Below are 144179 nucleotides of genomic sequence, written 5' to 3'. Positions count from 1 at the left end.
TTTCATACTTTAGGTGTTAGTTACCAATTAGTTTAGTTTAGCTTTGTAGTTAGTTTCTAGAGAGAGAAGCTCTCTCTTCTCTCTAGGATTAGGATTAGATTAGTTCTTAGATCTAGAATTTCTTCTTATTCTCTCTTCTAATTTTCGTTCCTCTCCTCTATTGCACTTGTAGGATTCTTCTTCTAATGTAATTCCTTTGTTTGTAGTTTGTGAATTCTCTTTTGTAGATCTACATTTCTCCTTCAATGCAATTGGTAAGTTCTTTGTTGTTTCATGATTGATTTAGTTTTCTATTGTGGACCTCTTGCCTTTGTAGTTAGATCTCTCTTTAATTCTTGCAAATTTATGTGTTCACTTGTATTGCACTCTATGTTTTTGATGAAATGTCTCTTATAGCTATTAGTTAGATTTTGTTCCTCTTGGCCTAGGTAGAGTAATTAGTGACACTTGAGTTATCTCATTCCTTTGTTGATTGATAATTGGAGAGATTGCTAATTGGTTTGGAGTGCACTAAAGCTAGTCTTTCCTTGGGAGTTGGCTAGGACTTGTAGCTCAAGTCAATTCATCCACTTGACTTTCCTTTCTTTAGTAAGGGTTAACTAAGTGGTAGCAATGAACAATTCTCATCACAATTGAGAAGGATAACTAGGATAGGACTTCTAGTTCTCATATCTTGCCAAGAGCTTTGTTAGTTGTTAGTTTATTTTCTTTGCCATTTATATTTCTTGTCCAAAAGCTTAAAAACCCCAAATATAACTCATAACCAATAACAAGACACTTTATTGTAATTCCTAGGGAGAACGACCCGAGGTCCAATACTTCGGTTTATAAATTTTAGGGGTTTGTACTAGTGACAAACAACTTTTTGTATGAAAGGATTATTGCTTGGTTTAGAAACTATACTTTACAACGAGATTTTATTAGTGAATTTCTAAACCGTCAAAAATCCATTCATCAATGACCCCAAGGCAGTTGCAATTCTAGCCGAGGCGATGCAGCGAGGTCCTGAACATGTTGCTTATATGGACCAGGTGCCTGATGTCCACAGACGTCGTGTTGAGTGGAGACGTCGTGTTGGGACACATTCGAGTCAGCGTGAGTGGAGGTGCCTCGACGATACCATTGATGTGTTGGAGGGAGGGGTCATGTACGGCGAGGGGAGAGAGGTCGTGGCCGTCGAGGAGCTAGAGGTGGTGATTGAGGTAGAACCTGACGTGGAGGAAGAGGCGGAGAGAATGACGGTAGCGGTGAGGACGACGGTGGTGACAGGAGTGTTTACAGGGGCCACAATGATAGAGGTGGTGGTGGTTAGGGTGGGAGTAGCATATTTGGTGGTCGTGGTCATGCTGGGGGAGGTAAGGGCTAGGTAGCTGAAGGTGAGACAGGTGGGCAAAGAGATGTTTATGGTTGCGGTGATGTGTATGGAGGAGCTGAGGCAGGTGGCGATTTGGTCGGACGAGGATTTGATGGCTATTTCGTTGGGGTTTCTACCAGTGATGTGGCGATGCACATGAGTCAGACGTACATTATCCCAAGTCAGATGCTATCGGACTTGCTTGGCAGTGAGAGCCTTGACGCAGAGTTCGGTGAGTCACGGTTCCTTGATGAAATCAACATAATCATGCAGGAGGATGAGTTGTCCAGACGCAGATCTCCAATAGCTGGATCCCATACACACCTTGATGTGGATCTGAATGAGCCTCCTATTGGACCTGTGGATGACACATTTGCATTAGGTGGCACACCTCCCTTGGCATTCGCAGCACCCACTCCAGCACAGCCTGGTCCATCCACATCACAGGAGCGCAGACCGGACGAGATGGAGTAGGCCGGAGACGAATATAAGGATGAGGTCCCTTTGGCCTAGAGAGGACGACGGATCAGGTGCCCCAACGCTGCTTCACCAGATCACATCTCTTCTGAGGAGTTTTTGTTATGTATTTCAGTTTTTGTTATGTATTTGGTTTATGTTATGTATTTCAATTTTTGTTATGTATTTCATGTTGTTATATTATGTATTTGTTCCATTTTTCTTGATGTTATGCATTTCACAATATACAATCAAGCTATCTTATAACACTGAATCCATAATCGTAGTATAGCAACATTAGAATAAACCACACAAGGATAGCGGTCATTAAAATGAATCACACAAGGGACACTAACTTTAAAATAAACCATATAACGGAGATAAACATTAAACTGAACCATTCAACGGAAAATAATACTAAAATAAACTAACATGAGTCTGAAAACAAAATAATACAATAAATAACCACAAGCCTACACATTACTAACAGTGCAGAACCGATGCTCACTCTTCCCTGGAGACACCTTCTACATGTGTGGCCGAGCTACTTGCAAAGTTCGCATCTTTTGGGTCTATTTGAATCAAATTCATCCATAGTAATCCAAATTCTAGTAGTCCTGAGACGCTCTTTAAATGCATATTTCTTGGTAGGATTAGGTATGACGGTCGGATTATCATATGTGGCTAAATTTATTCAGCCAACTGCAATTTAAAAAATCTTAAAGAATTTCAGAAACTCCTAAACATCTAAAATTCATACTATGTTAAAAAACTAATATTTTTTATTAATATTAATCAATACGACTAATATTTTATTTTTATATTATAAAAATTAATATTTAAATTTAAAATGGATCAAATATTAGTAAAAAAAATAAAAATAAATTCATGTGGCATTGACCACAACAAAGCCATTATGAGTCCCTTGTCTTTTTGCTGAGCACAACCTAGTGTGTGTTTGGATTATAATTTAAAAACAGGAGTTTACATAAAATTAATTTTGTAAACTTGATTTTGATAATAAGTAAGTTTGTGTTAAAGTGATTTATATTTGGTAATTTTTGTATTAAAATAGATTATAGTAAAATAAATGTTGTTTGGCTTATATCATTTAAAATCACTTTTAGATAAAAAATTACTAAAATAAACATCAACTTAAATAATTTTTTATATTATCCTATTATTTTAATGTAGATATTTAAATAGATCTTATTAGTTAATTTTGTAATAAAATTAATATTTACTTACTAAAATAAAAATAACATATAAAAATAGACAAAATATATATTTAAATAAAAATAATATATATATATATATATATATATATATATATATATATATATTTAATCAAATATGTTACATTTTTTAAATATTAACGTAAGAATGATATTTTAGTGTTTTTTTACATCGTACTCTTATTCTTAATATTAATTTGGAATCCAATGTGTATGATTTTATTATTATCTATGATTAATTTTTTATTTAATTTATCTTTTTTAATGAAATCATAATTTATATTATAAAAAATTACATTAAAACATAGTATACGAGAATTACAATTATAAAAGAGAGTATTAAAAATAATAAAACATTAAATATTTACTTTATAGTGATTGAAACAAATTTAAAAGTTCTTGATGATCTTTTCATATAGTATATTTTTAGTATTTTTAGTATTTTTTTAATATGCTATAATTTTTTACTATTATTATTATTTACAGTTAATTTTTTGTTAAATTTACTTTACCTAATAGAATCAATAAATCATATTATAAAAAGATAATAACAAACATAATACACAAAAATCACAATTATAAAAGTATATAATATCAAACAAACAGTTGAAAAAAAATAATAAATAATAGAAAAATAGAGCTCATATAAATAGAAATAATAAGAATTTTATAAATAATACAATAATATGCATAAAGAATAAAATTGATAAAAGATAAATAAATGGTTAGTATCTATGGCTAAAAATCCATTAAAAAAACACAGAAACTAAAAATAGTTGCTTCTTGTAAACGTGGTTTTGGTAACAAAATTACTTCTACTTTCATAAAAAAAAAAAAATTATCAAACCAAAAATTGAAATTTCAAAAAATCTAAACGTGCTTCTCCCTTCCAATAGATGTCTCAAACACACTCCTAGTCGTACGGTAACAATAATAAAAGCTTACTCTCCAAGTTAATAAACGCTTTTGACATTGTATCCATTCTTGATAATACCCTAGTATGAATTATTTATAAGTTATTCACGCTAAATCATTCACTTAGACATTAGAGTCCTTGCAAATTTTCCAAGTTAGCTAAAGTCTCATTCACATAAAATCATAAATATCTCTATCTAGCTATCTTAACTACTATGGTTTATTATTTCTCCAAATTAATTCATCAAAAGCTAAACAAGACGAACAGATCGATAAAACATTTTTGTATCAATATATCAAAATTATTATTAATTTATTTAAAAGAAAATCAATTACCTTGGCAATGAATGCAATAGTGTGCTATAGACGTGTGTGCGCATCTAATCCATGGATTCAATCCACTAATATTTGCCGAGGTCATTATATCCAATTATGTTGTCCAACTATATACGTTTGGGTAATAATTGTCCATAATAACACAAGCCATTTGCACCAAAATTTTGTTACACAGGTCTAACAGGTATATCTTTAGGATATAAATGTCATTCCATGAAAAAATAATATTATAGGATAAATATATTTTTTGTATTTAAAATTTGTTAAAAATTTTAAAAATATTTTTAAATTTTATTTTATTTTAATTCTGTCTTAAAAATTTTTAATTTGCATCAAACATATATATATATATATATATATATCATTGACAACTAATTTTTCAAAAAAAAATAAGATCAATTCAACAACAATTTTACAAAAATAATTTTTAACACAAACAACCTAGACATAATGTCATGTATTATTATTAGATTGATGCTAAACTTTCTAAAAATTTAGCTATGATAGGTATAATTGATGCAAATCGAAAATTTTTAGAATAAAATTAAAATAAAATAAAATTTAAATATATTTTTAAAATTTTTAACAAATTTTAAAGATGAAAATTATATTTTATCCTAATATTATATATATGTATATCTCTCGGGTATAAAATATTGTGTCATTTTATCTTCTATTTTCTATTAATGAAAAGTATAAATACCACTTAAGTTTAAATTTATATTTTATTTAATAAATAAATTATAAATTAGTGTTATGTTTCGTATTATAAATATATTATGTGCACAAGTAGCATAATTTTAATAGAACAACAATACCAATTGAGAAAAGAAAAAAAAAAAACCAGAAAAGAGAATCGTTTGCATAAGTCCATGCCTAAATGTAATGTGTAACATAAGATGAGTTTAAAAAAAATTAAAAAGAAAAAGGAAGAAAAGCATAAGAAACATCATCATTACAACAGGAAAACATGATGAAAAAGAATAATCTCATTCAGAACTCTTTACCCCACAGACATATATACATCACATTCATAAATCAAAGGCTTTAATTTTTATTTTGCAAATAAAAATGAAAAAACAAAATGCAGGGATAGGGAAGGAATGATAGGCCACTTTAAACAAAGCCTCCAACTTGGCCCCAACATGTCTGTGATAGACTTATTTCAACATTTTTGCCATCTTCCTTTGCATTATTTTGCACCAACGTTTATTTCATAATGACATCATCATGAAAATAAAACAAGTGTTTTTCATAATATCCATATATGTTGGAAGCAAATCTTCCAATGCATGTGTAACGTATAAATACATAATAATCTAACTTTTGCCACGCTAATTACGCTCCTAAATGATCCCAAAGCGAACGGTTCTAATTCTATAGTGAAATTTCAATAGAAAATTTCATAAACTTATCTTCAGTTGCTTTAGTGGTCAGTTCACTCATTCGCTTAAGTAAGTGTCAAAATTTAAATCTCGTGTTGTATATGCAATAATTTATTAGCCAATGACATACTTTTAAATGGAGATCAGATCTACAACAAATCTATTAAGTTAGGAGATACTGTGAACAGCCAAAAAAATAGAAAACTTCATACAAATTACCTTTAAAAAAAATGCAAATAATTTAATAAACTCATATCGTTCGTATTTCTTCCTATTCTAATCTTCATTATTTGAAATTATTCATGGTGCTCCAATAAACTTGGAATGAGTTAGCTAACTCATTATAAGCACAAAATTTTCCCAACATAGTTTTTTTTTTCACTGCCACAAAACTCGAATTTAAGAAAGAAAGATAATCAACTAAACTAATATTCTTTATATTGGTTTTTGACGGAGATATATCTTATCAAATAATTAGGTCATATGTAGTGTATTATGTGTGGTCCTTAATTTTGGCATGTGAAGAAATTTATCATGGGTGGTATAAAATCCTAATCTTCCCATGAACGAGACACGAGTTCACACCTATCAACATCATATCCTTGATGAGAGGTACATAATTCTACAAATAATTTGAGAGAAGGAATCCCAATAGGGTGTAATTGGAATTGTCAAGAACTAGATTTGATTTTATTTGTTACCTATAGTTATCTCAAAATGAGATAAAAACAATTATAATCGATTTGATTTAGAAATTCAACCGTGGTTGAATCGCTGTGTTCGACAATGGCCTAATAGTAGTAGCGGATTGTTTAATTGATTATACTACAGAGTCAATATTTTTAGTCTTAAAAAATAAAAAAATAGTTAGTGTTAATTCAAATTTAAGGCAAAATTAATGAAAAAGTATTGATCACTTAATTTTTTTTATTTAATATAACTAAAAAACAAGAGATAAAAATATATAAAATTATAAATTCAAATGATCAATTAAAATCTCAATAAATTATAATCCAAACATCAAAATTTGCAAATCGATTCAGTTCTTATTTTATATAATTTGTTCTAAAACAAAATATATATTTATTTAGAAATTAATTTCCAAATGCACCCATAGAAATCGTAAAAAATTTGTTTTATATGTTTACTATACTTCCCAATGAGAACAATTAAAATTTTAATGGTGTACAAAAGTAATAAATGATTAAGAAAAATACTAAAGAAAGACGTTGAACATATTTACTATTTGTTTTTTAGTTGTGAATTTATTTGACATGTGTGGTATCAATAGCTATATGACTTTGGGAGGTTGTGGTCTGTTCCGAATTCACTAAAAGAACATTTTAAGAGTTGAATAGGTGTTATTAACAAAAAAAGGAGCGCAACAAGTGACTCATATGCTTTTTGCTGTTATTTGGAACGTTTGGTTAGAAAAGAGCGAATAGATTTTTAATAATAAAAAAGCGGGTGTTAATGAGATTTTTTAAAAATCTTTAATCAATCATAGAAAGTGAAGTAGTTTGGATCCTTTTGTTAGTAATGACAATATTAGAGATGACACTAAGAATAATCTTCTATATATTTTGTTGGATCTTGATGTTTTAGATTTGATTCTTTTGTCGCTCTACTGTATTGTGTTGAGCTCGCTTGTTTAAAAAAATATCAAAATAATATAAATATAGTTTATAATAAAATAATTATTCTCGTAATATAATTTATATCTTTATTTTTTTATTATTTTCTTTTCTCGTTAATAGTATGTATATGACTATAAAAAATAATATATCTGATTATAAAAATAATTTTTATAAAAGAAATTAATATATCTAAATTTTTTAATATAAAATTATTTATGAAAAAATAATATTTTTAAATTGAGCAATTATCTTCTGTAGAAAGTAATAGTAGGGCAAGACAAAAGGCGCAAATAAGAGAACTTGATGGAGACATATAGTGATCTAGGGATATAGTATAGGGATTTCTTTTTTTTTTTTTTTTTATTACTAAAAATAGAAAACTCGAACTCGCAATTTTTTAATTGAATATGAGAAGACTATGTTATTTAAGCTATAACTCATTGGCTAGTATAGTAATTTCTTACTATATATAGATATAGTATAGCTATTAATTTAAAGGGTAATGTTATACTAATAAATTTTTTATTAATTAAATTTAATTAAGTTAACTTTATATTAAAAAATTATTTTTATTATTTATTTACTTAAATTTTATTGTTCAATTTAACTGAATTTGATTTATAAAAAAATTTGTACTGTAATATTTTTTTAATTTAAAATTAATAATAGCAACATTGTTTGTCACTTTGTCCACTCCAAAGTTCATACCGTGAAAAGGGCAGTTAGATTTTCTTTTTTATAAAAAAAAATTAAAAGATAAACAAAGGGTTAAGAGATAAGAATGAGATAGGCGGTGAACCTAAATTTTTAATTTTGTATTCAAATTGCATGAATGAATTGGAAAGAAGAAAAGATGGTCTTTTCTTGTTCTTTCCGCCACTTTTTCTTTTCATTGAGAAAGTGCAGAGGCTGATGAACAAACTACTTACATGAAAGAGTGTTTCCACATGAAGGAATATAAGCTATACCATGTAGATTAAGGAAGGAAGCTAGATTAATCTAGAAGCAACCTCTAACATTGGAGAACTAATTCATCAAGCTGTATTTTATATCGTGTAATTAAACTCTGCTAATTATATAGTGTAGCTGTGTAGGGGATTTACCACACAACACCACATTATTATTAAAGCAGCTTTATGATAAGGGAAAAAATTGAATTAATCGAATTTTCAAGATGGTACAAGTAGAACAGGAAAAAAAAAAGGGTATTTTTTTTTGGTGACTAAAAAAAAAGGGTATGCTTCAAGCCAATTAATATTCTCAATTAATAATATATTTCAATTTGGTAAAAATTAGTTATCACATAAAAATTTTTTGGTTGTCCACGATATTCTAATCCGACAAGCTAAGAATTAATTCGTTGCGGATCTGAACTCAATTGAAAGGTCTGCTGCTAGCCCAACCTTTACTTAAGCGGATAAGTGAGCTGACCATTGACTAACCTAAATTGATTAGTTATTATAGAATTATTGTTTAAATTTAGTTTGGATAGATTAATAGTGTAATTTTTGATACTGCTGTCTAATCCTGTAATAACACATTTATATTTTTTTTTTTTTTTTTTTTTTTTTTTTTTTTTTTTTTTTTTTTTTTTTTTTTTTTTTTTTTTTTTTTTTTTTTTTTTTATCTTTAATCCTTAATAAACATAAAATTAATTGTCATCTATAGTGAAAGAATTAAATCTAAACATGAAGTGATATAGTCATTAACTTAAAGGTAAACATCATAAAGGATCCATCCATGCATGTTAAATTTAAATGTACGATATACATGGTAGATAGAGGATTAGTGTGATGTTGTGTCCAAACCCTCACTAGTCTAACTCAGAAATTTAAAGGGGAACTAAGATTTATATTTTTCGGGTAAGATTCAAAATCAGAAATTATCTTGATTAAACTGCTAGTGTTTTCTTTTCTCTTGTGTACGATCACAAATTATCTTAGAAAGAATTGTGGAAAAGTAATTTAATTTTCAAAATATTTGTGATATCAATTACACCGCAAAAGACTAGACTAGGTTTTTGGCTTTTGCTTTTGTACATGAGAGAGTAGAAAAGAAAAATCCAAAGTCCAATTTGATCCATGTGATTTGTGAAAACTAAGATTTAATCCGACTCACTTTACAATGTTAGTGAATTTCCGATGGGGACCAGATAAATTGTTTTTTCTTGGTTGATTTTTGGGGTAAAAAGGAATGTACATATAAATGGAAAAACATCGAGAAAATATGTATTGATTATAAATATCTATTCCGTTAAAATGAAGCTCAAAAACTTACCAGGGGAATCTTTTCAGTATTAGATTACACTACAAGATTAAGGGCAAAATCCCATTATCTCATACTTTTGTATTCTTTAACTATCTCTTAACCAGACCTAAATTTAATTTTGCTGAACGAGTACTTCCGCATCAATGATCTGCTTTAAGCCTTTAACTAGTTCTTGACTGAATACCACTTTAGCACCAAGGCATATACCATGAAAATATATCACTCTCAATATGGCACAGAAGTCATTCACAGTTGGGGAACCTCCTGAATCCTGATACAAGGTAATTTATCACTAATCAATATTCCTTGAAAATGATGGCAATGGCACTGAGCCTTGTGGCCGAAGGATGACGAGAACCCCAAACATCCCAAGCATAGGGAAGACAAGAAGCCACTTCAACAGTTTATAGTAGTGCATATGGAATGTGAGCGAGAAATCATCAGAGAAATATATTCCATTCCTGTCAACCATCTCAACCAATACCATTCCTGTGGTCCTTACTGCCACAGTTGGAAGCTTAATCCGATATTTACCGGGTTGAGCATATATCTGATTCTGCTTTATCGTTCGCTCACCTTGGTAATTACCGGGAACTAGTAACGATACCTGATCAATTTACACAATATGAAAGCAAGAGATGAAATGAGTTCTTGCCAGAGAAACAGTAATCTAAAGGAATAGAATAATATGGTTGAGAACTAACAGTGACATTGTAGGGTCCTTGATGCCCAGATGGGTATCTGTAATTATCTACAATCTCAATTTCCACCCAAAAGTTCTTGCCTTCTTCATCGCGAAATGCTCTAGAAGGATGAGTAACATAGATACCTTGACGACCATACCGAGTTGCAACATTATTTCTTCCTTGATGAGGCAACCTCCAAGCCTGAAATATGGCATAAAGCAACTGAGTAACAAAAACAAAAGTGTCAAGGATCAAATCTGAAAATTCAAGTATATCCTGCCTTGAGAGGATGATGAGGCGATGGAGTTGAGAAGCAAAAGACATTGCCGTTCATTGTTGTAACAATTAAATCAAGGTCATCCCCACCATCTACATTGTCTGCCAAGACCATGCTATATCTGCAACAGTAGATTAGTCATATTGGACTATTGGTTAACTTCAGGAAAATATGATAGAAAGGAAATCCGTGACACGTGTTGAAGAATCTCTTACGAGGTTTCACCAATATCAACAACATCAGCACAGCCAGTAGGCCCATCAATGAGGTACAAATAACCATCAAATGATGTAGTAACAATAGTCAATCCCTTCTTTTTCTCCTTGGGTTTACTTAAATCAATTAGAAGAACTTGATTCATCACTCTCCCATGTGTTTGATATGGATACCTCCCAATAGATCCCCCATCCTTGCCATCAAGAACATGAATCTTCCCAGATAGTGTTGCCACAACAAGCTCAGTATGGCCATCCCCATCGACATCACCTATAGTTGGGCCCTTAAGAAAATAAAATCAAGTGAAATTGTGAGTTCAAATTTGAGGGGAATGCATCGCATAACTTGTACCTACAATTAGTTTAGTATTTTTACATTAACGATAGGAAACCGATTCCCCAACTAAACTTGAAGGACTAAGACAGAACCACTGGTATTTTAACAGTCCCTGCTTTGTTCTCCTGTTGTTTCTAGTCTTTTAAAGTAACCCAACCATCCAATAGCACTATCTAAATATAAAATTTGCTACAAAGAAATTCAACCAAATATTTTGGAACTAGATTACAATTTTAAGGCCTGTTTGGTCTGTATTTTCATTATCTTTTCTATTTCCATTGTTTACTATTTTCGGGATTATGTGAAGAAAATATGATTGAATTGTTTTCACTTTTCTTTGACCACAAATCTTGAAAACAAAAAATGTTAAAAACGAAAATGTAAACCAAACAATCCTTACCTTTTCTAGCATTCCTTAAATATTGTAAAAAACTGAAAATGCAGTCTACATTCTTTTATAGGTATCCCATCAACTCAAAGAATTCAAAAATCCTATGCTGATATTGCTTTCCCCATAGCTAACACTTCTTTAGTAATATCACACAGTGCACATAATCATGATATATTCACTAACGTGCTGAGGAGGGTTAAGAATTTGATATTGATTGACATACTAAGTCAAGTTACCTGTGGAATAAGACTCTTCAGATGTTTTTCCCATATCAAACTACCTTTTGGAGTCCATACAGCGACATTTCCATGTATATCAGCAGTAACTAGCTCAATTTTCCCATCATCATTAATGTCAGCTGCAACAACAGCCCCTTGAATCTCGGCCATTTCAAGAGGGAACTTCTCTCTAATCTTACCTATTTGAGAGAGAGAGAGAGATTAAGGGGAAAAAAACTATTAAAATTGATCTGGACAAGATATAAACATATGAAATAAAAATCACTCAATTCCAAAGAATGTTGAACATAAATAAGAAAACTGCCACATGAATAGCAATATTTAGAATAGTCCAGAAATTACCATGATGATCCAGCACATAGAATAGTCCATAAGAAGTCCCAACAAGAATGTCCAGATTTCCATCACCATCTAAATCTACAACAGTTGGAGAAGAATATATGTATGCTCGGAAGTTTGAAGTATCAGTACTAAGATCGAGTTCTGCAGTCCACTTAACTTGTTTTGTATCCAGATTAAAAACAACAATACCACCCGCAACATATTTCCCAATGTCAATATCACCCAGTTCTTTCAAGTGCTCCTGGTTGTCATAATACCTGTCAGCTTAAAAGGTGGCAAATTACTGACAGACTAGTAAATTAGCAGCCCCTTCCAGGTGCAAATTTTATTTAAGCAAGAAAGCTTAAAGAGCAATTATCTCATTCTAAGTTAAATTCTGATACTTCCTAAATAATAAAGAATTGTGACGTGTGTACTTGAAAGTTGGAAGACGACAAAAAAATATAGCCAGAAACCAATTTGTGTAATTGAATTCTAGACACATGATAGTAAAGACAGACTCACTCGTGATCAAAGAAATAAGAAACAGCAACAATCATTTCCGATACACCATCATTGTCAATATCAGCAATGACCTGGCAAAGACAATAGAACGAATAAATTGAAGAGCCATTATATAGTAGGTACTTTCGCAGATGAAGAATTAATAAATTTCATATTATACACAAGGCAAACCAGGAACTCACAGGAGTGCACAAGATATGTGAGTCAACATTCACATAATCCTCTAATTTCTCATGATTAACTTCAGTCCATTCTTCGTCACCCCACATTGATTCATCAACATAATCATCATAATCATAGTTATATTCATCAGCCAGTTCATCGCTGTTGCGAAATAGCTCAAAAGATGAATCAGCATCTGCTTCCAGGCCTTCATCATTCTCGACAGTTGCAGCATGGTTACCCTCATTACCCTCTTTGGATTCAGAGCCACCTAGCTCTTCTCCTTTGGAATTAACCTCCAGCAGGCGTCTCTTTGTGCTAGTTTGGTTATCTGTTTTAGCAGCTTCCACTGACCCAGCACCCATGGAGGAATTATCAGCATTTCCTGGCATCTTAATACCAGCATTCACAGAGGAATTATCAGCATTTGCTGGTATCTGAATACCAGCATTCGCAGAGGAATTATCAGCATTTGATGGCATCTGAATACCAGCATTCACAGATGAATTATCAGCATTTGCCGGCATCTGAACACCAGCATTCCCAGAGGAATTACCAGCTGTTTTTGGCATCTTACTATTCTCTTCTACTTGAGTTCCATTTGTTTGCTTTACATGCTCTGGATTAGACACACTGGGTGTTTCATGGTGGTTTTCCGTTGATGTGGCAGCTGAAGAGTTGACTTTGTGCCTCCCATTAGTTTCTACAAGCAAAATCATTATCCACAGACCACAGATAAATTATATCCCAAATTCTATTTAAAATTTCACTATCACATAGAGGGCAACAGTATACAGAATGGTAGAATCATCTGCTCAAAGCTACTCATTAGGTAAGAAAAATCAAGAGCTGTAACCCATATGCAACAATTATCGAAGTAGTGAAAATGGGAAAAAAATAAAAATAAAAAATAAATGAAACTTACGAGCCATAGAATTAAATATAGTGGCTTCTTCAGCAAGTTGATCATCATGAACATCTGGATGAGATCGATCAACTGGGTCAGCGTTCAAACCCACATACCAATTTTTTGCCACTTTCCTACGTGGGACCACCAGCTTATCTGACATCATATAGCCAGAAACCCTACAATATATAGCTTATTAAAATCTTTTTAAAATTCACAAATAAGAGAAGCTTAGGGGAAAAAAAGCCACCTGAAAAACAGCACTTCACCATTGTAGGTTGCCAAAGCTATTTCTCTCACCCCATCTTTGTCAATGTCATATAGTAGAGGACTAGAATGCACAGTTGATTGGTGGAAAGCAGGCCAGCCTACAAAGCAATTGAGAAGACTAGTTCAGACCAAAAAATTCACATCTACCACAATAGGGACAAGGTGTGACCTTAAGCATTTGTGATTGGTTCGACTAGTCTGAAACGCACATTTGCATCAGTCCTCTTTACCACCAACTACCAAGAGCAATTCTGCCAATGTGGTTATCTTATGCTATTTTTTTTTCCTCGAAGCCTTACATAGCCTTTTGAAGCTGGGTGAGAGGGGAGGCTGTGTTACACAGCCAATATAAAACTAATTACAAACCTCCATGACAAGAATCGACAATACAACTTTACTAATGGCATGTCAATACCAGTATGTAGCATGATCTATTTAGAGGAGTCTCTTTCTAATATGCCAAGGGGCTGGAAAGCTTTGATCTTTTGATTTATTGCTTGTTTATCCCATTGCTTATTGTCATGAGGAAATCTTATACTCTAATCTCTGTCTCATCTTAATAAGTTCTCATTTTTATCAGACAGAGAAAAAACCTATGCATATAAATATAATATGTAACATGGTGTGTAGCTGGAATTGTTAAATGGGTAAACCACTATGTGTGCTCCCAGAAGTGACACAAAATAGGGTAAGGACCACCAATGTTGCCATAAGCTAGACTCATTCAAAAGTCAAAACATCTCCTTCTGAGTCCTTCTCTTTGATCATACTTATAGACACTTATAGATATTGATCTAACTCTATATTCCTATGGCAAAACAAATACTAACTTAGACTCTTTAAAAACAATGCTCTTCCATATAAGGAGGCTAAATCCGTGCTAACATCGAGCCTACCTCCAACATTATCAAATAGAAGCAAACTTAATTTACCTAAGAGAAAACTAATATGAATATCATCATTTGTATCATATCACTAATAAATCTTCCAAGCTCAAGCATATCATTCACCCCCTCTTCATAAAAAATTAGCCCTTCTACTCAAGGGTAGCTTAATACCTAAAAGTTAGAATGCCAAGTTTCATTCTGCGTAAGCTCCCCCACCATATATGTACCTCCTCCTTCAAATCAAACATCGTGTCTCTATTTATACCTCCTTTTCTAGATTGTAATTGAATTTAAAAGTTAAAAATTCACAAGTCACTAACTGATGCTAAGCTTATCATGACAAAGAAAACAGCCAAGAATAATTTACCTGGCATTTTGTCACCATCTGAACCTTCCAGAACTTCAAGGTAGTGTACAAAGGATGGAACCACAATCTCAAGCTTCCCATCGCTGCCCATAAAAATACGAGAAAGAAAAAAGCACATCGTCATACAAGTAAAAGTCCCAACAATAAGCTAAGTAAGAACACAGCTACTGAACACAACAAAATCTAGACATTTTGTGAATCAAACCTGTCCACCCACACTAGAATTCACTGACCAAATACCAAAAAAGAGTAGCAATTTTCCGAACAACGAATTTACCTGTTAATATCAGAAATCAATGGGGTCGCATATATACTAGAACTAACTTCCGTTTGCCATCTCAGCTCCAAATTCTTAGGGCATTTCGAATTCACCAACGCATCCTCATCTCTATTCCAAGGGAAAAAAAAAGAGTCAAATTAAAAGGGACAAAATTGTGAAATCAAAGTCTAATTCATGAAATCATGGAAATGAAGAAGCAATGAGTCAATCAGAGAGCAAAAATTGGGGGCAAATCGTACATTTCGGGGTATCCGAGAGTGTCTTCGGAGGCTTCGCGCTCCCGAAAGGCATTCTTCTCAGAATCCTCAGAGAGGACGAAAGTGAAGAACGTGCAGAGAACGATGCAGAGCAGCACAAAAGGCTTCTTCGTCAATGAGGGGTTCATATGATCTATTCTGGTATCGGCTCCAGCAGATTATTCTCGACTGAAAACGAAATGAAACGAAACCAATCCAATTGAAAATCTGAAATGAAATGATAAACCCTAACTAGCTCATGAGTGGGAGATGTATTTGCGGAGGGTGGAAGAAGATTAGAAGAGAGTGCGAAGAGCTGAGGTTGAGAGTTTAGTGTTTACACATTTTCAATGGGTGTCTTTTTTTCTGTTGGTGTCTTTCAGTAGGTGTCTTTTATTTTTGGTTAAATTATACTGTTATTCCTATATTTTTAATGAAATTGTAAATGAATTTTTATATTTTAAAAATTTGTAATTACGTCTTAAAGAAAATTAAAATTTATAATTTAATTTTCGTTGTTCAAAAATATTTGATTTAATAGAATATTCTTAGTATATGTCTTTTATTTTTGGTTAAATTATACTGTTAATCCTTATATTTTTAATGAAATTGTAAATGGGTCTTTATATTTTAAAAATTTGTAATTAGATCCTAAAGAGAATTAAAATTTATAATTTAGTATCTGTTGTTCAAAAATATTTGATTTAACAGAATATTCTTAGCATATGCTGAGAATATTCTGTTAAATTAGAGAATATATTGAGAATATTCTATTAAATTAAACACTTTTTGAACGACGGGAATTAAATTACAAATTTTAATTCTCTTTAGGAACCTAATTATAAATTTTTAAAGTATAGAGACCAATTTACAATTTTATCAAAAATATAAAAACTAACTGTATAATTTAACCTTTATTTTTTTTAATTTTAATATACATTAAAAATAAGTTATTTATATAAAATATATGATACAACTTTGTTAGTTTGTTAGGTAACTAATAAAGGATACAACTAACTAACAAATTTTGTTTTTAATTTTTTTTTTGGAAAAATGTGAATAAACAAATAAAATTCAAGAATAGTTTTCAACACAAAAAGAGAAGGAGAGAACGATGAGGGGTGAGCAGGAGTGAGCGAGAGCTAGAGAGAAAAAAACACGATGAGGAAACCAATGATGCCGGTGGAAGTAATAAGGAAAAAAGTATGGGGATGGGACATTGGGGATTAAGGAGGATTTGAAAGGGCTTAGAGTATCGTTTAGGGACAAGGTTGTGGAAGGTTTTAACCCAAAACTTTTGGTGATGGATGACGTAGGAGGATAGGGTGATTCAGATCCTCCTCGTGTGAGTTTCACCGATGAAGGGTGCGTGAATATTGTCAAAAATCTTATTATGGCTCCATTGTTATTATGGTCATGGGAAGGCACGTTAACTACACTGCGATGATACACAGGCTTAGAAGTATATGTCGTGCTCGTGGTGGATATGAGATCATAAACATCGAATATGGCTATTTTTTAGTGAAGAGCGATTTGCTTGAGGACAGAGAGAAGATTTTATGGGGGTCTTGGAAGTTAGGAGACTATTATCTGGCTATTAAGCCATGGACGACATCTTTCCACCTTTGTGAGGAGGCATTTGGTTCGACTTTAGTATGAGTACGTATCTCCAAGTTAAACATATGGAATTATCATGAGAGAGCCATGAAGAAAATTGCATCGGTGATAGAAATTCTTATGAAGGTCAATTTGGTAATAAAAAAAGCGGAACGTGAAAAGTTTGCACGTATCTGTGTGCTAATTGACTTGGGTCGTCTGGTAGTATTAGAGGTGATTACTAATAATCATAAATATCAAGTTGAATATGAGAATCTGAATCTCTTATATGATTGTTGCAAGTGCTTCGGACATGATCGTTTGTCTTGTCCGAAAGTTACAAGTGGGTTACAGGTCTCACATAAAGGTCAGTATTCTCAATTGGCGGTGGTGATTTAGGCCAGGAAAGAGAAAAATAGAAAAAAATATTTAAAAATTAAAATAAGAAAGAGAAAATCTCATAAGTAGATTCGAAGAATTAATTTGTTTTTAGAAAGGAAGAAACTATGAAAGTGGGAAGCGTTGGAAAGACGAAATTTTCGCATAGGACGTTGCATGGGAATAAAGTGGTGAAAGCATATATTTATATAATGATTTTTCAACCTTCCATATTTCTATATAGAAATAGAAAGAGATAGACTAGAAACGACATCTCTTATCTCACTGACACTAAAGAGGGGGATCTAAAATGAGTGAAATTTTGATATGGGTGGAATATAATGAAATAGAGCCACTTTGATGTTCTCTTTGAAATGAGGCATGGAACGGAGCCATTGCGAAGAAGTTCCACGAGTTACGAAAATCCTTTTTTGGCTCTCTCTTTAGCCCAATGTCTCTTATCCTTAGGAGGTCTTCCTCCACTAGCAGGTTTTTCGGGAAACTTCATTTATTCTGGTGTGAATGGCAAGTATGCCTATATTTCTTGGTTTCAATAGAACTCCTTACGAGCCTCAACGCATGAGAAATTGCATGAGATTAATGAAGAAATGAATGCTAATAATGATGATGGGTGGACTCAAGTGTTTCGAAAGAAAGGAGAAAAGGTAGGGTTGGGAGAGCATAATACACATAGTGGACCACAATATAAAAATTCTAATAGAAATAAGGCAAAAAACTCCTACGAATTTTCATGTTGAAAAATATGTCAATGCTAGCCCAAATTACTTAAAGCAAGGAGGCACACTTTTTTCATAGAGGCCCATAATAGATATTCATATGAAGTAAGGGACAAAGTCATCAGAGGGAAGAGTGGCTTCTTCTAGCACATCGAATATTATTACATAAAGAAAAAGAGTGAGATCAAATTCTTAACAAAACTCGCCTTCGGAAAAAAAAAAAAAAAAAGAACAAGCTCAAGATAGCAAGGCATTCTAGAACAAGAGAAGAATGAGGCCAAAACGGTGGAAGTGCAAGGTGCGGTGGAGGCTTGATCTGAGTCTAGGAGTTGGTTCTCTTTCTTTATCTTATTTTTTATGAATTTTTCGAAATTCAATATTTTGTCATGAAATGTTAGAGGGGACTTCAAATAAGATGACCCGTGTTCATTGTAAAGAGTTAATTCGTAAATTTCATCCATCTATTTTTATCATGTTGTTTGTGATATAATAAATAGTTTTTGGAATAATTTGGGTTACAAAAGAGTTGGTGTGGCTGAGGCAGGGGGCATAGTGGTGGAATATGAGTCCTTTCTTTAAATTCTTTTGATAAGATTTGGGTTTTAGAGGTGGTGGATCAATGTGTGACTGTTGAGATTAGTATGAGCATCGATTTTGAGTTTGTAGTGCAGTGTATGATAACTCTCACCAGCATCAGAGGCATGGTCTTTGGAAGCATCTTTCTCTTATGTCAGCTAGGCTTTCTTGTCCCTAGATTATAATGGGAGATTTTAATGAGATTTTGTTGTCAAGTAAAATTAAAGGGAGTGCTTTTAATTTGTCTAGAGCAGAGGCTTTTGCATCTACTTTAGATTTGTGCGACTTGACGGAGATGGGATCTATTGGTAAAAATTTCACTTGGTATAGGCGGGTGAGAAAAAATGTTGACATTTTAAAAAAATTTGATAGAGTTGTTATTAACAGAAAGTGGAGGTTGCTTTTTCCAGAACCTTATACTTAGATTTTGGAAAGATCTGAAAAATAACTCTGAAGAAGATAAAGAATCTGATCACAACTCTTAAACTTGTCTAATTATTGATCACATTCAAGATGATGAGGTAACCTATTTTAAACACACTAATAATGAATTTTACCAAATAATTGACTATCTCAATTAAAAAAAAATAATTTTTTTTTGAAAATCAATGTTATGAACTTGAATATGAAAATAACATTTTGAAGACTGGAAATGCTTACCTTAAAAAATTAAGAGAAGTTGAAAATACTGTTGATCTTGTTGAAGAAAACAAACGACTTAAAAGTGAAATTATAACTTTTAAAGGAAAGCATTTTGTTACTGCATTTTTGGACGGCATAGAAGAAAATAAAAGGTTGCATAAAGTAATCAAAAGTCTGAATCAAGACACAGCAAAATTTGTCCAAAATTCTAAAAATTTGGACAAACTATTAGCTAGTCAAAGACTTCTTTTTGCAAAGGCTGGCTTGGGGTATCATGACAAATCTAAAATTATTTTTGAAAAATCATGTTTTAAAAATGAAGCCTCAACATTCAAAAATAAAAGCTTTCAACCCTCAAATCATTTTGAAAAATCAGCAAGCAAAAACTTGTCATACATGCAACCGATTTGATCATTTACTTATTCAATGCTTCATCTTTGAAAGAAAGATTAGTAATAAAGTCTACAAGGTGATTACCAAATATAATGCTCTTGGACAACTAAAAAGGTTTAACATTAAAGGATCCAAAATGATTTGGATACCTAAGGTCATATAAGAATATTATGCAGATTTGCCTGGCATCCAAGAAGAAGAAAGACATGTGGTATTTTGATAGTGGATGCTCTAGGCACATGACCGAAAAGTCTACGTTCTTCATCAAGCTTAACAAATACGATGGAGGTTTTGTGACTTCCAGTGATGATAGAAAAGAAAAGATAGTGACTGTAGGTAAGGTTGGTAAGACTTTTTCTACCTTCATTAATGATGTATTCTTGGTTGATGGACTGAAACATAATTTTCTAAACATTAGTCAACTATGTGATCTAGGTTATTAGGTTATTTTCAAAAAGGTAGAATGCTTAGTTATTTGTGAAAATTTGGGTGGAACTTTATTTTTTGTTAAAAGATGTAATAATGTATATGGTTTCACCTTAGAAGAATTTAAAAAACAAAATGTAGCTTGTTTTATATCGATTGAGTCCAAAAAATGGTTATGGCATAAGAAATTGAGATATGCAAGCATGTTTCAAATTTCTAAACTTGTGAAAAAGATTTGGTTTGAAGTCTTCCTAAAATCAAATTTGACAAAGATCTAATTTGTGATGCTTGTCAAATGGATAAACAAACAATTTTTTTTAACCCAAGAATGATATCTCAACCAAAAGACCATTGAAATTGCTACATATTGATCTTTTTGGTCTCACAAGGACTCAAAGCCTATGTGGTAAACATTATGGCTTAGTAGTAGTTGATAATTATACAAAATTCGGATGGATTCTTTTCTTAGCTCATAAAAATTATGCTTTTTCATCCTTCTCAATTCTATGAAAAAAGATTCAAAACGAAAAATATTTAAAAATTATTTCCATAAGAAGCGATCATAGAAAGGAATTTAAAAACCAAGATTTTGAATCATTTTGTGATAAATTTGGTATATCACATAATTTATCTTGTCTTAGAACACCACAACAAAATGGAGTTGTTGAGATGAGAAACAGAAGCCTTCAAGAAATGGCTCGAGCTACATTTTGTGAAAACAATGTACCGAAATTCTTATGGACTAAGGCTGTGAACGCAGCTTGTTATATTTTAAATCGTACCATCATTCAAAAATTCTTAAATAAAACTCCATATGAGTTATGGAAAGAAACACCTCCTAACCTTAAATACTTTCATATCTTTGGATGTAAATATTTTGTTTTAAACACAAAAAATAATCTTGATAAATTTGATCTAAAGTTTTATGAATGTATATTTGTAGGATACTCAACCACTAGTAAAGCCTATAGAGTTCATCTTAAAGAATATAAAATTATTGAAGAGACCATGCATGTTATATTTTGTGAATCTAACTCTATTTCAAGTGTTAGTGAAGAAAATGATGCAGAAAATAAAACTGAACAAAACTCAAGTGGAACCCAAAGTGAAGCCAAATCAGATCCCTTGTTGGAAAACATTGTAACTGATTCTACAGAACAAAATGCAGGAGACAATTCTATTTTGTCTCTTACCTATACTGGTGGTTCTGGAAATTCCAACATTGCTGAGCCAACCAATACCATATTTGCTCTTGCTACACTCAGACCTAGAGAATGGAAGTTCTTGAAGAACTATCCACAAGAGTTTATAATTGGAGATCTATCTCAAGGAGTTACCACAAAATCATCAAATAGAAGAAGAATAAAACTCAATGATCTTGCTCTCATTTCTCAAATAGAACCTCAAAATGTGAAGGAAGCTCTCAATAATTCATCAGAGGTTAAGGCAATGGAAGAAGAACTAATTCAATTTGAGAAAAATGAGGTGTGGACTTTGGTATCAAATCCAATTGGAAAAAAAAGTAACTGGTACAAAATGGATCTTTAGAAACAAATTGGGTGAGGATTGGAGTATTGCAAGAAATAAAGCAAGACTAGTGGCTCAAGGTTATGATCAAGAAGAGGACATTGATTTCGATGAATCTTTTGCTCCGGCTGCCAGGATGGAAGCAATAAGATTATTGCTTGCATACACTGCTCACAAAGGGTTTAAACTTTATCAAATGGATGTCAAATGTTATTTTCTAAATGGTATCATTGATAAATAGGTATACGTAGCACAATCTCCCGGTTTTGAAAACAAAGAATTTTTAAACCATGTTTTTAAACTTTCTAAAGTTTTTTATGGGTTGAGACAAGCTCCTAGAGCTTGATATGAAAGACTTAGTTCTTTCTTATTGAAAAATGGTTGTCAAAAAGGTACCATGGATACAACTCTTTTCATTAAAGAGTCTAATGATTATTTCATCTTAGTTCAATTTTATGTGTTTGACATTGTGTTTGGATCGGCTAATGAAGCCTTATGTGTTGATTTTGGAAATTTAACAACTAGTGAGTTTGATATAAGAATGATGGTAGAACTCACATTTTTTCTAGGACTCCAAATTAAAAAAACTCTTAGTGGTATTTTTGTGCATCACATCAAATATGCCAAGGAATTCGTAAAGAAATTTAGTTTGGAAAATTTCAAACCAATGAACACACGTGTGCATCCTAACTCTGAACTTGAAAATGATGAAAATGGCAAAGATGTGAATGAAATAAGGTATAGAGGAATGATCGGATCTTTTATGTATCTAACATCCTCTAGACCGGATATTGTTCAAAGTGTTGGACTTTGCTCTAGATTCCAATCATAACCAAAATAATCACATCTTTTAGTTGTAAAAAGGATCATTAGATACATTAATGACACTACTAATTTTGGTCTTTAGTATCCTAAGTCTGATGAGTTTTGTGTAGTGAGACATTGTGATGTAGATTTTGTCGGTGACCGAGTTGATAGTAGAAGCACGTCTGGAATTTGTTATTTTTTTTGGACAGTTTCTAAATGTATGGTCAAACAAAAAATAGGCCACAGTTGCAGTATCCACAACCGAGGCTGAATATATAGCCACTTCTTGTTGTTCAAATTTGTTATGGCTTAAGACACAACTTACAGATTACAAATTACAAGTCAATATATAGTATCCCTTTACTTTGTGACAACATAAGTGCCATAAACATTTCTAAAAATTTTATTTTTCACTCAAGAACCAAGCACATTGAAGTGAGATTTCACTCCATTAGGGAGCATGTGCTAAAGGGTATAATTGAGATACAATTTATAAAATCTAAGGATGAACTTGCTGATATTTTCACTAAATCTCTGTCTGAAGACAGATTTTGAAGGTTAAGAAAAGCTTTATCTATCTATTTTTTTTCTCAGGTCGACAGAAGATAAAATTGGACAAGTGATGACTCCCTCTAGGTTCCTTGGATATTAGACTAAGTATTGGTAAAATTAATTGATCTGGATCAAAACTGAATCTTTGGTGGATTTTTGTGTTTTCTTAAAACCACTATTGGGCTAAAAAGAAGAAGTTCTATTCTATGATGTGAGCCTCATTGTTTACATTAACCACTTACAATAAAAAAGGTATTTGCTTTTAGGGTTTCTCTTCGAGTCAAATCAAATTCAGATTTTTAAATTTTTATACAAGACTTGTCTTTTTAAAACTGCTTGCTTGCATACTCATATTTTCTTTAAAACACCTTTTCATTTTATTTAATCAGTTTGTATTTTCAAAATTTTCAAAGCATTTATAGAAGTTACCGTTGAAAATCCCTCATCTTCTCCAACCTCCGCTACTCCCAGAAGTGCATTCATTAGGTTTCATTAAGATGAGAAAGAAGGTTGCAACTCGGAGAGGCACAGTGTAACACCCTACCACACAGAGCTTTATACCTAGAATGTAAAACAGAGGTGGTGAGGCACTACGACCTCTAAAATAAAATATAAATTCATATAATAGTCGAAAGAATGTAGTATACTAGAAGCCTTGAAGAATGGGTAAGACAAAAATCGCAAAATTAAAAGCTCCAAACTCATCCTGCGAAGTTAAGGCTGGCCAGAGAATAGTCATATATATGTACATATAAGGAACCATAACCCAATATACATACATGAGGCCCTAGTTCTCCATAAACCTCTATGAGGTGCAAAAGTAGAACATATATACATAGGGAGAGTCTATATATATATATAAAAGTAAAACAGAACAAAAGTATAATCCCAAAAAGTCCACTTCGCTGCGGAGAACTCCAGACGCCTACCAAGGTGTCTCTCGACCTGCATATGAAAAACAATAACATAGTATGGGATGAGAACCGGAGGTTCTCAGCATGGTAAATGTGCCACGCATATAAGATATAAGGCCCTGGGAATGCCAGAGGCAATCTTAGAACTCCGACACTCAAATTATAAAACTTAAGGAACTAAAATAGAAACCATGAATTAGGGTGGTTCTCTAAGGCTTTCTAAACTAAACCAATTCCTCAAATCTAACTAAAACTTAGCTAGAGTCCTAACTCTCTCTGTCTTTCCTCCATCTCCGGTGATACCGCACACACAAACAAGCAAGCAAGGGCAAACACAGCTAGTATACAAGTACTACAATTAGCGAATATAACAATTAACATAGTAAGTTCACTTAGGCATTCCCAATTAATGCACAAACAAGCAAGCAAAAAATATGCACATGATGCATGCCTGTTTTATGGCTGATGAGTCTCATTTGTCAGTTATCAAGCCAACCCGACAAGTAGGGCTGGCAATGGGTAGGGTAGGGTAGTGTTTGAATCCTACCCTAACTCTACCCGCAAGTTGAAAATCTCATTAAAACTCTACCCTATCCTACCCGGGGGTTGAAAATCTCTCAACCCTAACCCTACGCGCACCCTAAAATTCTAAACCTTACCCTACCCTACCCTACCCGCAGAAATATCAATTTTTTTTCAAAATAAATATAAAATTCAATCATTTCAAATTTCATACATATTAATAAAATAAAAAATAAAAAGCTAAATTCAAATTAAAATTAAAAACAATAAAATCTTAAAGAAATCCAACATAAAATTACAAACATACATATTGTTATATTAATAAAATAAAAAACTAAATTTAAATTAAAATTAAAAACAATAAAGTCCTAAATAAATCCAACATAAAATTACAAATAGCATAATTATCAAGTTCTTAATAAATTTAAAATAATATAAACAAAGATAAATGTCTTCAAACACTTTTTCTAATTCCAAGTTCTTGCAACATTATTCTTTCGTCAGTTCAAAAAATACATCATCATCTTCATTTGCAGTTTGATAATCAGATTTTTCACCTAAAAATCAAATACAACAATTTTATTATATGTAATTTTAACACAATTATAATTTCTAAACAAATTAAAAAATTAAAAACATAAATAACCTCTTTTATAATGTGCTTCCCACAACCAATTTTGATTGCACATAAGAGCTTCTACCGTATCTTCATGAAGACTACCACGATGAGTAGCAATTATACGACCACTTGTGCTAAAAGAAGACTCAGAAACAAAAGTAGACACATGAATAGCAAATATGTCTCTTGTATTTTTTGAAGAGTTGGAAACCTAACTCCATTTAACTTCCACCAAGCTAATATATCAAAATCAGAAGTTAGAGGATGAACATCTTTCTCTACATAGTGATCAAATTTTGTTTTCACAAGTGAACATTTTTCCTTCTTCTTTTGTCTAATATACAATTAATAACTAACATCATCATCTTCATCTGCATTAACCCTAAGCTCTTGTGTAGATTCCATTGACATATTACTTAAATTAGATGTATTCTTTTGATATTCATGAAATAACTCATAACATGCCTGTTTGATTCTCTCAACTTTCCTTGTGCATTCATTAGGATCTTCACATATCCCAGAAAACTTATATTCAAGCCCATCAAACTTATACCTAGGATCTAGAATTGCAGCAACACCCATAATGCCATGAATTTCTTCCCAATACTTATCAAACTTTCTCTTCATCATACATGCCATGCTACTAATAACTGGGTTAGGAGAGACAGCCTATTTTTTCAATCCAACATGTATATCACATACTTTATTAAAGTAAATGTTGGCAGTTGAAACTTGAGTTCCAGAAAATAACTGAGTCACATCATTAAAAAGTTTTAATTTACCACAAATTTCTTTTGCAAGTTCGCATTCCTCATTACTTGGCACACTTTTATAATTGGAGTCTTTTTGTTTTAGTCGAGGAAAGACATCTCTGTACAACCATGCAATTTCTAACATCACATAAGTGGAATTTCATCTAGTCATACAATCAAGAAATAATTTTTTTGTAAAGAGAACACCTGACTTACTACACCAACTCACAAAGGTTTTATGTCTTTTACTAGTTGAAGTCCAATACACCATATTATTACGAATTTTCTCCACAATTTCTTTAACTAAATTGAAACTATCCTTCACAATTTGGTTTGAAATATGAGCACAGCAATGCATATGCAATAACTTACCCCTTAGCAATAAATAATTTGAGTCTAGACATCCTAACAACACATCAATCATAGCATCATTTGTAGAACAATTATCCAATGTAATAGTTGATAATTTTCTATCTAAGTTCCACTCTAACAAAACTTTCATTAATGCATTAGAGAGAACTTCACTTGAATGAGGAGCAGGAACATAAGTAAAGCTGAAAATTGTTAAAAATATATCAGATAAAAAAATATCTCAAGTACATCAAGCATTAGAAAGCATATCTTATACTAGAAGCAAAGTTTAAGGTATTACCTCAATACTCGCATTTACAAATTTCATGAACTATCAATGTAGTGTGTTGTAACGACCATGTATCCTTTTTTCTGGTTGGAAGTCCACATGTTAGTTGTAATAGCTACTCGACTATCATTTGCATCCATCATCTTGTTTATGTTAAGCTTCTCCACTTCGTACATTTCAAAGATATCCTTCTTGATTGTGTTTCGGCTTGGCATCTTAAACGTTGGTTGCATTGAAGCAAACACTTCCCTTGTTGCAACATAATCCACATATGACAAAGGATACTCATGCATACAAATAGACTTGGCAATCAATTTTCTTGTGTGAGATGCATCAAATATAAAAGCATATGAACTATTCTTTCTAGGTCTTTGAAGAGATTCAGCAATTGTTGATTGTCTTGAATTTGCTAATTTTATTCTCTTACAATAATTGAGCACATGTTTCTTCAAATTTGTAGTCACATTCCTTGGATTGGCACCAATAATAGACTTACAATGGTTGCACTTTTCCTTCCACTCTTCGCCCTCTTTATATCTACTAAAGTATTGCTATTAAATACTTTTCAATAAAAATTTGTTGCTATTTTCAACCGAGATAAACTCGTTCAGAGCAAAATTAGCAGTTTCTTCAACAAGAGTTTCTTCTTGCTGTTCTTGAGCCACTACATCCATGTTGGTACTATCCATTATTGCCTACACAATAGTAAAATAAATAATGAACATTAAAATTCAAGCATGCTGAAAAATCATTAAGATTCAGAACAAGCACAAAAACTACAAAAATATTAAAAAAGCCAATTTAGTATGAATCTATTCAAACGAAAAAAAAAGATCAATGAAGGAGCTGGTTACATTCATCATAGTTAATTTAAAAAAATGGAGAAAAATCAATCAGGCCTCATGGGCATAGAGTTGAAGGAGGAACCAACTAGCCAAAAAAATACCAACAGAAACAGAAAAAGCATGAACCCTAGAACTAGAACTATAATCTTTTGAATATAGAGAAGGAGCAAAATCCCAAATAAATAAATAAATTATAAAAAGAATCCATAATATTTCAAGTCAAAGATCACTTTGAGAAATTTTTCAGTCAAGATCAAAAGTGTGCTAAAAAGGATAAATCAGTAAGGAAACAAAGTCACAGATTCAAATGCAAAGTAAAGTCCCAGCTCCCAATTTTCATGTCCAACCAATTAAACGAATCAACATGATGAGCACGAAATTTACAATAACTAAACATTACTATAAGAACAAATAAGCATGCTGAAAAATACCAAGAAGAGCACGGAGCAGCAGCGTAGAGAGGAGAGAAGGGCACGAAGCAGCGACATTGCGAGGAGAGCACTGAGGAGGAAGAAGAGTTGCAGAAACAGAGGAACGAGGAGAGCACGGAGAAGGAAGAAGGATCTAAGGAGAGTTGGGGCTTGTGTTGAGGCTTATGGCTTTGAAAAGAAACAGCGCTCACACAGTCCCACTTAGTCTTAGGATTTCTGATTTCTGAATGATGAGTAATATATGATTTTTATTGTTTAATTTTTATTTTATGTCAACTTCATAAATATACAAATGCTATATATTACCAAAGTAGTTAGCTAGCTTAGTGGTTGCTTACTTGCTACATATGAAGGAAGTTGAGGATTTGACTCTCACCTCCTTCACTATGTATATAATTTTTATAAAACATGTTATATATATGGGGTGCGGGTAGGGTAGGGTAGGGTACACCCTAAACCCGTACCCTACCCTACCTGCAGGCCTACCCGGACCGCACTCTATCCTACCCGAATGGGTTGAGTCGAGTTGGGTACCCGCGGGTAGGGTATGTATTGCCAGCCCTACTGACAAGTCTGGCTGCTAAACCCTGGATTGTCCCCCATCGCGCATCCCCATGAGTCTATGCATAGCTTTTTCTCTTCTCATTCATAATTCATTTATATATATAAAATTTCTCAATGGGGGTTAACTTTCCCAGGAATTTATAAGTGCCCGGTCACCTCTTACGACGTAGGGTCAACAGAGTATCGAGTCTCAATCTGGAACACGTGGTGGCAAGCCACGGTACTTTACCCAAGAAAACTCGTATTTCAGATAATTATTTCACATTCATTCATTACTTACCCATCATATAATTGCACTTTGATACATAACTCATCATAATCTGGAGCAAATGGGGCGAAACCACAACTCTTGCATCTACCCGGGGAGCCTCTATAATAACCAACCTAGAGCAAGTGGGGCGAAACCACAACTCTTAGGTCTACCCAGGAGGTACGTTCTCATATGCCCAGGAGGAACAAAGGAGGGGATCCTAACCTCCCACCATCTCGCTGGGGGCAATTTTACAATACCAGGAGGAACAAGGAAGGGGATCCTCACCTTCCACCATCTCCTGGGGTCGCACTTTCGAGAAAGAGTACTCAGATGTAACATTTATTTCTTTCTTTAGCCAGTTTCATAATTCAAGTAGTATATATATATATATTCACCCTACCTTCTCATACCTAAATCATCACTTCACAAACTTTCTTCATCTCCAAGTTACCACCTATTCCTAGCTTCATCTCATTACTAGGCTTACTAACAACATCTAGGGAGAAAGGAATGAAAATAGAGGCTTAGAGGATAATTAAGCTTTAAAACACAAAACTCATTTGCTGAAAACAGGAGTCACGCGTACGCGTGGGCCACGAGTATGTGTGGGTGTGCATTTTGGCCGATTTCGCGTACGCAGCCCCTTTACGCGCACACATGCGTGTCAAATAGAAATGCATGGTCGCATAAAGGAGATTCGCGTACGCAGAACTCCCAGGTCACGAGTACACGTGGGACTACATTTTATAAAAAAAATTGGCTAAGTTTAAAAACCTGCAAAATTTTAATTTTGAATCCAAACTTCCGACGTGCATAACTTTTTTATTTTAAATAATTTTTCTTTCGTTCTTCGAACGACGTAAACTTCACGGACCCAATTTTCATATAAAATAGATTTGAAATAATTTGGGAGTCCAGAAGCCAAGTTATGGCTCGCCGAAGTTTGGCCAAAAATTAATTTTACACAAAAATCCCTCACCTCTATTTTCATTAACAATCCACTCAAACCTCAACATTCTATATATATAATTCACCATAATTCAGCACCACAATATACCAATCACATTACACAATATCACACCCTTCCATCACCCACCATTCCTCATTTTCACCAAACTATCATACATAAACTTCACAATTATCCCAACAACCATCGACATTCCATCATACATATATACATACTCATTATTACCAACTTACCACTCATCATCAAACCATCACTCATCATTTCTAATTCCATCATAATCAATAAACATCAATAATTTCTCAATCAACAACTATTATTAAAGATACTAAACAATTAACATACTCATACATTCATTCTTATCCTATGGTCATCTAACCTAAGTTTTTACAAGACATTATATATTAAATACGAAAAACCTAAACCATACTTTGACCAGTTTCCACGTATAACCTGAGACACAATCAAGGTACCAAACACAGCTCCAATGTATTAAATCAAGCTCCAATTTACCTATACACCATAAAAATCAATGAGTTAGCTAGATTTCTAGGATTCTCACCTTACTCAAACACCAATGAAGAAGGATTAAGCGTTTCTCTCAAACTAATTCGAACCTAAACACCGAAATTTAACAATTTTCAATACTTTTGTTCATAAATTTCGAAATTGAAGTTGAAGAAATTGAGAAAGAAAACGTGGCTTCCTTACCTCACAATATTTTGGGCTTTGTAGAGTTCGACGCCGCGGACGCGTGGTCGCAAACGGTGCGGCATCAAAAGTTACATGGATTTAAATTTATGCCAAGGGTTTGGAACCTTGGAAATGTTCTTCCCCTCTTCCTTGGTTGTGTATCTACGTTTCTTGCATGTGGAAGAGAAAGAATGAGCCGAAGCTCATTTTATTTAATAAGTTGGTTGGGCCCACGGGCCTGGTTCGGATCCCGTTCGGCCCAATCTTGGGCCGAATTCTTTGAAATTTGTGTCAAAATTCTTGTTTTAATTAGCTCTATCCAATTAAACTATAAAATTCATATTTCTAATTTCTTTTATTAAAAATTAATTTATTGATTCATTATTTGCTAATTTTGTAGGGTTTACATCCTACCCACCTAATTAAGAATTTTGCCCTCAAAATTCAGATTTAGTTATCTGAAAAGAGGTGTGGGTAGTCTGTCCTCATTTCTGATTCAATTCCAAATAACCCTTACTAATGAGACTTCTCTTACTCAGAGTTTCTTGAAGCTGATCTCATTACTCGAAACGTCAATCTCCTTTCATTTAAACTAGTTTAGGTTCTAAGACATGAGTTTGTTTCAGAAGCGTGTCTCAGAAATTACGAAATGTGGAGCACGTAGAATAGGTTTAAAAGGTATGGTAGAAAAATTATTTGGTATGCCACTCACCATCAATCCTCTCCAAAAATTGAAATGGACCAACTTAATGGAGTTTAACCTCTTAGTTTTTGATTGCCTATCCGATTCTAGTTTGTTGAAGTAATCTTCACAAATGCATATCCTCCTTCTTCCAACTTGAAAATTTTTCCTTTTAGGTCCGCATAACTCTTCTGTCGATTTTTTGTAGTGAGAATCTTAACTCAAATTTGCGTTGCTTTTCCCGTTGTCTCGGCTATCAAATTCAGGAACTAAAATGTTTGATACTCCAGTTTCCGATCAAAATTCTTGTTTTAATTAGCTCTATCCAATTAAACTATAAAATTTGCATTTCTAATTTCTTTTATTAAAAATTAATTTATTAATTAATTATTCGCTAATTTTGTGGGGTTTACACACAGGAACATATCCTCCACGAAATCTCCTTCCTAAAGGCCAAGCTCACACTCATATTCATATTCACTCACATTCTTCCTCACACGCATCTTCTATCCCCAAACCAATGGCAAGGACCAAGAACACTTCTCGACGTCCATTCTCGACGCCAACCGACGCTGGACCTTCTAGCGCAAAAGGAAAGAGACCCATGAGTGACAAAGAACCTCCTAAGTCTCCACCTCCTCGTTCATCTTCTCGTCCTCATGGACGTTCGACACCTTCTAGTCACTCCTCCAAAGGTAAACGAAGACTTTTTTCTCAACTCTGTGAAAGAACCCACAAATCTTGATCATGTTGGTTTTAAATCACATTTTAGTAGTCGTCCTCATTTTCACTATGATCCTCATCGATTTTCATGTAGAATGAACTATGAATTTCATAAAGTTGTTGTTTTTAAAAGATCTCTGTATTATATATTTGTGGCTGATTTGAATGCTCTAATTGATAAATGGATTGATTTTAAAGAAAACTTTATTTATTTGGATTGGAGAAAATTTTTGAAATTAGAAAACCAGTTTACCCTAATTTAGTTAGAGAATTTTATGCTGACATGAATTATCATGAAGAAAGTGTTCACTCTTATGTTGTAGGCCATGAAATACATTTAAACATAAAATCTATTGATGATGCCCTGGATTATTATGATGTTGGTGACAATGCCTATATCTCTGAAAGATTGAATAATGATCTGGATATATCACACATGGATGTCCTGACTAACATTCGTGAGAACATTTTTCTCATGGATGGTATGACTCCAAACCACAAAGTCCTAGGTCCTGTCAAAATCCAACTTCACCGCCTCATTACTCACATTCTCATACCTTAAAGTGGTTCATATCAACGAATTACTCTTTGTGACACCCTGATTCTCTATGCAATCCTTAACAAAACTGAAATTTCATTTGCTTACTTAATCATGCGTCATATGCATGATGTAACACTCTAACTTATTTTCATATTTATAAAAATAACCCTGAATTTTTATAAAATACACATTTTTACCCCGTACTTTATTTATTATCCAAAATACACAGAAACTTATATAATTACAAATTTGTACCTCAATTTTTATATATAAATACAATGTTATCCTTTAAAAAATAAAGTTTAAATATTAATCTTCCTCTTATACCCAAAACCGAAACCCTTAGCCATTCCTTTTCAAAATATTACTTGTATTTTAATCCGTTTTTGAGTCTTTTGGTTACCGATTTTTCTCAACTTTTAATTTAATCTTTTAACCACTAAATCTCATCAATTTCCTCAAAATACCACTTCACAACAGGCCCAAAACCATTAAAACAACCACAGTTGAACTGTTCCTTATAGCCAAACTAACAAATCACAAGCAACAATAATAATTCAATATTCATTTATCAAATTCACATTTAATAATTATAAAGTTGTCAAACTCTACTTCCATGCATAAATCACAACAACGAAACTTCCAGAAAAATTTTTTGATCAAGCTACTGAAGAAAAAAACGTCAGAAATCGTCTATACCTCCTAGAACACTAATTGGACGAACTCAAAAGGAAGGCAAACTGCGTCACTGTCAGTTTCTACCGAATAAAAGTAACATCAACGTATAGAGGAGGAGAATACAGATACTTTTACTAGATTTAATTTTTTATTAAAATTACGGATCACAAGAAATTGAAGACAAAATTTGTTGTGTGGGTCACGATTTTCCTCATGCGAGCATTCAGTCTCTCTCTTTTTTTTTTTTTTTTTTTCAAAGTAATTCGGTTAAGCATGAGGATTAAATGGGGTTGATAATGATAAAGAAAAATGTGTGTGATTAAGGCTTCATGAGGTGTTAAGGTTATATTATACATATATACATTAAAGCCACGTTTCCATTTCTTGACCTTTGATTATATATGTATACCTAGGCATATAAGCATGTTTCGATTTCATATATATATATATATATATAATGCGTATATAAGCCACGTTGTGGCTTTTCTTTCTTTTTGTTTTCGAAAAATAAATAATAATAATAATAATAATAATAATAATAATAATAATATTATTATTATTATTATTATTATTATTATTATTATTAATTTAAATTTTTGCTTATTAAAATAATTTTTAATAAATAATTCAAACTAATAGAATAAGTCATCATTAAATTAAATTTTAATAATTTTTAATTTTAATTAATTATTTTTGGTAAAATAATTTTTTTAAAAATAAAATATCAACAAATATAATGACTCATAAATAATTAATTATTTAATTTTTAAAAATTTGAAGTTTTACATCATTTCTCACTTATAAAAATTTGAAGTTTTGCTTATATTATTTGAGTTTGAAATAAGTTCAAACTCAAACTAAAGAAAATAGGGTCCACGAAGGGAATTATAGGTAAACAGAGGTACATAGGGACAGTAAGGTTTGGTTAGGAAATAATCAAATCACATTTTAAGGAGGAAATCTGAAATAAAGGATTCCAATGAAAATAATGAAAGAAGAGATGACACCAAGTCACAACACGCATAAAGAGTTTACGTCAAAATGTTCTCAAACCCCATGATTCGCATAACCTTTTATTTTTATTTCGTCTATAATAATCCATTAGTGTTTCCGTATACAAAAATCATCAGTATTAAGTTTTCCAGACATAATACCATGAAGAATGCATCGGTCGACTAACAACATTAATCGATAGACAGTCATGCATCTAAAACTCAAAGTCATTAGGACAAGTCCTACTGCATGACAAACACTCAGAATATGCAGTGAAGCATAGTTAGTCCATTCTCAAGGTTCTAACAGGAACGAACTGCTCTGATACAATAATGTAATACCCTAACTTATTTTCATATTTATAAAAATAACCCTGAATTTTTATAAAATACACATTTTTATCCCATACTTTATTTATTATCCAAAATACCCGAAAACTTATATAATTACAAATTGTACCTCGATTTTTATGTACAAATACAATGTTATCCTTTAAAAAATAAAGTTTAAATATTAATCTTCCTCTTATACCCGAAACCAAAATCCTTAGCCCTTCCTTTTAAAAATATTACTTGTATTTTAATCCATTTTCGAGTCTTTCGGTTACCGATTTTTTTCAACTTTTAATTTAATCTTTCAACCACTAAATCTCATCAATTTTCTCAAAATACTATTTCACAACAATCCCAAAACTATTAAAACAACCACAACTGGACTGTTCCTCATAACCAAACCAACAAATCACAAGTAACAATAATAGCGAAATCTATGGTATAAATGCCAAAAAACATCTATATATATAGAAATAACGTATTTTAGTTTTATGAGTGACACTTAGTGTCTGCAACTTGTGCTATCTTTTATATTGTGCAGTACAAATACTGTAATATTCAAAATTTGTCTGTTTAAATGTAATATTAATTATGTTATTAAAATTTTAATGTCAGATTTTGGTATATATTAGGTCAAATAGAATCATTCAGTCGGACCTATTAAGTTTTTTCTTTATTTCTTTTTCTAAGCGATGGAATATTTTTTTTTTGCTCAATGCTATAATTTCTAATCCTATTGCTATACAAATATATTTTTATTAATTTGGTGAGTAATCAATTTAATCTATTTAATATACTAAAATTGGGTTTTTCCCCAACTAATGAAGGTGACGTGTCGATCTCTCATAACTCTGTTTTTTCTCTAAAATGAACTTTCCTATTCTCTATTCTAAATTATTTTATAAAAAATATATTTATTATAATTATATTATAATTAATATTTAATGAATAATACATAATTTTACTAATTTAGGAACATATTTTTATTTTTAGAAAGTACTATTTTCATGTAATTAAAGCACTTTTCTCTCTTCTAAAATTATTTTTAGAAAAATATCTTTATTATAATTATATTACAATAGCATTTAATGAATAATGCATGATTATACTAATTTAGAAAAATATTTTTATTTTTAAAAAGTACTATTCTCATGTAATGAAAGCACTATTTTCTCTTCTAAAATTATTTTTAGAAAAATATCTTTATTATAATTATATTATAATTAGCATTTAATGAATAATGCATGATTATACCAATTTAGAAAAATATCTTTATTATAATTATATAAAATAATCTATTTAATATACTAAAATTGGATTTTCCCCCAACTAATGAAAGTAAGGTGTCAATTTCTCATGAATTTATTTTCTTTTCAAAATAAAAGCACTATTCTCTCTTCTAAATTTATTTTAAAAAATATCTTTATTAGAATTATATATTACAATTAGCATTTAATGAATAATGCATAATTATACTAATTTAAAAATATCTTAATTATAATTATATAAAAAGTTAAACATAAATTTATAATTTTAATTGCTATAAATATGATACTAACGTTCATAGTGGTAAATTGATATTGCAATAATTAATTTCTATAATTATTTTTGTACTACTAAAAGCTATATATAGTGTTTATTTGTGATTAGTGAGTCTAAATCTAAGAATCAAAATATTTTTTCTAATCTGTTATTCTTTTTTTATTGGACAATTGTTTCTAAGGAGTTTTGTAGGTCAAGTTCAAGTCACATCCCCTCTACGTTTTCTACGTTTGTCCAAAAATATTCGAAGTGGAGCATATAATGAGATTGAATTTCCTCAATTTAGGTTCAATTTTGAAAAATTCGTGCCAACCTTGAAGATGCAATTCAAAGATTGGTACTATATTTAAATTTTTTTCTCTTAAGTTTTTTGTATTAAAAATAATTTTATAACATATTGTATTTTTTTCAAAAACTACCGGTCTTTTGGTGCATTAATGCAATGCCATTGAAGAGAATAAAAATCAATTTAATTTGACAATTTTAATAAGAAAATAGTCTGAATTTGTACCTATTCTACGTATTCGATCTTATGATGTTATTTCGGTTGGTTGTTACGAGAATGACTCTAATCTATACGTATCTAAGGATTAGAATAGATTAAATATTATTTAAATAATTTAGTTCTAATATTGGTAGTTGATTAAATTAGTTTTAGAGAAATTTAAATTGTTGTCTCAATTTATATATTATGACTATTCTTTATGGATATGTTATTTTTAAACTTTTTAATATGATTTTTTTTAAGTTTGTTTTTTTTTTTTATATATGTATCACCTTTTTTTTTTGTATTTCAGATTAGTAATGCAATTATTAAGAGAAATGTAATTCATTAATAAATTAGAATGATTAAAAGTTCAATTAAGATTAACTAACATCTATTTTGGACATAAGATTGATTAATTAAGATTAAGGCATGAAAAAGAAAAAAGAGTCACAATATGTGGTTTTGCTTTCTTGCTAATATATAAAAATACATGAAAAAAAATTAAAATATCACCATTTAAAAAAAATTATTAATCATACATATGAAAAGGAATTGGAAAATATGCATGAATATAAAAAATAATCATATATATATATATATAAAAAATCATAACAAAAAAATAATTAGCATATATAACTTAAATTTTTATATGTACAATTAATATATATATATATATATATATATATATATATATAAACAAATATTTAAAATTATTTAACAAAATTAATATATATGTATAGATAAATAAAGAAATTATTATAATTTATAAAAATTACACATACGATGACATTAATAATAAAGAATAAAAAAATTATTGAATGATTGTAGACTCAAAAAATATTAATTATGATAAAAAAAATTAATTAATATATACGATTTAAATTAGTATGATTTATGAATATTATTACGCATATGATGGTATTAATGGAATAACAAAATCAGTATAATTATTGTAGGCTAAAAAAGTTATTTATAATAAAAAATTAAAAAATAATTAATATATGTGACTTAATATATGTGTACTTAAATAAGGAAAGATTTAAAATTATTTAAATAAAATAAATAAATATATCCTACGAATAAAAAAAATCATTGACTAATCGATTAATATATATTGGTAGTATAAATAAAAAACCATTAAATAAAAAAAATAGTATGTTTTCAATTTTGGGAATAAAACGTAAATAATTATAATATAATAATTTGTTTAATTGTTAATATTTATAATTATTATTTTAAATCATAAATTTAGAGAAAAAAAGTAGATTAACAAAAACGATTAATAACTATATTAGAGTTGATATACATAACACTAAATTAAGAAAAAATAAACGCAATTACTACAATTTAAATTAATTTTAATAAAATAATTTAAAATTATAATTTCAAACTTATCACGTGCATAGTACGAATTATTGAACAATTTATTATCATGTACATGGCAAGGATTATTAAACAATTTCTCATGTGTTTTTTTTTCCAATATTTTTACTTATAATTATTATTCTTTATCAACTCTTTCATTTAAACACTAATATTATTTATTAATTTTTTTATTTTTATTCCTCACAATTATTAAAAATTCCTTTTCAATAATTTAGGTATTAATTGTTGTTATTTAATTAATTTATTTTAGGTATTTACTTATTAAAATTTTAGGTATTAATTATACCTCAATTACGGTATTAAGACTTTGAACATAATTTTAATTTAATTTTAGACAATATCAATATATATATATATATGATATTTTAGGTATTAATTATTATTATCTATTAACTTATTTTAGGTTTTTAATTATTAAAATATTAGATATTAATTATATTCTGTTTTCCATGTTAAGCTTTTAGACATAATCCCAATTTAATTTTAGACAATGTAAGAAGCAAATATATATATAATATTAAATTAGAAGAGTAGATTTTAATTTTATATAAAATAATATAATAGATATAGAGTATAAATAAATTTACTTGACAAATATAATTATTCATAGTGTGATATTTTATTACGATAACATATCTTTGTGCATTGACTCCCTATATAGTAATAATATATATATATATATATATATATATATATATATATATATATATATATAGTTTGTTATTTTTCTATTACATGACATATTTATTATTATATTTCAAATTTAAAGTTTCTTTGATCTAACATTGCAGTGAAAGAATAACAAGCAAAAAAAAAAACATGGGAACATTCTAAACATGATTACCCTAATCCTTTTTTCTTTAGTTTTCAAATATATTATTTATTTTATTTATTTAGAGTAATAACTAAATTTATTATAACTATAGTAAAATTATCTTTAAACTATTAGTATTATTAGTAAATTTTTAAAATTATTGACATATTATTCTTATATATAATAAGTAGTAAATTTTTTTCATGTTTATTATTTAAAAAATTTATAATTTTCACATAGTCTTTATTCTTTTTTTTTTCATACCTAATGACTATTGACTATGATCCTATTAATAGTATCACCTATAGTAGATTATACGAAGAGAAAGTATGAAAAATAAAGATAAGAATTATAAGGCTATAAAAAGTTCCATTCAAGTTTGACAAGAATAAGACGGTTTATATAGAAATAGTTCTAATAGATGATAAGATTAATTGATTCATTTACTATTTTTTTTCAAGTAATACTAAGTTCAATTTATAAATAGAGTTTAATTTTGATGCACTGATAGTGTAAAGCATTTTATATAGTCGTGCAATCACATCCGTTCTTTTGGATGACCATTCACGCGGTCAATGTGAAATGTATTTATTTTTATTGATGTGTCATTATGTAATTGGATACACGCGTAAAACTACTTTACACTGTCAGTGCATCAAAATTAAATTCTTATAAATATTTGTAGTTCATATTTTAAGTTAATTTTATAAGTACACCATTTCATAAGTCAAAGAAAATTCTTTTTAATAGCTTTGTAAATGCTAATAGTTTTTATATTTAATTTATTTTGCAATACGATAAAATTCATTGTTCAATCAAGTCAAAGACAATTCTTTTTAATAGCTTTATAAATGCTAATAGCTTTTATATTTAATTTGTTTTGCAATACGATAAAATTCATTGTTCAATCAAGAATTATTTGACAAAAATATTTGAGAATGAATTGGTAGAAAGGAAAGTCTATGTCTTCTCAAAGTTTGAGATCGAGAAATCAAGCGGAATATATCTTCTGACTGTACACACGTGCAAAATATCTTTTAAGATAGAGTCAGGTATAGTACATTTGGTCGATGATCGTAAAATTCTAGATAATCATTTTAATTTGCTTGCTCATGCTGATATATTGAAACAAACAAATGAACAATTCTACTTATTTGGTACGTAATTAATTTATATTAACCCACACAAAATTATTTTCCTTTTGATTTTAAGTTTTGCGAAAAAGTTGTATAATAGCATCATTTTATTGATAACAAAAATTTTAACAGTTTATTTATGAAAATATTTGAAATTGTATTGTGACTTTTTTAAAAGGTATATCCTTTTATTAATATACTATTGTTAGTTTTATCGTTTAATATAAAATAAATCAGTAAATTCTTTTTATTTTATACACGTTCGAAGTTATAATTTCTTATATTATTCACTCATTTGTCCTTAATTTGGTACTTTTAATTCAATTTTTTTGTTCAATTAGATGTTATTAGATTCTTGACTAGAAAAGAAAAACTCATATCATGGTCAAAAATAGAGAGAAGTGACCAGTACATTGTGATTGATCTTCATGATTTGCAATATGTAAAATTTTAATATGAATATTTTTTTAGGTTATAATTATGTGTTGTGGTGCAAATTTTTTTTTTCTTTATATATTACTACTTACTCCCTTAATTCTCTCTTTCATTCAAAAATGAGAAAAAAAATAAGATATACACTATGAGATCAATTTACAATCCAATTACTTGATCATCTATGTGATCACCAAGCAACCGAATACATAATTTATTCTCTAATTTATAAAATTTAACAAAGACATTGGTAAATATATTGGTTTCGTATTTATTTATATATTTTATTTATTTATGTTATATTTGTAATTATATTATATCTATTTTTACCAATATATATTTTTTAAAAAGTGTTAGCACATTGTGTATTAAATAAATTAAATGATAGAAGCATTATAATTTAAGCACGTAACTATTTTATTTTTTTAAGCACGTAACTATTTTCTTTTTCAGTCAAGATTAAGTAAAATACTGTAATTTAGACTTGCAATATCAACATATTAATAGTAAAATGAAGAAAAAATGTAATATTATATCAAAAAAAATTTTAAATCATAATTTAAATATTTTAAACGGGATAATTTCATTTAGAGAATTCATAATTCAAACATAATTTTTATACATTTAATAGCTACATTCGAGTTAATACATTTAATACTATATTTAAAAAAATACGAACAATGCACATCATATTATTTATTTATTAATTAAATTATTACAATTCAAATTAATTTTAATAGAATAATTTAAAATTATAATTTCAGTTTTATCACGCACGGGTTATTACACTTGTTAAGATATATGATTTATATAGTTAGAACTTTAAGTTTTACAAAATATATATAGTTTGTAAATATTATTTTACTTTTACACGAAAAAAATTAATTTTATTTAAGGTTAAAATATATTTGGTAATTTAATCAATATTTATATATTAATTAATATTTATATTATTATTGTACAATTTCATTAGTATTCAATTCTAAAGAATTAAGAGTATATTATTTTAAGATAAAGCTCAAATTTAAAATGTGATAAAATATTTAACCATTAAACATATATTCTAAAATAGGTCTATTGATACAGAACAGAACTCAAAATAAACAAAAGACAAGAATTGAAATTGAATAAAAAGATATATTAAAATTGAAATAGAAAACAAAGAATAGGTTGAAATTGAATATAAAGAGAATTACTTGACTTTTAATTCAATTTCTTAATGTAATAAAAAGGAGACTTATTTAATCTAATTTGTTCACACTATACTTTGAGAATTGAATCGAAGGAAAACACTCAACCTTCTGTCTAATTTTCTGAAACAACAAGAGAGACTTATATTCAAATTATTTGTCTACACCATGGTTTCATCATAAAACCAAAAGAGATTTTTCACGTCTCTAATCACTCAATATGACAATTACAATAGTTTAGGAGGTATTTATAATATTTTTTTAGGTTAAAACAAAAAAAATATAAGCCTATAAATATAAAATCCAATCTAATAATTAAATAAACAAAATTAAAATACATTAAATTAAATTAAATATTTTAAAAATATAAACAATAACTTTTAAATAATACTTGAACTCTTTAAATTATAAATATTTAAAGCACGTATTACCTAGTTAGTATTTGATTTTAATACAAGTTTTTGTAAGTATGATTAGAAAAATAAAATTATTTATTTGTAAAATTTAGTAACTTTATGACCATTTTATATTTCTTAAAAGGAGTCATAACATTATAAAGTCTATTTTTATAATCAGAAAAATAATTATTAGATGAGTAAATTTGATATGGGAACCAAATAATATGTTGCATTATTTTATTTTGCACTTTATACTGTTATTGTGCATAGTTAGAAAAAAGAAAAACAGAGAAAGCTATGCTTGGGTAGATTTATTAGCCCAACTGAATGCATTGTTCAATTTTTTATTCGGCCTATTATGTGACAAAAAAATAAATGTTATTAAAATTTAATAATATAATTAATATTATATTTAAATAGACAAAAGCTAAAAGTTGCAATACTCTCACTGCACATCATGAAAGAGAATACCAATAGCAGATATTAAATCTCATTAGTCCCAAAAAAAGATGTTAAATATCGCTCAGAAAAGTAAAACACGTTACTTTTACATGTGTAGATGTCTTTTGGCATCTACACCATTAGGGCTGAAAATTCATACTCTATCGGTGAGTACTCAACCCGATTTAATCCGTTCAAGTAAAGTAGAATACTCAATCCGTTGTGGGTAGAGTAGGATACGGGTTTATGGTGTACCCTACCCTATCCTACTCGTACCTCATATATAACACATTTTTTTTATAAAAATTAAATATATAGTGAAGGAAATAAGAGTTGAACCCACAATCTCCCTTATATAATGACTTACAATAAGTGAACAACCACTAAATTAGTTAGTTAATTTAGTAATTTAGAGCATTAGTTTTTTATTTTTTATGTTATTAATATGTATAAATTTTGAAATGATTGAATTTTATATTTACTTTGAAAAAATTTGATATTTCTGCGGGTAGGGTAGGGTAGGGTAGAGTTTAGAACTTTAGGGTGCGGGTAGGGTTAGGGTTGAGAGATTCTCAACCCGCGGGTAGGATAGGGTAGAGTTTTAATAAAATTTTCAACCCGCGAGTAGGGTTAGGGTAGAGTCCAAACCCTACCCTACCTACCCATTGCCAGCCCTATATACCATAGACTTCGCTAGGGGTGGCAAGCGGGGAAGCCCGCCCCGCCCCGCCCCGCCCCGTCTAGTGAGGCGGTCCCAGAATCCCAACCCGCCCCGCCTAACGGCGGGCTGGCGGGTCGGCGGGCTAAGCCCGCCAAATATCCTCTTTTTTTTTTTTTTTTACTTTTAACTATTAAATAATATATATAAAGGCATAAAAAATCTCTTTTATTTTTTACTTTTAACTATTATAATTTTTAAAAGTATAAACAAATTATAATTTTTATATTCACAAACATTAAAGTCTTTGTAATTATAAATATCTAATAAACATAATTATAAATTAAGTTTTCATCCAAAACATAATTATAAATATTGTTCCAAAAGCAAAATAAACATAATCTAAAACACTCAATTTTCATCTTCATTCTCTTATAAGTTGGGTTAGGGAAAGTTAGGTTTTGGCAAAAAAAATTGTAAAACTACCCCTTGCCGAAAAAAATACTAAACCCGGCGGGGAAGCCCGCCCCGCCAAAGCCCGCGGTTTAAGTGGTGCGGGTTAGGCAGACTTTTGCTATTTGGCGGTCCCAATTTTCTAGCCCGACCCGCCTTTTTTGGCGGGTTACGCGGGCTGGCTCAGCGAGTTTAGACCCGTTTGCCACTCCTAGACTTCGCCAACAATAATAATTCAATATTTATTTATCAAATTTACATTTAATTATTATAAAATTATTAAACTTTACTTCCGTGCATAAATCACAACAACAGAATCTTTGGAGTAGCTATTTGATTGAGCAGCTGAAGAGAAAAACGTCAAAAATCGTTCTATGCCTTCTAGAACTCCAATTGGCCGAACTCATGAGGAAGGGGAGTTACATCACCATCAACTTCACCAAACAAAAATAACGCCAACATATAAAAGAGGAGAATACAAACACTTTTACTAGATTTTATTAGAGTTACGGATCATAAAAAATCAAAAACGAAATTTTTGGTGTAGGTCACGATTTTCCTCATGCAAGCATTCAGTCTCCCCTTTTTTTTTGGTTCAAAGTAATTCAGTTATGCATGAGGATTAAATGGGGTTGATAATGTTAAAGGAAGATGTGCGGTGATTAAGGCTTCATGAGGTGTCAAGGTTTATATATATATATATATATATATATATATATATATATATGGAAGAAGGGACAAAAGTACACCTGAAAATTCATACACTGGACAGTAATACACTTGAATCGTTTAATGAGTCACGCGTGCATATTAATTATACACTTCGGTGGACAGAATCACCATTCCAGCCATCAGCGTGTGGCTTGGTTAGTGAGAGTGGACAGGTGGCTCTATTTTATCTTTGCTGACACGTTAAGAGTTAGTGAGCTGGCCAATTAGTGCCAACTCAGATAAAATATTTTATTTTAATGTTTAATTAGGCAAAATTAACCCTGAAACCCTAACACCTTTGTTCTCCTTTATCTTCAGAAGTAAGAAGCTCTGTGTTGAAACCCTAACACCTTAACCAATAACTAAGAACACGGCCTCATTCAAGGAAAAATCAAGCTCTTTATCCCTAAATTGTGGCAGCACTGTTGGTGGCGGGTCTTCGTTGTTGAGGAACAAGAAGAAGAAGAAGAAGTTTGAGTACAACAACGGCAAGTGTTTGCACGGATTTGAAGTTGTGGTACTTAAGTCTGGAACACAATGGAATCCAGACAGATTGTTTCTGCGATGTCCTCTGTGGGAGGTAGGTTTCGAAATTGCCTTTCTTCTTGTTACTTGTGTTATCCGTTTGTTTCGTTCTTCACCCCTCTTTGGATTGTTGTGTCTAATCTTCAGAGTGCTGAACATCGTTGTGAGTATTTTGTTTGGCTGGACGAAGTAGAAGGAAAAACAAAAAACGTGTGGGCAGAGGTTGTATCTGAAGAAAGGCCATTGACACAATCATACAAGAAGATGAATGAATTTATAGAGTGTTCCAGCAAGTTGGAAGAAGATGTGCAACTGTTACAGAAGACAGTTGATATGATTAGGGGTGAAATAACTTGTATTAAGAATATGGTTATGGGTGTTTGTTTAGGGTTGGATTTTTGGGCATTGTTGATTGTGATGATATATTCTCAGAAGTGAGGATCCTGTGTAATAACTTTCAAACTTTCAAAGTTGCATTGAATAAATGGAAGAAAAAAAAGGTCTCCTTTTTTGTGAATCACATTTTGTAATTGGTGTAACATCAACCATTGACATAAGAGAAAAATGTAAACCTGTGAGAATTTGGTTGAAAATAAGCAATTCATAAACAAGCTAACTCATACAATATTCAACAACATCTTGTAAAATCAAAAATCTTTGCTTCATTGTAATCACAAAATAGGCAGAGTAGTTACTATAATCATTGAGTTTTCATACAAGCCAGAAATACCCGATTAACAAGCAAAGTCACAATGTATATAACATAACATACCACATACTATTAGATTACAAAAAAAGGTCCCAAGGTTTATGCTGATAAACAAAACAGCTTTCTCCACAAAAAACAAAACATGCACATTAGTCTTCAATAAAGGTTCTATGTCTCTGTTGCAGCCCCTTGCATGGTCCCACCTTCACTTGGGCCAACTTGATCAGTTGCTGCAGCTGGGCCATTGCTTCTTCCAGGAACTCCTCTTGGGACTAGCTTTGATGGTCTTGGGCCCGGATTTGGTTGGTCCCTCAGAGTTGGAGTTGGCATAAACTGTTCAAACCTCTGCCTCATTGCTGGGCTTACAGCATTCATGGTTTCAGTGGAGACCATAGGTTTAGACTTGGGTCTTGGAGCAGTAGCAGCATCACTAGGATTCTGTTGTTGGGGTGGTGGTGGCTGTGCAGGGTTATTAGTAGCAGCAGTAGCTTCCTCTGCTTCCATAGCTGCAACCTCATCATTCATATCAGCATGCTTTTTTTCACAACCCCTACTATTGTGGCCACTCTACAACATATAAACATGAGAAAATGTAAATATAACAGTATCAGTGATCTCTAGAACAAACTCATAAAATATGATATTCATACCTCTCCACAGTATTTGCAAATGATTGTTCCATATCTCCTTTTAAGCTTATGTGGGTTGGAATTTGGTCATGCCTCATTTTTCTCCTTTCTTCTCTTTTTTGTTGGTCTTCCAATGGGTGTCTTATAGTGAGGGGGCAGTGGAGAATAGCCTTCAACTTTATCCCAAAATTCTTTGCTTGGTACGGGGTTGATGTTATGTTGGTATGCTGAGTTATATGCAGCTATTCCCAGCCAGTTATGGATCTGGTCTTCTGGCCTACGACCCCTCAGAGCAAGTGCTGCACAAGCGTGTCTGCAAGGCAAGCCTGTGAGCTGCCAAAATCGACAGGTGCACTTCTGATTTTCCAAGTCAACAGTAACCTTAGTAGGATGTTTCTCAACCTCATAAATTTCTCCACTGTCATCCCCTGCCCATGTGGGAGTCCATTTATTACTTTTTTCTTTCTCTCTCTCAAGCCTGCTAAGTTGTCTTGGAGCAACAGAACCAACATAGCCACTTAGAGACTTTTTGTTCCTCGCCATAACCCTCATGATATGAACTCTGACTTCCTCTAACATTGTTATGATTGGCTTGCCTCTATATTTGAGAATCTTACCATTAAAAGTCTCACAGTTGTTGTTAGTGACATTGTCCACCTTAGGCCACTCACTAAAATGTGCCTTTGTCTAAGTTTTTGGGTCAAGTCGATCTAAGTATTCCCAGGCAGCATTGTTGATTCCCTTTAACATCATCATTGCAGCTTCAAATTCAGTAACAGTGGTGGCTCTACAACATTTCCACACTGCTCCTTTCAACTGTTTATCCTTCCATCTTTTAGTGAAGTTGGCCCAAATGTGCATTGCACAAAACCGATGATGCACTCCGGGCATAACCTGCTCCATGGCTGGTATTAGACCCTGCGTTCACACAGACAACAACAATTAACAAGCTGAGTGATACAAATCAACCAAGAAATAACATTTAATAATTACCTTCTGTTGGTCACTCATGAAGTTCCAACCATGCACCCTATAGTTCCCCAAATCACGATGCAGAAGTTCTAGAAACCATCTCCAGTTATCTCTTGTCTCTGAGTCAACGACTGCATATGCAATGGGAAAGATCTGATTGTTAGCATCTTGTCCCACTGCTGTAAGCAATTGCCCACCATAGTAACCTTTCAGGAATGTGCCATCAAGTCCAATAAATGGTCTGCAACCTTGTATGAAACCTTTTTTGCAAGCGTCAACACATATGTATAGTCTCTTGAAGATCGGGAGGGAATCAGGCATAGGGGTAGTGTCCATATAAATAGTTGCTCCTGGATTAGCTGTCAACAAGGCAAGTATGTAATCCCTCAACTCAGCATACTGTTCCCTCTCAGAGCTCTCAATATTCTCCCTTGCCTTCTTTATTGCCCTTTGTATTTTTTTGTAGTTGATGGTTACATTGAACTCTCTTCTAAATCATGCCTCAGCTTCAGATGTTTTAAAGTCCTTTTGGTCCCTCAACTTCTCCTCCAGCTATTCAATAACCCACTTTCTATCAGCTGACTTGTTGGTGTGGCTTCTTGCACAAACATGTTGGTTGACAAACGTCTTAACTTGAAAACTCTTTGGTTCATTAGACCTGGAACAGTAGATACTCCAAAGACAGTTGGCCTCACAACAAATTGCCTTACACTTCAATGGTTCCACTCGGCTAAACATGATACTCCTTCTAATTTGTATATTGAACTTCCTAACAGCTCTTTTGAATTGCTCCATAGTTTCGAATTCCATCCCCACAAAAGCAGCATTCGGGTTTCCTTGAGGCCAAACATTGCGCTCTGCCTCATACTCACTATCACATTCTGACGAATAAGGGCTGTGCAGCTCCTCAGACTCATACTGATGGTAATATGGATCAGAGTCATCTTCATCACTCTCTGATGACTCACTGGTTGCACGAGGAACAAATATTTTTGGAACTTCACCTATGCCTCCTTGCACAAAGGTTTGTCCACTAGGAGCTGGCCTCTTGTAAGAATTTCTTGTGTTTCTTTGTTTTGCTCTTGATTCCTGGGTAGGGACTTCATCTTGTTGAAGGTTGGGTTGTGATTGAGTTCCAAGTTTAGAAGTTGTTGGTGGTCCAGTTTGAGTGATTTGGGTTTAGGCCACAGGAGTTGTATGTTGGGCTTGGCCCACTTGTGGTGTGTGTTGGGCTTGGGCCACATATGCTGGCTTAACTTGGGCTGTGGATGACATTGTTTTCGGTTTGGACTGTGGGTGAGATTGTTTTGCTGGTTCAGATTGTGTGGTTTTTTGTTGTCTTTCCCTTGGGTTGGTTTTCTTCATTGAAAGTAATGAATTTTGGGATGACTTCTGGCCTAGTGTTATTGTTAGTTTTCTTGGTCTCAGAATTCTGGCTGGTTTTTGACTCTTTTGTGCCCTCTTCTTTATCCTCCCTCCAGGTGATTTCACACTCTCTGCATTTACATTGGCTGTTTCAGGGGTAGGGACCTCTTCCGCATCTACGTCAACCACCTCAACCTCAGTTGGAATGTTTACTGTATGCTCCCAATACACATGTACCACCCTATCATCATTTTTAATTGCATCCTCATACATGTTCACCACATCCCTATCTAGCCTAAGTAGCTTAAGAGCAAAACCACCTCCGGCATCACGCTTTCCCCAGTAAAATTCCTTCCACTGAATATAACCCAAATCTTTGAACAACCCCTCCATGAAAAACAGGTTCAGCGTATCCACATTGACTCTAGGAATTAAGGACACTTGACCACGGCTGTATACTGTAACCCCTTTAGAATTTCTCTCCAACCTCCCCCCATGATGATACACAAGTGTGATGTGAGTTGGCATCTACGAAGAAAAACAAAACCCTCATAACCACAACTAAACCCAGAAAACCCTAACTTTTTTCGGACAACCAGAAACTAGTTACTAAACAAACATCAAATAGCATGTTCGATCATAATAGGTACAATGGGAACTTCAAAAGATGTTACCTTTAGATCGTCCCTGCCTCCAGTGCGTGATCGTCGCTGTGGTCGTGTGGGTTGACTTCACTTCTTCGAGTACTCCTCCAATGATGAACTGACTCACCACTTCAGAGCAATGCCATTGCTTCTCTGCTAGGGCTGTTTAATTGTCTCAAGGTGCAAACTATGTTACCACCAACAAAACTTTGAAGTTCATAATTCGATTAAAGAGAACGAAGCGTTTAAGGGTTAATTTTACCTAATTAAACATTAAAATAAAATATTTTATCTGAGTTAGCACTAATTGACCAGCTCACTAACTCTTAACGTGCCAGCAAGGATAAAATAGAGCCACCTGTCCACTCTCACTAACCACGCCACACGCTGATGGCCGTAATGGTGATTTTGTCCGCCGGAGTGTATAATTAATGTGCACGCGTGACTCATTAAACGATTCAAGTGTACTACTGTCCAGCGTATGAATTTTCAGGTGTACTTTTGTCCCTTCTTCCTATATATATATATATAATGCGTATATAAGCCACGTTGTGGCTTTTCTTTTTTTTTTTTTCGAAAAATAAATAATAAAATAATAATAATAATATAGTAATAATAATGATAACAATGATAATATAATTTAATAATAATAATAATAATAATAATAATAATAATAATTATAAAAATTAATTTAAATTTTTGTTTATTAAAATAATTTTTAATAAATAATTCAAACTAATAAAATAAGTTATAATTAAATAAAATTTCAATAATTTTTAAATTTTAGTTAATTATTTTTGGTAAAATATTTTTTTTTAAAAAAATAAAATCTCAACAAATATAATGATTCATAAATAACTAATTATTTAATTTTTAAAAATTTTGAATCTTACACGTAATTGTATCAAAAGTGATAAAAATATTTTTTTACTATATGACGTGTTTTTAACTTACATATTTAAAAACTTTGTTGTTGATCTGACTAATGAGTACCAAGAGAATAGAATTTTATCTATTAAGAGTGATGGTACAAATAAACAGACAAAAGGAAAAGAACTAAGGCTACCAGAGATACGGTTATGAAGGAAGAAGAAAATGAGAATATCCCTCCTCCTTCTACTTTAGGCACATCAAATTCCAACAAATATTTGATTAATGACTTTACCAAGGATGTGCTATAAGAGTTTGTTAATCTTACAAAGTAAATGATCAATTCTAGCCAACAAGCTAGGAAACTTGCAATTCAAAATGAAAATTTCTTGAAAAAGTCTCAAAGAAGTTGAGGTACTTTTAAAGTACCTTGAATTATTGAAAAATGATCAAATAATATCTGAATTTAAAAAAAAAGACATTTTGAGAACCGAGGACGAGGAATTTGATGTCTAACTCCATGTTGAAGTTGCTGATTTGTGAAACACTATTTTTTTTTTTTAATTCTGGTCTTTGAATACTTTTATCGGATGGCTATAATATTGGTTTTTTGATACCTATTCTAAATTGTTTTGTACTGATCGATTGACTATTGAACACTTAACATCTTTTGTGTAAGTTTACTTACCTTCTTTAATAATAAAAGGGGAAGTAAGTGAAAGAAAAATAAATGAAAATGAATTGTTTTAAATTGTTTTTAGGTTGTTTTGATTGTTGTTGATACTGATTATTTGAGGATGATTGTTTTGATGATATTTAATATTTTACAACTTTGATTGTGAAACTTGAACATAGTTCTTATTAGTATTTATTTTTTATTGAATAAGGTTGATTAATGATTTTGTTTAATAGCAACCTTGCAAATATTGGCTAGTAATAAAGCTGGTTCTCTTAAGTATAAAACTGTTTGAAATAATTTATGGATGTTTGACATTGTTTCTGTATAATTTTTTTTTATCACAGGTTGAATAATGTAAACATTGAGGGGAAGGCAAGTGAATAAAAAAAAAAGGGGGAGTTTCACATCAAATATAATCATCAAAAGGGAAGTTTCTAAAACTTTTCTTAGTTCTTTCTAATTCATTTTTAATGTTTGTCATCAAAAAAGGGGTTGTTAAGTTTGAAAAACTAATAAAAAATTAATTGATGATGACTAAATATTATTAGTGGATTAATAACCTAATTAAGTATAATTTAGTTTGCTTAATGGAAAGCATTAGGCCCAATTGGGTTCAAAGTCCACTTCACTCATTTAAAGAAATAACGACTGATCTCAAAGGAGAAAGGAAAGAAAGAATCTTAGCTAGCCCAACAACAAACTAATGAAATCCAAAGTGATAAGAAATCTGAATAGCTAGTGTGGAAAAATGAATTTGGACCAAAAAGAAGCATAGGGCCAACCGGTAATCTAAGTCCATTCACTCAACTTGGTTTTTAATTAAGATTGGCAATTCCATTTGTATCAAAACTAAATATAAGCCACTGAACTAAATTCTCTCTTCTTTCTCTTTTCTGTTTTCTCTCACCCACATGAAGATAAAAAGAAAGCAAAAAAGAAGAAATCTAATTAGGGCTCAAATCAGAAACAAAAAAGTGGATTATCGTTTTCAAGTAAAAAAGAAGAAAGTCAAAGAAATTAGGATTTCAAGCAAAGATCACATCTTAAGGCTACAGTAGAAAAATATTTCTTCATTTGTGCTTGGTCGAAGAAAGTTGAAGAAATCCTCTTTTTACATACACCGAATGAAAAATCTGATTCAAATGGAGGTTATGGAGCTTTACAACCATCAACGGATAAGAAACAAATTTGGAGTCAAAATTTTGATACACAGCTCAGATTCAAAAAGCAATATGAAAAATGATGAAAGAGAAGATGAAAGGTATGGATGTATGTACTGTTAAATCACTGCTACTACTCTATCTCTCTTCTGCACCATTGCTGCTGTTGATATTGGGGAAGAAGAACTCGAACAAGTTGCTGAAAATAAGTTTCAAACTTTGGAAGCTTTACTCATCTATTAAAGAAATAAATGGCCAATGATTGGAGCAAGAAGTGAGAGCACAAAGTTTGGATTCTCATAGCTTACAAAACTATACCTTTTTCTCCTTCATGTGGTTCTCAATTGAATATTCTGTTTCCTCAATTTAATCTTTTTTTTGTCTTAATGGAAAAAGGCATTACAATGAGGAATGTAAAAAAGTTATTGAATGGAAAAAGACAAAGAAAGTTAGACTTGAAGAAAAGCCAAATATTTATTTCAGAAATTCTTTGTATGTATTTCTGTTTTGTTATCCTGATTCGGAGGAAATTTTTATACTAAGTTGGGTAAGCACTTAGTGGTTGTAAATCTAGGATTAGGTCTTAGTCAAATCTGGGTTAGATAAAAACTGGGTTTGTTCCAGATAGGATTGAGTTGAATACTAAAAAAATTGGTGTATGTAATATTGGTTAAAGATAGTGAAATTTCATCATAGTTGTGATGGAGACTGGATATAGATTATATTGTACAAGATAGTTGAATTAGGATATATTGCTGTATTACTTCTCTCTCTGTTCTAATTTTGGTCTTCTCCAAGAGACAAAATAAAATTGTCTCTTGCTTTTCATAATTAGAAATACTTCACAGCATCTATTCCTTCTCATAATTCTGATTTAGCTCTTCCATCGACTAGAGACAAATTAAAAGTATCTCATACTTTTTAATTCGAGATGATTCAACAGATACTATAAGATTCATCTAGTTTGAAAAAAAAATTAAAAAAAAATCTAGATTCAATTCTTTTTTTCTAAGCCACGGATATCTATCATAATCAAGAGAGTTTTAGTGAGCCCAAATGTATTCATGTTTGTATTGATGAATCCTAGAATACTATGTATTGAAATACATTGAATGAAAGTCGAGCATTAGAATCAAAATAGAAACTCACAATGCAAGGAATTGCGAGATAAATTAAAAGATTAAGAATCTTAAGCAAGGGTTTGTTAGGTCATCTCACTAAGATAGTTATGTTGATGTACTAACATATTATCTCCAACACCAATAGAAACATGAATATTTCTTCTTTGACCTATCATGACCACCACCAGAAACACTAGAACATTCATCACTTTCCATATCATTATTATCACTAGAAATAATGTAATTATCACTTGAAACAATAACATCCGCATGATAGTGCTCCGCATAGTGGTCAACCGGTTCATCATATATCAGATAAACTGTTGTTCTCTTCACAATGAATTTGTAACCAACAAGAAGAATCTCCACTTTATTACCGGGTTCTATATGTGAAGTTATGGTTTTTCCCTCCTCATCTTCAAGAGAGGCTAGTGTGTCTTGTTTATAGACTTGAATGGTGGACTTTGTGTAATTTATGATTAACACGTTTTTAAGACATTCTGATAAGATGGTTTCTGAGGAAGAAGAATAAAGAATACGCAATGTCACTGCCTTCAAGTTGCACCCATTCATTTGAGGGACTTCGAATACCACAGAAGAACCTTTGGAACCGAATGTTAACCAATACTTGTCACTAAACTCATTGGTTGTTGTCATCAAACCCTGTGTACAATAAATGATAATTTTATTGGATCACAAACTAAAAAGTTGTTGACCGTTAATAAAAGATATTGAATCATGAGACATGAATAAATCCATCATATGTTAGGGAAGGATAATTATTAACCCTCTTTTATTTGTAACGGTTTTTTTAACAGATTCTCTTACAGAGTGGGACAGATTTAGGTTCAGAGAGAATTCACCCCTACTTGTCTCGGTATAATAATAATAATAATACAATGATAAAAAAAATTAAGATTCAAATGATATTAAAAAAAATCTCTAGGTACTGAACAAACTAACACAATATTCAAGAAGTTGTTTTTTTTTTTTTTTTTTAATGGATTATTTGAATCTTACATTTTATTTTTATCATTGTTTTATAAATTTTGAACTTTCACTTTTTTACGTTGGATTTTAGAAATTATAGAAATGAGATAGATATCTGCAAGAGTGGGTTAGGGTACAAAATTTTACTACTCACTGTTAATATCGAAGTGAGTTTTTGACAAATATAAGTACGACAAGGTGAAATGGAATTGGATAGGGTGAAAATCTGCCATCTTGCTGTTATGCTATTCCTATATAATACATACTTTAGCAACAATAAATAGTTAGTTACTAGCTTGCGGATAATTTTAATGCATTTTCTAATTATAAATATTTCAAGAAATTATTATTCAATTGGTTAACAGTATAAAATTTATTTTGACAATAATGTATAGAAACTAATTTATTTATGTTTAATTTGATTTTTAAATTGACCAAATAGCTAACTAAGTTCCTAAGTTTTAAAAAATTAATGTTACATGTTCACAGTAAATATTATTATTTTTGGTTAACACGCCAACAATAATTTGCACTCATATTTACAAGAATTTTACACACAAGAATCATATAGTTTTGCATTTATATTTACTAAAGCTCTACACACATAAATCAATATAGTTTGTATCTATATTTTTTTAGAGTTTGCACATATAAATTAATATACAAAAATATTATTTGTATACTAAAATCAGCTACTAAAATAAGCCATTAATGTATTTGTATATAAATATATGTGTGTTTTAATTTATTTTCAATGTATATTTGTATTCCAACATATATTTTAGACTGGTGGCTGACTTTATGGCTAATTTTAGTATACACGTAGCATAACTCATTAGTATAATATATGTGTTAAAGATAATTTAATGTTTGTATACTAATTAAATGATGACAAAAAATTCTAAAAATTGTTAGTTTCCAAAAGTTTCTCTTTAAAAAAAAATGCACAATTTTGAATAAGTTTGGTTTGTGTTTTTATTTTTGGTGTTTTTTATTTTCAAGATTTTATAAAAAAAAAGGAGAAAATATTAAAAAAATAATTTTTTATTTTCTCTTTTTCCTTTTTAAAATCTTCAAATAAAAAACTCAAACCAAATGTTCCCCTAGTACTAGTACCTGAATATTATAACCATAAATCACATTCATCTTTTTGCCACTAGCCTAATTAATTGAGCATTTTTAAGACTACCAAATTGATTAAATTAATTTCAGTAGAAATAATTTGAGAGAAAAACCTGTAAAATTTTGTCCTTAAGGGCGTTGGTGGCATGACTCTTCATTCCAACTTCAATTATAAGGCACTTGAGTGATTCAGAATTGTGAGATTGATTGCTCAAATCAAATATTTCTGAACCTTTGATATTCTCCATGACTAGTGACGTAGTTGGTGTTGCTTCTAGTTCCTTGTTGTATGTGGCAAACAAGGTAGCCAAAATTCTTGCTACACCTCCATTTAATTGAAGATCAGATTCACACTTCACCCAGAGACTCCTAAGCTTTGGTAAATCTAATGGAATAAGTGCTGAAGAAGATGCTTGAACCATGGATGAGAGGTTATATTTACTTGTTGGTGACATCCATGACCAAATGAGAGAAGGAAACACATCACGTGAGAATCCTTCATAACCACACAAAGAAACATATCCAATGCTTTTTGATCTTACTATTGAAAATGGCACTTGTGTTATTGCAGTCTTGTCTGCAATCAAAGTTATTAATGACTCCATTTGTTCTAAGTCCTCTTCCAATTTGTCAATCATTGAGCATCCGGAAATGATGAGAGTGGTCAGAGATTTCAACTTGTAAAAGCTTCTTGGCAGGTTGCCAAGGCTTGTGCAGTCTTCTAAATTTATTACAAGAATCTTTTTCAGATGTCCTATTGTGTCTGAAATTGTAGATAAGCTTGAACAATCTTTGAGTAGCAGCTTTTCAAGATTTGGCAAGTATGAAAAGTCAGGTGTTTGTGTCAAGTTATAAGAGTGATTAAGATTTAGAACTTTCAACTTCTCCATGAACTGGAAAAAAAATTAGAGAAGTTAATTTGCAAGGACACTATATAACCTTAAAAGTTCAAAAATGCTATTTTCAAAAAAAAAAATTAGCTATTAAATCAGTAAATAAGTATTTTTGTGTTTCATATGTGTTATTCAACATATTTTTAATATATATTTCGTATTTCAATATATATTATATATGAGTGGTTGATTAGTGGCAAATTTTTTATATATATACAACATGACCAAAATACTATGTTATTGTCCCTAAAAAATATGCCCAATAATATGAAAAAACAATAAAAATTAGTCAATAGCCAATTAACATAAATTTAAAATGAAAAAATTTTAAGGACTTGTTTGGACTTTGGATGCCATTTTTAGAAAAGATCTTTTTTTTTTTAATAATGTTTTTTTAAAAGATCCTTTATAAAAGTAAAACTGTAAAAGTAAAAGTAATTTTATATTTGGATATCTCATATAAAAATATCTTTTTATTTATCAATTATATTTGAGTAAAATAAGATAAAAATACTTTTTTATTCATTTATTATATAAAAAGCATATTTTTTTAGGAAAAAAAGATCTTTTAAAAAAAGATGTAAATTATAACTTTTCAAAAAAGATATATTTTTTTATTTTTCTAGTGTTTTCACTTTTACTATTAGAAATTTACCAAACACACTAAAAAATAAAAAAATTAATTTTTTTATTGAAAAAAATCTTTTTTTATAAATTTAATAACACCTAAACAAACATTTAAATTTTGAATATATAACTTTTTTATTTTTTAAATGCATGAAATTTCTAGTGGTTAATTATTAGTCAATTTTTGTTATTTCTTTGAGAAGCCCGATAATTAATTTAATTTTTGCATGTATTAAATAGTTTGTTAAGAACAATACTCAACCGTTATACCTTGGCCTCTTTCCACACAAACTTGAGATTGCTGAATTCTAATTCAATGGCAACTAAACTTGCTTGATCAAAGTTGGAAGGTATGTACTTCAAATAGCATTCATGCCAATGAAGCCATCTTAGATGTTTCGGAAGATCCTCAAAATTTCCATCTAGTTGCACACCAGCAAGTTGAAGTAATCTAAGTCTCTTCATCATCTTAAACATTTTTGCCTCCAAACTAACCGAATTGGTCAACTTTAAAGTCAATCCCTCGATAGCTTTTGTCCCCTATAATTAAAACAAAAAAGAAAAACACAAAGAATCAATGTCTAAATTTTATAGTAATAAAAATTCTGATACGATATTATGTCACAGAACTATTTATCTTAAATATTTTTAAATTGTTAGGTAAAAAGAACTTGTGTATTTTTTATGGTACCATATGATTTGACAATACATGGTACACATCTTTTTGCAACCATAATCTGCTACGTTCCTCTGGCTCCTTTGGTGATTTCTCGCGAACAATTTCTCTCCCCATATCTCGTAGCAAATCATGCATTCCAAGCTTGTTATTATTGTCAATGGTGACAAGGCTTCGATCTACAAGAACACTGATTCCAATCGCAGCATCATATTCATCTAAAATATGTACTACATCATTTCGGTCCATCCCAATAAAGAAAAACGCAATGTCAAGAAATATTTCTTTCTCTGTATCATCATTCAAACTATCAAAGCTTATTCTCAACTTTCTCTGTACTTGATCATTGGGAATTCTTTTCAGCTTATCCACCACACTTTCCCATTCTCTTACTTTCTTATCAAACAAAAATGACCCAATAACCTCAAGAGCTAAAGGTAGTCCTCCACAATATGCAACCACATTTCTAGAAAGTTGATCGAAATCTTCTCTAGGACATGGTTGTTTGAATGCATGCCAACTGAAATGTTGAATAGATTCGTCTTGATCCATTTCCGGCATTCTAGATATGTGATCAACCTGGAGCAGTTTGAGTAAATGTTCATCTCTTGTTGTGATGATTATTCTACTTCCAGGACCGAACCATTCGCGGCTTCCACACAAGGCTTTTAGTTGCTCTATCTTATCAACATCATCGAGTATGAGGAGTGCTTGTTTATGACGAAGCCTTTGTTGCAAAATGAATATGCCTGATTCAATGTTATGTATTTTGATCTTTGTTGTTTTATAAATATCAGAAAGAAGCCTTTCTTGTAAATACACTTGACTGGTAGTACTCTGCTCCCAGAATTCTCTGATGTTTGAAAGAAAGCAATAAGACTCAAAATGGGGGTGAATCTGATTGTAAATGGCTTTGGCAATGGTTGTTTTCCCAATCCCTCCGATTCCCAAGATCCCCAATAGCATGACATCTTTTGATTCTTGGTAGTTCAATAGTTTAATCACATGTTGAGCACGAGGTTGTACTCCAACTGGATGTTGTGCAACAAACAAGACTGTATTGTCCAGCGAATCAGTGATAGTTTCAATGATTTTATTGATATCTTCACTTTCATTCCTGTAATTAAGGAATAATTAGTTGTTAGTTATTGGTTGTAACAATTCAGTGTTATGAGAACTCAACTAACTCATTCTATGCAAAATCTTCTAATCATTAATCGAGTTATTCTCTAAAGATGTGACATGGTATTCTTCTATCTACGCATGCATGCTATCATTGCTGTGGCTAGCTAGGGATGCCATGGGGTGGGAATCCCTTCCCTTCTTCGGTCTCCGTTAAATAAAATGCCCCTATCTCTGTCTTATTCCATCATAGGTTCCTGCTTATTTTTCTACTCGGGAGAGCCAGATACTCTAGATATCTATGAATATTATTAAATTTTAAATTTTTAAAAAAAAAAAGTTAATTCAATTATAATAAATTTTATATAATTTAATTAAATATATTAAATTAAACACAATTTAAATACAAATTCAACATAATAATATATACATAAAATTTTTAATATATAAATTAAAATAAAATAAATTAAAATTATTTACACAACTTATATATATAAAAGTATTTAAGTAAATTTCTTTTCGCAAAAAAATTTACGAGTTTCTTAATCCCTGTCCCCTTTCTCATTTATTCACTGGAATAGATTTTTGTCTATGTAGAGATTTTGTGGATTGTTGTTGGTCTCCTTGTCATGGATAATTCTCATAGATATATGTGAATGCGAATTTTTTTTGTCATCCGTAACTACGACAATACCTAACTAAAATCTAGTAGGTTGGATCGGAAAGGGGAAAGTTTTGGTGGAAAAGAAAGAAAAAAAAATTGTATATGTTACATAAATAAGTAAGGTTATATGTATATCATAGTCCATCTTAAGACATTTTTTATGTGAATTTAGATCCTGTATAATAGAGATAAAATATGTATGTAATATAATAGATCAAGATCAAGAAGATCAAGTCACACTTGTTAAATGACTGTTAAGCCTAATCTATCTTATTTTTAATTTTGTTATTTCTGTTTTAATATAATTGTGGTAGTTTGCTATATATATAGCAGAGTTATCTCATATATTATATAGAGGAATGTTAGGGGGCAGCAACTTTGTAATTTGTAACCATCAAATAGTCATCAATGATGATTTCAATGGTGTGAGATGGATGTGGGATTTCATTCAATGACTCACTTTTCTTTGCTGGTTACTTGCTGGCCAAAATTTAACAAAATTGCTGCCCTCCTAAACTTTTCCTATTATATAACATCTAATTAGTTAATGATAAATTAACAATTCAGTTCATTTCTCTGTTTTATTAAACATTCTTTCACTCTAAAATAAAAAAATTGATAAAGTGATAAAGTGAAGGATTAATCACTATTGATTTTGTGATTTTCATAAAATATATATCACATTATCTTAATTTAAGAACTTTACTAACTTTCTCACTTTAGAATATTTTAATCCTTTTTACATGGGTGGAGAAAAATGAATAAATAAAAAAATGATAAAATAAATATACAACATAATAGTCAAATTGATTATAAATAAAAAAAATGATAAAATAAATATATACAATATTATAGTCAAATTAATTACAAAGTAGTATTTAAATTACTATAATTATTTTTTAAAATATATAAAAACTGTTTTTTTATTTAAATAATATTAATATTTAATTATTAAAAGAATAAAATATATTTTTTATTCTTAATATTTTTAAAAATTTTTAAAATATCTTTAATATGTAATTTGTTTTAATTTTGAGCCTAAGAGTTTAAGTGTGTTTTAATTATATTTTTAAGTGTTAATATTACTGACAAAAATATTGACATGGCAATTATATGATGTTGTGTTACTGACATGTGGTAACTATTGATAATGTATCAGTAATACACATTAGTAAAAGATTGCCAAATCATATATTATCTTACCTAAGAGCATAATTAAAACATATTAAAATGTCAATGATAAAATTAGAACCAAATATTAAAAATAAAATTAAAATAAAATATAAATAATGTTGAGTACAAAAATAATATTTATAAGTTAGTAATTTTTTTAAATAAAAAACAAATTGATAATACTTTTTATTAAAAAAAATAAAAAGAAAATTATGGTTAATACTACATATACTTTTAGTAAATTATATAAAAATATATTTTAAAGTGTATTACCTTTTATTATATAAAAACAATTTGAATATTTTTAAATTTTTTTATTTAATGTACTAATAAATATGTGATTATGATAAGTGACTAAGTAAAAATTATTTGATATAAAATCAACAAATATTAAAAATAAAAATATCTTATTTTTTATTAATAATATTTAAAATAAAAAAGAATTGTATCAAAATTTGATATGTAAACCCCTTTTTTAGTGTGTTTATTTTATTATTTATGTGCTTAATTAATACTCCATCCATTTTAAAATAAATATCGCTTTCATTTTTTGGTTAATTGAAAGTTAATGTATCTAAACGAGTGGTTTATCTAAATACATTAAATTTTTGTTTAATTATTTTATCATTTTTATAATTTTACTAAATTTTTAATTAAATTTTTATATTTTTTATTAAATTCCTGTACTATATCAGATTTTATAATTAAATTTATATCATAACAAAAATATTGAAATTATTAATAAAATATTCTATTAAATTATATAGAATATTCAGTTAAATATGAACTTAATTACAAAATTTATTATGATACAGAGACTCAATAAAAAAAATAAAAATATAAAAATTTAATTAAAAATTCAATAAAATGATAAAAAATAATAATTAATTTTAATTTTTCAATGAATTCAAAAATAAAAGCGACACTTATTTTAAAACAGAAGGAGTGTTGTGTATCTAATACTTCAAAATATTTTCTTGATTCAACGAGAGTTGAATACATGGATCCAAAACTCAAATAAAACAAGAAAGATATCGAGTAAAATTATAAGAGGGGAACATGAAGATTAACTTACATATATAATGCATGAAAAATCAGACAAAAAATAATAAGAGGCAGATGATAACAGAATCTGTTGCATTATATAAAAGTTAAAATAGAATCTTTTGCTTAGAGATCAAGTTACTTAAAACAGAATAACTACCTTACCTTTCAGTTAATAACAGTTATTCAGTTATTTTATTAGAGACTCGTTTACTTGTATATGTTCATTCAATCATAATACAATATATAACTTGCTCTTTCTTCAATATCCTTCCATAGAACTCTATTCAAAAAATAAATGTACCTGGAATTATTGAGATGAAATCCGGTCAAACTAGCAGCATCACGAAGCGCAGTACCCCAAAGTTGAGCTTTGTTCTTTGAAATTGTTTTCTTAAGATCCTGAAAGCTTCTTCCAAAGGCACCTCTCTGATGACGCACATGAGAGGGTTCTACGTTGTAGAAAACAGGAAAAACAACTTGGCCTATGCTTCTTCGACAATCCATAATTCTCTGCAGCTCTTTCAGACAACTCTTGGAGTTCGCGTAGTTCTTTGAGAAAACAACGATGGAGATTCTAGAAACTTGGATTGCTTGCATGAGTAACGATGAAACCTGGCCTCCTTTGCGAAGCTCCTCGTTGTCCTTGAAAACGTAGATTCCTGCGTTTGTGAGGGAGTTGTAGAGATGAGAAATGAAGATAGTGCGAGTGTCGGTTCCTCTGAAACTCAAGAACACATCGTAGATCCATCTTCGCTCTGATGATGAACTACTTGTGGTGGTGGTGGATTTTGAAGGCATAATAATGGATAAAGGTGTTTGAATTGCATGCAACACCGTTGGATTTTGTAGAGGAGAAGATCTAAGCTAACAGAAAGAAGATATTGATTATTAATAGTAAGTATTATTGGACTTTTGGATCTTCTCAATGTGTACCTAGCGAAAGATAAACGGTCTGTGTTAGGGATAGGGATAACAAAATAATAAATAAAGAGGAATGCTAGGGCAGCAACATTTGGGATTTATAGCCATTAAATAGTCCTCATGAGACTTTTAATGGTGTGAGATTAATGTGAAATTTTATCCAATAGCTCACTCTTCTTTGATGGTTACATGCTGGCTAGAATTTCATAAAATTACTGGCCCTAGACTTTTTCATAAATAAATAGATAAAGATTAAAAAGAAGAAAAGAAATTAAAAAAAAAAGATCAATTAGTTGCTAATTAAAACTACCATAAAGTACTATTTTAGTATTTGAATTAAATTTTAATTTAATGTCTAATATTTCAAATACTCTATTTCAATCTTAAAAAATTCAAACACGTTTAATATTATTTTACGGTTAAATTTAACTCGAATAGTTAACAAAAAAAATTTATATATTAGCAATTATTAATAGATTAAATTTATTTATGTACTAAGATCGAACATTTTATTGATTATTAAATATGTTAATTATTTATGTTAAGTTTAACAGTAGAATAAGATAATATTAAATTTATTTAAAATATTAAAGATCAAATTAAAATTTGATTCAAATTAAAATTTAATTTAAATATTGGAGATAAAGATATTAGTTTACTCTTAAAAATAAAATTCCTTACTTAAATAGGTATAGGTATTGTGACCATGCTCTCGTACAAACTTATGGCAAGATTAAAAAAACACTCAATCTCCTTAAAATTGATTGAAATGACAAACGACCCTTGATTCCGAACTTAAAAAATTCCAGAGGCCCCCTCCTCTCTCTTTCTTACCCCCCTATTTACGGGGCGGTAGCCACGTTACATTAGTATGATAAGCCATGGCAAGAAGGATTTGGATTTTCCATAAATACTGATATAATTATTATATTATTCTTATTAAATCATCTGTAATAAATACTTTACCGCTAATCTTTGTTGATGAATTTGAAATTAATAATTTTCTTAATTTATGAGTAAAAAAAATAAAAAATAAACAAAAATACATATAAATTTTTATATTGTAGACTAATATAAATTTTAATATTTTAATGAGTTATATGTATAGATTAATATTAAATTTTATTAGTAATTTTTACTCTTCTGTCATATATGAGTAACTTTTCGATAATAATAATTACTCAGGTATCACGTTATTCATCAATAGTGGTTCTGTGTAAAAATTAATTAATTATTCTCTGAATTTATGGTAAAAAAAAGGTTTGCTCCTCAGGCTCCTCTACTATTTAGTCAACACCACTTTTCGAAGCCTGAACAGTCCAATTATCGATAGAACCAAGTTGTTCAATACATCTAATAAGGGCCGTTTGGGAAGCCTCAAAAGTAATATTTTTTAATTTTTGACTTATAAAAAATAGTAGTATTAATGTCTAGTATAATTTTTAAAATTAAATTGTAGTTTTTTAAGAAATTATTTAAAAGTTTATACAGAAGTTAAAAAAAATGACTTCTCTCATAATACTTTTACTTTTTATCATATTTCTATAAAATAAGCACTTTTAAAACTAAAAACCTAAACACAAAATAACTTATTTAATTATAAACTACTTTTAATATAATTATTTATTATTTAAATTATTTTTTTTAAAAAAACTTAATTAAGCTGTTTCTCCAAACTATCCTAAATCTTTTGGTTTGTATAATTATTAGCTAGGTAATATAACTAGTTGTCTTCTCAACAACAAAGAACCACACAACATCTACTAATGACTGATTTTTATAAAGCCTTTACCTATTTATCAAATCAAACTTGATTACATTATAGATAAATTTCTAAAAAATAATATAAAATCTTAATTAAAAATTGGATAAAATTATATATAGATATATATATACTAAAAAAACAAGTGAAAATAAAATGTCTTATCTTATTTTTTTAAATTGGGTGTATTTTATTATTAAAATAATAGAATTTAGATTCGATCCTAATCTTATCCGCAAGTTAAGAATATGACAATTCTAATTCTACTTGTTCTCAACTCGTGAGTACCTACCTGATCCTATTCACGGTTTTAGCAAAAAGATGTATTATTATTATTATTATTATTATTATTATTATTATTATTATTATTATTATTATTATATAACTTAACGAGGATGTAAATTAAAATTTTAATACAAATAACACAAATATTTCACAAATAACACAATCATCCTATAAATAATATAATCATCAAATGTTCATTTAATTTTACATAAAATTCTTTGTTTAAATTAATAACGTAAATATGAATAAAATTATTGTAAGTCTATGAACATTACATTTGCTACAACAACATCATCACTAATAAGTAAAAATCACCTAATAATAATAATAATCAAAACAGAACGTAATTTCATATATCGATAAATAATCAAGGAAAAATCCAAAAGAAAACTCAAGCAATAATAATAATAATCAGTAACACAACATAATTTAGCAAGAACAAAAACTTTAACGACTATTTGAACTTGTTTCAAAGGTTTGATGGACATTTAGGAGTGAATCTAGCTTATCTTTTGAATTAAATCAAAGTAGCGCCAAGTACTTCAACTACAGGGGGAGGGTAGCTTCTACGAACAATTTTGACCATGGCAACAATAGAGCACACAACCACAGCACCAAACGGAGCACAGCAACCACGCAACGTTAAACACGAGCATGGGCATGAAGTGCTGGAGTAAGGAGCACAAATTTTTGGCAGAGAGATGCAGAGAGATTGAGATGAGAGATTACGACCGGTCGCTGGATAGGGGTGATATAAGTGAAGAGATTAGGGGTGTGTTAAAATTGAGTATTTATATATCACTAAATACAATTGGCTTTTATATAAACAAAAGTATCAAATTATCAAATTATTAACCTTGGCTCAGTAGTTAAATTAAAATTTTTTTTACTGAAATCTATTTTTATATAACATTACATATACATATATAGAGTATGGGTTAGTCGAATAGGATTGAGACTCTCAATCCTCACTCAAACTCGCTTCGCCCTCAACTCTACTCACAACAAATTAGATTAGGTTGAATTAAATACTCATGAATAGAATATATATTGCTACTTCTACTGGTCAACACCACATTTCGAAGTTCGAACAGTCCAACTATCATTGTTCCTTTTTACTAAATCTTTATTTTTTCAATCCCTTTCGTAATTTTAGGAAGCACACCTATCAATAGAACCCAATTTGTTCAATACTGTTGGTGGGTCTACAACTTCAAAAAGTGGCAAAAGCCACGAGAGAGATAGAGAGAAGCTTCATTCATTTTGAATGAAGGGAAACGAAGCAGCGTGGTTTGATGAAGAGAAGAAGAATTGGAGAAAAATGGTGGTATCATTTTGATCTTATTGACTTGGTAAATTCGTTCTATTTCTTATAAAATTTTAGTATGTTATTCCTGGTGTAGAGACGAACATTAGGATATAACTTGCTAGTTGTATTGCCTTCTCTTTTGTCAGATTTGAGATATCCACTTTGTGGAGAATTTATATTGATTCCATCAGTTTTGATGATGTATCTTGTTGATTGTTGAGATGCCCTAGTGCTACTAGGAAGATTGACTGTGTACCCATTATTTTGATAGTGAAAGATTTTACTGAAATAGGTCCTGTGAATTTTTTATCCCTCTTTTGGGGTGTTTTTCCACAATAAAATTCTGGTGTTTGATTATTTAATTTCTGCCATTATATTTGCTGCTTGGAGTATGTTTGGTATTACCTATTTAATCGCACAGGTTGTAAAAAAATTATTTTTGGTGGTTCTACTGTTAGACAGGTTCTTATTGAACCTCAATCTTCCCAACAAAGTGGTATCAGTGCCGATGGTTAATCGGTCTGGTTTAAGGAGTATTCAAGGTAAAGTATCAAAAGTCTTCCCGGCAAAGGTAGTCTGGCGCGGCGTGTCCCGCGGTGTGGTTGTGGCGGTGTGATGGATGAATACTCGTGGTGGAGGAGTTAGAAAGAGGGGGAGTTGATGCTTAATATGGAGGCTCACACTTGAGTGGGATATTGTTAATATTGCAAGTTTGAGAAGTGTATGAAGTTAGTCCCGCATCAAAGAAAGCAAGGACGAGTGAGAAGTTTATAAGATGAGAGATCCATTAACTTACTACCTTAAGGTTTTTGAGTTGGATGTGGTGTCTTGTCATCTTATATTTTTTCTCACTTGATTCCTCCCTAAAATCTCCTTGGTGGTCGAAAGCTCCCCACGGTGGCTCAACAAAGTGGTAGAGTCTTGGTTGTGGCCCAACAAAGTGGTATCTAGAGTCTTGGTTGTTTATCTCTGTGCTGATTAAATGAAGAAAAATACTCATGGGCCAAATATGGTCAAATTGAATTCCCAAAATTACTCGATTTGGAAGATCCTTGGAAGATCCTCATGAAAGATATGTTGTATAGCAAGGACTTGTATGATCTTGTGGAAGGGGATAAATCCAAAGGTACCAAATCCGATACTAAATGGAAGCAGCTGAATCAAAAGGCAGTTGCTTTGATTAGACAATGGATTGATCTTAGCATGTATCCACATGTTGACATTGAAATAGTTCTTTTGATTAGACAATAGCTTGATCTTAGCGTGTATCCACATGTTGACACCGAAACGAGTGCCGAGAAGGTGTGGAAGAAATTAAAGGAGTTATATGAGAGAAAGAATGTACAAAACAAAGTTTTCTTGATTAGGAAGCTTGTCAATATGAAGTATATTGAAGGTAAATCAATACCGGAGCACTTGAACATTTTTCAGGAGACGGTGAACCAACTAACAAATAATAAAATCACTTTGAATGATGAGTTGCAAGCCTTGTTGTTGTTGAGCTCTTTGCCTAATAGTTGAGAAGTTTTGGTTGTGACACTGACTAACTCAGCTCCAAAAGAAAAGTTAACGTTAGCAATGGTTAAAAAGAGCATGTTGAATGAAGAAGCTAGAAGAAGAGAGCGAGGTTTGACTAATGTCTCCTCCCAGTCAGAAGCACTTGTTTCAGAATCACGAGGGAGAAGTCAAAGTAGAAAACCTCATAGTTCTGATAAGTCAGAGAGTCGAAGCAAGTCAAGAGGAAAGTACAAGCCAAAAAATGAGTTCATTTGTTACCATTGTGGCAAGTAGGGGCATATCAAGAGGTATTGTAGGTTCTTGAAAAGAAAACAATCAAGGGGAAGAAACAAAGACAAAAGTAAAGATAGTGATAAAAAAAAACTGATGTTATTGTTTATGAAGATATTCTTATCACATATGATGAAAATTATGTGAATCTTATCTGTGATAATTCTACTTGGATTATGGACTCTGGTGCCTCATATCATGTCACTCAGAGGCGTGAATTTTTTACTTCCTATACTGCTGGAAATTTTGGCAAGATCAAATTGGAAGATAAAGGAGTGTGTGATATCATTGGTATGGGTGATATGTGGCTTGAAACCAACATGGGATGCAAGTTGCAGTTGAAGAATGCTAGGCATGCGCTAGATATGCGGTTCAATCTTATTTCAGTGAAGGCATTGGATCAAGAGGGGTATTGCACTTCCTTTGGTAGTAAAAAATGTAAGATTACCAAAGGGGCTTTCATTATTGCTAAAGAAGATAATAATCTCACTACTCTCTACCGATTGCAAGTAAAGTTGTGCAAAGAAGAGGAGAATGTAGCTGATGATTCCTCTTCTGATTTGTGGCATATAAGTCTTGATCACTTGAGCGAGAAAGGACTAAACGTCTTAGCCAAGAAGCACTCACTTCCAGTGAAAGGTACAACTTTTAATACTTGTACTCATTGTTTTGTTGGAAAGCATGCTAGAGTATTATTTCATAGTTATGGATCTCATAGGAGATCACATGTTCTAGATTTAGTTCACACTAATGTTTGCACTATAGATGCTAAGACACTAAGTTGTGCATCATATTTTGTTACTTTTATTGACGATTATTCTCGAAAAGTGTGGACTTTTGTTTTGAAATCTAAAGATCAGGTGCTCAGTATCTTCAAACACTTTCATGCAAGTGTTGAAAGAGAAATAGGAAGGAAACTGAAATGTGTTCGAGCAGATAATGGTGGTGAATTGACGAATGGATTTTTGACGGTTTAGAAATTCACAAATGAAATCTCGTTGTAAAGTATAGCTTCTAAACCAACAATAATCCTTTCATGCAAAAATTTGTTTGTCACAAGTAACAAACCCCTAAATTCTATAAACCGAAGTATTTAAACCTCGGGTCGTTCTCCCTAGGAATTACAATGAAGTGTCTTGTTATTGGTTATGGATTGTATTTTGGGGTTTTGGGATAAGAGACATGAAATGTAAATGACAATGAAAATAAACTAACAACTAAAAAGCACTTGGCAAGGTTGTGAGAATTAGAAGTCCTATCCTAGTTATCCTCCTCAATTGTGACCACAATTGTCCATTGCTACCACTTAGTTAACCTCTAATAATGGAGGAAAGTCAAGTGGATGAATCAACTTGATTCCACAAGTCCTAGCCAACTCCCAAGGGAAATACTAGCTTTAGTGGTATCTAAATCAATTAGCAACTTCTAATTATCAATCAACAAAGACATTAGATAATTCAAGCGTCACTAATTACTCTACCTAGGCCAAGAGGAACAAAATCTACACTAAAATCCAACCAAGCATTTCATCAAACACTTGGAAGGCATAAAAGAAAAGCAAAGTAAATTGATAACAAAAATAGAATCTAACAACAATTATGGCAAGGAATTAACAACCACAATCAAAAGGAACACCATTATTATGAATTACCTCTAATTGAATTGAAAGAAAATAGAAGGAGCAAAAGTAGATCTACAACAAAACATAAGAACAATAATAAGGAAATTACAACAAAGGAATAGAAGAAGATTGAATGTAGCAACAAAGAATTGAGAGATAGAAGTGGAAGAATGCAAAGATTAAAACCTAGATCTAAAAACTAAACCTAATTCTAATCCTAATTCTAGAGAGAAGTGAGAGCTTCTCTCTCTAGAAACTAACTCTCAAAACTAAACTAAGCTAAAACTAAACTAATGATAACTAACATCTAAAGTGTGAAAAGTATGAAAAGTATGAAAAGTATGAAAAGTATGAAAAAGTATGAAAAGTATGAAAAAGTATGAAAAGTATGTTGATTCCCCTTCAATCCTTGGCTTAAATAGCATCAGAAATGAGTTAGATTGGGCCCACAAGGCTTCTAAAATCGCTGGCCACGTTTGCATTAAGTGGGTCATGTGCCACCATCGGCGCGTCCGCGTACCGTGCACGTACGCGCCCCTATGCACGATACAACTATGGCAAATCTTTTATCGTTTCGAAGCCCCGGATGTTAGCTTTCCAACCCAACTGGAACCGCATCAATTGGACCTCTGTAGCTCAAGTTATGGTCGTTTAAGTGCAAAGAGGTCGGCTTGACAGCTTTCCGGTTCTTTCATTTCTTCATGAGTTCTCCAACTTTTCATGCTTTCTTTCTTCATTCCCTTGATCCAATCTTTGCCTCCTAAACCTTAAATCACTTAACAAACATATCAAGGCATCTAATAGAATCAAGGTGAATTAAATTTAGCTATTTTGAGTCCTAAAAAGCATGTTTTCACATTCAAGCACAATTAAAGGAGAATATACAAAACCATGCTATTTCTTGAATAAATATGGGTAAAAGGTGATAAAATTCCCAAAAATCAATACAAGATAAACCCTACAAATGGGGTTTGTCAACCTCCCCACACTTAAACCAAGCATGTCCTCATGCTTAAGCCAAGAGAGAAACAAAGGGTATCAACATTTATTCAATGGAAACTAACTAAATGCAATCTACCTATATGCAACTATCTAAATGAATGCAAGTGCTTGGTCAAAATAAATCAATTCCCAAGAAACATATATGCACAAGGGCTAAGGACTAACAAGTCTAATCCACAATTGAATTGAGTTATTAAATATTTTTACAAACTTGCATGAAGAATGATGATCATAGGTGAAAACATGTAATTGAGCATCAAACCCTCACCGGTAGTGTTTGCACTCTATTCACTCAAGTGTTTAGGGTTGATTCACTCAATTCTCCTCTATTTCATTCTTTCCAAGATTTGTTTTTCTTCTAACAATCAACATTCATTTCATGCATGCATACAAGTATCATGAGGTCTTTTCATTGGTTGTAATGGGGCTAGGGTCAAGGTAGGATGCATATTTGGTCAAGTGAGCTTGAAATTTGAATCTTTGATAAGCTTAAACTTCCCACCTAACCTATGACATCCTATACAATTAAGTTCTAACCTAACTACCCATTTTCTCACTTTTTCACATACTCATACATTTTCTTTTTCATTTCACAACACTTATGCATTGATTTTATTGGACCTTGCCTTGGGGCATTTTGTCCTCTTTTTATTATTTTTTTCTTCTTTTTTTTTTCTATTTTTTTTTCTTTTCCATATTATTTTTCTTTTCTTTTTCTTTTGTTTTTCTCATTTTTTTTTCTTTCTATATACAAGAGCATCAATGCATAAGGTTTTACATTTGATCAATACATGAGTATGTACCCAATTCCCAATATTTTCAATAATAATACAAAATACCCTTTTATTCACCCAATGTCCCAAGGTTCCCACACTTGAATGATACTCACATACACTAGCCTAAGCTAATCAAAGATCCAAATAAGGACTTTTATTGTTTTCCGCTTTAAGGCTTGTAATGTGCTAAATTAAGAACAAAGTGGGTTAATCGTAGGCTCAAATTTGGCTAACAAAGGAAGATAGAAGTTAAGGCCATTTGGGTGAGTGAGCTAATGAAATGATGACCTCAATCATATAATGCATGAATACACCAAATAATGGACATAAAGAATCAAACAAATCAAAGATCACAATCATAGGAAGAGAATAATGCACACAAGAAGGAAAAATAAGTGGTTATAAGATGTAACCACGCAATTAGGCACAAATCTCACTTGCTTATGTTCTTAGCTCAAAAACCATGTTCCAAAATAAATTCTTTCAAGCAAGTTCAACAAAAAGTTTTCAAATTGGTAGGTTGCCCTAAAACAGTTTCTTGGAAAGAAAATCATCACCCTAACCAAGTAGTCCTAATAACAAAGAAGTGGTAAAAATATGTACAAATTCTAACTAACATGCAACCTATCATGCAATGCAATAGCTAATCTAATCAAAGAAAATAAAAAATTTGGTGTTGAAAAGGAAATTTTTACCCATGGAGATCGGTCAGACGACCTCCCCACACTTGAAGATTGCACCGTCCTCGGTGCATGCAAAGAAGAGCAAGGTGGACGGGTTGCTACAATTGATGAGCTTCTTCACAAGGCTGCACGGAGGACTTGTTTGGTGCCCCATTTAAAAGCTTTTCCTTTCTCCCTTCTTGGTGGCCAACCTAAAAGGAAAGAAAAGGAAAGAAAATTAAGCCTATAACAAAGATATCAAGGCAATTAGAACATAGGCGGGGCTAATGCCAAATAAGAGTATGATTTCCTACTACATGTTAGCTAAGCATGTGAGTGAGAAAACAATGTAAGCTAAGGCATATCATTAAGCTCGATGCAAGAGTAAAGTTAAAGTATGAAGAGTGTGTTGAGCATCAAGTTCAAATGAGAAGAAGTGGGTCATGAAAGACAATATGAGGTCATATCAATGCACAAAGACACAAAAGTCATACAAGATGAAGCATTGATTTAAAAGTTTCATCACCCAACAATATCAAACAAGTCAAGAAGCACCAAAATAATGTAAGAAAGTCTCAACAATTGAGTAGAAAAGTTCAACACCATTATTAAAATGGAAAACTTAGAAAATAAAATGAGAACAAGGTAAAAAAAACAAAATTAAAATGTAATGAATGAAAATAAGCAAATGCAATAAAAGAAAATGGAGGAAAAGAGAAAAAAAAAAATTTTTTTTTAGTTATTTATTTATTTATTTATTTATTTATTTATTATTATATTATTATTATTATTTTTTTTTATTAAAAAAAATTTCATTTATATTAAAAGAAAAAAAATTTCTAAGAGAGGAAGAAGAAGAAGAAAAAAAAATTAGAAAGAAAGAAGAAGAGAAGAGGAAAGAAGGAGAAAGGAGGAAGGAGAAAAGTAGGGTGCAAATCCGCGCGCGCGCTCACGCGTGGATGCAGCACGGACGATCCGCGCGCGCGCGCACAGCCCGCTCACGCGTGGATGCAGCAAGGACGATCCGCGCGCGCGCGCACAGCCCGCTTACGCGCGGATGAGCTTGTGCTCCCAGCACAGTGCTGGCACAACGCGCTTACAACTCTCTGGTTTTTGTACCAGAAGTTGCGGAAGTGCAATGTGCGCGCGCGCGCACAGCGTGCTAACGCGCCGATGGCCGTTTTTTTTTTTTTTGCTTTTTTTTTTTGCACCAATCTCAGCATTCTAAACCTCCAAGCATCTACCAAAACACCCTAAAACCTTATTTAACATACTAAACTACCAATTAAACTCAACTATCTAAACAAAACATGAAATTAAACTAATTCTATCAATATGTACAAAAGAGAAAATGAAAGGATTTTACCATGGTGGGTTGTCTCCCACCTAGCACTTTTGTTTATTGTCCTTAAGTTGGACTTATGGGGAGCTCCTCATCAAGGTGGCTTGTGCTTGTATTCATCTTGGAACTCCCACCAATGCTTGGTTCTCCATTGTGCCCCAAGATTCTTCATGGATTGAGCCAAGTCTTGATGGAGTTCTTCACAAGCTTGGGGCTCCCAAAGTTGATCCTCTTCTTGTAATCCGGGATCCCACACTTTGTTTTCACACCCGTCTTGAGGTTGATCATCATTATTAGTCCAACCGGGTGGTGAGTGAGGTGCATTCTCTATATAGTGGCCAACAATCCTCCTAGACCCATCTAATTGAGCACTATTCCAACCGTTATATCTCATGTTTGATGCATCAACCATAATGAGCCTTGATTTGCAACGCCAACCACGAAACATTTTTCGTTTACGCTTCATCCCACAAAGCTCCCTAAGTTGGCCATCCGTTTCAAGCAAACCATATTCAAGTGGGATAATAAAGCTAATAGAAATAAATTTCACCCACTCAAATGAAGGAGTAGATGGCAACCTAGGCAAAGACAACTCCAAGAGTTTTGATAAAGCGTATTCAATTCCCATCCTCCTTTTTCTAAGGATTTCCACCTCTTCACAAGACTTCTCAATTATAATCCTTTGTTCAACAATTTTATATAAACCTTTTCTCCTACTCAAGTCATAAATGGGAGGGTAAGAAAAATTTACCTCCACATTGCTTTCCATCTTGTTGGGAGAAGGTTCTTCATGCTCAAAGGATTCTTCACCACTAAGGTTTGATGCTTGATCTTCATCACCAAGGGAACTCACTTCTTGCTCTATCCCATCCAAATCTTCATATGGAATATGTCTTGGAAAGTGTGCACTTTCCTTCCTAGCATCAATTTCAATCATCTTGGAGGGGTTTTCTTCAATTCTAGATTCCCATGGAGGCTCCGCATCTCCTAAGTCTTCAACCAATTCTTCCCTTTCTTCAATAATCATAGCTTCCTCCAATTGTTCCAATACAAAGCAACTTCCCTCATTCTCCACCAATCTCTCTTTTATGTTATGCTCTTCATTTGATTCCCCACATGTAGCCATGGAAGTTCCTTGAGTGTTCAAGCATTGGGAGGCTAATTGATTTGTTACCGCATCCAAGGTGGCCATGATATTTTGCACATCCCTTTTCATCTCTTCTTGCCCTTGAACAAGAACACCAAGGGTTTCATTCATTAGAGATTGGGGTGGGTGGAAGGGTTCATTAAATTGGGGAGAGGGTTCATAGTAGGAAGGTGGTTCTTCTTGGTAGAGTTGTGGTGGTTCTATGTTTTCCACTCTTTCCACTTGTTGCACAACACACTCCATGGTTGCTTGAAATTGATCCAATGCTTCCTTGAGACGATCCCTTGACTCTTGTTCCTCTTGGATAATATGATTAGGATCATGTGGCTCTTGGATCGATGGATATGAGTATTCTTCCATGGGAGGTTGTGGTGAAAAGTAGTATTCATCTTGTGGTTGAAAATTTTCATATATTGGAGGTGGTTCATCTTGGTAATAATGTGGAGGAGGTGGCTCTTGAAAATGTTGATGTTGGCGTGGTGGTGGCTCTATGTGTGGTTCATATTGCTCATATGGTTGTTGGTAGGATGGATATGGATTAGGGTCATATGAAGATGGTTGGTAAGAAGGGGCTTGTGAGTATGGTTGGGAGTTATGTTGAGGGTATGGATCATAGGCATATGGTGGTGGTTCTTGAAAGTCACAAGGTGAGTCACCATAACCATTGGATTGATATGCATCATAGAATGGCTCTTCTTCATAGTGTATTGGTGGAGGTTGTTGCCATGAAGATTGATCATGTGCATGTGGCTCTTCCCACCTTTGGTTATCCCATTCTTGATACACATCTTCATTGTAGCCCCCATTACCTACAACATAGTTGTAATCACACTCATAGCCAAAGTGAGAATTCATGATAGCAAGAGAAAATAAAAATAAAATCAAATAAGAAGCAAGAAAATTAAATCCTAAAAACTAGTAAGAACTAACAAAGAAGCAAAAGGCAAACATATTCACAATATTCACATATATACAATAACCAATAACATAACACCATTGCAATTTCCCGGCAACGGCGCCATTTTCACGAATGGATTTTTGACGGTTTAGAAATTCACAAATGAAATCTCGTTGTAAAGTATAGCTTCTAAACCAACAATAATCCTTTCATGCAAAAATTTGTTTGTCACAAGTAACAAACCCCTAAATTCTATAAACCGAAGTATTTAAACCTCGGGTCGTTCTCCCTAGGAATTACAATGAAGTGTCTTGTTATTGGTTATGGATTGTATTTTGGGGTTTTGGGATAAGAGACATGAAATGTAAATGACAATGAAAATAAACTAACAACTAAAAAGCACTTGGCAAGGTTGTGAGAATTAGAAGTCCTATCCTAGTTATCCTCCTCAATTGTGACCACAATTGTCCATTGCTACCACTTAGTTAACCTCTAATAATGGAGGAAAGTCAAGTGGATGAATCAACTTGATTCCACAAGTCCTAGCCAACTCCCAAGGGAAATACTAGCTTTAGTGGTATCTAAATCAATTAGCAACTTCTAATTATCAATCAACAAAGACATTAGATAATTCAAGCGTCACTAATTACTCTACCTAGGCCAAGAGGAACAAAATCTACACTAAAATCCAACCAAGCATTTCATCAAACACTTGGAAGGCATAAAAGAAAAGCAAAGTAAATTGATAACAAAAATAGAATCTAACAACAATTATGGCAAGGAATTAACAACCACAATCAAAAGGAACACCATTATTATGAATTACCTCTAATTGAATTGAAAGAAAATAGAAGGAGCAAAAGTAGATCTACAACAAAACATAAGAACAATAATAAGGAAATTACAACAAAGGAATAGAAGAAGATTGAATGTAGCAACAAAGAATTGAGAGATAGAAGTGGAAGAATGCAAAGATTAAAACCTAGATCTAAAAACTAAACCTAATTCTAATCCTAATTCTAGAGAGAAGTGAGAGCTTCTCTCTCTAGAAACTAACTCTCAAAACTAAACTAAGCTAAAACTAAACTAATGATAACTAACATCTAAAGTGTGAAAAGTATGAAAAGTATGAAAAGTATGAAAAGTATGAAAAAGTATGAAAAGTATGAAAAAGTATGAAAAGTATGTTGATTCCCCTTCAATCCTTGGCTTAAATAGCATCAGAAATGAGTTAGATTGGGCCCACAAGGCTTCTAAAATCGCTGGCCACGTTTGCATTAAGTGGGTCATGTGCCACCATCGGCGCGTCCGCGTACCGTGCGCGTGCGCGCCCCTATGCGCGATGCAACTATGACAAATCTTATATCGTTTCGAAGCCCCGGATGTTAGCTTTCCAACCTAACTAGAACCGCATCAATTGGACCTCTGTAGCTCAAGTTATGGTCGTTTAAGTGCAAAGAGGTCGGCTTGACAGCTTTCCGGTTCTTTCATTTCTTCATGAGTTCTCCAACTTTTCATGCTTTCTTTCTTCATTCCCTTGATCCAATCTTTGCCTCCTAAACCTTAAATCACTTAACAAACATATCAAGGCATCTAATAGAATCAAGGTGAATTAAATTTAGCTATTTTGAGTCCTAAAAAGCATGTTTTCACATTCAAGCACAATTAAAGGAGAATATACAAAACCATGCTATTTCTTGAATAAATATGGGTAAAAGGTGATAAAATCCCCAAAAATCAATACAAGATAAACCCTACAAATGGGGTTTGTCATGAATACAGGGGTCCATTTGAAGAGTATTGTAAAGGACATGGGATCAAACTTGAGAAGACGATTTCTAAAACTCCTCAACATAATGAAGTTGGAAAGAAAATGAATCGCACTATCAATGATAGAGTGGGATGTATGCTCTCTCATGTAAAGTTGCCTAAATCCTTTTGGGGTGAAGTAATGAGGATTGCGGTAGATTTAATCAACTTTTCTCCTTCAGTTCCACTAAATGGTGATGTTCCAGAGAAAGTTTGGAGAGAAAAAGATGTCTTCTATAGTCACTTGCGAGTGTTCGGTTGTAGGACTTTTGTTCACATTCCAAGAGATGAAAGGTCCAAACTTGATGAAAAGTCAAAGCAGTGTATCTTCATGAGTTATGGTCACAAAGACTTTGGTTACAGATTATGGGATCTGGTGAGTAAGAAAATAATTAGAAGGCGAGATGTGATTTTTCTTGAAGACCAAACTATTGAAGATCTTGAAAAGACAGATAAGCCAACAATAACTATTAGACGTTCTGCTGATGATGAACCTGGTCCTTCCATTAGACCTCCTATTAATGGAGGAGATGTATAAGTTGATACTGATGGTGATGATTTGCATGATGAACCTACACCTCAACCTGAGGTGACAAATGCAGAAGTTACACCAGATGTTGAAGTCCCATCTGAACCACCAGTTGAGCCTGAATTGAGAAGATCTACTAGAGAGCATCATCCTTCTCAGAAATACTCTCCTCATTAGTATGTAATGAACACTGAGACTGGAGAGCCAGAGAGCTACCAGAAAGCTATGTCTATGAGTATAAGGAAGATTGGTTGAAGGCCATACAAGAAGAAATAAAATTCTTACATGAGAATTATACGTTTGAATTGGTGATGCTACCGAAGGATAAGAGAGAATTCAAGACTAAATGGGTGTTCAAATTGAAAGCAGATGAAAATGTCTCACGGCCAAGGTATAAAGCTCGATTGGTTGTGAAAGGCTTTGAGCAAAAGAAAGGTATTGATTTTGAGGAGATTTTCTCTCCAGTTGTGAAGATGTCCTCTATTCGAGTTGTACTTGGATTGGTGGCTAGTTTGAATTTAGAGGTTGAGCAGCTTGATATGAAGACTGCATTCTTTCACGGTGACATAGATAAATAAATTTATATGGAGCAACCAGAGAGTTTAGAGGTTAAAGGAAAGGAGCACATTGTATGCAAGTTGAAGAAGAGCTTATATGGGTTGAAGCAAGCGCCAAGGCAGTGGTACACGAAGTTTAATTCCTTTATGGAAGGTCATGGGTATAGTAAGACTTCTTCTAATCATTGTGTGTATGTTAAGAAATTTTCTGATGGTGATTTTATAATTTTCTTGCTTTATGTTGATGACATGTTGATTGTTGGTCATGACACTAAGAAGATTGAAAGTCTTAAGAAAGACTTGAACAAATCCTTTGCTATGAAGGATTTGGGTTTTGCAAAGAAAATTCTTAGCATGAGTATCACTCGTGACAGGAAGAATGAAAAACTGTGGTTGTCACAGCAGTAGTATATTGAGAAGGTTTTAGAGAGGTTTAGCATGAGTAATTCCAAACCTGTTAGTACTCCACTTGCTAGTCATTTCAATCTAAGTTCGTGACAATGTCCTACAAGTGAGAAAGAGAAAGCATAAATTAAGAAAATTCCATATGCATCTACAGTTGGCAGTTTGATGTATGCTATGGTTTGCACCAGGCCGGATATTGCTCATGCTGTTGGAGTTGTTAGTCAGTTTCTCTCTAATCCTAGCAAGGAACACTGGCAAGTAGTGAAGTGAATTATTAAATACCTTAATGGTACTTTCAGAGTTTGTTTATGCTTTGGAAGTGGCCAACCTGTGTTGGATGGTTACACAGATGCAGATATAGTTGGGGATCTTGATTCAAAGAAGTCTACTTCTAGTTATATGATGACTTTTGCAGGGAGAGCTGTTTCGTGGAAATCTCGACTTTAAAAATGTGTTGCTTTGTCTACTACAGAGGCATAATACATTACTATTGTTGAAGTTTCTAAGGAACTCTTGTGGATAAAAAAATTTCTACAAGAGTTAGGCATCAATCAAGAGAAGTTTGTGTTATTTTGTGACAGTCAAAGTGTTATCCATCTCAGCAAAAATCCGACATTTCATTCCAGATCAAAGCACATAGAGGTGAGATATCATTGGATACATCAAACGCTTGAGATGAAGTCATATGCACTTGACAAGATCCATACTAATGATAATAGTTCAGATATGATGACTAAGATTTTATCTGTAATAAAGTTTTATTCCTGCAAAGAGAAGGAGAACTTGGTAGAGCAGCCTAACTCCACTTGAGTTGGTAAGAGGGAGATTTGTTGGTGGGTCCCCAACCTCAGGTGGGGCCCACACAACTTTAAAACAAAAATAAATAAATAAATAAATAAAGAAGTGGCAAAATCCATGAGAGAGATAGAGAGAAGCTTCATTCATTTTGAATGAAAGGAAACGAAGCAGCGTGGTTTCGACGAAGAGAAGAAGAATTGGGAAAAAATGGTGGTATCATTTTGATCTTATTGACCTGGTAAACTCATTCCATTTCTTATGAAATTTTAGTATGTTATTCCTGGTGTAGAGATGAACATTAGGATATAACATGCTAGTTATATTGTCTTTTCTTTTGTCTGATTTGAGATACTCACTTTATGGAGGGTTTATGTTGATTTCATCAATTTTGATGATGTATCTTGTTGATTGTTTGAGATGCCTTAGTGCTACTAGAAAGACTGATTGTGTACCCATTATTTTGATAGGGGAAGATTTTACTGGACTAGGTCCTGTGGATTTTTTGTCCATCTTTTAGGGGGGAGGGGGTTTCACGATAAAATTCTGGTATTTGATTATTTAATTTCATCCATTATATTTGCTACTTGAAGTATCTTTGATATTGTCTATTTAATCGTACAGGTTATGAAAAAATTATTTTTGGTACTTCTGCTGTTAGACAAGTTCTTATTGAACTTCAATTTTTCCAACAAATACATCTAATAAATCTTTTGGTTTGTATAATTATTACTAGTTAATTAGGTAATATAAGTAGTTGTCTTCTCGATAACGATGAATCACACGAAGATTTAATTTGGTAAAGTTTTTATTTTTTCAAAAGTAGCTTATAAAAGTTAGTTTTTAAAAAGTAGCTTTTTAAAAGTTATAACATTTATATTTGGTAAACTAAACTAAAAATAGTTTTTAATGAACACAAACAACTACAAATGCGTTTGATAAAATAGCTTTTAAAATTTAAAAATACTATAATAGATATTATGGGGCCTGCTACACATACAAGTAAAAAGGCCGTACAAGTTTTACAAGTTATCAGCCCAAACTTCATTAACACGCGCATTAACTCATTTTGAATGGAGCGTAACTACACGCGCCCCACTCAAACGGTTCCTCTTCGTCTTCTTCTTCTTCTTCTTCTTCTCTTCTTCTTCTTCTTCGTCTTCGTCTTCTTCCTCTTCCTCTTCCTCTTCCTCTTCCTCTTCCTCTTCCTCTTCCTCTTCCTCTTCCTCTTCTTCTTCTTCTTCTTCTTCTTCTTCTTCTTCTTCTTCTTCTTCTTCTTCTTCTTCTTCTTCTTCTTCTTCGTTTTTTTTTTTCGATTTTCATGGTTTCTAAAATTCTTTTTCTTCTTCTTGCTGCACGTTCTTCTTCCTCTTACTCTTCTTCTTCTCCTTTTCTTTCGTTTCTGCACGTTCTTCTTCCTCGTTTTCCTCTTTTTCTTCTTCTTCATTTACGTCTTTTCTCTCTGTTTTCTCTTTTTTTTTCGATTTTTCATGGTAAAATCGTTTTTGAAGAAGAAGAAGCAGCAGAAGATGAGAAGGAGAAAGAGAAAGAGTTCTGAATTATGCGTAAGATGTACTTCAACGAATTTTGGTTTGGGTGAATTCTTGTAACTGTTTGGGTGTATTTTCTGTAATCCTTTGGGTGTATTTCTGTAATCATTTGGGTGTATTTGAGTGATATCTGACTGATATCTATGGGTGTATCTGACTCATATCTATGGGTGTATCTTACTGATATCTATGGGTGTATTTTTCATTTCAGAAAAAATGGCAGGCAGAAACCAAGCTGAAAAAAATGTAAGAACAAATATATGTCTTCGATCAAATCAGTTTTTCATAATAGAAATATATCTAACTCTAATTTTGCTTTGTTTACAGCAAATCAAGGACCTAAAGTGTGCAACCCATCTGTTGAGTGAGAAATTCAGAAATATGAGCGAGGAGAAGTGATGCAATAAGACTGTCCAGGCCATCCTCATTGTTATTGAGTCCATTTTGTCAGATAGATTCTAATGATATTGTCACTGATTAATGTAACTGTTATATACTCTTGTAAGAAATTGAACACATGGTGTAAATATATTTGATCCAATTATAAGTAAATTTTTTTTCCATAATTAAACTCTCTCTGGTGTATTCAAAATGTCTGATTTACAGGTACTATAATATGAAGTGGTGATCCAGATAGATTGAAACCCATATATGACGGTCTGCATAGAGATCTGCATAATACACCCAAACACAGACTATAAATACACCCGATAAAAAATTAAATTTACACCTCTACTGCAGATTTTAACCCAACACTACCTGAAAGCCACTTGTTGTCCACAAGACCAAAATTAATTAAACTCTCTCTGGTGTATTCAAAATGTCTGATTTACAGGTACTATAATATGAAGTGGTGATCCAGATAGATTGGAACCCATATATGACGGTCTGCATAGAGATCTGCATAATACACCCAAACACAGACTATAAATACACCCGATAAAAAATTAAATTTACACCTCTACTGCAGATTTTAACCCAACACTACCAGAAAGCCACTTGTTGTCCACAAGACCAAAATTAATTAAACTCTCTCTGGTGTATTCAAAATGTCTGATTTATAGGTACTATAATATGAAGTGGTGATCCAGATAGATTGGAACCCATATATGACGGTCTGCATAGAGATCTGCATAATACACCCAAACACAGACTATAAATACACCCGATAAAAAATTAAATTTACACATCTGCTGCAGATTTTAACCCAACACTACCTGAAAGCCACTTGTTGTCCACAAGACCAAAATTAATTAAACTCTCTCTGGTGTATTCAAAATGTCTGATTTACAGGTACTATAATATGAAGTGGTGATCCAGAATTCCAAATAGATTGGAACCCATATATGACGGTCTGCATAGAGATCTGCATAATACACCCAAACACAGACTATAAATACACCCGATAAAAAATTAAATTTACACCTCTGCTGCAGATTTTAACCCAACACTACCTGAAAGCCACTTGTTGTCCACAAGACCAAAATTTAGCAGAAAATCATTCCAATTCCTATCAAATGAGTCTTTGCTATGAGGGTTTCATTTTTCCTCTTTGCTACATGTAATCAATTGATTCTTAATCTCGTTTTCCTTCCTATTTGTGCTCCACTTCGCCCTGATTCAGCTGACAATCTGAGGTTGAATCATCTATTATCTTCAAAACGAGTTCAAACTTTGATTTCAGAAACCAGAAAATCGAAAAGAAAACGAAGCTGGAGTTACAGAGAGAAGAACTAACGTCAATGACGAAGAACAAACCAATGAGAAAGGAGAAGAAAAGAACGATCGAAAAACCAGGGGAAGACGCGCGAGAAGAAGAACGATAAAATTTGGAAAGAAGGAAAACAAAGAAGGAAACAAATCTTTTAAATTTGGTAGTTATACAAACGCGGGATCTTTGTATAGCGCGTGTAAGTGACGTAGGAGTTGCAACGCGTTTTAGTGGATTAGGCGTTAATGAACTTGTAATAGTTACAAGCCCTAATCGCTTGTATACTGAGCTTTTCCCTAGATATTAATATAAGAATTAAATTTTAATATTAATTAATGTATGAAGTTATATTAGATTTTTTAATTTTGATAAGCACAACTTTAAAAAAAATTTTCTTATGTGCTTTTAAAAATACTCATAATTTTTAAAAGCTGCAAGCACCAAAACATGAATTTTTTAGTTTACCAAACACAAAACACAAGCTAATACCTAATGACTGATAAATACAAATACCTCTTCAAAAAAATTTATCAAACTAAGTCCATACTTAATGACTAATTTTTACAAAGCCTTTATCTATTCATCAAATCAAACATGCATGTAAAACATATGATTACATTATAGGCAAATTTAAAAAAAATATAAAATCTTAATTAAAAATTAATAAAATTATATATAGATGTATCTACTAAAGAACAAGTGAATGCAAAACATGTCTTGTTTTCTTAAACCGGGCATATTTCATTATTAAAAAGACTAGATGTCATTAAAATAATGGCAACTACTTCAATAAAAATGCTAAAAATATTTTTTTATGTTGATTTTTGTTTAAAAAGTGTGACTTATTTGTTTAGCCATATTTTAAATAAAGATAACATTTTTATAATATATAAAAATCAAGCTTTACAATTTATCATTCAATGGTCAAAAAGAAATATCTTTACATAATGACAATTGATAAACCTATTTGTAGGGTTTATCTTGTATTGATTTTAGGAGATTTCATTACCTTTTGTCCACATTTATTCACTGAAATAGCATGGTTTCATGATTGTCTCTCAATTTGTGCTTAAGTGTGAAAACATGCTTTCTAGATCTTTAATTAGCTAAATTTAATTCACCTTTGATTCCACTAGATGTCTTGATTTGTTTGTTAAGTGATTTCAAGTTGAAAAGGCTAGGAATGAATCAAAGGAGTGAAGAGGAAAGCATGCAAAGTGGAGAACACATGGAAAAAGCCAAAGATTCGAGAAACATCATCTACGCGCACGCGCACGGTACGCGCACGCGTGGATCGCGAAAACACAAGGGACCCGCATGCGTACTGTAGGCGTACACGTCGGTGGGCGCACGTAATTTTTAAATAGAAAACGTGCCCAACGATTTCTGAGAGTTGTGGAGCCTAGTTTGCAACCAACTTTGGCGCCAAAATGCATATAAGAACCAAGGATTGAAGGGGAATCATCATCATACACACCATAATTCACATACACACTCATTAAGATTAATTTAGTTTAGTTTTAGAGAGAGAAGCTCTCACTTCTCTCTAGGATTAGGATTAGTTCTTAGATCTAGGGTTTAATTCATGCTTTTTTCTACTTTTGCTTCTCAATTCTTTGTTGTTGCAATCATCTTCTTCTATTCCTTTGTTGTAATTTCCTTTATGTTGGTTCTATATTTTGTTGTAGATCTACTCTTGTTCTTTTTCTTTCCTTTCAATTCAAGTTGAGGTAATTCATAATAATTGTGCTTCTTTTGATTGCTTTCGTTAATTCTTTGCAATACTTGTTGTTAGATTTTATTCTTGTTGTAGATTTACCATGCTTTCCTTTCATACCTTCCAAGTGTTTATCAAAATTCTTGAGAAGATGTTAGAGTAGAATTTTATGCTCTTGGCTTGGGAAGGTAACTTAGGAACTCTTGAGTTACTAATGTCCAAGTGATTGACGATTGGAAGCCATTAACGCTAGATCTCACTAATTGATTTGGTGGAGAACTAGGACTTATGGACTTGGATTGACATAGCTCATTTGACTTTCCTTTATTAGTTAGAGGATGACTTAATGGGGTTGATCCTTGCTAATTCTCATGTTGTGGTTAGTGATTAGGATAGAGATCCTTGACCACCAAATCTTGCCAAGACCTTTTTAGTTATTAGTTTACTTCTTTGCCATTTATCTTTCATGTCTCTTATCAAAAACCCCAAAATATACCTCATAACCAATAACAAGGACACTTTATTGCAATTCCTAGGGAGAACGACCCGAGGTTTAAATACTTCAGTTTATAGATTTTAGGGGTTTGTACTTGTGACAACCAAAATTTTTGCATGAAAGGATTAGTGTTGGTTTAGAAACTATATTGCAACGAGACTTCATTTGTGAATTCTAAACCGTCAAGAATCCGTTCATCAAAATAGCGCCGTTGCCGAGAAATTGCAATGGTGTTGTGTTATTGGTTATTGTATATATGTGAATATTGTGAATAGCTTGATTTTTGGATTGCTTGCTAGTCTTTGCTAGTTTAGGACTTTGTTTCATTATTTTTCTATTAGATTTTGAATTTTATTTTCTCTTTTCACTATGAATTCTCACTTTAGCTATGAGTTTGGTTGTAACTATGTTGTAGGAAATGAAAGCTTCAAGGAAGATGTGTATCAAGGATGGGACAACCAAATGTGGGAGGAGCCATATGCATATGATCAATCTTCATGGCAACAACCTCCACCAATACACTATGAACAAGAGTCATTCTATGATGCATATCAATCCAATGGCTATGGTGAACCTCCTTATGACTTTCAAGAACCACCACCATATGCCTATGAACCATATCCACAACATGACCCTCAACCATACTCACAGGCTACTTTTCACTAACCACCTTCATATGACCCTAATCCATATCTACCATACCAACCATATGAGCCATATGAACCACATATAGAGCCACCACCATTCCAACATCAATATTTTTAAGAACCACCTCCTCCATATTATTACCAAGATGAGCCACCTCCAATGTATGAAAATTTTCAACTAAAAGATGAACTCTACTTTCCACCACAACCTCCCATGGAAGAATACTCATGTCCATCGATCCAAGAGCCGTATGATCCCAATTATATTATCCAAGAGGAACAAGAGTCAAGGGATCGTCTCAAGGAAACATTGGATCAATTTCAAGCAACCATGAAGCGTGTTGTGCAACAAGTAGAAAGAGTGGAAATTATTGAACCACCATAACTCTACCAAGAGGAACCACCTTCCTACTATGAATCCTTCCCCCAATTTGATGAACCCTTCAATCCACCCCATCCTCCAATGGATGACATCCTTGATGTTCTTGTTCAAGGACAAGAGGAGATGAAAAGGGATGTGCAACAATTCACGGCTGCCTTGGACGAGGTGGTAAACCGGTTAGCATCCCAATGCTTGAACACTCAAGGAACTCCTATGGCTACATGTGGAGAATCAAATGAAGAGCATAACATGAAGGAGAGATTGGTAGAGAATGAGGGGTGTTGCTTTGTATTGGAACAATTGGAGGAAGTTTTAATTATTGAAGGCAAGGAAGAAGTGGTAGAAGACTTAGGAGATGCGGAGCCTCCTTGGGAACATAGAGTTGAAGAAACCACCTCCAAGAAGAATGAATTTGATGCTAAGGAGGAATGTGCACAACCTCCAAGGTATATCCCTTATGAAAACTTGGATGGGATAGAGCAAGAATTGAGTTCCTTTGGTGATGAAGACCAAGCATCAAAGCTTAGTGGTGAAGAATCATTTGAGCATGAAGAACCTTCTCCCGTTGGATTTGAAAGCGTTGTGGAGGTAGCATTTTCTCACCCTCCCATTTATGATTTGAGTAAGGGAAAATGTTTAGATAAAATTGTTGAACGAAGGATTGAGATTAGGAGATCTTGTGAGGATATGGTGATCCTTAGAAAAAGGAGGACGGAAGTTGGATACGCTTTGTCAAGACCCTTAGAAGCTTCTTTACCTAGGTTGCCATCTACTCCTTCACTTGAGTGGGTAAAATTCATTTCTATTAGCTTTATTGTCCCACTTGAGTATGGCTTGCTTGAAACGGATGGTCAACTTAGGATGCTTTGTGGGATAAAGCATAAGCGAAAGATGTTTCATGGTTGGCATTGCAAATCAAGGCTCATTATGGTTGATACTTCAAGAGTTGAATACAAAGGTTGGAATAGTGCTCAATTAGATGGGTCTAGGAGAATTGTTGGGCACTTCATAGAGAATTCATCTTGTTCACCACCTGGATGGACTAATAATGATGATCAACCTCAAAACGGGTGTGAAAACAAAGTGTGGGATCCCGGATTACAAGAAGAGGACCAACTTTGGGAGCCCCAAGCTTGTGAAGAACTCCATCAAGACTTGGCTCAATCCATGAGGAATCTTGGGACACAATGGAGAACCAAACATTGGTGGGAGTTCCAAGATAGCTTCAAGCACAAGCCACCTTGAGAGGAGCTCCCCATAAGTCCAACTTAAGGACAATAAACAAAAGTGCTAGGTGGGAGACACCCTACCATGGTAAATTCTTTTCATTTTCTCTTTTGTACATATTGGTAATTAGTTTAATTTCATGTTTTGTTGAGTTTGTTGAGTATAATTGGTAGTTTAGTATGTTAAATAAGGTTTTATAGTGTTTTGGTAGCTGTTTGGAGGGTTGAAATGCTTGGATTGATGCAAAAACATAGAAAAAAAATTTTAAAAATAGAGCACCATTCGCGCGTACGCGCACTGCGCGCATACACGTGCATCAAGCATTTTCGCCTACCCACGCGGACGCGCCATGTACGCGTACGCGTGGATTGAGAAATTCCACCCCCAAGCCAAAAAACCCGAGAGTTGTGCGAACGCTGCGCTAGGATTGTGCCTTTCGCACAAACCAACTCGCGCGTACGCGCACATGACGCGTACGCGCCACTCTCAAAATAAGCCATCGACGCGGACACGCCATGTACGCGTACGCGTTGCGTCGATTGCACCACCATCTGCGCGCGCGCGCCATGCGCGCGGATGTCCTTCCTTCAACACATCTCTTTTCTTCTCCTCTTTCCATTTCTTTCCTTTTCCTTTCTTCTTCCCTTCTTCTACCCTCATCCAACACTCCCAAACACCATTGATAACCATTTATTTTAGTTAACTAATTAGTTAGTTAGTTAGTTGATTAGTTAGTTTTAGTTAGTTTTCATTTTATTTTCTCTTTTTCATTGTAAGTGTTGGATTGTTATTCTTGTTTACCATTAAGTGCTGCTGAGTATTAAAAAGGGATGTTATCTTAACATCATTATGTTTATAATCTTTGTTGGATTCTATTGTTGAGGTTATATTTTGCTACTTGGTTTTGAGTTTTTCATGCTTACCTTTTAAGAATACCAAGTGATGAGAATTGCCTTCGAGCTTGTAACTCTTCTTGAATTGCATGATTTGGCCACCATGTGATTTGAATTCTTTTCCTCGATTATGTAATTTCTTGATGGATGTTGTGCATTTACTTCAATGCATTGTATTACATGATCATATGCATCCATACGCTTTTAGCTTGAATGCTCTCATGCTTCTTTAATGCTTGTTTTAACTTACAAGTTTACTTAAAGCATCTCAAGCATACTAGAATGAGTAAAGTGCATGCTTCTTTAGTAACATAGCTTTTATGCTAATGTGTGTTCTAAACCACGCGCAATTTAGAATTCACACACTTACTTGTCATTAATGTCACACTAATTCACTCACTCAATTCTAGTGATTAGTACCTCATTGCAACAATGTATGCTTCCTTGCTTTTGTTTTCTCATCTTATGGTGTTATATTTTTGTTTTTCATGAATGATGCACCGCAAGAAAAAATGGAAGCGGAAGAAAGAACACGCAACAACCGGTTGACCTACCAGCTGAAGGTAGCAATCCGGAGAGTCGTCGTACCCCCTTGCTCATCTTTGAGTGCACCGAGGACGGTGCAAACTTTTAAGTGTGGGGAGGTCGTCCGACCGATTGGCGATTTTGGGTGACAAATTCTAATTTCAACACTTTTGCATTCCATTCTAGGTTTTTAGGATTTTTATTTGTATTTTCTTATTTTTTGCATATATATACACAATAAGCTTAGTCAAAATAATGAAAATTTTCAAGATTTTTATCTATAGGGCACCAATTGATTTGAGTGAAAGCTTTTCATAGAACTTGCTTGAATTATATATATATTGTGGAACATGGTTTTTGAGCTAAGAACACAAGCTAGTGAGATTTGAGCCTAATGGTGTGGTTACATTTTATAACCACTTATTTTCCCTTCTTGTGTGCATTGTTCTCTTTCTATGATTGTAATATTTGATTTGTTTGATTCTTTATGTCCATTATTTTGTGTATTCATATATTTATATGATTGAGGCCATCATTTCAATGAGCTCAATTACCCAAATAGCCTTACCTTTTATCGTCAATTGTTAGCCAATTTGAGCCTACGATTAACCCACTTTGTTCTTTAATTTAGCACATTACAAGTCTTAAAGCGAAAAACAATAAATATCCTTATTTGGATCTTTGATTAGCTTAGGCTAGTATATGTGTATCATTCAAGTGTGGGAACCTTGGGACATTGGGTGAATAAAAGGGTAGTTTTGTATTTTTGTTGTAAATGTTGGGAATTGGGTATATGTTCATGTGTAATGAATGTAAAACCTTATGCATTGATGTTTTTGTATATATCGCAAAGCAAAAAAGAAAAAAAAGAAAAGAAAAAGAAAAAAATTAAATAATATGAAAAAGAAAAGAAAAAATAGAAAAAGAAAGAAACAAAGAAAAAGAAAGAAATAAAAAGGGGACAAAATGCCCCAAAGCAAAGTTCAATAAGGATCAATGCATAAATGTTGTGAAATGAAAAGAAAATGCATGAGTATGTTAAAAAGTGAAGAATGAGTAGTTAGGTTAGCTTTTTGAATTGTATAGGATGTCATAGGCTAGGTGGAAAGTCTAAGCTTATTAAAGATTTAAATTTCAAGCTCACTTAACCATATATGCATCTTACCTTGACCCTAGCCCCATTACAACCAATGAAAAGACCTTATGATACTTGTATGCATGCATGAAATAAATGTCGATTGTTAGAAGAAAAACAAATCTTGGAAAGCATGATTAGGGGAGAATTGAGTGAATCAACCCTAAACACTTGAGCGAATAGAGTGCAAACACTACCGGTGAGGGTTCGATTGCTCAATTACATGTTTTCCACCTATGATCATCACTCCTCATGCAAGTTTGTAAAAATATTTAATAGCTCAATTCAATTATGGTTTGGCATGGTTGTTAATACCCTTAGCCCTTGTGCATATATGTATTCTTGGAAATTGATTTATTTTGACCAAGCAATTGCATTCATGTAGATAGTTGCATATAGGTAGTTTGCATTTAGATTAGTTTACATTGAATAAATGTTGATACCCTTTGTTCTTTCTTGGTTTAAGCATGAGGACATGCTTGGTTTAAGTGTGGGGAGATTAATAAACCCATTTGTAGTGTTTATCTTGTATTGATTTTAGGGGATTTCATCATCTTTTGCCCACATTAATTCAATGAAATAGCATGGTTTTATGATTGTCTCCCAATTTGTGCTTAAGTGTGAAAACATGCTTTCTAGATCTTTAATTAGCTAAATTTAATTCACCTTTGATTCCACTAGATGCCTTGATTTGTTTGTTAAGTGATTTCAAGTTGAAAAGGCTAGGAATGAATCAAAGGAATGAAGAGGAAAGCATGCAAAGTGGAGAACACATGGAAAAAGCCAAAGATTTGAGAAACATCATCCACGCGAACGCGCACGGTACGCACACGCGTGGATTGCGAAAATGCAAGGGACGCGCACGCGCACTGTACGCGTACGCGTCGGTGGGCGCACGTGATTTTTAAATAGAAAATGTGCCCAACGATTTTTGAGAGCTGTGGGGCCCAGTTTGCAACCAACTTTGGCGCCAAAATGCATATAAGAACCAAGGATTGAAGGGGAATCATCATCATACACACCATAATTCACATACACACTCATTAGGATTAGTTTAGTTTAGTTTTAGAGAGAGAAGCTCTCACTTCTCTCTAGGATTAGGATTAGTTCTTAGATCTAGGATTTAATTCATGCTTTCTTCTACTTTTGCTTCTCAATTCTTTGTTGTTGCAATCATCTTCTTCTATTCCTTTGTTGTAATTTCCTTTATGTTGCTTCTATATTTTGTTGTAGATCTACTCTTGTTCCTTCTCTTTCCTTTCAATTCAAGTTGAGGTAATTCATAATAATTGTGCTTCTTTTGATTGCTTTCGTTAATTCTTTGCAATAATTGTTGTTAGATTTTATTCTTGTTGTAGATTTACCATACTTTTCTTTCATACCTTCCAAGTGTTTATCAAAATGCTTGAGAAGATGTTAGAGTAGAATTTTATGCTCTTGGCTTGGGAAGGTAACTTAGAAACTCTTGAGTTACTAATGTCCAAGTGATTGACGATTGGAAGCCATTAACGCTAGATCTCACTAATTGATTTGGTGGAGAACTAGGACTTATGGACTTGGATTGACATAGCTCATTTGACTTTTCTTTATTAGTTAGAGGATGACTTAATGGGGTTGATCCTTGCCAATTCTCATATTGTGGTTAGTGATTATGTTGGGAATAAGTAGTATGACCACAATCCAATCAATCACGTGTCAAATAATTTGTTATTGTTATTATATTAAAATGTTAATATAATAACGTCCTTGATTAAATTTATAGATTTATTATTGTGATAGTGATCACAATATTGAGAGATAAATCTTTTATAATTTAATCTAAATTGTTCTTGGTCATAGGATTATTAAAAAGGACATTAATAATCCGGAAAGATCAATATATATATAATGGTCTTCATTGGATGAAGATTAATAGATCTCATTTATTAAATTATATATATAGATGGTGCATATAGAGATATGACCATTGAACTGACTCACTTTGAGAATTCCTAATGGTTATAATTACCGTATATTTGTCAATAGGATATTCTCAAGATGAACACAGTAATAGAGTTTCCTTTGACCTGCGACTGTCATAGTAATTAACAATGTATTTATTATACTTTGATTTCGGACACCTAATACCCTAGGGTGCTAGTTGAATGGATATTGGGTATGATTTAAATACTTGTAGAATTAATGATTAGTCAATAAGGAATCCGTCAACTCTCGGTAAAGAGTTTGAGCTCTATGGTTATAATGACTGAGATGAATAAAACCTTGACCAAGGGGATTGAATGAATGAAGAAATGAGTTTCTTAGGTCATTCACAGTTCATTATAATAATGGTAACAAGTTAGAGTTTGACAATTAAACCATACTCTAAGGGTTAACCAAGAGCTGGAAAGATGGAAGGAATTATATTTTGTTCTTCTAAGGTTCTTAGTAAAAATATATTACTTCATACTATCGGGTCGTTGAGGAGTGTTGCTAGACGCCAACCTTGATTAGTAAATTTAGTATGACTAATTTACTACCCGCTTAGTATTGAACCTATGGGGTCACACACTAACGAGTGTTCTAATCTTTGCTGTAGAATTATTTAATTATTAATTTGATTTGATCAAATAAATAATTATATTAATTCAAATGGAATATTATTATATTTTTTGCTAGCACCAAGAATATAATAATAGTATGATAATTGAGAATATTATATGAGATTTGAGAATAATTAGTTATTCTATTTCTAAACTTGAATTCTAAATTTGGATGAGATCCTAACTGATTCTGTTTCAAATTGAGTTATGATATGATTCATAAATTTGAAAGATTCAAGTTTAAAATAACAAGATATGATTTAAATTTGAATTTAGAATCAAATTTAAAATCAGTAACAAATCTCATACTATATATATGTATGCCAAGAGTAGAGGAATGAGAAAGAGACGAGAATAAAACACAAGGGTTTTATTCCTTTACCTCTACACACATAAATGTATGTGAGCCTGATTCTTGGAGAAGAATTTAATCGCATGCAAAGAGTTGCTAGAGGTTTCTCAATTTAGATCAGATGTCCATTGGTCAAGGAGTTGACAGCAAATGTTGGTCTCGGTGTGGATACGCATAGAGTCTTCGTACAATCGAAGAATAAAGTTTTTACTAAAGCGTCTAAAGGTATTTAGATCTGATCTATATATATTGTATATTATTGGAATAAAATTTAAGTACAAAATAGATCTTTAAGGATTACTTTCTTTTCTTCCGCTGCGTATTATGAACACATGGTAATCCTTCAGATTAGGATAGAGATCCTTGACCACCAAATCTTGGCAAGACCTTTTTAGTTATTAGTTTACTTCCTTGCCATTTATCTTTCATGTCTCTTATCAAAAATCCCAAAATATACCTCATAACCAATAACAAGGACACTTTATTGCAATTCCTAGGAAGAACAACCCGAGGTTTAAATACTTCGGTTTATAGATTTTAGGGGTTTGTACTTGTGACAACTAAAATTTTTGCATGAAAGGATTAGTGTTGGTTTAGAAACTATATTGCAACGAGACTTCATTTGTGAATTCTAAACCGTCAAGAATCCGTTCATCAAAAATCATAAAATCTTGGTTGGAGTAACCACCTTAAATGGTAGGAAAGTTCTCTGGTGCTGACGCTGATTCAGCATGATATGCTTTCAAGGTGTGTCATAGTAAAAAGGTGACGCGTGGAAGCTGAAAAATGACTACTGGTACGTGGGTCATGCTTAACAATTTTTTCTTCAATTTATTTATTAACTATGTTTACGAAATTTAAATATTTTCAACCCAATTCTCAAAACATTTATTTCATTGTATCTTTATTATTTCAATTTGAATTTTAAATCCTAATGTTCTTAAAATTTTTTCCACCACCATCTGCTAATACTTGTGCTTAACCAATCTTTTTATAATTAATTTGTTAACAAAGTTAAGGGAGATTTAACATATTTCAACTCTAATCTCAAATATTTTTAAATTTATTAAACCTTTAGTGGTACATTTTAATTTTAAATTTTTAAACTTAATTTTCAAAAAAAAAATCCATCGCAATTTACTTTCATATGGCTTCTTATGACTTTAGAGAATTGGCACATAAATTGCAATACATAATACTTTATTAACATCAAATATAATCTAATTACAACATAAAATTCAGCAAAATACACATAGCACTCACTTCTAATCAGCACATTAGCCACCTAAACTGTTATTGTAACTCGCAAACTCACTAACTAGCAGTACTAAGAACATTTTATTTATATGAGAAAGAATAAGCTAATCATAAATCTACTCTTATCATGAAGAACTATTTTTTTTAATTTTTTTCTCTCACTTAGTAAATCATTACTACTCCAAACTTTAGTCCAAAAATACACCTAAGGTAGTGATTGTCAAAAATAAATGCTCAATATTTTTTATTTTTCATTATTTTAAAAAATATTTTCTTGCATTCTCGACCTCTAATCATATATATTTTGTATTACAAAATAATAAATATCATCTTGGAGCTCATAGGAAAAAAATGCCCAAAATCCACCTATCCTTAACCAACACCTAACTATGACCCAATACCAAGCTACCTTCTACTCGTCACCTTCTCATTATGACACACCTTAAAAGTATACCATGCTGAGTGTCAGCACCAGAGAATTATCCTAAATGATATGTTAGTTAAGTTAAATTTGAACACCACATGTAGAGTAGAGAACTTTAAAATTACTTAGACCGTATTTTGGTTCTGAAAATAAAACAAGATAAAATATTGAGAATAAAATATAAAGAATAAAATTAAAAAAATTAATATTTTTATATTTTATTTGTGATAAATTAAAATAAATTATAAAAATTATTTTTTTTATTTTTTATTCAAAAATTAAAAAATATATATAATAATAATAAATAAATATAAAAAAATAAGAATAATAAAAAAAATAATAAATTGTGTCTCTTGTTAGTGTCTTTGTGTTATTCCTGTCAAAATGGATACAAAATAAATTAATTTAGTATCTTTAGACATAATATCTTTTTGTATGTCTTATCTACCAAATATGATTTTACGTCTCTATAGTGTCTCGTGTATATAAACAAACACAACTTTAAAGACTCGTTTGAGTAAACTTTTAGAAAAATGATATTTTTAAAATTTTTTTTGAAAGAATAAAAATAATTTTAAATTTAAATATCTTATGTAAATTTTTTTTATTTAACAGTTATGTTTGAGCATAATAATAAATTTATTTATTTATTTATTACGAGTTTTTTTGGATATTATTAAAATTTTAAAAATATAAAAATATTTTTTATTTTTTAATGTGTTTGATAAAATTTTAGTACTAAAAATAAAAATACTAAAAAAAATCTATTTTTAAAAATTATAATTTACATAAATTTTAAAAAAAAATTATACTAAAAAAATAGTTTCAACATAATAAATAAATAAAAAATAAGTTTATACTTTTATAAAATAAAAATTTATATTTTACTAAATAATTGAAAAAAAAATGGAGAGAATTCATTTTCTATATATTTTCTCATTTTGAACGTAAATTAAAAGTCTTATATTTTTATAAATGACTAAATGAATTTCTTAACTTTATTTTTTGTGAATTTTCATTTTTTAGCCGAATCTTTAATATAATACTTAGACCGTTAAATATCAACGTAATATCTTAATGGTGAAATATCGTTGGTAATTATATAAACAATTTCGCTATGTTATCAATAGTATTTCTGCCAACTCTTATTTATAACTGTGTTTAATAATGAAAGTATTTTTATAGATGTGTCTAACTAAAATATTTTTTTAATGACGATATTTAATAGAAATATCTTTATAAATATATTTTTTAGATGTGTCTCTTTATATATGTAATTAAAATATAATAATTAATTATTATTGATAATAAATTGACAGATAATATATTGATAATCTATACTTTTTCTTATATAAATATGATGAAAATAATGTCTTAAATTGTTTGATTCAATTCATTCGAGTCCGCTCGCTTTCTAAATAAAATCATCATCTTCACTTCGCACGAATTTGATTATTCTATTGTAATATTTTTTATTAAACTATTTAATAATGTTTAGTCACAAAAAAAAAAAAAAAAAACCATTTAATAATGTTTAAGTTAAAGTCCGCCACCCCACCATGTTTATTTCCCCTCTAGTTCCCACCATCTTCCCCCCATTTTCACTTTGATGACTTGACTTGAAAGCTATCAGATCAGCTCTCTGTTTACTTCTCCCCTAACTCCCTTCATCCTCCTCATCGCTCCAGTCGCTTCCATGTCTTCCCAAAACCAGGACCCCGAATTCACATTCAATCCCCACACAACAATCATGTATGACGTGTACATAAGTTTCGAACCCCACTACCCTTCCCACCCTTTCATTTCACTTCTCTCTGGCGCTCTCAAACGTGCTGGAGTGCATCTTTTTCTGGACAACTACATGAAGCCAAAAAGTAAAGACCTTATACTATCTAGCGTAATCAAAGGATCCAGAGTTTCTATCGTAGTTTTCACTACCGATTTTGCTTGTACAACCTGGAGTTTGAAAGAGCTTGAGAAAATCATGGAGTATCGCAGCAGCAGAGGTCAGCAAGTTGTGCCTGTGTTCTATGAGGTAGATCCCGAGGAAGTGTTTAATCAGACTGGCCATTTCGGAGAAGCTTTGTTGGCTACTCTTGCAAGAACTTCAACCAATCAAGCCAAGGTGTTGAGTTATAGGACCGCGCTAAAAGAAGCTGCTGCCATTTCACCAAGGTTTCTCACCAATTTTCGGTAATTACAAGTCTCTTTTTGGTTGTGCACAATTAAATTTTGTTGAAAATATAAACAATCAAAAGGAAAGGAATAAAGTATAGTTAGAGCAACCATAATGCTAGTTTTCATTTTAATTTCATTTTTTATTCCACAATATGTGATATCAAGAGTTGTGCAACCATATGTCGTGCAAAATAGTTGTATATAAAATTTGATGGGTTTAGCTAATATTAGGATTAATATGTGTTTTTAGGGTACATAATAAACTTACCATGAGTGAAAAATTTTAAATATTTTTATTTAATAAATATAAAATAAATGTATTAAAAATTTAAATTTTTTATATTTTTAATAATATTTTTTTAATTTGTAAACTTTAGAGCACATGTTAACTAAATCAAAATTTTATTGGTTCCTATCAAAATGATATTGTCTCTCTAAGGTGAAATCGATTTTATTTTATCTATTAATTTCAATATTTTTTTTGAGTAAATAGTCAAATTAGTTCCCGAAAAATTACTCATTTTTTAAATTGGTCTCCGATAGAATTTTTTAATCAAATTCGTTTTTTAAAAATTTTAAATTAGTCATGTTAGTTTTTTTGTCACTTTGTTTATTGATGGTGTCAAAATTTGCTACCGTAACACGTTAAATGACACTCCAACACACACTAAAGAATCTTAATTAACTACCAACATAATAAGTTTATGAAATTAGATCAAATCAAAACCTAATTTGTAGAGAGAGCTTGAGACATTAGAATCCCTCAATTTGGGATTGATTTAATCTAATTTTATAAACTAATCATGTTAATAGTCAATTAAGATTTCTAAATGTGTGTTGGGGTGACTGTCATATTAGCAAATTTTGACACCATAAACAAACAAAGTCACAAAAGGATTAACATGACTAATTAAAAATTTTTAAAGACGAATTTGATGAAAAAAATATTTCAGCGACCAATTTGAAGAACGAGTAATCTTTCAGGACTAATTTAACCATTTACTCCTTTTTTTTCTCTATATTTTAATCTGTTCAATTTTTTTTTTCTATTTAAAAGTAGAGAGCATGATAAGTAAAAAGTTAATTAGCTACTTTTTGAAATTAGAAAAAGACACTTAATTTGTAACAAAAATAAAAATGAAAAAAATCACTTAATATGAAATGGGAAGAGTATATACTATATAGTTTTAAATTTCATGCTTTGAGAAACTTCATTCCTTATGAGCCATGTTCTTGTGATAAATGTGCATATTGGACGATATTTGTGTACCTTGTGTGATTCACATTTTGCAGGGATAGAAGCAACACCATAGATAGTATCGTTGGACATGTTACCTCTTTGCTAGATTCAACTGCCTTATTCGTTGCAGAACATCCAGTGGGAGTAAACTCTCACGTGCAAGATTTGATTCAACTGTTAGATAATAAGAAATCAGATGGTGTTTTCATTATGGCAATATGGGGAATGGGAGGAATAGGTAAAACAACAGTTGCCAAAGCCCTCTACAATCAAATTAGTCACAATTTTGATGTGAGGAAATTTGTCCCGGACATAGATGAAAGGATGGAGGATTTCCCAAGAAGGTGGCCTTTGGGCATTATAGAAGAGGAGCTTCTTTTGTTTCTCAAAGAACAAGTTGCAACAAAAGCTTGCAATTTCGACTCAACAAGTGTTATATGGTGGGAAGGAATTCGTTGTGTAAAGGTATTGCTTGTACTTGACAATGTGAGAAGTGAAAAAGAGCTAGAGGTTTTGCCTGTAACTTGTGAATGCTTTGGTCCTGGGAGTATAATAATCATCACCACAAGGACTAAACATGATCAGTTTAATGAGACTGGAATTAATCATGTTTACAGACTGAAAGAAATGGATTACAACGAATGTGTTGAGCTTTTTAGTCAGAGTGCTTTCAAGAAAGCAACTCCTGAAAGGACTTATGCTGATCTGATCAATCGTGCACTTGAATATTCTGATGGATTGCCACTAGCTCTTGTGGCGGTTGGATCTGTATTATTTGAAAGAAGTAGAGTAGAGTGGGACAGTGTATTGGAAAGGCTTAAAAGATTTCCCCTTCAAGATGTATGGCAAGTTTTAAGAAAAAGCATTGATTCTTTGGGATATGATATGAAGCAAATGTTTCTTGTGCTAGCTTATTTGAGTCATTTCTTTATTGGAATGGACCGAAATGATGTAACTCAAATATTACAAAAAGCTGGATGTGATGTGGTAGTGGCACTAAAAGCAATCAAAGGGCTTGAAGATCATAGTCTTGTGTCGTTTGAGAAGGACAAGTTTCGCATGCATCGTTTGATACAAGACATCGGAAGAGAAATGTATCTGAAAGAATCATCTATTAAGCCTCAGGTTGGTAGGATGTTATGGTTTCTCAGAACAGAAATTGAAATATACTTACCATTTAGGAATTAACTTCTATATATTATAAATATATCAACAAAACTTTTAATCAATGTGTATGCATACATGCTATGGAAAACAAAACAAAATTCTGCTGTTGTAAAAGAAAGTTTAATGCCTTGACTAGTACTACATCAAAGCAGTTGCATACTAAACCCGTCCGAAGTTACATCATTGATTTTCAAATGTATTGCGATTTCTAAATCCTAGTATACTATCAAATTGTGCATTTGAAGATTGAAACATAATGCACTGATTATTGTTAGTGTAACTGATTTTTTTTTCCTCTTGTCTATTTCAGCAAAGGCCTTATGATGTATTCTTGAGTTTTCGAGGCAAAGACACTCGTTCCAATTTCATGTCGCATCTTCATGCATCTCTTGAAAATGCTAGTATCTATGTTTTCAAGGATGATGATGAGGAAGCAAGAGGGGAAAATATCTCACTTTCCCTTCTAAAAGCAATTGGAGAGTCTAGAATTTCTATCATCATTTTGTCACCAAATTATGCAGATTCAAAATGGTGCTTGCAGGAGTTGGAAGACATAATGAGATGTTATAATAATCAAACTCAAAAGGTGTTGCCAGTGTTCCACCATGTTGATCCGTCGGAAGTGCGAAATCAAGCTGGTAAATTTGGAGAGGCTTTTGAAGAATTTATAAAGAAAAACCCCCAAAATAAAGTCAAAGAGCAGGATTGGAGGAAAGCACTCCGTGATGTCGGTTCCACTGCTGGATTTGTTGTTCAAAATTGGAGGTAATTTAATATGTTTTTGCAACATTTTTTTCTTGGTTCTTTCTCTTGATGGAAAATGGTTATACACTCATATAACCAATTGTGTATCTAATCTCCACTTCATTTTGTACAGGAATGAAAGTGAGGATATTAAGAAGATTGTTGAACATGTTACTCATATGCTAGACCTGAATGAATTGTTCATTGCTAATCATCCAGTAGGAGTAGAATCTCGTGTAAAAGAGCTGATTGAACTACTAAAAAGCCATCAATCAGAAGATCCTCTACTATTAGGCATATGGGGCATGGGAGGGATCGGTAAAACAACCATTGCCAAAGCAGTTTATAATAAAATTTGCCGTCAGTTTGATGGTCGATGTTTCCTCTTAAATATCAGGGAAGTTTGGGATCAAGATAATGGTGGCCTTCATTTGCAGCAGCAACTTCTTTCTTCTGTCTATAAGACAACAAAAATAAAGATACAGAACATAGAATCTGGAAAATCAATATTAGAGAAAAGGCTTGGACAGAAAAGGATACTTGTTGTACTTGATGATGTGGATAAATTGGAGCAACTTAATGCTTTGGCTGCAAGCTATAAATGGTTCTGTCCAAGGAGTATAATAATCATCACAACAAGAGATGAAAGATTTCTTAGTTGGCTTGAAATTGACAAAAGATACAAAATGGAAGGGTTGAATGAGGAAGAATCTATTGAACTTTTCAGTTGGCATGCATTCAAAGAACCACGTCCTAGGAAAAAATTTGCTACACTTTGTGGTGAAGTTATTTCCTATTGTGGGAATTTGCCATTAGCTCTTGAGGTCATTGGGTCACATTTGTTTGAAAGGGGAATAAAAGAGTGGAAGAGTGTCTTGAACAAACTCAAAAGCATTCCCAATAAAGAAGTGCAAAAGAAGCTTAAGATAAGCTTTGATGGTTTAAGTGATGACAAAGATAGAGAAATATTCCTTGATATAGCTTTTTTCTTTATTGGAATGGACAAAAATGATGTCACTGATATACTAAATGGTTGTGGACATTCTGCTGGAATTGGAATAAGTATTCTTTTGGAGCGATGTCTTGTAACTGTTGACACTAAGAATAAACTTCGAATGCATGGTTTGCTGAGAGACATGGGAAGAGAAATCATTCGCGAGAGTTCTCCAACAAAACCTGAAGAACGTAGTAGGTTATGGCATTCAGAGGAGGTGCTTGATGTATTATCAAAAGACTTGGTAAGAATTCCAAACATAATTTTTCTTCCTAAAGTTGTTAGTTTCAGTTTTATTAACACTGCTATCTTTGGATTGGTAGACTTGATTTTATTATAGCTATTTGAACCTACTAGCAAATTGGACTTCAAAACTCAATTGAAGTTGTTTACCCCATAAGGTTTTTAGCTGCCATTTGTTATCTAACTGAGATTTTTTTACTTCTTTGTTATTTTTATTTTGAAGGGAACAAAAGCTACCGAGGGAATTGCTTTGAAGTTATCAAGGATGAATCCAATTTGTTTGAAGACCAAAGCATTTAAGTACATGAGGAGACTCAGATTACTTCAACTTGCTGGTGTGCAACTTAAAGGAAACTTCAAACACCTTTCGACAGACCTTCGATGGCTATGCTGGCATGGATGCCCTTCAAGATATACAGAAGCAAAGTTTGATCAAAGAAATTTAGTTGCCATTGACTTAAAATATAGCTACCTCCAACATGTATGGAAGAAGGGCCAGGTATATATAGTTTTTTTTTTCTTTTTAATTCTTATTTCAATTAGGAATAAGGTATCTCTTTCATTGTTTTATTTATTTTCCAAAATTCCTGCAGATGATGAAGAAACTGAAAATTCTCAATCTTAGTCATTCCGAACACTTGACACATACTCCAGACTTTTCATACTTGCCCAATCTTAAAAAGTTAATACTCAAAGATTGTCCAAGATTGTGTTCAATCTCCCACACCATTGGACATCTCAAACGAATTCTTCTAATCAACTTGAAAGATTGTACAAGCCTTCGAGTGCTTCCGAAAAGCATCTACAAATTAAAATCTCTCAAAACTCTCATTCTGTCTGGATGTACAAAGATTGACAAATTGGAAGAGGACTTAGAACAAATGAAATCTTTGACAACATTGATGGCAGATAACACTGCTATAACCAAAGTTCCCTATGCACTACCAAGATTAAACAACATTGTTTACATTTCTTTGTGTGGGTTCGAAGGATTGTGTCGTAATGTGTTTCCTTCAATCATCTGGTCATGGACCTCTCCAACAAATAATCTCTCACCCCAAATGCATACAAATTTGGACCTGTCAAATCTTGTTTCCATAATGGTATCCAATAGCAGTAGTTCCCATGCAGGCCTATCATCCATCATTAAAGAGCTTCCAAAGGTTCAGAATCTTCAATTGGAATGTGGCTCACAACTAAACATGTCAGGAAATGTAAATTTAGTTTCTTCTAGTGTCACAAATTTTAAGGAACTGGAAGCACCATCAAGAACATCACATGTCTCAAATATGAATACCTCAGCATTAGGTGGTTGTTGCAGTGAAGGTTACATTTCTAGATCAGAGAACTCCTTGAATATCATTTTAATCCGAATGGGAATGAATTGCTTAATCACAAAAGCACTCATTCAGAGAATTTCACAGGTTTGTCTCAATCTTTTTTCTATACATCTTTTGTTGGTCTCTGTAATTCTTAAGACAGAAACATGTTGGGAGAAACAATGCTAATCACCAAAAGAGTTCATCTCTTTTTCTCTTGGTTTTATATTTTGATTTAGCAGAAGCTTACTAGCAATTTAGCTGGAGATTTTTTGCTTCCTGGAAACAACAATCCTGATTGGTTAACCTTCAGCAGTGAAGGTTCTTCTGTGAGTTTTGAAGTTCCAAAAGTTAATGGCCGCAGCTTGAAGGCGGTGATACTGTGCATTGTTTACTCTTCTTCCTCAAACATCATAGCATCTGAAGGAATAACTCTAAAGAATATGATGATCATAAATTACACAAAAGCCACCACTCATGTCTATGAGGGAGATACCTTGTCTTCACTTAAAGGTGAAGACTGGCAGAGTGTCTTATCAAATCTTGAAGCCAGTGACAAAGTGCAGGTTGTTGCTGTTGTTTTGGGGTATGGATTCAAAGTGAAGGAAACAACAGTTTATCTCATATATGATGATCCAATTGACCAAACCATGAAGCAACAGGATGAAGGTATTGTTTCTGGTATTGATATGGTAGCAGATGAGAATGTAACTGTCCATGGTGGAGATGAAAAAGTAAGTACTCATTTTCTAATAGACATTTATTACTTCTGTTCATATTATGATGCATGCTGGATTTGATATAGCTTTTAAAACGAAGTTTAAGCATTCATGATCCAAGTGATTGTTCTTGAAAACTAAGTTGAGAAAAATTTCTTTTATCCTCTCTTTTATTTATATTTACATCATTGAAAACTCAGACCATTATGGTCCATAACATTCCTTAAAAAACAAAATTGCACTAGTGTTCTATCTTATATTTGTTCTCCATTTCCTATTCTAATTCTTTTATCTACTATAAAACTAATATTAATATCTTATTTTCAGGAAGAATTTAAACTCCTTAGAAAGAGAAAATTCCAAGAGTATGATGATACATCTAGTGAAGATGACAGAGTGGGAGATGTTTAGATGATCATCAAGAAGTATTACCACTTAGCTTGTTAGTTTGAGCTGAAGCTGTAGATTAACCGTAGGTTAAGAAATAAAATTTAATCTGGGATTTATCTGTTATGTCCTAAAGTCACATTCTAAAAATATATAATGATAGAAAATTTTTAAACTTTTATATATTCAAATTTCAATGTATTAAAAATATAAAATATTTATCTTTTTAATAAATTTTAGTGAAATATTTTTTTTATAATATTTTTAATATATACTCATAGCAGTATTTTGCCATTCCCACATAGCACATGTATTAGCAGAACTTTTTAATTTGTGACATACATTCAAAATTACCTGTGTTTTACTGCAGTCTAAAATTCTAACCTCTAGAAATAATTATCTTAAGATTTTACAATTGTTTTTTTTATATTTTTTAAATAAATAAAATAATTTTTTTTTTTATAGATTTGTACACTTTTAAGAAAAAATTATATTTTTATAGTATATTACTTATCTCATTGTGATGCTAGTTAGAATTTTCTTAGTGGGTCATTAGAGTTTAGATGCATTATCTGTAATTTTGATGAGTGTTGGGTAAAAGGTTGTTTTCGGAAATTAGATAATGCTAGTGTTTTTAAGGTTGAGCTTCAAGCTATTTGGAGGGATTTAATCCTTATTTGGGAATGTGGTTTTTGCCATGTTTTTTTGGGAGACATTATTTAAATGCTTTTTTTTATAGTACATAGAAAAAAGTTTGACGATATTATTCTTTAAAGATTTAAGAGACTCTAAGTTAAATTTAAAAGACTAATATCACCTTGATGCAAAGAACAACCAATTTTATAGCTAATTTTATGGTTAAGAATACTTAAACGCAAAAGAGTATGTGAAATGATTTCAACCTTAGAATGATTTACATCATTTTATATGTTTAGATACGAAACAAGCCATTATGCATATATAGTATTACAATTCTACTAGGAGAAAGAACACCAACCAATTTTTACATTAAATCTCAACTAACTATGATATTGGGCATATTATGCATGCTAGTTCTTAGATGACTTTTGAATGCTAATTATCTTAGATACCTTTTTTTTAGTATAGAAACATGCCTCATATATCACTGTAGTAGTATGATTGTTCAAATCAATTGAAATTTGAATATTCTTTGAATCAAAATAACCAAATATTATTGTTCAAATAACCCTTCAATGTAGACATCATTAACGCTCCAGTCTAATTTATTAAAGAAAATGCTTGTATGACTTTTAGATGTTATATATAGTGGAGTTTTAGATGTTTTAATTTGATACTTTGATTTCTTTTGAGAATATAAATTACACAAAAAAAAAAATAAAAGAAAAATGACACCTTAGGATCATTTCAGCAGCATCATTACTCGTCTCAATAATTACAACATTTGAATTGAAATCCCATGCAAAAATGTTAATATCGATTGAAGATGTCATTGAAAATCAAAGAGGATTATGTACATCAATAGAATAGGTGTTTTTCACTCTCCTAATTCAAAAAGATGTATAGATATTTGAGGGATACAAAGTGAGATGGGCGTGAGAACGTGATTGTGCCACCAATTCGTACATCAAGTGTGTGTGATTGCAAACAAAAGAGAGTAAGAACAAACTGGTGGCCCGTAAAATAGCGAAAAAGCAACCAATAGGTTGAAGAGGAAGAGAACTTGTAGAATAATATTACAAATCCAAGTCTTTATGGAACAATTTATTGGCGGCAAACCCTTAAATGGAATTCAGTACCGCAGCGGATTAATTTTTGACCTGTCGGGTTGAGGAATACCGTAGAAAACCAAAAAAAATGTTACAAATCTAAGTCTTTTTATAAATAAAATCTAACCAAGTTAAAGAATAAAATTTAGAATAATACTAGTCATAACTAATTTTTATTATATTAGATCAACTTAGTTGAATTTGATTAACAAATAGACTTGCATGAGTAATATTATTCTTTATATTATTACATTATGGCCTGGTCACACACATACTGAACAAAAAACAGAAATAAAATATCATCATAAACATAATAATTCAATTGACTTATTACAATCATTTTCATGCATGGCAATATCGCAAACCCTTTATTGCTTTATATATATATATTAATTATATGTCTGCCGAAGGGCATAATAATGTTGTTCTAGACTTGTAGTGCACTCTCAATTGATGCATGTGACATTGGCTTTGATAATTTGAATGCCACCTTTCCATCTACCGCTCCACACTTCATACAATCCAAAGTAGAGATTGGCATCAGAATCTGAAATTGCTGCTGGGAACGACACTTCAAGAGGTTCACCTGATGGAATGGTCACGTGACCCTCACAACCTGATAGTTTCGCTTCTTTGAATGAATACCTCCCTGTTTTGCTTGCTTTGGCCATCACAAGTACTTGAGTCTCATCCCAACCGAATGCATCACGCTTCACATTCAACTCAAATTCAACTTTGTATTTCTTCCCCTTCTTTAATTCCTTCACTACTCCTGATACTTCCAGCCATGATACTTGTATCAACTCTGCCTCGCTCCTGAAATCATGTCATCATGGTGTATGTGAGTGTAATGAGAATGCATGGTAAGGATTTAATTATGATACCATTTCTCCAATAAAAAGAACGCATTTGGCATAGATATAGTACACGACACAACACAAGACATGCCGACACACTAATTTCAATTTTTTTTGTAAAATTCAAAGACTAGATAAATAGATATAAAATATAAAATACGCGGACACACTAATTTCAATTTTTTTGTAAAATTCACTACAAAAAAAAAAGGCCTATGGTCACGTTTTTTTTTGCCACGCTTCCAAAAGTGGTCAATGACCACATTTTTATGAGGGTGGTCATTGATTAGAGATTTGACCACATTTTTTTTTCTACGCTTAAAAAACGTGGCAAAAAGGTATGTTTAAAAAGATAGATAGATAGATAGTATTTTTTAAAAAGATAGATATGTTTAGTGTATCTAAAGAAGTGTTTTTTATTTTTTATTAAGATACAGAAGATCGAATATACCCGTATCAAATAAGTGTCGAATGAGTGTTGTGACCAAAATATACCTAACATGCGAATACAAAAACTCATTGAACATCCTTAACACAATTTTTTTTTTAATTTACGTAAATTTTTTTTATATAAATTTTCTTTCTTTTTTTATTAGTCTTTTGCTAAAATTCGTTTTTTAGGATTAACTATAATCTGAACTCTAGATTTTTAGAATATATAAACTCTAATATTATATTGTGATATTATTTTATTAAAAAATTTAAATTGGTAGTAGAGGGAGTAATTATCTCTAACACACCGGGCGGAAGATATATGATACAACATTCGATATTGATTTTGATAAAATTGGGAAAAGAGAAAAGAATTTAATTGAAGTGACTATGATACTCACTCGGTTACTTTCCAGTATCGAGGATCATTTCCCCAGACGATGTTGAGTCCAGTTGGTTTTATTATGAAGTTATCTGCAACCTGCATGCATTACGGCATTATATGATAATTTTCACCTTGACCCTAAACAAATATTGTTCTTTAATATGAAAAACAAATTTTTAAAAGTAAATACTATTTTCATGAAACACTACTAAAATTAAACCCTAAACCACTACTATTCCCTTGATTGATGCCATCTCCTTACATACACTTCTACTATAAGTCGCATTTTTTTTCCTTTCTCTTTTTAAATGGTTGTAATCAAAATTAAATTCATTATATAGTTAGAATTTTATGTTGAAAAATATTCTATAAACATTAAAAAATCAGTCAACAAATTGATTATTATATATTTGTTTAACAAAGTAATTAATTATAAGAATAATAAAACATGTTATAATAAAATAAGTAAACCCATGTTATAGCTGAATAATAAAACTTTTTACAACAGTATAATTTAAAAAAAAAAAGAAAATCATGACTACCAAATATGTATTCTTATGAGATAAATAATTAATATTTAATTTTTTATATACATAATATAATTGTTTTATGTTTGTCAATATAATTCTAATAAAATCTATAAAAGATAACAACTTATGAAGTAAAATAAAGTGCAAAATAGACCAACTATAAAAGTGGTTATCATAGGGATAGACAAAAAAAATTGAAAAGATTTAAATATATATATCTATAATTTTCATTTTTCTCCGTAATCTCAATTTCTCATTATAATATGTATATATTAGGTGAAAAATAAATCTCCCTACTTGGCACATCAATCTATCTAACTTTGAATTATATATAGGAAAAGTCTAGAGGGCAGCAATTTTTTTAAATTCTGGCCAGCATGTAACCAACAAAGAAAAGTGAGCCATTGGATGAAATCTCACACCAATCTCACACCATTAAAATCATCATTGATGACTATTTGATAGCTACAAATCACAAAAGTTGCTGACCCCTAGCATTCCTCATAAATATATTTGAAAAAGTGTACTCACCGGCTGAATAGCCCTCGGGTCCGCGGTGTGATGAGGCTTTTTGAAATTCATCATCCTCAGAAATCAGCCAAAATTATTTATATGTTACGTTGATCTGATCTGCAGCTACTATCTTTCTTCCTCTTTTCTTGTTTTCTTTATGTGTGATTTCGTTTCCTTAACCAAAGTTACAGGGAAATTTGTGCAGCAGCGAGCAATGATTTATAGTTACATCTACATACATGAATAAAAATGGAATAACATGTCCTAGTCATGAGTGAATAAGCTAAGAATAAGTTATCTTAGGGAGGAAAAGGAAAAGAAGAATAGGATAACTTTAACACATAAAGAATCAAGAAAATAGCGTGAACGTAACTTTCCTGCAAGAATTATATTCCATACAATGAAGAGAGTTACCTTTCTAAAAGAAACTAAAATTAAAAAAAACAAAAGTCATATGACACCCTATTTAGAGATAACTGTGAAATATAAGTAGAACAATTATATCACTAATAAAATTTATTATTTTTTATTAACTCTAAATACTAAAGACTAAATTTTAAATTTTAAATTATAATATTATAAAAATAAAATATTAACCAAAACATATTCTAATGTTAATAAAAAATGTTGACTCAAATATTTTTCAAATAAATTAAATAAATATACTGTAAACCTTCTACATATTCCTACTATCTCTACTACCTGAATCGTCCGTTTGTAATTTTTTGTTTTATTTAAAAATCAAATTGATTCATCAAATCTTTTTAAAAACCAATTAAGTTAGAATAACAGATTTTTTTTAAGTTTCTAATATATTTAATATATTGAAATAAAAATATATTTTTAATAAATTTTAGTAAAATATTTTTTTATCATACGTTTAACATGGATTTAAGACATGTTAGTAATATCTAATTAAGTGTTTTTAATGGTATTCTTTCATATAATTCGATAAGTCAAAATTTAATTTGTGACGAATTTAAATTTTATTAGTTTGAATCTTTTACACTTTTTAAATGGACGAGTGTGCCACTCGACCAATTAATAATATATATTTGCTAAATTTGTCTAACAAAAATACTATTTGTACACTAAAATTAGCTACTAATATATTTATATATAAATATATGAATGATTTAATTTATTTTTAATATATTTTATACTCATAACTGATTTTGCGTGCTGATTTTGATGTACACCGCTTTTCCGACGATAGCCCAATAAACTTATTTTTTGAGAAGCCACACTGAAACAAAGTAAAAAGTTCCAACTGAAATTGGATTCAGCGGAGGAGTTGAAAGTTTTGACGCCAACATGCGCAAGTTAAAGGTGATGAGGGTCGGTTGGTTGATTCCTTTGAATGTTTGCCAAACGCGGAATAAGCGGTGCCTCCTGTCCTTGGAATTGGAGTAGTAGTGGATCACAATGGATTATTATATTCCAAGCTAGTGGTGAAATAGAAAACCAAAAGTAAAATAAAATGTGCCATGGTTAGCGGAATTAATACAACCCCATTGTATGAAAAGCATATATGCTTTTCAATAATGGCCTATATAGTTGTACTTCACTTTCCACGGATTATTCTAAGCTGGGCAATGGCTGGCTATTACACGTTCCCATCTTTTATATTTTATTTTATGAACACTTAAGTTTAAGCATGGTGTCAAGGGTAATGATGTAATTAAGTAATAAGTTAGTTAGTGAAAAGTAATTAGAAAAGGATTCTGTTATTCTGATGTAACTTGCGTGTGTGGTAAGGTCATCATTGCTCATCAAGAGATCCAGATGATCTTCAAGCTTAAAACTTTCCAAAGTAAGAAGAACATCATGTTATAAATCACTCTAGTTCCTGGAATTCTTATGGAGAAGATGAACACTTTCTATATAATAGAAATTTAATTCAACTGTCATAATTCTTTTTCTCTCTTATTAGACTGTCGTGTTCAATATGGATTTTTATTTCAACGAGATATATGTATTTATATATATATAATTAAATATAATTTTTAAAAATAATAAAAAATATTAATGATTTAAATCGTACCAAACTCTTAAAAATAGAATATTTTAAATAATAAAAAAGATAAACAATTTTAAATAATAAAAAAATAAATAGTCCATTTTAAATAATAAATTAACAACAAACATATTATAGTGGAGGGTGTGACTTATGAAGTGGAGTACGAGAGTTTACCGTTGATTTGTGCTACTTGTGCACGATATGGGCATGATAAATCGTTGTGAATGGAGAAGGAGTCCTTGAAAGGAAACGGGAATTCCTTTGGTGATGAAAAAAATAATGAAGCCCCGACACTAGTGCCACACAACAATTACGAGATTCAACAAGAGGCTGAATCAGAAGCTCGTGATTTGGGTGAGAATCCTCGTAATTTGGGTGAGAAATTAGGAGTTGTTAAAGGGAAGGATGTGGTTACGAAATCATTGGCTCCTCACGTGCCTGATGGTCATGTTAATGAGGCATGCATGGATGATGGAGAGGGCTGGCAACAAGTGCTCCGTAAGGGAAAATTCACAATGGGCCAGTCATCAGGTTTGAAGGACCAAGATGGAAAGCAGCACAAGTTTGGTTCGAGAAGGGTTCCAAGACCCAATTTGCATGGTGATGGAGGTAAATCAATTGGCATTAGGATGGGGAAGCGAGAAAAACATGAAATTGCGCCATCTCCATCACGCAGAACTCCTGCACGTCGTGGAATTTCTCTACGGAAGCGTCCTCGGCCTTCCTCCTTGCAGAACTCGCCAGTTGATAAAAATGGTGGCACAATGGAGGAAACCTTAGTAGATGGAAGCATGACAGGTGCAGTGTCAGGAGGTCCGAAGGTGGCAATTATTGAGGATCAGAGTGTGCCAGTACCGCAGGACAAACCACCTATTGAGGTTGGTGATTCTGTTTAGAGTTTTATGTTCTTATTTATTCTGTCCCTATTATCTATGGATAGTTTAAATATGATTGTTTGGAATATTAGGGGTGCTTCTAATAAGTTAGCCCGTGTGCATTGCAAGGAACTTGTTAGGAAATTTAGACCTGTTTTCTTTATTGTGGTTGAAACTCACTCCCCTTTTCAGCATTTAAAATTATTCTGGGAAAGATTGGGGTATCACTCTGTTGGTATAGTAGAAGCAGAGGGGCATAAGGGAGGTATTTGGTTTCTATCCTCTATGAAGGGTGTTTGTTGTAAGTTAATTGATGCTTTTGATCAGGGTGTTACTGTTGAGGTTCACTTTGATAATTTAATTTAGAGGTGTAGTGGTATTTATGGCAGTCCTCAATTTAATAAAAGGGTTCTCCTTTGGGATTATCTTGTTGCACAATCCATGGTTTTTCAAGGACCTTGGATTGTTCTTGGTGATTTTAATGAAGTCAAATTTTCTCATGAATCTAAGGGCTGTCAGTTTTCTCATCAAAGAGCAGACATGTTTGCTACTTCATTAGGGGATAGTGGTTTGTTTGATCTGAAGACTATTGGGAGGCAGTTTTCTTGGTACAGGAGGGTGAAAAATTATGTTGACGTGGCAAAAAAGCTTGATCGAGTCTGTATAAATAATAGTTGGTTATCTATCTTTCCAGAGGCTTATGCAGAAGTTTTAAATAGGCTTCAGTCTGATCATTGCCCTATTCTGGTGCGTTGTAAAGGTCGTCCTCAGCCTAAAGGGAATCGACCTTTCCGATTTGTTGCTGCTTGGGCTACTCATCCTGGGTATAGGGATATTGTGAACCAGTCATGGTGGTCTGGTAATAGAGGAATCCATGGCAAGCTTTCGGAAGTACAGAAGAATTCACTAGAGTTTAACTCGAAGGTATTTGGTAACATTTTTGTTAAGAAATGTGAATTAGAGCAGCAGATTAATTATTTACAAAAGCGTTTGGAAGTGGTGGATAGTATTTATTTGCGTCAGAAAGAGCGACAGTTGCTTGATGATTATAATAATACTCTAGTGTAAGAAGAGCTCCTATGGTTCCAAAAGTCCAGAGAGCAGTGGGTAAGGTTCGGGGATAGGAATACAAGATTCTTTCATATTCAAACTCTTGCGCGAAGGAAGCATAATAAGATTCATGGCCTTTTTCTCAAGGATGGAGTGTGGGAAACTGATCCAGAGGTTCTGAGTCAAGAAGCAGAGTCTTTCTATAAAAGCTTATTCTGTCATTTGGATGATGTTGATTTGGGTTGCCTTGGTGATGTGCCTCTTCCTTCTCTAAATGAGGAAGCTTGCAATAACCTTACGGCACCAGTTACTATGGAGGAAGTCAAAGCAGCGGTTTTTCACATGAACTTTTTTAAAGCTCCGGGTCCTGATGGGTTTCAAGCTTTCTTCTTCAAAGAATATTGGGAGATCATTGGTCTTGATGTTTGGAAGATGGTTAAGCAAGCATTCTCCGGTGTTCCTCTTGATCCGAGAATGTTGGAGACTTTACTAGTTCTCATTCCAAAGGTTGAATCACCGGTATCTATGAAAGATTTCAGGCCGATTAGTCTCTGCAATGTAGTTTACAAGATCATCACGAAGGTCCTTATTAATAGGCTTCGTCCTCATCTTGCGGAGATTGTTGGCCCGCTTCAAGGAGGATTTATTCCGGGACGAGGAACTCCTGACAACATCATTATTGCCCAAGAAGTCCTCCACTTTATGAAGAAGACTAAATCAAAGAAAGGCACATTGGCATTTAAGATTGATCTGGAGAAAGCTTATGACAGAGTTGACTGGAGGTTTTTAGCTCATACCCTTAAAAGCTTTGGTTTTCCTATTCCTACACTTAATTTGATTATGAATTGTGTCACTGCTTCTTCCTTATCTATTCTTTGGAATGGGAGTCGTCTGAATGGCTTTACTCCTAGCCGAGGTCTTAGACAAGGAGACCCTATGTCACCCTATCTTTTTGTGTTGTGTATGGAGCGATTGGCATGCTTTATTAGTCATCAGGTTGATTTGGGCTTGTGGGAACCGGTTGCTATTTCTAGAGGAGGACCAAGAATATCCCACTTAATGTTTGCGGATGACTTGCTTCTATTCTGTAAAGCTACAAAGAGACAAGTGCAAAATGTGATGTTGATTTTAGAGACTTTTTGCAAAGCATCTGGGATGAAGATTAATGTGGAGAAGTCTAAAGCGCTTTGCTCCAAGAATGTCTCTGCAACAAGGAAAGAGGTTTTCACTGGGATATCCTCTATCAGATTTGTCCAGGACTTGGGCAAGTATCTTGGAGTTACCCTTAGCCATTCTAGAGTGACTCGTTCAGCTTTCAATGGTGTCCTGGATAAGATTCGGAGTAGGCTAGCAAGCTGGAAAGGAAGTTTAGTCAATCGGGCTGGTAGACTTTGCTTGGTTAATTCTGTTGTCGCTGCTATTCCCACGTACCAGATGCAGGTCTCTATTTTTCCCAAAGGAATCATTAGTAAATTGGAGTCTATGATGAGGAATTTTCTTTGGAAAGGATAAGTTGATGGAAGAGGATTGAATCTTGTTAGTTGGAAGGTACTGGTTACTCCAAAAAAATATGGAGGTTTAGGGATTAGAGATCCTTATTGTGTAAATATTGCTCTTCTTGGGAAGCTAGTTTGGACTTTCTTCCAGCAGCCAAACAAGCTATGGGTCCAATTGTTGGATGCCAAATACCGATCATCTCTATATGACTGTTTTAGTTATCCTAAGAACAAGGACTCTCCCATTTGGAGGTGTCTTTGCAAGGCTTGGGAAGTGTTGAAGGATGGGTTTGCTTGGTGTATTGGAGATTTGAACCAGAATTTTTGGTTTTCTAGCTGGAGGAAAGAAGGATGGTTATCTAATGAGATCGATTATGTTCACATTTTTTATTCGAATCTCCGGATACAGGATATTTGGTCGGTTGGTAGGTGGCATTTGGATACTCTTTATTCTCCTTTATCTCAAAATCTGAAAGATAATATTCTTTCTTACAATCCAGATGAACAAGCAGGTCCGGAAGTGGGTTGGTATTGGAGTGGGTCTGCTGCCAAAGTCTATAACTCTCGCAATGGTTACTTGTGGTTGTGTAAGCAGCTGTTTGGTTGGGAGGAGCGGGAGAATTGGCTTTGGCTTTGGCGCCAGCTTGTTCCGGAAAAGCATAAATTTTTGGCTTGGTTGTGTCTTAAGGAGGCTCTTCCTACTGCAAGTTTTCGCTTTAGAAGAGGGATGTCGTCGTCGGATAAGTGTCCAAGATGTCTTTCTAGCCAGGAATCGGTTTTACATTGTATTCGGGATTGTCCCAAAGCTCAGCTTGTCTGGCATAGGTTGGATATTTCTTGTCATCCTTTGGATTTGAAGAACTGGTTCTTGTATCATAGCAGAGAGCATCCGTTCAAGTTCTTTTCGGGACTTTGGTGGATATGGCGAGCAAGGAATAATGACATCTTTAATCCCGCTGAAACTTGGCCTCCGAAAAAAGTGATTTGTCTGGCATTAACTTCAGAAAAGGAGCTTAGGAATATCTTTGAATTACAACGTATGTCCCTTCCCTCTACTCTAAATGGTTTTTGGAATCCCCCATCCATTGGTACTTTTAAGATTAATTGTGATGCTAGTTATTTTGGTTCGGGTGATAGTGTTGGTTTTGCTTGTATTATTAGAGATTGTAATGGGAGCTGGCAAAGGGGGTGTTTGGGAATGATTGAGAGTAATAGTATTCTTCAAGGAGAATTGTTTGCTATTTGGAGAGGATATCTCTTAGCTTGGGATGTGGGTCAACGAGATGTTATTTGTGAGACGGATTGTGTGGAAGCATTTAATCTTGTTACTCAAGATGGTTTTGGGTTTATTGATCCACTGGTGCTCAAAATAAGAGATATCATGCATTGGAATTGGCGGGTTGACTTTCGTTTGATTATGAGAGATGCAAACACGGTGGCAGATACTATGGCAAAGATGGCGATGAAGTTACAACTTTCGCATGTGGAGCTTCTTTCACCTTGGGAGGAGTTTAAGAGTAGTCTTAAACGGGACTGTCCCTCTATTTAGGCAGTTTCTTGTTTTGTTTGTTTTGTTTTTCTTTGTTTAATTTATTTCAGTCACCAAAAAATAATAAATTAACAAGAAACACTGTCCATTTAAAATAAGTATGTTAACAAAGTTTATCCCTATCAACATTTATCGGTCCCGTGAAAGATAACAGTTATATTTATTTCCATCAATATTTATCTCTCATTTTTCCTCTCCTAATAATTGACAAATGGATATCTTCACTCTCCCATTCTTTTTCTATTTTATTTATCGTGCATCAATTTCGCAATTTCCATCTTTCAATTATTAAGAGTAGACACAATTACTGTATTTATTCTCATCATAGAACTTGAATACATACGAATTTTTTATTTTTTAAATTTAAATCAATCCAATTAGATCATAATTTAATCTAAAATTTTTTATGTACTCTTGTTTAGTACTAATTGATCAAATATATCCATTTTAATCTCTTCTACCAACCTTTTTAAGTACTAATTACATGCTAAAAGTTTAGATTATTGATATTATTGATAATATTAATATTTTTTATTATTTTCAAAAAATATATTTTTATATTTACAAATACAAGTGTAAACGAGATATACACATATCGCGTCCACCTGTCTTATTTCGTTTACACTATAAACAAGATATATCCAAAATTATCTCGTTTACAGTATAAATAAAATAAGACAAAAAAACAAATTTCGATAATAATTTTTTAAATTATTTATTTCAATAATTATTATATTTATTTAATTTATTAAAATAAAAAATCCTGTTCAATATTCAATACTTACATTTACTCTCTTATTTAATTTCAAACCCAAATATGTTGATTTATATTGACTTTTGGATTTTGGACTGAAATAGACCTTGACTTCTTCAATTTGTATCTCCACCAATAAAAAAATTTTCTATACATAAAAAACACTAACTCTTAAAATTCTATAACCAAATAAAAATAGAACCAAATCTTTTAGTACAATTTTTTTTATTTTAATGGTAGAATTACTTATAGTAAAATTAGATATTTATTTATTTATTTATTTTAATATTATTGTATGTTTTACTATTTATTTAATTTGATATTTTATATTATATAAAAATATTAGAATATTCAATAAGTATTGATAGTATTATATTTTTATAAATTGATAGAAAAATTTACAAGTTATAAGCAATTATATTTTTTTGCATCATCTTTGTAAAATTAGATAACCTTTTCTTAATTTAATTTAGTGCTATTTTATGTTTGTTGGTTCTTTAATTAAATTTTTTTTGTCGGAAAAAGACATTTAATAAGTATTGTAAATTTTATATTTATCTTTTTAACTTTTTTTTTTACATAATTTACAAATATATATTCAAACTTTGTAAAATGATAATGATAAAAATCAAAGAATCGATGCAATTTTTTAAAAAGAAGATTAACGTTAAGAAAGAGAAAGTATAACTTATACAATATTAACACTTATAGATAATTTTTCTACTTCAATAATAAATCATAAAAAATGAGATATAATTTTTAAAAATTCAAAGAGTTTGTATCTAATGAATTTAATTTTAATTTTTTAGAACGAAGATACTCAAAAATGACTTTAAATTTGGTTATTTATAGTAAAAAAGAAATTGTTAAAAAATTTAGATCAAGTTCAATTATTAAAAATTTTAAGTCACTTAAAATTTAAAAAATACCATTATAAATTATTTTATATTTTTATCTGAAAAATTATTTATTTATATCATATTAATAAAAATTTAAAAAATAAATACTATTATATAAATTTTTTGTTAAATTTTTGGCCTTTTTAAAATTTTTCTTCAAACTCCGTCGGTGATAACTTTACCACACACACACATTACGCCAGAATAATAGAATCTTTTCTTAATTATTTTTCACTAACTAACTTATTACTTAATTACATCATTACTCTTGACACATGGTTTCTAGATTTTTTTTTTTAATTTTAATTTTCAACTTTTTTTTAAGTTGAAATTTCCAGCTTTAAGTTTTCAATAATAATTAAGAAATTACAAAGAGAAAAAAAAAAAAGTACAAAATGGGTGTCGAAGGTTGATGTATATTTTTTCATTTTCTTTTTCAAAAATACTCCTTTCCTTTTTTCTTTTTCTCCTCTTATCTCTAAATTCCTCTGTCTCTCAAGCTAAGACATTTTTATAAATATAAAATAATTGAGATTGTTATGAGAGTTAATGTGTTCAGATTAAAAAAAAAAAAGAAAATATATAAGTAAAAAGATTCCGTAGCGAAAATAAAAGAAAAGATAATACGTTTAAAAGATGACTAACAGTAAAAAGAGTAATGATTAAAATTTTTAATTCATCGTTCTAATATACAGATGCTTTTTTAAGTTATCGTGTTTGTATGTCGAGTACATTTTGGATATGATATTTATTCGATATACGTATTTTTTGTGTTCAATTATATCTTAATAAAAAATAAAAAAATATGAGGAGACACACTTAAAAAAATTTTTTAGACACTTAAACACACTTAAATACCATCATATATTAATCGTGTCTAATTTTATTATTAACCTATATTCTTAAAATGAATTTAGAAATAATATATATTACTATTTATTAATGTAAAAAATTATTTTAAATATTTTATATAATAAAAAATATTAAAAATAATTAAAATATTATTATAATTTATCTAAAAAAATACTTTATATTTTATATATATGTTGTGTTTTTGTGTCTTATAAAAAATTAAAATTTACAAATTTGCGTGTCTCATATTGTATTGTGTTCTGTGTCTATGTTAGTGTTTATTCTTTATAATATATAAATAAGTAAAATATTTATATATATATATATATATATATATATATATATATATATATATATGTTAGATTTTGAAAAAACTAAAAAAAATAATTTTTTTTTGTTTAGAAGTTACATTATAAATATGTATTATAAACATTGTTGGAGATTTTGATTTTAAAGTCACACTAGTTAAGTGATGCCAATTGCCAAAATAGTACTGAAGGTTCAGAAAGGGAATATCCGTGGTTAGATTAGGCCAGTCACGGATTTAAAAAATTTTGTTTGTGAGGGCAAAATATATATACTATAATAATAATTTTTATAATTGTACTATAATATTATAAAATATGATTATTCTTCAAATTATTTAAATTAAAATAATAAAATAATAATTTAAAATAATAACAAATAATTTAAAAACCTCATTTTATTAGAAAAGGTCGACGAATTGTTTTGGAATCCAACCTCCAACAATAAAGTTCTTTTGAAATATTTTTCCAGGATAAAATTATAAACCTAAGTTAATTGACTAATATAAATAATTCACAATTCTACACAAATTTAAAAATATAATATAAAATTATATATACAAAATTGATAATCATGTATCATTCAAATTGATTTCTAAATTCTAACCGCAACAACTAATGAACTAATAATATCCTAAATTTTTAATTTAAAATAAGTCAATACACAAAACAATTAACAAACAGATTAAGAAAACTAACAACAATTACATAGACAGAATCACAGAACTAAACTGCAGAACCCAAGAGACAATTAACAAAAAATAATTAACAATCATCATTCATGAATGTATGTACCAAGAGGCAAGAGTGAAGAGTCCAGACTAAACTGTAGAACCCTAAACTCCACGACCACGAGGCAGAACCCAACAGCCGTGCGGCACCCAGTGGCAGAACCAGCGGCACCCAGGACCCAATGGCAGAACCAGGGGCACCCCGCACCCTGAATTGCTGAAGACAGAACCAGATGCCAAAGTCCGAAGGAACGAGAAGACAGAACCAGACGAGGATTGAAGCTATGAAGACCGAAGAAGAAGAATTGAAAAAGAAGAAGAAGAAGAAGAAGATAAAATCAGACGTGAGACGCCAAAGGAACGCCGAAGACAAGACCGAGGAAGAAGAAGAAGAAGACAAAACCAGACGCGGACACACGGCGATGCAAGGAAAAACCGACGGAGTCGATGCGAGAAAAAGGCTGAACGGGACAGCGACAGAGAAACTGGCGGAGTGGGCGAGTGGTGGCAGACGACAATAACTCTAGGGGGCTGAACTGTTGGAGTCTGGAAGCGGAAGTTGGAGGCTGGGATTTAGTTTAATTTTTTTTTAACGGAGATAATTTAGTTTAAAAATTAAAGTTGGGATAGAAAATAACTATTTCAAAAATAATTATAACATTAGGGAATGATTTTAATTTTAGATAAAAATTTCGAAGACTGAAACAATATTTTATTTATTTTTTAATATTCTTAAAATAAAGAAAATAATATTTAATTTTAAAAAGAATAAAATAGTAAATTTGAGTAGATTTTTGGATCGATGTAGTAGTAGTAGTGTATGTAATTACTTTTAAACTAAAATAATAAAAGAATGTTATTAAAAGGAAGTTATGACGTGCGTGCTTTAGATAAAACGCTAAAGAGAAATTTCACTAGTCATTTTAAGTAATAAAAATGATGAGTAAATTATTAAATTTATTTTTTAATTATTATTTAGATTGATAAAATTTAATTGTATTGCTAATTTGATTATACGCTGTAACACTCTCATTATCAGAGTGTCATGCTTTCGGTTGCGCTACTCTGATAACAAGAAGTATTACGACGACTTCATATACTTAATAATAAAATAGGAGCCTTTGAATCGAAATCGTATCACTGTTCTTTTTGAAAACCGAAAAAAGAATACATTTTAAATAAAACAAAACAAGTATATACATGTACAAAACTTCTGACTTAAGTAACTTATATATATTATATACATACAAATCATACAACTCCTATCCCTCTTACAAAAAACAAAGGCGAGGGAAAAATAAAAATTGAGGTAATACAAATTAATGTCGAATAAACAAAAAACGAATATAACTCTTTTAAAGTTTCGTCGCCCGTATCTTGAAAAGGTAAAGCTGTAGGGGGTGAGAACCTAACCACACGGTCTCACCACAAAGTTTCAGAATTGTCATAATAAGATATTTAAAGAGAAATCTATTTTTAAATTCAGTGATTATTGTTTGTCCTTCGAATCTTTTAAAAACCAATAACTAGTCATCCAAAAACCCTTTTTGAAAATTAATATTTAAATATCCAGAAATCCAACCACGCAATCAATCAACACAATCATCAATTCAGCACCAAAGCTCATTCTCTAAAGTAGCACACCAGGACAAACACATGCAAAATAGACAAGAAAAGCACATGTGTAGGTAACAGTTACAGCAAATAGCTCAGGTAGCAGTTAATAACAGTTTAACAATTAGACAAACAAAAAAAAAATTCAAACTCAAGCAAAGCATACAAATGCATATGATGCATGCCTGTCCTATGGCTAATGAGCTTATCTGTCGATTATATAGCCAACCCGATAAGTCCGGTTTGCTAAACCATTGGACTGTCCCCCCGACGCGCATCACCATGAGTCTATGCATAGCTTTTTCTTATATATATATATATATATATATATATATATATATCAAATCACTCAATGGGGGTACCATTCCCGAGAATTTATAAGTGCCTAGTCACCCTTACGTCGTAGGGTCAACAGAGTGTCGAGGCTCAACCTGGAGCAAGTGGTGGCAAGCCACTGCGTCTACCCAGGAAAGCTCGTGTCTTAAATAATTCAAATTCATAAGCCATATGAATAATTCATTCAACATTCATCTATATCTAAGTCATTCTCAACATTATCATCATTTGTCAATCCATATCTCATTTTCAAATTCATTCAAAAATCATATTTCAAAATCAATTCTCATCATTCTTCTTTCCATTCCGTTCATCAACAATCCCAATTCAAAAGATAATTCTTTCTTTTCTAAATAAACCAATCAATCTTAAAACATATGATGTTTAAAACCAAATCTTTTCAAATAATTACTTCAAACGAAACCAATTTTATAAAATTTCGGCAGCATCTCCTCTAAAATTCGGACTCTGCCACACTTTTCGGGTCCCATCCAAACATTTCTCAAATCCTTTCTTAATCATTTCCAAATCTCAATCATTTCCAATAATAAATCTTTTTCAAAATTAAATCAGCTTAAATATTTAAATCATTTATAAAATCAAACTAATTCAAAATTAATCCGCTTCCAAAATTAATTCATTTTCAAAGCCGATTCATTTATATTATCAAATCAACTTCAAAACCAAGAAAAATCACTTTTCATAATAATCAACTAAATAACTTTTCAAACTAATTTCTTTTCAACAATCAATCACCACTCAAGCAATCAAGCAATCGGTCATTCAGTCCAGCAAACAACCACATTCATAGGACAATCATAATCACAGACATATGTTTCTCACATTAATATATTTTTATAACAACTCTATAAGATAAAACAAATTTTAAGAAAACCCCTACCTCAACAAGCCGAGACCCGAAAACCAAATGCGTCAAGGAAACCTTCCTTCTTAACGCGCAATCCGTGACAGCCGCAACCACAACAACTTTAATCACAGCACGTAAGAACCAAACTCAAAGCTAAAGCATTAACGTTGCAAGGACCTTAGAAACATATAACAGAATAGCAACTATAGAGGTTTGAGATGAGGAACAACTTACTGTACTTACAAATAAGCAAGAGAACAGAGCAGTGGTAGCTCCGGTGACAACGCAGCAACTTGATGTCGTATGCTACAGTCATAGAACTCAGCATGCAAGACCCAGAACTCGATCCTATGACACCAAAAACTCAGATCCTCATCAACAATTTAAAACAGAAAATACCAATTTTAAAGGTTCCGGAACGAGACGCTTATCCAGATAAGGAAGAACGTCTGTACTGAATAACGATAACTCCGATGGTGGTTTTGGTGATCACGGCCACGTTCCCAGTGACCCAAACGGCGGCGGAGCAGCTTCTGACAGCGACAAGAGCTTCGGCAACGGCGACGATTCTCCACGGCGTCTCTGCTCGACAGTGACTGAAACCAACACGTAGAGACAATAAGATTTCTGGAATCTCAAACGAAGGTAAACCAAACTCAAAAACCCTTACCGATGGTGGATCTCAGTGGCAGCAGCGGCGTTTCTCGGTGGCAGAGGCGTGGCGGTGGCTGAGCACGGGTCTCCTCTCTCTCTCCTCTGCTCCCGAGCTCTCTCTCTCTCTCTCTCTCTCTCTCTCTCTCTCTCTCTCTCTCTCTCTCTCTCCACGAACGGCGAAGGCGCGGGCTAGAGATGACAGCACGCACAGCGGCAGCGGAACTGGTACTGGTACCCCCGCGAGTATCTCTCATTAAAGTCATCTTCCTAATGCAATCTTCCATAACTCTTGCCTTGTTTACCAATTCTAAGAATCTCTTAATCTCCAATGGAGCCACAACACACATGATATCTTTCCTCAGCCCTACTTGGTAGTTGATGCATTTTCAGCCCTCATAGGACTCAGGAACACCCTGACTTATTCTCGAGAACTTACAGAGTTCCTCGAACTTGTTAGTGTATTCAGCTATAGTCATGGATCCTTGCTTCAGCTGTAAGAACTCCAACTCTCTGATCTCCTTTATTGACTCATGAAAGTATTTCTTGTAGAAAGCTTCCTGGAATAACGCCCATGTAATGTCCATATTCTGTTGGTGTAGCAGTCGGCGCTCTCCTTGCCACCATTGCTGCGCTTCGCCCACTAGTTGATAAGCCGCATGTTCCACGAATTGGTCATACGATACATGTTGAGTTCGCAGTGCATGCTCCACAGCTTGGAACCAATTACCTGCTTCAGTAGGTTTTGTCGATCCATTGAAAACCGGCAGGTCATCTTTCAAAAAAGCAGCTAGAGTTCTCGGAACACCACCTAACGTGTCCTCAGAACCTTCTCCATTTTCATTTCCGGTTGATTATCTTGTCCACCGCAAAGCATAAGTAGTCATAGCAGTGCTCGCTTGAATCGTGTTAACTAAGTTATTCATCGCCGCCATTAGTTCAACATGGTTTTCCGTCGACGGGTTACCCTCATTCTCTCTTTAAGTACGTATCTGACCTCGTTTGTGAGTAGTTATTAGGGTTCCTGTCTACACCAAACAGTCGATATCAAGGTGATCATTCTCAATATCAAAAGCCTAGTGCTTCAATTATCCCCAAAAGACACTCACAAACAAGCGTGCTATGCATATATCAAGCAGATAAACCTAAATAGCATGAAAGAAAAAGACACAGAGTATGCAACGAAGCACAATCGGTCCATCCCACAGGCTCACAAGAATGAATCGCTCTTATACCACTAAATATAACACCCTAATTACCCTAAGCCTTACTTCGCGTTGTAAAGCAAAGGTTAATCAAAGGTTACGATAATTCTAAAGCTTATACATATTATATAGAAAAAAAATCATATATTCTAAAAGCCCGATGAAGGAATAAGCTCAAAAATAGAGTTTGAAAAGCGCAAAACGTTCACACGAAGCTACATACTTAAGGCACAAGATATACATACAGATATCAAGACATATATATAGATATAGCAAAGTATGATAGTCATAAGGATCTAGACGCCGCCCGCGGAGTTTAAGCCGGCTAGTTATATACAGACATATAGAGTTTAGAAAGTAAACAGCTTATACAAACTTTCTCTCAAAGTAAGCCTCTAAGGAAAAATAAATACAAAAGTGAGAGATCTAATCAAAATAAACCAAAAGACTTCGAAACATAGCAAGGATGCTCCGCTCTGTCACCATCAAAGCAACTCACCGAGGTGGGTTACGACCTGCATCTGAAAAACAACAACAGAGTATGGAATGAGAACCGGATGTTCTCAGTATGATAACAGTGCTCAGTGATGTAAGATACAAGACTTCAAGATGCCAATGGCAATCCTAGAACTTCATATCCATCATGAGATTCAAGCTTAAAACATAAGTAAATTTAAATCCTTAACTTTAAAACCACAATGAAAAAGAGGTAATCTAACTTAGTGGATTTATAATCTAACAATTCTCCGTCGTCCCACGGCCTTCGCCAGCCTAACCTCCATGCGATCCCATCGCCACCGCCTTCCGAACCTCCTCAATCCCAGTAGAATACATAATTAATAACAATGCAAGTAAAGCACAAGTATAAGCATGTATATCAAGTAATTCAATAAGCATTTAGGCATGTTAAACACTTAGGCAAACAATACAAGTCGGCAAAGCAAACAACCAGATAGAATATGCACATCATGAATGCCTGTCCTATTTGGCTGTGATATCACATCGTCAGTTCAACTGCCAACCCGACAAACCTCCATGGAGATGTCGCCTTTCGGTTATCATATTGGGAATCCTCGGGATATGGTACTCAGAACACCGTCCAAAATTTTGTGCCTACACACTCTAGTGATTCCGAAAGGATGCGAGCGGGATACTTTTGCCACGGATCTCACATCTCAACGTAAGCAGGACTAACCACTGCCCTTATGCCACCGCCGCGATCTCAATAAGCGGGATCCAACCCCGTCCCTGCCAGGCGCATAGCGTCTCAATAATAGCAGTATAAAACAATATTTCAGTGGTTTTCAAAAATCATTTTCAGTAAAGTCATCATTCCACCCCGAGTCTTAAACTCGCCTCAAGCAATCTCAAATCCACAACTCCATAATTTCATCATACCAATAGTCTTTACAGTACTCTACCACTTCACTCAACTAATCCACTCTCAGTACTCCAAAATCCTAAGGCTCTATCTTCTAAACTTTTTACCTGAATTTACCTAATTAACTTACTTATGGTATTCTCTATGTTTCAAAGCCTGAAAATAAGTTAAAGAATCTTAAATAAGTGTTATGGAAGTTTACAAGCTTGCCGGAAAGGTAAAACAGTTACAAACAAGATTTTCATAGAAAAACAGGGTAGTGTGCGTGTGCACAAGGCTGTGCGTACGCATCTCCCAAAGAATTTTCTCAAAGTGTGCGTATACATATGGTTGTGCATACGCATAGTAAGTAAATGTTGTTATTTTTCATACACGCATGGATATGTGCAAACACCCCCAACCGAATGCACTTTCCGGAATGTGCCTGCACACGAGGTTGTGCGTACGCACAACTTGCGAATTTCGCAGGGTGTGTGTGCGCACCAGAATGTGTGAATGCTCTCAACAGTAGGCATACCCCTGTGTATGCGTGCGCACATTTTCAAAATTTGACGGGGTGTACGTGCATACATAGGTGTGCGTACGCACAAGTCAAGACACAGCCACTATTTAGAGCACGCGCACAGCAATGTGCGTGCGCACACAGGCCAAAATTCATAATTTCTGCAACATCACAGAAATCATATTTTTGACACCAAATTTCAACGATAATATCTTTCTCTAAAAAATTTGGATTTCTACAAAATCTATACCGGTTTAAAGCTCTTTGAATTATCTTTAATTTGATATAAAATCCATTCAATTTTAAAAACCGTAGCTTAAGATATGATCCGTCAAAGTTTACCAAAAATCCATTTTTACCAAAAATCTCTAAACCTCAATTTTACCAAACTCTCAATCCAAAATCACTTATTCCATATTCAAAACAGTTCTAATGCACCTAATTTATATACATACACTTTCTCATCAATTTACAACTTAGCAATCTATATTATCATCCATTTCATATACCAAATTCCACTTATAAAACTCAAAGCTCATTAATTTAACATCATAAACCATCACTTTACCTTTCTCACATTTAGCAACATCCACAAGCCTCATAATCTTCATTATCCACCCACATCATAAATCAACATCATCATCCATTAAAATCATCACAATTATCATACATCAACAATCATCAACAACTAATTCAATCTTATCCTAAGGTCTACTAGATTAAGCGTCTAGAAATATTACATATTACATAGAGGAAACCGAAACCATACCTTGGCCGATTCTCAATATGCACCCAAATACCAAATTTTGACCTCAACCAAGCTTTCGCAAGTTTTCAAGTTCAACAAGCCACCACACACAATCCAAAAGCTCCAATAATTAATAATTCCAAGCTATACACAATTAATATACACAACATAAACTCTAAGGTTCCTCAATAATCATAATTTCATGAGGGTTTAAGGCAATCTTACCTTATTCACCACAAATTTAGGTGAAACCCAATAATTCCTCACTATTGGTTGGCACCTAAACAACCAAATCACAAAAATCAACTCAAAACAAAAATCTAAATTTCGAAATTCTTAAGGGCTGAGAACTGAGCAGAGATTTTCGAAACCTTAATACCTAGTTAGAAATGACGGGCTCGGCGAGACCTTCGCGTGGCCGCAAACGACTCGTCAATCGGAGCACCGTAGCTCGAGTTATGATCAAATGAATGATGAGGTGAATAGTGTTTATTGAAACCGTCTCCTCTCTTCCTCTCATTCACGTTGCTTCAGCCTTCTTGTGCTGAAAGTGAGTGAACTTGTCACTTAAGTGACCTTTTATATGTTGGACTTGAGCCCAACTTGGGTCCGGTCTAACCCGTTAACATTTTTGGCCTGTTTGACCCAACTTTGGGTCAAACCTTTAAAATTAGCGTCCGGTTTTCAACTTTAATTTATTTTCTAAGTTTTCTACTGTTTTTATTATTCTCGCACAGTATCGGACAGATTTAAACTGGTTTGGCCGGTTCATCTGCCGGTTTGCGATTTTATGCGATTTTTCGCAAAAAAAATTACATTTTCTAACTCAGAAAAATCTATTGAGTCCAAATATCACATTAAAAATTTTCTAATTAATATTCTAAAATCTTGGATCCAATTTTGTTCTTGAATTTGTTAATATAGAGGCATATGCAAGAGAACCAAATACTCTTAAATCTAAAAGGTTGGGTAATGTACCATACAAAAGCTTATAAGGACTGACATTATCCAATTTAATACTGGGCAGCCTATTAATTAGGTGAATAGCGTGAGCAACTGCGTATTGCCAAAAATAAAGTGAAATTCCTGATTGAAATAACAGTGCTCTAGCAACACCTAAAATGTGCCGGTGTTTTTGCTCTACAATTCTATTTTGCTCTGGTGTTTCTACACAAGAAGTTTGGTGTAGAATGTCAGTTGATCCAAAATAGGACCTTAGAGCGAATTCTGGTCTATTGTTAGTTCTTATACACTTAACTTATTTTTCAAATTGTATTTTGACAAAATTTACAAAGTTAATAACCAATTGTGATGCCTCAAATTTTGTTTTCATAAAAAAAAGTCCAAGTAAATCTACTTTTGCCATCCACTACAGTAAAAAAATACCTATGTCCTTCATTGGAAGAGATAGAAATGGGACTCCAGATATCCATATGAACTAAGTCAAAATAATTCTTTATTTTAGTTGTGCTAAAATCAAAAGATAGTTTCTTTTGTTTTGCAAAATGACATGAGTCACAAGGAAATGTTGAAGTAATGCAATTTATAAAAGGATAATCTTTTTTCATTAAAATCAGTCTATGCATAGGTATATGTCCTAATCTAAGATACCAAATCTTATTATGCTCAGTGTGTGAAGGTTCTATGATATGAGTAGTGGTAGTAGCTTCCGCCAATGAAGCTTGCTTTATTGAAGGGGGTTGAATGTGAAAGCATTCTGTTTCTCTACTCATTGTATATAGCCCATCTCTGCAGTTAGCAATGCCAATCATCTTTGATATGGATTAATCATGTATCTCACAACACGTATCATTGATTAATATTTAACAATGTAAGTTTGAAGTTAATTTTGACATAGAAATCAAATTGAAATCAAAAGAGGGAATGTACAAAACATTTTTGAGAAAAAAATTTTAGAAAATGTGATTGTGCCAATAATGGTGCTCACAGTTTTGGTTCCATTTGGCAATATCACATTTATTGGAGCAATATTTTGAAAACTTGCAAAATCTTTTAAGTCAAAAGTCACATGATTTGTCACACCAGAGTCAATGACCCATAGTGCAGATTTTGGAGTTATAATACTCATAATTCTTGTGTTAAATTGTAATACAATAATGGTTTTACTTGGAGTGGAGGTCTGAATAGAATTAACCTGGTTTGCATTATGAGGTTGTTGCTGCACACTTTTGCCTTTGATCAACTCCAACAAGAAAAATCTTTGTTCTAGAGTGAATTCAGAGCTTGACATTCCAATGTTCTCTTGGAGGCAATTGAGCTGGGAGTGTTTGTCATTGAGTATATCAGCATGCTCCTCAATGATCATTTGATTGATTGTGATGTGATGTTGCTGTCGCTGCTGGAAATGGGAGGGGTAACCATGTTTCTTATAGCACACATCTTCTGTGTGGCCAAGCTTGTTGCAATAAGAGCATACCATCTTAGCTCCACGACCTCTACCACCTTGACTTGATCTACCTCGCCTTCTTCTTCGGCCTCTGTTAGATGAGGAATTGAGCACTTGTGATGCATTTGTATTTTGAGTGGAATTAAACAAAACTTTATTGTTGTCCATGATGGTTAGCTGTCTCTCTTGCTGTGTTAGCATGGAAAATACTGTATTTAGGTCTGGTAGAGATGACATGAGCATGATTTGTGATCTGACGGTAGAGTATTGTTTGTTCAACCCTCTCAAAAGTCTGACTACTTGATCTTCATCTCTGTATCCTTTTATTTTTGATAATCCACAAGAGCATGACTATGCACATCCGACACAGTTTGGAATGGATATGCAATTGTTGAGCTCCTCCCATATCTGTTTGAGCCTTGTGTAATAATCGGTGATGGTCAGATCACCTTGCTTGATTGCAAAAAGTTCCTCCTAGAGTTCTACAATTCTGAACCTGTCCCCTTGGTAGTACCTACACTTAAGGTCCTCCCACAAATCAACAGCAACATTGTTTCACATAACACTATCACGAATTCCAGGACTTAATGAAAGATTGATCCAAGAAATAATCAAATTGTTGCATCTTTCCCATACCTCAGATTCAACATTATTATTCTCAGGTTTTCTTATGGTTCCATCAATAAATTTCAATTTGTTCTTTGAACTTAGTGCTCTAATCATAGCATGACTCCAACTACCATAATTGTTAGGTGTTAACACGATTGAAATAATCGGTGTACCTGGATTTTCTCCCGGATGGATAAAATAAGGGCTTGATTGATCTTGAATCGGACTTGTGTTGTTCTTTGAAATCTGAGACTGAAGAGTAGTGAGTTGATGGAGGAAATTGGCTAGTGCGTTTACGTCCATCTGTACTGCGTTGCTCTGGTTGTCAGCCATTGTTGAGAAATCAATGAATCACAGAATAATGGGGATCCAGATCTTCTTTCTTCTAACTTGTTGATCAGACCAGCTATGTTCAATAAGAAAGAATCTTGTGAAATAACCTCTCATCAAACTCTATTGGATGAGTTTGAAGGAAAAGGTAAGAAAAGGGAAATGAAAATATCGAAAGAAAAATTAGGGAAAGAAAAAAAATGGCAAAATTGGCAACGAGATTCACAGCTTGATTGCTTTCCACACTCATCGCACCATGAAGAAAATTTCATGCCCTAAGCTATTCAAGTTGTGATGTTAATGGTTTGATGAACTAAAAGGGATTGAGAGAGGGAGAAGAATAAGTTGTTCTCATTTTAAAAAGAATGAAAAATCCTTAAAAAAATATTTGTGGAGTTATTACCCCTTATATACTATGTACTCCTTGTATACTCCTACTAAAAAAAATTACAACAAGTAAAAAAATAATCTAATTAACAGTAACGCATGTTGTAGATGGACCTATTATAACACATCTAACTTATGATCTGAAAGAGTAGGCAATGAATTATCCCAAATCCCTTTAAATTCACTTTACACTATATTCATTTTGGCATATTGATCATACACCTACTACATGATTTGTTGTATATTTAGCTAAAAGATGCAATAGCAGTATTAGGTATCAGGGTTTTTTTATTAACAACAGTATTAGATATGGCCTTTCTCAATATTTTGAGTATTGAAATAAATAAGGAACATCTAGACTAAATTAAGTATGAAAATCAAGTTGTTTTGGTGTTAATAATTATGTTATGACTTTGAGTTATGTCTTTTTGAAATTGAATTTATTATTTTGTTAATTATGTATTAGTACCCCGATAATTCTTCCTTTTTCATTTTAATATCTTGTTTTTCATTGCTTTTAATATAGCTTGATTGAATTTCAATGTTGTTGCTGTAATTGCCTTTGAAAAACTGTAATTAATTTCTACTGTTAATTTCTGTATATGTCAATTCCTTTATAACTAAATATATGCAGCACCCCTGTTTTTATGCATAAACACTTGTCCCTTTTATCTAGTGATTTGTATCGTATGTCTTGAAGCATGCACCTAATCTCATTTTCATAAGTTATAATTTGGTTTGATGATTAATGCAACTAAATTCCTTTTCCTTCTCTTTTTTTAGCAAGTATTATTAGCATTAGAAAAGTGTAGTTTTATGTTTGATTTATTATTTTTTATTTTGTTTACAGAAAAATCATTTTAAAGAGGAAAAAAACTTAATTAATGTTATAAAATTTGAAGATCAAATGTCGGAGAGTAAAAGTCATGAAATTGTGGACATAATAATAAACCTAGCTACATGCTACTTAATTACTTCAACTCTTTTTGTTATTGAATATTTTGCAAAGAAGATATAGTTAAAGATTGTTATGACTTAGATTAGTATTATGATATTTTAGAATAATAATTTAATGTATGTAAATTTTATAGAATACTTTATGAATTGAATTTGATGGTAAATGTTCTATTAGTTTTCTTTAGTAATTTGATTCCAATAATTAAAGTTATTTATTGACACTAAATTAAAAAAAAAATTAGAATGCTAATTTCAATGCAATCTGAGAAAATCATTAGAAATAAAAAAATATATAACTACAAAAAATTATTGTCAAAAGTCACAAAAGACAATGGTGTTAAACTCGTTGTCAAAAGCAACTACAAAATGCCAATGATATTAAAATTGTTCTTAAAAAAAGCACAAAAGCAACGATTTTCAAACCATTGTCCAAATTAATAATAAAGTTACAACAGCGTAAAACCGTTGTTTATCCTATTACAATTTAAACCGTTGGTTAATTTAAAAATTATTGTAAAAATTGTTGTCTATTAGGATAACAAGGGCAATGATTTTTTTTTGTTTCTGTTACTTTAGGTAAAAAACTGTTGTCTATTAACATTGTTAACGGTCGCATATACCACAGGTTAAAAATCGTCGCCAAAATATTTCCTAAAGTTTTAATAACGGTTTTCTGATCTAGGCAACGGTTTTCGACCGTTGTGAAAATCTTTATTTATTGTAGTGTTTTTATGAAAAATAAGGTAGAATGAAGTGAGTCAATAAAAATAACATGAAGAATAAATATGGAATGAATTGTTATATGTGCTACTCCTTTTTAGTTTTTTTTATTGTATTATAATTAAAAATAAAAAAATTATGAAATAAAATTAAATAAAAGATAAATATTTTCTTAAAAAACTTTAAAATTAAAATAATTAATTATTTTAAATATAATAAAAATTAACTCTTATCGAAGAAGTATGAGTAGTCTATATTAAAAGACTATTAAAAATAATAAATGTAATTATAAACTAAAAGTAGTGGGTTACTTTTTTTTTTGGAGAGAATTATCTCAATGTTTTTAATTGTTTAATAAAATATAATTTTTTTATTATTTAATATTTTTTGTATATTTTTTATAGATTCACTTAAAAAATATAAATTAAGAGATCAAATTTTACTAAATAATTAAAAAAAAATAGAAAACATCCGTTCTCGACTACTAATATGGTTCTACCACCTAACCTGAAGAAAAATTCCCTTTCCACACACAAAAGTTGGGTGAACTGATTCGGTGCTTTATTATTTTTATCAAAAATAGGAGACTCGAACTCACAATCTCTTAATTGAATATAGAGAGATTATGCCATTTGAGCTATAACTCATTATAATTCAATATTTTATTATATAAATATAGGAAATGAATTTTTAATTAATTAATATTAGTTAATTTTTTAATTATCAAATTTTTTATTTAAAAAGTCTAAAATTTAAAATTTAAAATTTATAATTTAAAATTAAAATATTTTTACTAAAAAATTCTATTTAATATTTATTTGTGATTTATTTATCATAAAATATAACTCTATATTAATTTTTGTATTATAAATATTAAATAGAGAATTAATCTGAATTAGTTGATTAGTTAGTTCATTTATCCTCTTAAAGAAGTATCAGAGATTTAAATTTCATCTTATATATGCAATAATTCATTAGTTTATGATAAATCTTTAAATAAAATTTAGATTTGTAATAAATTAGTTTTGGTTCTACAAAGTTTAAAAATATTGTAAATAATAAAAAAAATATTAAATAAAGACATAAGTATTCGCAAGTTACTGGCAAAACTTCCAGTTAGCATCATAATTTGTATTATTGGTTAACTGATGCCAAAAATAATAAATTCTGATAATTCTCTAATATTCATTGGATAGAATATATTGTTGAATTATTAAATTAAAAAATTGAAATAATAGTTAAGTAAATAATAAATTCTGATAATTCTCTAATATTCATTGGATAGAATATATTGTTGAATTATTAAATTAAAAAATTGAAATAATAGTTAAGTAATGACTAAAAATAATAAATTCTAATGGCTCTAATAATAATAATAATAATAATAAATAATGCATACATACATACATAATGTGTACCAATGCAACTAGATATCATTTAAAAATTGTCCATTATTCAGTCTTTAGAAGAAAGAGAAACTAAAAAATAAATAACTTTCTATAAAAAAAAAAACTTCCTATAAAGGTGAGTATTTAAATTAATTAAATAAAGTTATTTAAATAAAAAAGCTGGCTAAAAACTAAAAATTTAAAAGACAAGTATAGGGATAGCAATGGGTAGGATAGGGTATGGTTTGGATCCAACCCTAACCCTACCCCAGGTTGAGATTTTTATATAAACTCAACCCTACCCTACCCGCTCTTAACCGCGGTACCCGACCCTACCTGCGATGTAATGTCCTGAATTTTTTTTTAAAAACAGTTTACATTTGTTTTTTTATTACTATCCAACCCTCCAAATTTATCAAAATTCCTACACTACCCGTATTTATTTTATCAAACCCTAACCATAATTTCCAAATTAAATCCACTAACACTCACTCTATCACATACACCCTCACCCCACGGATAGAAGACAACAAAAGGAGAGAAAGAGGAAGGAAAGGGAGAGTAATGGAGGAAGGAAGAGAAGAGGGGAAGAGAGAGGCGGCGCCAGTGGGAGTCACTGCCACCGCCGTCACCATGCTTGAGAGGGGCCAGAGGAATGGGAGAGAGAGGACGTGATGGCCAGAGAGAGATAGAAGTGCCGTTTCCGTCGCTGTTTGGGCTGTTGCGGTGATTGCCGTCGTCACTGAAGGAGCTCGTCGCTAAGCTGTTGTGTCACCGCCGGAGGAGAGCTCGTCGGAAAGCTGCTATCCTGCCCGGCCGTGCTCTATCCTCCATTCTTCCTCCACTGGTTTCGCCACTATCCTTGCCCTTGAAAATGTCGTAGGAAGCGTTTCACACGTCTGTTAGTTCTGCTTCACCACCATTCTAGCCTGGTTAGTGTTGCTTGTTCTATTTTGTTTCCGCTATTGTTTTACCACATCTGTTGATGTTGTCGTCATTGCTCTGCCTTTAGCCATGTCGCTTCTGTTCTGTTTGTGCCCCTGTTCGCTGTTCTGCTTGCCTATTGGAGCTGCCGCTGCCTCCATCCAAATTTTTGCGCTCTTTCGTATCCTTTAGTTTCGTACTCCGGGTTTGGTCTCTTCAGTCCCTCGGGATCAAGCTGTGAGTAGGCTTTACGTTTATAATTATTTGGTTTTACATCTATAATTATTTTGATATATGCTACTTGAATTTATGACTATATTTACAAGTTACCAACAAAGGATTTGAATTTGATTTTAATAATGGATTTATTAGAACTAAATGTTTATTTTTGTGAAATTCAGATTTTCAATCTACACATGAGACTGTATACATGTTTGATTAAGTTTTGTATTATTTTAGAATGTTTGATTTTTTTGAATATGTGTTTCTGGAACATTGAAGAATTGTTGATACTTATATACTCTGAATTTGTAAAGTATATTTGACATTTCATATGATTGAAAATGATTTTTAATGAGAAAATATTATTTGATTTAATTTGATACTGTATATATTTGAAAGATCTAAGATTGGTTGTATTGAAATTATATGTTTTGAATTGGTTTGGGAGGCTCGTATTAGAAAATCATAGTTAACAGCGGTTATGATGTTAACCTAGATGCATCTGGCTCAGACCTCAGCTAGCAGGGCGGTTGCTAGCCTAACGTGTAGGCCACACGTTGGATATGTTATTCCGTACGGACACACTAGAGGATATAGGTGGAGCTGCCCAACTGTGGATTTTTTATTTGATTTCTGTATGAGAACTCCCTTATTGATTCACTTATTATTATCAACCATTATTTTCCAATTAAAATTACTTTGATAATAATGTTTATATGGTCTCATGTCGATTATAGATGTATTGTCTAGTCACTGAGTTGCAAAACTCACCCCATTTTTCTAAAATATTTTTCAGGAACAAATACTTGACTATGTGAGACTTTCTATTCAAGAATAACGATTTGTAATGAGTACCAATTTTTTGTCGAGTTCCTAGATGTATATGCTCCATATGTCACAGGCAAGATCCAACCATTCTTAATTATTTTAATTTTGTTAAAAATGTACAATTATTTATTTTAGAACTTGTAAAATATTTATAACTTTCGTATTCAACTTATATTTGAGTCAGTTAGGCTTGCTAGGAAACTATTTTCCTAAGCGCCAGTCATGGCTTATTTTGGGCCGTGACAGAGTGGTATCAGAGCTTTAGGTTAACCTGTGAAATATGGAGCAAGTGTCCTATAGTAGGATCACAATTATATAAATAGAAGCGCGCCTATTTATACAAATTGTGGCACTATCAGAGGCCTATAGGAATGTCATCCTTGTCTTTTTGTCATTCTTGTCTTCTGATTCTTCTCATCATGAGTCATCTGTCGAATCTTGCCACCTCTTTCCTCTTCTTTGTACCCAACCTTGAGTTATTATTTGTTAGTTTTCTTGAACTTGCTTTTGCAATGACTTCAATTTCAATTCCGGTTTGCGATTCCTGCCTTGTAGCTAGTTCTAATCTTTCTCGCTTTTGTGAATATTTGCTTTAATCTTCTTCATCTTCATGTTGTTTTCTATGGTTTTCGATTTCAATATTTCATCCATTATCTAGAACATTAGATATTTTTTGCTGTGAATTATTATCTTATTCCTTTTATAGAACTATATTTGGATTTGTGGATTGTGGATTTACTTAGTTGCTGGTTGAGATGCTTTGTTCTAGATTTCGATAAAACAAGTTTGTTCTCCTTATGTTGATGATCTTTGAAGTTAACATAATTTTGAACCACTCGTGATTCTTTCTTTCGAATCAATAACTTTGAAAACTGTTATTCGATTGCTCAAGTAGAACTACGTGACGAACATATGCATGGAATGTTATTCTTGATTGCTGGATTGGAATTATAATTTTCTCTATTTAGGTGTGGCAAAACTTTTTTTATGATCTGTTAGTTGAACTGAAGATCTTTTCCAATCTAAAAGTTTGGTTGAGCTTTTTTTTGTTTGATAATATGTTCTGCTATGGTTATGTTTGTTGAACGTGGCTTTTCTTTCAAGGGCACTATTTCTTCTGGGAATCTTCAAGTTCTTCCCTTTTCAATTTTAGGTTCCTTTGATTCTGCTCAGTTACTGACAGCACTTCATATTTTTCATGGTAAGAAGACTCAAAATAGCATGCAAATTATGAGGCATGAATTGTGTGCATAGAAATTTCTGTGTAGTAATCACTTTTTCAAAACCCGTGCTTTCTTTTTTTCCTACTGGTTGATGCTGCTTTGGATTAATACCCTTACCTTGCTGTGAAAAACAACTCAAACCAGTTTAGTTTATTGTGTACTGAATATTGTATTGAATTCTGAAAAAGGGTCTTTCTTTCCTCCTTCATTTGTTTTTCAATCATGTTCTGGAATCTAAGATTCTTTGTTGTGTTTCAACACCCGAGTTGAACATTGTTTTCAGTACCTTTCAAAAGTTTTGAACTTATACTTGTTAGTTAGTTCTCTCTTTTTCTGCATTTTATTTGTTTTTTTTAATACTGTAGCATTATTTATTTTATGGAAAAGTGCTTTGAATGTTCAAGCTTCCTTCCTTTATAGACCTTTGTTTTAATCAATGCAAGTTTTACCCTTGCGCTTCTGCAATGCTTTGCTTGTTTGAATTTTTATTGAAGACCTTTTACTCACAAGTTTCTAATCCGTTTACTGATCTTCAGCTATTTCCTTGTTCCAAATTTATGATCCCAAAAAAAAAACCTTTGCCCCTGATCCTTATTAATACTCAATTCATAAATACTGCACCTTTTGTTTCAACTTGAATTTATTTGACGTGATAGCATTTATACTTTTATCATTTCTTTTGAAATGTTCGTTTCATATCTTTTCCTCTGAGATTGGAAATGATTCTCTCTTAGTTGTATCCATTGTTGATGGATATCCTGCTTGATTGTGTTCCTAATCATTCTCTTAAACCTTCGTGAACATTGCCATCGACTTTAGTGGTCATCTCTTGTGAGCTAGGTACTCTTTTTATTCAGCTTGAATTTGTTTCGATTTAATACTCCATCCTTCTTTTATTGCTTCTATCAAAGTTCCTTGATTCAGATTTTCTTGTTAGGATGCGATTGACTCTCTTTCTGGCACACTTCATTGCTTTTGTACAACTTAATTGTGATCTTATACATCCTTCCAAGTTCTTGCGAACACCATCTATGATGTTTGCTTTTCTCTTCGTAAGTTTTGTATCTTTTTTAGTAAACTTGAGCTTGTTTCAGTGTCACGTGCGATTCCTAGATATAGCAAGTGATACGTTAGTTTTTAGGACACAGCTCGTAGGCTCGGAAGGTGAAACTTGTAAGTGTACGACGTCATAAGAAGATTATGAAGTTGGAGTGTTATGAGAAAGAAATTAAGGAGATTTTGGTACAAGTTGAAAGGTTTGTCCCAATGTTTAACGTTCAGATGTACTTTGGGAGTGATGAACAAAGTGAAAAATGAGATGTATATCTGAGTCGTCAAGGGAACGAGAGTAGATGAATGTCAACCGTGTCGTTTTAACACAAACCTACTCTGTAACTTTTGCATTCCATTATATTTCTTTCTCATGTTTGGTAAAGTGTTAAAACCACATAATATTTTTCATACTGTATCAATTTTCGTGGGTGAAAATTTTTATAAGGCGGGTAGAATGTAATGTCCTGAATTTTTTTTAAAAACAGTTTACATTTGATTTTTTTTTACTATCCAACCCACCAATTTTATCAAAATTCCTACACTACCCTTATTTATTTTATCAAACCCTAACCCTAATTCCTAAATTAAACCCACTAACACTCACTCTATAACATACACCCCACCCCACGGACAGAAGACAACAAAAAGAGAGAAAGAGGAAGGAAGAGAAGAGGGGAAGAGAGAGGCGGCACCAGTGGGAGTCACTGCCACCGCCGTCACATGCTTGAGAGGGGCCAAAGGAGTGGGAGAGAGAGGACATGATGGCCAGAGAGAGATAGAAGTGCCGTTTCCGTCGCTGTTGGGGCTGTTGCGGTGGTTGCCGTTGTCACTGAAGGAGCTCGTCGCTAAGCTGTTGTATCACCGCCGGAGGAGAGCTCGTCGAAAAGCTGCTATCCTGCTCGGCCATGCTCTATCCTCCATTCTTTCTCCACTGGTTTCGCCACTATCCTTGCCCTTGAAAATGTCGTAGGAAGCGTTTCACATGTCTATCAGTTGTGTTTCACCACCGTTCTAGCCTGGTTAGTGTTGCTTGTTCTGTTTTGTGTCCGCTATTGTTTTACCACAGCTGTTGATGTTGTCGTCGTTGCTCTGCCTTTAGCCATCGTCACTTCTGTTCTATTTGTGCCCCTGTTCGCTGTTCTGCTTGCCTATTGGAGCTGCCGCAGCCTCCATCCAAATTTTTGCGCTCTTTCGTATCCTTTAGTTTCGTACTCCGGGTTTGGTCTCTTCAGTCCCTTGGGATCAAGCTGTGAGTAGGCTTTACGTTTATAATTATTTGGTTTTACATCTATAATTATTTTGATATATGCTACTTGAATTTATGACTATACTTATAAGTTACCAACAAAGGATTTGAATGTGATTTTAATAATGGATTTATTAGAACTAAATGTTTATTTTTGTGAAATTCAGATTTTTAATCTACACATGAGACTATATACATGTTTGATGAAATTTTGTATTATTTTAGAATGTTCGATTTTTTTGAATATGTGTTTCTGGAACATTGAAGTATTGTTGATACTTATATACTCTGAATTTGTAAAGTATATTTGACATTTCATATGATTGAAAATGATTTTTAATGAGAAAGTATTATTTGATTTGATTTGATACTGTATATATTTGAAAGATCTAAGATTGGTTGTATTGAAATTATATGTTTTGAATTGGTTTGGGAGGCTCGTATTAGAAAACCATAGTTAACGGTGGTTATGATGTTAACCTAGATGAATCTAGCTCAGACCTCAGCTAGCAGGGCGATTGCTAGCCTAACGTGTAGGCCACACGTTGGATCTGTTATTCCGTACGGACACACTAGAGGATATAGGTGGAGCCGCCCAAGTGTGGATTTTTGATTTGATTTTTGTATGAGAATTCCCTTATTGATTCACTTATTATTATCAACCATTATTTTTCAATTAAAATTACTTTGATAATAATGTTTATATGGTCTCATGTCAATTATAGATGTATTGTCTAGTCACTGAGTTGCAAAACTCACCCCATTTTTCTAAAAATATTTTTCAGAAACAAATACTTGACTATGTGAGACTTTCTATTCAAGAATAACGATCTGCAATGAGTACCTATTTTTTGTCGAGTTCCTAGATGTATATGCTCCATATGTCACAGGCAAGATCCAACCATTCTTAATTATTTTAATTTTGTTAAAAATGTACAATTATTTATTTTAGAACTTGTAACATATTTATAACTTTCGTATTCAACTTATATTTGAGTCAGTTAGGCTTGCTAGGAAACTATTTTCCTGAGCGCCGATCATGGCTTATTTTGGGCCCTGAAAGAGTGGTATCAGAGCTTTAGGTTAACCTGTGAAATATAGAGCAAGTGTCCTATGGTAGGATCACAATTATATAAATAGAAGCGCGCCTATTTATACAAATTGTGGCACTATCAGAGGCCTATAGGAATGTCATCCTTGTCTTTTTGTCATTCTTGTCTTCTGATTCTTCTCATCATGAGTCATCTGTCGAATCTTGCCACCTCTTTCCTCTTCTTTGTACCCAACCTTGAGTTATTATTTGTTAGCTTTTCTTGAACTTGCTTTTGCAATGACTTCAATTTCGATTCCGGTTTGCGATTCCTGTCTTGTTGCTAGTTCTAATCTTTCTCGCTTTTGTGAATATTTACTTTAATCTTCTTCATCTTCATGTTGTTTTCTATGGTTTCCGATTTCAAGATTTCATCCATTATCTAGAACATTAGATATTTTTTGCTGTGAATTATTATCTTATTCCTTTTATAGAACTATATTTGGATTTGTGGATTGTGGATTTACCTAGTTGCTGGTTGAGATGCTTTGTTATATATTTCGATAAAACAAGTTTGTTCTCCTTATGTTGATGATCTTTGAAGTTAACATAATTTTGAACCACTCGTGATTCTTTCTTTCGAATCAATAACTTTGAAAACTGTTATTCGATTGCTCAAGTAGAACTGCGTGACGAACATATGCATGGAATGTTATTCTTGTTTGCTGGATTGGAATTATAATTTTCTCTATTTAGGTGTGGCAAAACTTTTTTTATGATCTGTTAGTTGAACTGAAGATCTTTTCCGATCTAAAAGTTTGGTTGAGCTTTTTTTGTTTGATAATATGTTCTGCTATGGTTATGTTTGTTGAACGTGGCTTTTCTTTCAAGGGCACTATTTTTTCTAGGAATCTTCAAGTTCTTCCCTTTTCAATCTTAGGTTCCTTTGATTCTGCTCAGTTACTGATAGCACTTCATATTTTTCATGGTAAGAAGACTCAAAATAGCATGCAAATTATGAGGCATGAATTTTGTGCATAGAAATTTCTGTGTAGTAATCACTTTTTCAAAACCCGTGCTTTCTTTTTCTTTTCTTTTTTCGTTTTCCTACTGGTTGATGCTGCTTTGGATTAATACCCTTACCTTGCTGTGAAAAACAACTCAAACCAGTTTAGTTTATTGTGTACTGAATATTGTATTGAATTCTGAAAAAGGGTCTTTCTTTCCTCCTTCATTTGTTTTTCAATCATGTTCTGGAATCTAAGATTCTTTGTTGTGTTTCAACACCCGAGTTGAACATTGTTTTCAGTACCTTTCAAAAGTTTTGAACTTATACTTGTTAGTTAGTTCTCTCTTTTTCTGCATTTTATTTGTTTTTTTTAATACTGTAGCATTATTTATTTTATGGAAAAGTGCTTTGAATGTTCAAGCTTCCTTTCTTTATAGACCTTTGTTTTAATCAATGCAAGTTTTACCCTTGCGCTTCTGCAATGCTTTGCTTGTTTGAATTTTCATTGAAGACCTTTTACTCACAAGTTCCTAATCCGTTTACTGATCTTCAGCTATTTCCTTGTTCCAAATTTATGATCCAAAAAAAAAACCTTTGCCCCTGATCCTTATTAATACTCAATTCATAAATACTGCACCTTTTGTTTCAACTTGAATTTATTTGACGTGATAGCATTTATACTTTTATCATTTCTTTTGAAATGTTCGTTTCATATCTTTTCCTCTGAGATTGGAAATGATTCTCTCTTAGTTGTATCCATTGTTGATGGATATCCTGCTTGATTGTGTTCCTAATCATTCTCTTAGACCTTCGTGAACATTGCCATCGACTTTAGTGGTCATCTCTTGTGAGCTAGGTGCTCTTTTTATTCAGCTTGAATTTGTTTCGATTTAATACTCCATCCTTCTTTTATTGCTTCTATCAAAGTTCCTTGATTCAGATTTTCTTGTTAGGATGCGATTGACTCTCTTTCTGGCACACTTCATTGCTTTTGTACAACTTAATTGTGATCTTATACATCCTTCCAAGTTCTTGCGAACACCATCTATGATGTTTGCTTTTCTCTTCGTAAGTTTTGTATCTTTTTAAGTAAACTTGAGCTTGTTTCATTGTCACGTGCGATTCCTAGATATAGCAAGCGATACGTTAGTTTTTAGGACACAGCTCGTAGGCTCGGAAGGTGAAACTTGTAAGTGTACGACGTCATAAGAAGATTATGAAGTAGGAGTGTTATGAGGAGGAAATTAAGGAGATTTTGGTACAAGTTGAAAGGTTAGCCCAATGTTTAACGTTCAGATGTACTTTGGGAGTGATGAACAAAGTGAAAAATGCTATGTATATCTGAGTCGTCAAGGGAACGAGAGTAGATGAATGTCAACCGTGTCGTTTTAACACAAACCTACTCTGTAACTTTTGCATTCCATTATATTTTTTTCTCATGTTTGGTAAAGTGTTAAAACCACATAATATTTTTCATACTGTATCAATTTTCGTGGGCGAAAATTTTTATAAGGCGAGTAGAATGTAATGTCCTGAAATTTTTTTTTTAAAAACAGTTTACATTTGATTTTTTTTTACTATCCAACCCTCCAATTTTATCAAAATTCCTACACTACCCTTATTTATTTTATCAAACCCTAACCCTAATTCCCAAATTAAACCCACTAACACTCACTCTATCACATACACCCCCACTCCACGGACATAAGACAACAAAAAGAGAGAAAGAGGAAGGAAGAGAAGAGGGGAAGAGAGAGGCGGCGCTGCTGGGAGTCACTGCCACCGCCGTCACCATGCTTGCAAGGGGCCAAAGGAATGGGAGAGAGAGGACGTGATGGCCAGAGAGAGATAGAAGTGCCGTTTCTGTCACTATTGGCGCTGTTGCGGTGGTTGCCGTCGTCACTGAAGGAGCTCGTCGCTAAACTGTTGTGTCACCGCCACAAGAGAGCTCGTCGGAAAGCTGCTATCCTGCCCGGCCCTGCTCTATCCTCCATTCTTTCTCCACTGGTTTCGCCACTATCTTTACCCTTGAAAATGTCGAAGGAAGCGTTTCACACGTCTGTCAGTTCTGTTTCACCACCGTTCTAGCATGAATAGTATTGCTTGTTCTGTTTTGTTTCCACTATTATTTTACCACAGCTGTTGATGTTGTCGTCGTTGCACTGCCTTTAGCCATCGTCGCTTCTGTTCTGTTTGTGCCCCTGTTCGCTGTTCTGCTTGCCTATTGGAGCTGCCATTGCCTCCATCCGAATTTTTGCGCTCTTTCGTATCCTTTTGTTTCGTACTCCGGGTTTGGTCTCTTCAGTCCCTTGGGATCAAGCTGTGAGTAGGCTTTACGTTTATAATTATTTGGTTTTACATCTATAATTATTTTGATATATGCTACTTGAATTTATGACTATACTTACAAGTTACCAACAAAAGATTTGAATTTGATTTTAATAATGGATTTATTAGAACTAAATGTTTATTTTTGTGAAATTCATCAGTTTTTCAATCTACACATGAGACTGTATACATGTTTGATGAAGTTTTGTATTATTTTAGAATGTTTGATTTTTTTGAATATGTGTTTCTGGAACATTGAAGTATTGTTGATACTTATATACTCTAAATTTGTAAAGTATATTCGACATTTCATATGATTGAAAATGATTTTTAATGAGAAAGTATTATTTGATTTGATTTGATACTGTATATATTTGAAAGATCTAAGATTGGTTGTATTGAAATTATATATTTTGAATTGGTTTGGGAGGCTCGTATTAGAAAACCATAGTTAACGGCGGTTATGATGTTAACCTAGATGCATCTGGCTCAGACCTCAGCTATCAGGGTGGTTGCTAGCCTAACGTGTAGGCCACACGTTGGATATGTTATTCCGTACGGACACACTAGAGGATATAGGTGGAGCCGCCCAAGTGTGGATTTTTTATTTGATTTCTGTATGAGAACTCCCTTATTGATTCACTTATTATTATCAACCATTATTTTTCAATTAAAATTACTTTGATAATAATGTTTATATGGTCTCATGTCGATTATAGATGTATTGTCTAGTCACTGAAGTTGCAAAACTCACCCCGTTTTTCTAAAAATATTTTTCAGGAACAAATACTTGACTATGTGAGACTTTCTATTCAAGAATAACGATCTGCAATGAATACCTATTCTTTGTCGAGTTTCTAGATGTATATGCTCCATATGTCACAGACAGGATCCAACCATTCTTAATTATTTTAATTTTGTTAAAGATGTACAATTATTTATTTTAGAACTTGTAAAATATTTATAACTTTCGTATTCAACTTATATTTGAGTCGGTTAGGCTTGCTAGGAAACTATTTTCTTGAGCGCCGGTCATGGCTTATTTTTGGTCGTGACACGGGAGTTACAAAAAAGATACAACATTATTATATAACTTGATGATAATTTAAAATAAAATTAATTTTTATGTAAAAAAGTATTAAATTATCAATTAATGAATCTTTTTAGTGGCTAAAAATCTTTTACATTTAGTGAGAGGTCTTTAGTTCAACATTCACTTAAAACATATTTTTATATAAGTATATAATACATACATGTATAAAATGTGGGTTGATCAGTAGGTTGAGACTCAACCCACATCCTATCCGATCCACACGAGAATCCTACTCGTACCTTATCATACCCGTTGTAGATCGAGTTGGCAATCCTATCTGATCGGATGGGATTGGATTGAATACCCGCGGATAAGGTACATATTACCATCCCTAAACAAGTAGCATTTTCCAATGCCTACGTATAATATTAGAAGGTTTTCACATGTACCACTGGTATATCATAATTATTTATGGTTCAGATAATGAATTAAGGTGAATGCTATGATGCCTAAAAAGTGGTGTCTATTTACTAAAAATGATTAAAAGTTATTATTTAATTTAAAAGATATAAAAATAAATAATTTTTAAAAAATTAAAATTTACTATAAAAAATAAGTTAGACAAAATTTAGACAAAAATATATAGGCACCATAGAATTGGCCATGAATTTAATATATGTAACACTGTGATGTAGATAAAAATTTTTCGTATAAGGATGCAAAAATACAGAATATGGTGAGAACTACACCTGCTGTTTCCTTAACCCAAAAAGGAGAGATTTGAAATGTTGTCTCTGCCCTTTGATAGTATGGTTGTCAGCGTAGCTTATGAACAACTCGTGTTTCAGCTAGATAGGAGTGGATACTGGATAGTGTTAATTGCTCAGATTTGTATAAAGGTGGATATTACTATAAAAATTTTATAATTATCTTTATATGAAGATATATTTTTTTTGTTATTAAATGATAAATTATAGAGTTTAATTTGATATGGTATAAAAGTATTATTTTTTTAAAGTGTGGCTAAACAAACAAAGTACACTTTTAATATAAGACTCTTCATAAAAAAATGTTTTTAACATCTTCATTTGAGTAGGTGCCTTGTGTAAATTGGATAGCTTCTTTAACTGATTTATTCTAGTAAGTTGTCTAGGAAATATTTCAATTAAGATCACTGTTATCTATATCTATATCTATACTTCTATATTTATCCATACCATATATAATAGAAATACAAAAAAGTTTGATATCCAATTTTTTTTTAAAATATCTTTCGTTATATATAATTTATAAAAAATATTATTTCCAAGATTTTTGTTAAATTATAAAATATTTACTATCTCAACTAATTCAATTTTTATTATTTTTATATAAATTTAAAAGATAAAAATGTATATCAATAGATACCTTAATATCTATTGATACATTAGTAATTATAATAGATTTTCGAAAAATATTTATGAAGGATTAAACATAGGTGACTGATGAGATAATTCAAAAACAATAATATTTAAGAGACAATAAAAAATCGATTTAAACAGTCAAAACGTGTGTTATTTAATATTTATTAATTATTGTTAAAATT

At 32.1% G+C, this 144179-nt stretch overlaps 4 protein-coding genes and 1 long non-coding RNA gene across 5 annotated transcripts; 2 read left to right on the top strand and 3 right to left on the bottom strand.

Annotated features, from left to right (window-relative positions):
- Window positions 1-9524: 9524 nt before the first annotated feature.
- On the bottom strand, window positions 9525-16087 carry LOC112727934 (protein DEFECTIVE IN EXINE FORMATION 1). Its single transcript, XM_025777881.3, has 13 exons — window positions 15690-16087; window positions 15448-15558; window positions 15171-15253; window positions 13897-14014; window positions 13665-13825; window positions 12760-13442; window positions 12578-12648; window positions 12074-12330; window positions 11729-11910; window positions 10765-11048; window positions 10553-10670; window positions 10291-10473; window positions 9525-10193 (listed from the first exon to the last, which is right to left on the bottom strand). Exons 1-13 carry the CDS (start codon window positions 15833-15835, stop codon window positions 9879-9881), a joined length of 2712 nt encoding a protein of 903 aa, XP_025633666.1. The 5' UTR covers window positions 15836-16087; the 3' UTR covers window positions 9525-9878.
- A 36731-nt stretch (window positions 16088-52818) lies between these two features.
- LOC112727930 (disease resistance protein RPV1) lies at window positions 52819-61993 on the bottom strand. The gene is made up of 5 exons (XM_025777877.3): window positions 61404-61993; window positions 57112-58213; window positions 56691-56960; window positions 55014-55793; window positions 52819-53451 (listed from the first exon to the last, which is right to left on the bottom strand). Exons 1-5 carry the CDS (start codon window positions 61898-61900, stop codon window positions 52915-52917), a joined length of 3186 nt encoding a protein of 1061 aa, XP_025633662.1. The 5' UTR covers window positions 61901-61993; the 3' UTR covers window positions 52819-52914.
- Window positions 61994-80362: 18369 nt separating this feature from the next.
- On the top strand, window positions 80363-80776 carry LOC140177348 (uncharacterized). Its single transcript, XR_011869187.1, has 2 exons — window positions 80363-80506; window positions 80588-80776. It is a non-coding gene; the product is annotated as an uncharacterized lncRNA (long non-coding RNA).
- A 14403-nt stretch (window positions 80777-95179) lies between these two features.
- LOC112727932 (disease resistance protein RPP2A) lies at window positions 95180-102844 on the top strand. Its single transcript, XM_025777879.3, has 8 exons — window positions 95180-95801; window positions 97080-98151; window positions 98504-98958; window positions 99071-100175; window positions 100398-100673; window positions 100768-101598; window positions 101736-102227; window positions 102540-102844. The coding sequence occupies exons 1-8, from the start codon at window positions 95305-95307 to the stop codon at window positions 102621-102623; spliced, it is 4812 nt and encodes a 1603-aa protein (XP_025633664.2). The 5' UTR covers window positions 95180-95304; the 3' UTR covers window positions 102624-102844.
- A 1703-nt stretch (window positions 102845-104547) lies between these two features.
- On the bottom strand, window positions 104548-107527 carry LOC112727931 (protein PHLOEM PROTEIN 2-LIKE A9). Its single transcript, XM_025777878.3, has 3 exons — window positions 107083-107527; window positions 106038-106117; window positions 104548-105163 (listed from the first exon to the last, which is right to left on the bottom strand). Exons 1-3 carry the CDS (start codon window positions 107134-107136, stop codon window positions 104794-104796), a joined length of 504 nt encoding a protein of 167 aa, XP_025633663.1. The 5' UTR covers window positions 107137-107527; the 3' UTR covers window positions 104548-104793.
- Between the last annotated feature and the right edge of the window lie 36652 nt (window positions 107528-144179).

The sequence above is a fragment of the Arachis hypogaea genome, chromosome 12 (assembly GCF_003086295.3).
Source record: "Arachis hypogaea cultivar Tifrunner chromosome 12, arahy.Tifrunner.gnm2.J5K5, whole genome shotgun sequence".
Taxonomy (NCBI): domain Eukaryota; kingdom Viridiplantae; phylum Streptophyta; class Magnoliopsida; order Fabales; family Fabaceae; genus Arachis; species Arachis hypogaea.
The sequence above is the reverse complement of the archived record's forward strand: the minus strand, read 5'-3'. Positions and strand labels throughout refer to the sequence as shown.

Bases quoted from the DNA above. Each gene is read 5' to 3' on its own strand.
- LOC112727934 (XM_025777881.3), bottom strand. From the start codon at position 15,835: ATGAACCCCTCATTGACGAAGAAGCCTTTTGTGCTGCTCTGCATCGTT. The intron at 15,559-15,689 runs GTACGATTTGCC...CCCTTGGAATAG, and splicing joins ACTCTCGGATACCCCGAAAT to AGATGAGGATGCGTTGGTGA. The intron at 10,194-10,290 runs GTTAGTTCTCAA...TAAATTGATCAG, and splicing joins AAGGACCCTACAATGTCACT to GTATCGTTACTAGTTCCCGG.
- LOC112727930 (XM_025777877.3), bottom strand. From the start codon at position 61,900: ATGCCTTCAAAATCCACCACCACCACAAGTAGTTCATCATCAGAGCGA. The intron at 58,214-61,403 runs GTACATTTATTT...CCTTAATTACAG, and splicing joins TTTCATCTCAATAATTCCAG to GAATGAAAGTGAAGATATCA. The intron at 56,961-57,111 runs GTACCATAAAAA...TTTTAATTATAG, and splicing joins ATGTATTGTCAAATCATATG to GGGACAAAAGCTATCGAGGG.
- LOC112727932 (XM_025777879.3), top strand. From the start codon at position 95,305: ATGTCTTCCCAAAACCAGGACCCCGAATTCACATTCAATCCCCACACA. The intron at 95,802-97,079 runs GTAATTACAAGT...CACATTTTGCAG, and splicing joins AGGTTTCTCACCAATTTTCG to GGATAGAAGCAACACCATAG. The intron at 101,599-101,735 runs GTTTGTCTCAAT...TTGATTTAGCAG, and splicing joins TCATTCAGAGAATTTCACAG to AAGCTTACTAGCAATTTAGC.
- LOC112727931 (XM_025777878.3), bottom strand. From the start codon at position 107,136: ATGATGAATTTCAAAAAGCCTCATCACACCGCGGACCCGAGGGCTATT. The intron at 106,118-107,082 runs GTGAGTACACTT...TAATGCATGCAG, and splicing joins ACCCGAGGGCTATTCAGCCG to GTTGCAGATAACTTCATAAT. The intron at 105,164-106,037 runs GTGAGTATCATA...ACATGATTTCAG, and splicing joins CGATACTGGAAAGTAACCGA to GAGCGAGGCAGAGTTGATAC.